The sequence below is a fragment of the Phalacrocorax aristotelis genome, chromosome 5, assembly GCF_949628215.1.
Source record: "Phalacrocorax aristotelis chromosome 5, bGulAri2.1, whole genome shotgun sequence".
NCBI lineage: Eukaryota > Metazoa > Chordata > Aves > Suliformes > Phalacrocoracidae > Phalacrocorax > Phalacrocorax aristotelis.
Window position 1 is genome coordinate 35,543,158 of NC_134280.1, and position 123,584 is coordinate 35,666,741.

The following is a 123,584-nucleotide window of genomic DNA, read 5'->3' on the forward strand; positions in this document are numbered from 1 at the left end:
ACCAGTTTGTATGTATCCCAGTGTAAATCTGGGAAGAACTTAAGTAGTTATGAGGAACAAAGCAGCTTTTCTCTACTGTTTCGAAGGCTAAAAGGAACTGTATTACCAGTAAGAGAAAAATCCCAACAGAGGAACTGAGAAATAGTCATCCAGTGAATCAGCAAAACATACACAGCTGCAAGCGATGTTACTGGTAACCCAGGACAAAATACTCACAGCCGGTAAGACAATGAGCCACCACAGCAGTGGTCTGTCTGGTTTATCAGGGAAGCAGAGGATTTTCTTCCTCAGATTTTTAATCTAACGCTTTTAGAAGTATTTCATTCATTAGCAAAGAGAAGGCAAAGCAATGCACAAGAGCAAATACCAGTTACAGAAACTGTGTTTACTATGTGTTTATACATGTACTTTTTCCTACCTTTCCCACTTCCCTACCTAAAACGGACAGGCCTTATTTTTATCCCCTCAGAATTAAACTCATGTTTGCATGGTATCTGCCTATATGGTAAGCCAACCTTTACTCACCCCAAGAACCTTTGAACCCACTGGCAGGTATCAGATTTGATGTGCAGTGATAGTCTTACAAATATTAAATTCCTATAAGGTTGTGTGAACATCAGTGGTTGGCAAAGGAAAGAAAGGCAAGACAGTGCCCTCCGCGGGAGGAAAGCCTGCGGCACAAACTCCACAGCGGGCTCCCGTTTGCCCAGTGAATCATCATTGTGCCTGAGCAGCAGTCATGTTACCCTGTGAAGAACTGGGGGTCAGGTAGGGGAGTAGAGAACAGAAGGAAAGGGAGGACAGCTGAGGCTTTTAAAGTGGTAGAGGAAAGGGAGCACATTGTAAAAGTGTAGTACACAAACCCATATGAAATCAAGCTTCCTGCTGACTCTGTAGTCCAGGCAGGAGCTACAGGCAACGTATGCAATTTAGCCACTGAACCTGCAGTGAATTTTGCATTGGTCTGTCTTCACGGAAGGAGGGAAGCTTACCTGGCTGGAGCTTTGAGATGGATCTGTTTAGACCTTATCTTACAGTAGCGTTCCCAGAAAAGAACAAACTTCTAAAACTTGAACAAACAGCCCCCACGTGCACATGCATTTTATTCTAAATAAAACCTAGAAATGTTAAAATAAAAATGCAAAATGGAACAGGGCAGACAGTATAGTTAAAAATATGACGTACACACCCACCTCCTCTGCCCACTACGTCCTGGCAGGATGGGTCCTTGCTTCCACACTTGACTCCAATAACACAATGTATACCTTCTACGCCGCATTCTGAGTGTACTAACTGTTGAGCCTAATGTGTTTTTAACAACTGCAGGTATATGACCAAGGGACAGCAAACTGACAAGTTCTCTCTGATCCCTAGGAAGTTCCTTCTATCCCTTCTGAGAGCAAGGGGTTGAGCAATACTGGCATTCAAGCAAGAGGTTCTTTTCCATCAATGTCCTTTAGAGCTGCAAAAAACCACATACAGGTTCAGATATCGCTCTTTTCCTAATTACTAGTCAATGACTGGAGGTCAATGGGAATTTGAGTTCTCAGCTTTTGACTAAATTAAGTTTCTGAGAATAGCTTTTAAAGGAAGTACAATACCACTGCACAGCAAAATATTCCCTGACCAAAACAAAGTTTAACTGACATTCAGTATTCTACATATTGAAATATTAGTAAAGAAAATTACTTCTGAGTTCACACAGCATTATATAGTATTCTCCTTTAATTGAAGGACTAGCTCTCACCATTTATATGGCTAAAAAATGGCAACAGCTGAAAGCAGTTTTTAACTGAACTGTTGGTTTTTGGCTTTTTTTTAAATTAGATACAAGCACAGTCATATCATCTTATCTCCCTGATTAAATTCAGGTCTTCTACAATGTACCTTTGTAAACCTAAACCAAGACCAAGGCAGGCATTTTTACTTAGGACATGCAAATGTGATTTTTGATGAAAACCACCTGAGTGACACAAGCAGTGAAATAATCTTTTGTACTGAGGGACATATTGCACCAAATTCAGGCTAAGGCAAACTGCTGACTTCAGAGGCCTCACATCTAACTCTCTCTAGGGCTGAATTTGCCCCATTATAAATAGGAGCTGTAAATGTCACTTTTCATATAGAAGGGAGTCACAGTGTTAACCAAGCTATCTAACCTCTTTCTCCAGAAAGCAGACTGATAATTTTTATTTTTTATTTAATCTCAGGACCTCCAGCATAACAGATCAGTTAATCTGTTTTAACTTCTTGGTTAACATGACAACATCCAAGAGATACTGGTAATTGAATTCAGTTTCAAGGTGAATTTCAAACAGTCCCCCCACCCCAAAGTGTGAAAACAACGAGCAATTTACTGATGCCCTTCTCAAATTCTCCAGATGATATTCCTCACTACGAAGAACAAAGGACTGTAGTACTTAAGTGTCAGAAGGAGGGTTGCCATAGAGTTCAGTTACACTGAGATTCAAAGGAGTATCTCTGATCAAAAATGATTGTGAAAGAAGTGGAACCTTTTTAGACAAATAGAAGCACTCATCTCTTTCAAATGTGTTTAGAACAGGTAAACTATGTTGTCAATCGTACCACGGAATAGTAATAGCACCTTTAATGTTCTCTGATAATATTACAGAATAAAGTAATGTTTCCATTTTTGTATTCAGATTTCTGGCTGGAAATAAAAATCATTAGTAACATGTAAGAAATGTTGTAGATGTTTTCTTTTAAGGGCTATCACTGCAATGTAAGATGAAGACTTCATGTAATGGAACCAATTGTTTCAGAAATGTTGTACACAGCTATTCACTTGTTTCCTACAATATCCCGATAATCACAATGTATTTAAGATAGGACTTAACCTACTGTAGTATTCTCAGTGGAAAGCTTCAGAACATCTGTTTATTTCGGAGTCTGGAGTTGAAGATAAAAATAAGACAAACACAATCTCAGAAGATATTAATAGTTCCATACTTACTGAGCTCATTAATAAATGCATTGGATTCCTCCCCAGCAATGTTTCGTTTCCAAACCTGGAAACTAAATTGTTGACAGTGGAAAAAAACAACATATGTTTAGTTTTCAACGGAATGTTAATTTAGGTTTGAAGAACCTGATTCTGCTGTGTGTATTGGCCTAAACTTCTATTAAAACCAATGACAGTTGGAGATACAGTTCAAGCAAAGACCAGGTCCTACATTAGTGGTTTGTCATTGTATTTGTCAAAGTTTGAGAATGTATAGCTTATATGAAGCTAGTTGCCATGATATAGCTACTGTGAAGCCCAGCCTGGTTTCAGGAAGCTGCTTCTCTTCAAAACAAAAACACATTGTGGACAAAATTTGTCCCTTCCATTTAACGTCTTATTTTACCCACAGTCACCAAATCATCTTTCTCACAGTCGCCCTAACAGAATTAGATAGTTGGAAGATAAGAAAATGGACCTCAGCTGTACCTGTATGGCTGGAGGAATAATACGACTCCCAGGTGTCAGGTTTCGGTGCAGGACAACTACTTGTTCTCCCAAAGTCTGTCTGAAGTGCCAGCAGGATCTAAGTGACCTTACAAAGGGAGTACTCAAACAGAAACAAAAATATATTAGACTGTTCCCTAGTTCTGATTTTTTTACTGCTTTGTTGGACAAGGATAAGGTTTCAACCATATGCTGAGACACTTCACTGAAGTTAACGCATTCTGGAGGCAAAGTAGAAAAAGGGAGCAAACTTGATGAACGCTATCAATTCAGAGTACATGAGCCCTGCCAGAAAAATTACGGTGTAAAAGTTATAAATTCTGATTTAGTGCCTCTACAATACATAAAATAGTAATCGCCTCTTGTGTTTTAGCCTCGCAGTAAGGAACAGCAAGGTGCCTCCTTCTCATGTCATCGAACTCTGAGCCCCGGAGGCGGGGATGGACGTCACTCTGCTTGGCACCGTGACCAAAAGTGCCACCTGATTCCACCTGGCAGTTCCCCACTGCTGCACAAGGAGCACGGGTTCCTCTGCTGTGGTTAATAAAACATTTCAAACTGAGTACTTCCACTCCTAAAGACATCCGAAATCTCAATCCACATCTAAATTTTTCAGCTAACCTTTTACAATATTTCCATTCTCTTTGTCTCTTGCAGCTTGTGATCTATTTATAACATCTCAGCTATTTCTAAACCCCAAGCAGACAGAAAATTGATGCGTCATTCTAAGGATATGCCTTTGAAATTGTTGGGTGGGAAAAGCAAAAAAAACCACAGGAAGGTGACAGAAGCATAAAAAATAGTCTTTGTCTATGTAACAGTATTACCGTTTCTTACATTTTTTTCTATGCCATATCTCATGACTTCTTAAATCAGCACATCAACTATGAATTCTAAGTACCTATGCTTTTTAAAGTAATTTACTAATTCCTTTTCTTCTTTCTGCTTTCTTCCCCCTGTTCAATTAATAGTTGAGAAAAGGTCTGTTGCCTGCAGCATTGGACAATTTTATCTGCTTTTAGGATGTACAACCTAGCTCCCTGAGGATTTCTTACATTGCTACAGTGTGCTGTTAACTGTTTATTACCAGAAGGTTCAAAACTGTCCAAGTACTTATGGAAGGGGTGGAGGGGGGGAAGAAAAATTGTAAGTGCAAAACCAATTGCAAAGTAAGAAAGTATTCTATTTTAGCATAATATATGGATTTTTTTTTTTCACACGGAGACAAATTCAGACATGGATCCCATATGAATTATAGGAAAAAAGCAGTATGGTCTCCTCATTTCAAAAAGAATATATTAGAGTTGGAAAAGGTTCAGAGAAGGATGCTCAAAAGTTTGGAATGACTTCTCTGCCTGGAACAGTGGAATAGCCTAGTATTTACCAGTCAGGAAAAGAGGCAATTTAGCAGGGATACAGCAGATTTACAAAGTCATGAACTGGAGAAAGCAGGTTGATTTACCCTTTCTTCTCATATATGGATTAGGGCCCATCAAATGAAGCTACTAGGAGTTATGCCCAAAGCTTGTAAAGATACTGTGGATGCTAAAAGTTTGTCACATTCCAGGAAAGGCTGGACAAATGCATGGAAGAGAAATCCCCACGTTACTAGACAGAAAAAAAAAAATGCCATCACATCCAACTCGGGAATCCCCTGAGCTGAAAACAGAGTGAGCCATCTTTGTGCTGTTCTTACTTTTGCCCATGCAGCCCCTCAGGGCTGTTCTTGAGAGACAGTGTTGTGGGCTAGACAGTCCTTCAGGCTGACTCAGCATGGTTGGGTTTTTTTGTTTCTACGAGCGGTAACTTTCTGGGGAACAATTAAAAGAGGTTAGAATAACAATAAATCAATAATTCTCAAACATTTTCTACCACAGTCTGTTTTCCCTTCAGTTTTTCAAAATGTCGTGCATTCTTATAACTAAATGTTTCAAATAAACACTAGATCTGTCTTTGCAGATCACCTTTGGGTCACTGATGGTTTCATGGAGCCCGGAGTTCCCTAGGCCACCATGTGGTAAGTGCTGCTAACCCTCATGCTTTGCCTTAAACAATAGTTTATAGATGTACTGAGTTTGGAAGGCATTCTTCTTATTCTGCAGAGCCACTCTAATGCACTAAAACCAGTAGCATTTCCTACTAGTGCAGGCCCGTCAATACATGAGTGGCAGGAGTAGCCAGAGCAAGCTATCAGCAGCTGGCTCTTTCTTGACATCAGTCATATCTAAGTCAGAAAAGCAGTAATCAAATGTTCCTTGTCCTCCATAGCCTTGGCCACTGATAGCAGCAACACCCAGGGAATGCTAAGGAAACCCTAAGGTCTCGGTTCCTTCTTTCTTTGTAGCATGCTTGCTGAATAATACCACTACAAAGAGTGCAAATGCCATCAACTCTGAACTGTAGGGTATTTTTATTATTCAGGCTGGAGTGGAATACAAAGTTAATTACCCTAAACACTATGGAGGACAATTGTGAATCAGCCCTCCTGATGCCTAAAAACCCTTCAGGCAGCACTCGCAGAAGTAAGACTTCTAATCTTGAAAATTCTCCAGTAAGATGGGTTATTTATAATTTCCTTTGGCAAGAATGAAAATGTGTGTGGACATAAATGTACATGACGCATAAGTTGCCTGTCTACCTTGTATCCCTCTCTTACTTTCTAAATTAAGAATTTAAGCATCAATACCATTCTAAATACTAATACTGGAGAAGAATTTTAAGAACCTCAGACTGCAATATATTTTAAATTTTGACCCAGCAGCACTGAATTTTAAGTAAATGCAGTATCACTAAAATAGAATGCAGTAACAGGCTTACAAAACCTGTCTTATCTTACCCACCTTTAGATTCATTAGCTACACAAAAGTGGGAAACCTTTGGACTCTGAGCTGGGTGGCGGTGATCTCCCTACAACAACAGTGGCTGAACAAATATACATGATTTATACACAACAGGCTTGAAAGGAGGAAACGGGTATTGGAAGGTTGGCTACTAATTAACTCAGGCCTATCTGGGAAACGGAGACAGAAAGTGAACTAAACGACAGTTTCAATTCTATAGAGTTGAACTTCCATTTAGCTATTTACTGCGTTGAAGCACTTTAAAAGAAAATGGCTGAGCTATAGCTTTTTATGAGATATGTAAATACTGCCCACATTCTACATGTTAGATAGGTGTGAAAGATTAACACAGATGTGCAAACAGTTCCCCTTCCTGCTCAAGAAGGGTGCAGGTTATACACTATGGGTCACCGAAATCTTTGGCAAAAAGTTTCCAGGTATTTAAGATGAACTGACATCTTCTAGGGAGGATGTTTTCCTTCACCTTCTAGAAATAACCCCACATATTCCAGAGAGATCTGCTGCTGGTTGTTATTATGCAGTGACAAGGTCATAATCCATTGTTGCAGACATTTCCTAGGGAGTAATTATGTTACCTACAAGCATAATGACTGCTTATTGTGAATAACTTACAAAAACAAACAAATTAATGTGAAACAGAGAGCTGACTGCTTGTGCAAATACCATTCATGGAGGATGTGACAGAATTTTGGGCTTTTTACTTCTGCACATACTAGGCTTTTTGTACTTGAAAAGTGAAGATGGTGGGAAATTCTCAGCTAGGTGGGAAATTTCCTCAGAAGAAAAGATAACTGAAATACTCCTGTGGAAAGGAGTGTGGCTGAGCGAGCACATTTTAATACAGCATAGATTTGTTTGTCCCATGATAAAAAAAAAATATAAATCCCCATTTCCTTCAGTAGAGCTGGGTAACAGCTGATAGATGGCAGCATTACAGGCTTGCATGTGAAGCAGTGGTCAGATTATTTGTTTAGCAAGGAAAAGCATGCATCCTTTCAAACATACATACAAAACCCTGGTTGGATATCTGTTTATAACAGTTTACAGAGCAGCTTTTCGTTTCTTTTTTAAAGAAGCAGAAAATACATCCTATGTGTTGATTTGTAAAGCAACGCGGAAATTCAAAGCACATGGTATCTGAATCCTCTTCCTCTGGAAGACTCCTGGGTCATCATGCTATGTAGCGTTTTCTGGTATATGCACTGCAAACATATAGATAAACTATACTTATGCTTTAGCTCATTAATGGGAGCTATCTTTTGTGCAATGACAAGATGCCTTTTGTTATCACCATTGTATATCATCTAACTGTTCCAACTATAAAGGTAATTTGATATTACAATGAGACAGTAAAGGTTACTTTCTTCACTTTATAGAAGTGAAAACTAAAGCAGAATAGTAAAAAAGGTACATATTTATTTCTCAGTGTCTGCTTCTTCTGACTATTTGAAGAATGTTGAAAATTCTATGTTGCTATTGTAATTAGGATGACAGACAGCTGTACCTGCAAAATCCAGCTGTCTCTTACTAGGAAGAAATTAGTCAACAGTGAATGCTCCAAAAGGCTCACAAAAGCTACAAGGATGCTAGTAGTGGCACAGGAAGAGGAATGCACAGTCCAAATGTGTTTCATGATTCTCCTGCTCATTGATAGGGGGGAGAGATTTCCATTAACATGTCAGATTGAAAATGGATTTTTCTTTTTCTTTTTTTTAACATAAAGTCTCTGCTTTCATAGAAAATTGTTTACACTGACATAAAACAAACAAAAAGGATGTTTCTTCTTAGTGCTGACCAGAACTTTCTCTTAGTTGTTTTTAGGCTACAAGAGTCAACAAAAGCACTTTCAAAGGGTCTTAAATTTACAAAATAATGCCCCAGGCTAATTCTACATGGTACTACATCTCCTAGGCAGAAGTGCAGCCTTTAATTCAAGCAACAGATTTCTGTGCTTTAATATCTTGGCAGGTCCCAGATTGAAACCCTGCTGTTAACTCCTGCAGTTAACCATACAATAAAGCATCTTCTCACTCCTAGAGCCTGAAGAAGTGCTCTTAGCAACAGTTCTGTAAGGTAGTGCCTGCGTTTTTCTTGGCAGACAGAGGTGTGTCAAAGTATGACTAAATCACACTGTGTCGCATGTTATTTCTGAAATAATTATATCTTCCCATATACTGCTCTTAGCAGCATGAACCTCTATTCCAGCCTGCTACCACAGAGACAGAGAGCAAGAGAGAAAAGGGAGACTGATGCTTGTGGGTCCCTTCCAACTCAGGACATTCTATGATTCTATAATTCATTCTGTGATTCTGTGGACAGAACCAGAGGCATCATGAAATCCACGGGGCAGACAGAAGGCTGAGACTACAGAGAGGAGCTAACAATACTAGAGACCATGCATTTGCTTGTGAACAACTTAGATCTATATTGTGCCCTGCCATGGCTGCCACTGCCTTTCTTCACCAAGCAGTATATCCCTGAATGAGTGCTCCAGGAACCAAGTACTCTGTCCCTGTCACTTCCATTGAAATTTTGTTTATGATTCAGGATGACCACATTTCTTTTTTAAAACAAACACACACTCTCCCTTCTGACTCACTACACGCCTTTTCCACCAGGTAAATAATTATACACAGAGCTGGTAAATTGAGTTCCATTGAAGCTAGCATTTGCTCACAATTACCCCATATTGGGGGCTGGTAATTTGTACTTACAAACAGAATGCATCTGTAGCAATGAATGATATACGCTTAATTTTTAGTAGCATAAAGGCCTCTGTTTATTCTGCTGACCTTTTTTTTTCCCCCTCATGTTTAAGTTCTGCAATCTGCTCTGCTGTCCTTTGTATCATTTGTGGCATTAAATGAGATATCTTTCCCTAGGCAGTGTTCTTCAAAGGCATTATTTTATAAACACTTTTAGTTGTACTACAGAATTAAATACAATAGAAAGAAATTTTGAAAAATGTTATTGACTTTTAAAATCAAATGTAGATCTTTTCAAGTGAACATTAATACCTGTGCGAGGTGTCAGATGAGTAATGTGGGAAGGTTTGAATACACACACATCCATTTAATAAGATACTGACTGTCACTGTCAGCCAAACTGCCCTGCTAAAGAGTCTCACTTTAATTTAGCGCAACAAATTCTTAAAATAAACACCAGAGGTGCTCTCTGCACTCATCAAATCCCTGGGCTGTCAGAAAGCTACTAATTAGCATCAAATGCATTTGTGCTTAATTCACTATGATTTTGACTGAAACAAAATGAGGTAACTAGATGTTCACTACGACCCCTGAGAAGGAAGGGTTTTGCACCAGATGGTTTGAGACCAAAGCATGTGACATTCCAGCTGAACAACAGATAAAACAGGGAGGCCAAAAGGAATGTTACATACAGGACTGAGATACTAAACTAGACTTTTGATGATTCTAATGTTTGGGGTTTTGTGTGTGTGGTTTTTTTTCTTTTTTAACTGCTTCTTGAATAATATCATTCCACCACAGTAGATCATATAAGGAAAATTTCAGGCTAACAGTAGTTGGCAAGATAAGCATATAATCTGCATTTAAAATCTGATGTACATTCATTGATATAAAAGGTATGAAAAGCACTACCTTTAAAGTTAACTGAACCAATGCTAAATGCGAGGTAGAATTACACGCGGGCCAATAGTGCTTCAAAATGCTACCGACAAAGGAATTACTGCAATGTTTTAAACTAAATCAGTCAAGTGACATGAATTTACTAATTGGAATATTGTTCCTCCTCAGGGTGGGTAGGTAATTCCAGTAGATTATAATTATGAGTTACATAAGATTCGGTGGAAGGTTATAAGGATATATTTAAAATACTAATCACCATTCAGAAATAAGACTTTTTAAATGTCAGGATAATTAGTTCCATTAAGGTTACATCTCCATTGATACTGCTCTAGCTCTTGCTAACATAAGTCCATCAGCTGATCTTTATGTTGTGTCACATGCAATCTGTTAATTAGGTTTATTCATAACTTCCTTTGTTTCTGAGCTGATCAGTGTAAGGAATTATGCCTGCATTTTTCATTCCTGCTCTAGGGTAAAATCTTCGGAGCTGCAGGAGGTAGGCTGGCAGAGGGGAGGCACCAAAGTTAGCGAGCCCCAGTTCCCTACTGCCTTGTATCTGCGCATTCCTGGTCTGTGAAATGGGTCTGCCAAAGTGCTATGTCTTGACTGGAAGGTAAGCTGCCTTGTGACAGGATTTCGCACTCCAGTGTGCACTCCTTTTCCATGAAGAAAGTTACTTCACAGGGCTAAAACCATTCAAATACCAAGTTTGAGGTTTCTACTCACTAGGAGAGAACTACATGCCCCATGCAATATTTGTAAAAAATCTCCTATATGTTGAGAGTCAAATTTCATTAACTGGCTGTTCTTGCATCTCTTGGAATCATTACAGACCGCATCCTGATACAAGATTCTGCATCAGTAACATAAATGGAAAGTCTGATGCTGGTGAGAAAGCTAGCCAAATAAATTTATGGGTAGAGTTTTGGGTTGAGAAGAATGCATGTAACTAGCTTAGGTTAGGACAAATTTAATTTGGATTACATATTGTAAAACCTGTATTCCAGATAGCTAAGTCAAACCAACTCAGAGCCTGAAAGCTGTTCTGTAGCCTTGGTTCTTGGAGTCTATTGGAGGTATTTCCTAAGGAACAGCAGTATCACTTTGCATTCCATATCACTAGTCTTACAAGTTCTGTTTGCCTATACTAGCTTCACTACTGTTTTCATGTAATACAAGCAAAGTACCTCAAATAACGCCCTGTTAACATAAATAAGTTTGAATTTAATTCCTTATGAAGTACATATTTAGAATAAATCTTGAATTAACTGCTATTCTAGGATAGTGCTATCTCAAGAGGTCCAACAGGGATGGTATCTTGAAATATAGACCCACACTGTGTGAAAGCCACATGCCTTTTCCTCTTCCTACCTACAGGCAGCTCTGACTCTCACAGAATCAAGCACATACATCGTGAGCAGAACAAGAGACATGGTGACACAACAGTATGCAATACAAATATTATTTGCTAAACAGACTCCTGAAGTCTTGTAGGCAAGCTTCCCCCAGTGAGGAGTGCTGGCTGCCACCGACCCATCACTTGCACTACCAGGGAAAAAGAAACTCTTTCATTTCCAGACCTGGAAAACTCGACCTTAAGAACTAATTATACACCCAAAGACCTCCTCAGCAGTAAGATATCCTTAGGCGATTTTTTTGGTCCACTAGACGTAACTGTCCTACCACAGAAAATTCACTTTCGTCTGGCCCCATTCCCACACACACTCCCTACAGCTATTTCCACCCACACTACAGCTCTTTTTAACTGTGTTTAAAGAGCTGAGAGAGAGAGAGAGAAATGTGCTGCTGCTGCTAGTGCTCCTCCTCCTCAGGTGGGCGGGTTGGTAGCTGGTCAGTTTTCTGCAGCATTTCTCATTGCTGGATGCGTGGGAAGCTGAGAGCAGGAAGAGAAGGAAGCGGTCCTCTTAGGAAGGGAGGCATATCAAAGCAAGTGGGAAGCAAATAGCCCCTTCCCACCTGAACATGTGCAATTATATGCAAATGAAAAACTAACACAATAGCAGAGCTTTCCAAGCGGTGGTCCTAAAAGGTATCAAACAGCTTGGGTCTCAAAGCCAAATTCAGGGGTGACCAGATCTCCAGGAAGACAGCATTTTTCACCCACAAAGAAGAACAGACCCGTGGGGAGGGAAGGGGTGTTCCTTACAGTTATGGTTTTCTACGTAGGCGCAGGGTGGTTCGAGGGGAAGAGTGACAGATTGCTTTGTGGCAGCAGGGAAGAAAGACGTAGGAGGGTGTTTGCCTAGGGTCCTGTCGAACCGTCCTGTCGAACCTAGGGGGTACTGGCAGGGTGGATGCGGCGTGTGTGGTATATGTCTAAGCTGGGGTGGTGGGAGGGGAGGAACCCACCGGTGGCTGGACCTTGCCAGGGGCCCTTCTCCCGCCCTCATCAACACGGCAGCGTCTGCAGCAGCACCCAGCCACCCCCACACTGTCCCTGGTGCCCTCTGAGGCCAAAAGAAAAGGGAAACTACTACACTCACGCTGTTTCATTATGCATTTGCTTTCACCCTTTTCCAAACACTTCTAGTTCCCCACTGATAAGATGCAAATTAACTGGTAAAAAAAAAGGAAAAAAGAAAATAAAGGCTTTTTTTCCCCCTCTCACACACTTTCTTGTTACATGAGAAATTCACTACTGCATGCCATTAGCTCCCAAATCTATGACTTCATATGTTATATGGATGCATTATCTGAAAGTCTCTGACTAAAATCCCTGGGGAAGGCACTCTGTTCCCATGGGATTGCTCTACAGAGAAAATAATTTTTAAAAATTCAATTAAAAAAAAATTTGCCTCTCCATATTACATATGTGTGTCCTGTGTTTCAGCTCTTCCCTGGGCTGGCCTATTGTTAGAGAATGGAGAAACAGATTAGTTTTCCACTTATTTTAAATCTGCTTCTACTCTCACTGACTCTCCACTGCAGTACTAGGTGTCCACATTGGTGCAAGGAAATTTGAACCTGTCATCTGTGGACGTGTTTTAGAATATTGTCAACTGAGACTGGACTACAAAAAAACCCAACCTGAGCACTGCTTGTCAGTAGAGTAATAGCCAGTTAGCAGGGATGAACTGGAAGTTTTCCCATTCTATTCCTCAGGCTTTCACAGACTCATTTTTCCTTACCTTCATATACTGTAAGGATGCACTTACTACCCACACTTAGAGAAATTAGGTGCTAGCTGTTAGACCAGCAAAGGAAAAGATTAAATTTACAGCAAGCCCAGATGCAGAAGCACAGGACATGACGCAGTACTTGTACCATTTATTATCTGGTCTCAGTGAACTACACTGAGAGCTCTCAGAGGCAAGTAAGTGAGAGGTACAAATTAATGATTAATTAGGGGTATATAGGTGGCACACAGAACGCAGCTGAGCTGCTCTTGGAATCCTTCTTGGGAGCATGGGCTCCCACATACTGAAGTTATATATATGTTTTTCTGGAAAAGAAACCAAAAAACCCCAGAAACAAAACCCAAAAACATCTGCTTAACTCTGAAGTCCTCCTACAGTCTACAATTTGTTTTCTCTTTCCAAACCTGCTAAACACACTGCCAAGAAATTTCTCCAAGGGGAGAATTACAACCTGCCTATCCTTCTGGCTATTGCGCTTATACTCCTCCTTGAGTTCCTGGCTTGGTTACTAGGGGTGCTGCTTACCCCCAGTCTCCTGCAGCCCTCTTTGCTAATAGTAATAACATTGATAAACTCCCAGGTTAAAGGTCATCTCATTCCGCTTATTCTCATGCAGCTCCATTATTTTTACTCTTTTTCCTATTTCTACTAATAGAAGTTTTTTTATTTATTTATCTTTTAGGAAACATTTTCACTTTCATATTCCACTCTGCAGAACATGGGGTGTGCTGGAGAACAATTAAACACCAGGATGATATCTGAGTTTGGACTAGCTTTCAGTCACTAAATAGCTGTCTGTAACAAAATCGCAGTTTTCTAACACCTACCACCCCTTGCCCCTCAAAAAACTACAGGTAGATTCAAGCCACTACCACTATGTTTTAAAGTGAAGTAGAATGCTAGGCTCAAGGAAGACGGCTCTTCTGTCACCACCCCTTCTTCTTGAAACCAATTAAAAAAAAAAAAAAAGGAAAAGAGTTTAAACATTAAGCATAAATTCAGTGTTAGCACTGTGGAAAGAAATCAGTAGCTGTTGCAAGACAATGCTTGCTCTTACTTCATTGCTTACAAATGAGCAGGCCCCACTCTAGTTCTAAATCAGACATATAACTGGAAGACAACAAAGAAAGGGTCTACACCATTACTTATACAGAAGCTGGAGGGGGAATAGATAGGGGGGAAACATGTTAAAATCCCCAGAAGTAAAAGATGAATCAGATCACTGACTTCTATTTTGGACTCCAGAAAAAGACATCCTATGTAATCATGTCCTGATCACAGCCTTGCCCACGTGCATCATGTGCAGGTGGAATTTGTTAAGAGATTTCCAGGGGTTTCAAACAGCCTCCACCTGCTCTTACCCAAGGCTAGCTTCCACACACTGATTCTTCATTTCCACAACACCACTAACAAAAAGATTACCTTACAGAAGGGTTCTGCTCATACTTGTCTGTGAAGTGTACAGACTTTCAGGCATAGGATACAAAGTACAAAAATGTTACCTGCTTATCAAACCCCCCACAATTTAGTTGTGCCTGGATGAGAGACTCTGAGTTATCTCATCCTCAAAAATAATAATAATTAAAAAAAAAATCTATGGGTTCAGATTTGTCAACTGTAATAACTTGGTGTTATTTAGATGGGTCTAGATTTAATTGCATGGTACTTGCTATAAACCAGCATATAAAGCTGTATATACTTCAGATGATCGTAATAGGCTGCATCTTAGACGCTCATATAGTCTGTACGTAAAAGTTCGAATAGTCTGTATTACCTAATGAATTCTGCAATTAGTTAGTTTGCAGTAGGCAGTCCTCTCAATGCCTGCAAAAGCACCTCATGTCCTGTTCTGTTATTTTTTGTTCAGAGTGCACAAGACTGAAAACTGGACTGCATAATACAGAAGCGTTCTGGTCTTTTTTTGTGCCCATTTAGTTTAAGATTTTTACAACCAAATTTAATATACACTGAGAGTTACTGCAATGGAAATGCCATTACAGACGATGCTGCCACAAGCAGGGACTGAATCATTTCTTGAAATGAAGAGCAAGGTTGCCCTCTGGGGACTTCTCTAGAAATGCTTCTGAGAGCTGCAATTTTTTTGGTCCAGCAAAATAATTTTGCTACAAGGTTTTAAGATTTTTCTTAAAATACAAATGTGAACTAAGGCAGCCAGTGCTAAGAACTTGCTACACCTAGAGATGATAAAGCTACATTTCTACCTAACGCACTGTATTGTCATTTATTCTGTGGTTCATCACACTTTTTTTTTCAGTATCAGTCTCATGCTAGTATGTGCCAGCCTAAAAACATCTGGTTTGGTGTAGTTACTGAAATAAAAGTGAATTCAGTATTAAGGACTCCTACTATGATGTCCATAAATTCTCAAATGCCTTAATCTCCTCTTTTTAAAAAAGTGAGAACTCTCCCGGTTGCAGTTTCTGGGTCCCTTCATGCTGAACACAGGCTGTGTTTCAGCTTGCAGTTCTGTCTCTAGGTACTGTTGGGGCAGTCACCATGTTAACTGCTTAATCCCTGTGTTTACCTTCTAGGACAACCAGTTTTTGGTGGGATATTACGTTAGAGCAGCTCTTTAATCCTAGCTCGCTTATCTCTGTCAGTAGCTAAGAGGGCAGCGCAGGTGTGGCAGCAGGTGTAGATTTGGAGAAACAGGGAGGTCAGAAATTAAGAAACCGGTTTTGCTACTGAAAACAATAGATTGTCAAAATGCAGTTTCAGTCCACAAAGCTTGGCTTTGAAGATTAATTTAGCAACGCAGCTTTCTCCACCTTGTTGGACTGCAACCACTACGGTTTAAGTTATTTCTACATACGGCGTCATTTGCTTCACAGTCGAAAGAACAGCCTCAACTCGCGTCCTCACACCTCCTGGCCTAATCCAGGATAGGGAGCAGCACCCCTTCGGCCCAGAACCTGTCAAGGTAAGGAAAACCCTTCATGCAATTCTGCCTTTGTTAGTCGCTGCGCTGACTAGAAGAGGGCTGTTGGGGAGGAGCAGACGGCCGCCCTTCAGAGCCGCCGGGTAGCCAGGGACCCCGAGGCGGCGGCGGCCCCTCAGAGCCTCCCGTTCCCCGTGGCAGGGTGACGGTGGCTGAGGGGAGTGGCGCCCCTCCCCCCGCCCGCTCCCCCGCGCATGCGCCATATCATGCCCCTCACCGCCCTGCACGCCGGCCCAGCGCTTACCCGGTGACGGCGATCCACCGCGCCGGTTGCCGCCATGGCGTCCCGGCTGCTGAGGCCGCTGCCCAGGTAACGGGGGAGCGGCGATGACCACCCTCAGGCGTGAGCAGACTTCTCCCCCCTCATGCCCGCCTTGAAGGTCTTCAAATGGCGCCGGGCCGGCAGCGCCCGCAGCTTCGCGGCAGGGAGCGATGAGTCTGGGAGGGCCTCTAATGCCGGGGATTGTGAACCCCCGAACTGGCATAAAATATAATTTAGGCATAGATTAGCCAGGCGTAGATCAGCTTTCCCGCTCTAAAACGAGCACAAACTTAAAAACTATCTTAGGGTGCCGGCATGTTAGCGTGTAACATGTTAATGGGCAGTGTTTTGTGCTCTTAAAATAGCTGAAAGATGAAGTCGCTTATTAATATTGACACAAGCCCAATGTTTGAAGTCCCGCAGATGCCGTTGTTAACTGTCCTCCTCAATGAGATACAGTAATAATAAGTAACAGCCTCATTACTTAAATTGAGTGACGTGTTCACAAAACATCGCAGCGTGGGCGTCTCCTTTGGGCCCTGTGCAAGCTGTTACACAAACCCGATGTAAATGTACATACGTGCAAGGGTGTGAGGGCAGGTTTGGTGTAATGGAAGCTTTGGAAATGCACAGGTTTTTGACAAGACTGATTTTTTTTAAAATACTAATATTTAAATGTCCAGAAAAAGGCTGACAATTTTAAAAAGACACATGCTGCTAAACATCAAACATATCCCCCAAACTCTTTGTCTTCTTATTTACAGGTTCACCTTCTAACTTGAAACTGAACACATAGAAAACATTAGTAGTTGGCATTGGTATCTGCTGTCTGTTTACTAGTAAGCAAAGAAGTTTCCAACTGTTTTGATTTCAAAACTAATTTTACTTGATTTTAAAAAGGAGAATGTAAAACAATTGTGTTCAGAAATCTTTCTGACAAAGCTTTGCTTAACTCAGCAGTCATATATTTGGGGATTATGTAGCGGGTGTATGGGTTTAGCTGTCTTTTAAATATTTATTTTTCAGGCTGAAGCCACTCAACAGACTGCAAGTAATGTTACAACATTTGGTAAGAATAGCATCTTGTTTGACTGAGTTGGAAGCTTTTAGGACTCCAGACTCCCTTGAGACAGACAATACATACAACTTCTGATGTGTCTGCTCACAGTGGTTCTGAATGCCATCACTTATTACTCAGGCATAATATTGCCCACATCTTTGAGCACTTTGTTACAAGTTTCTATTAAAATGCAAGTTAAAGTTTAATTATTTTGGCCTTACCTACTTTTACAGCTAGTCTCTACGTTAGCTTCCATATATTCCTTAAATATCATTCAAATGTAAGTTTGAAATCAGTTGTGAAAATAGTTTAGTGATTTGTTCTCTACTGTTAAAAATTACTTACAAAGTGATGTGTACATTTGGTTTTGCAGTGTGAAACTGCCAGTAGGGACACATGGAACTGTCATTGTTATAACTGTTGCAGGTATTTTCAGAATGTCAAGACCTAGATAACCATGCTTTTATGGTTTGGTGTTTTGTTTTTTTTTTTTTTTTTAAATGAACTCAGATGTCATTGTCAAAGAGTATGTGGCTCAAAAACTTCTCTGAGGGTTATTAGGACTCAAACATAAAGTGGTTTCAAAAGAACTGTTTAGGAAATGCAAATAAATCTTGAAATACAGTGGGAAAGCCTTAGCATACAATTAAAAAATACAAGTTTTATTATCTGAAATAGTACGTTTGAGAATATATTTCCGTAAACACTCTCGTATGTATGTTATTCAAGGTATCTAACTGATGGCGTTTGCTTTATTTGTTTGCCTTTTTTTGCATGTACAGAAAATGTCTAAGCATACAGATTTGACAGCTGAAGTGTTGTTGGAAAACAGAGGAGGTGCAGGAATAATAACTTTGAATAGACCCAAGGCTCTCAATGCACTAAATGTCTCTATGATCAAACAAATTTATCCACAAATAAAGGTTAGTAGCTCCACTTCCACCCATCCACTATACATGTGTTATCTGAAACAAATTCTAAAATTCAGTTTGACACTTCTTAGTGTACTGATTTAAAGAATGAAAGTCAGTGTGAATGCATTGGCCAATGAGCTCAGATTTATAGGATGGGAAAGGACAGTTTCAAGCAAGTTTGACGTGTCTTCTCTTTCTAATAAACAAGCTGTCAGACAAATTCAAACTTACCATCTGGATAGATAAGAGACGCCCATATTAAAACCAGGACTGAATTAAAAGCAAGCAGTGCTCAAGAGTTTATACGTTCATTTTGGCAACACCCAGCCGGTCAGTGAGCATGCATGAATTCCAAGCTATACAGTGGTGTTGCCTCTGATTGGTTGCATTTTTTGTGGGGTGGCTGCATGGCTGAAATAAAAGATATAGGTAATAGGAATCAAGGTGCTCTCGGTGTCATTCCTTAAGGAAGAACTTTATGGATTTCCAGGTGCTCTTTCTACAAGCTAGTGAAGTAACTTGAAATTTTAAGCGTGCAAATGGTCCTTTTTATTTTAATGATAATATTTATTATATGCACAAAGTCAAACTTGCTACATACCAGTATTTGTTGAGTAGTTGCCTGCTTTTTCGTATTTTGGTAAATGGTCACGTTGCTGCAAATTTACGCATTCTTTGAAGAAAACTTAAAGAAAAATTAATTTGTACTGCAGAGTACTGGGCTTTATTTGAAGCACAGCCTTAAAAGGTGGCATAACTTCAAGTAGAGTTGCTGGTGTATGGAAGTGTCTTGTCTCCCTTTTATCTGGGTACATTTACTTGAATAAGGGATATATAAGCATAGTTTACGTGTGTGGGGAAGCCTGTAAAAGGCATCATATTCTCAGTGTGGTTGCACCACTGCTGAAGTCTTGTACCAGTGTGTTTAATTCAGAACCCACTCTCCATAGCCTTTGTACCTAGAAAAAAAACTGTGTACAAATTGATTTGATCCAGTCCTTGATTAGCACTGATTGCAGTAATTTTGACAAAATCCATCCACAATTTAAATATTGTTTTCCTTGCCATGCATCTTAGATTTACACAACTTCCATTATTTGGCCTGAAACGCTGTTACTATATCTTCCATATTCCCAGCTTTCTGCCCTTTGAGATTTATGATGGGCCCTGTTTTAGGGAGTGCTGCCTTTCTTCAGAGATCAGGAGCTCCACATAGGTGTTTTTCTGAAATACACGAAGCAGCTCTGCTGATCTCTGGTGTCAAGATTGAACAGGACACAAGAGTGGCAGAAAGACATTTTGGTCTCAGACTTCAGTTTAAGACAAACTATTTTAAGAGTGCTTTGATTTGCTTTTTGAAAAAGGAAAATAAGAATTACATACAGTACACAGAGAAAGCATTTTTTCACATACTTTAATCTTACATGGAAACTTTTACTTCTTTTTAGACTTGGGAGCAAGATCCTGAAACTTTTCTAATAATTATAAAGGGAACAGGAGGAAAAGCTTTTTGTGCTGGAGGTGACATCAAAGGTAAGGACTGTGGTCACTTAAGCATTTGACATATTTTCACCAGTTACTACTTTGCGTTAATTTCCTTCATTGACTGTGACTCAGGTAAAGGGAGGCTTGCTACGTAATAGTAAGAGAGGTTAGTTGTGCTGATTTCTAACACCTTGATGTGCAGATGCTATTTATTTGTCAGGAGACGGCTGTCAGAACATTGTATGAAAGAGTAAAAATTGGCGTTTTTATGAATAACTGGTAATAGCAGCTGGTCATTCCTGGGAAGAGAGGGTTCTTGTCTCTACCTTCTTCTTCCCAGATTTTCATTACTGACAGCTTCTTTACAAGAAATTTGAAGCGTCCTCATAGGTAGCTCTATTACGTGGTTTAGCCCCAGTTGGCAGCCAGGCACCACACAGCTGCTCCTCCCCCTCCCCTGGTGGGAGGGTGGAAAGAATCTGAAAAGCAAAAGTAAGAAAACTTGTGGGTTGATATAAGAACAGTTTAGTAATTGAAATAAATTAATAATAATAAATTGTAATGAAAAGGAAAATGAGAGAGTGAGAGAAACAAAACTCAGGGAAAACAAGCAATACAGCCGCTCACCACCTGCCGACCAATTCCCAGCCAGTCCTCGAGCAGCAATTGATGTCCCCTGGCCAACGCCCCCCAGTTTATATACTGAGCGTGACATCGTATGGTATGGGATATCCCTTTGCCCAGTTTGGGTCAGCCCTTCTGGCTGTGCCCCCTCCCCTCCCAGCTTGTTGTGCACCTGGCAGAGCATGGGAAGCAGAATTCCTTGACTAGTGTAAGCACTACTTACAAACAACTGAAACATCAGTGTGTTACAAACATTATTCTCATACTAAATGCAAAACACAGCACCATACCAGCTATCAGGAAGGAAATTAACTCTATACCGCCTGAAACCAGGACACTTTCTCTAATTGGCTTCTCATTTTTAATATTCAGAGTCTTCAGTCTAATCAGTTTTAAGTGGCTGGTCTATATACTGATACGAAATATCCAAACAAGACTACCAGACATTAGGAGGGGTTCCATAGCATAGAAAATGGACTGCACTCTCACAAGAGTATGTGACAAAAGTCTCCAGCTTAATAGAATTAACTCAAATTTGAAACATTGCTTTCATATTTAAATTTGAGCAAATTTTCTCACTTAAAATAAAGCAGGATTAAGTTGCTGTTTGATTGTTGAAGGGAAAAAACTTATGTGATATTAATTTTTTTACTTGTTATTGTATTTTCTATTAACCTGAGTTATCTTCAGAATTTTTATTTCTCTTAAGCCATCGCAGATGCAGGAAAAGTTGGAGATAGACTGACAAAAGATTTCTTCAGAGAAGAATATATCCTGAACAATGCCATTGGTATGAGTGAATTTGAAGCAGTACAGATTTCATAATAGTGGCTTTGAATGTAAATTCACTTTCTTTCTTTGCTAATCTATAAAAGACTGCACTAACATAATAAAGTAATATTTTTCTTTAGCAAGTTCAATACCAGTATTGTAACATCTCATTTTTATACCTTGCATGCAGAATTTCTTTGTTTTGTTTAAGCTATTACAATAGCTACCTTATCCCATCCCATTGTTCTGGGTAGTTATATTTGCGCTATGGATGAATTAAGTCTTAGATGCCGGCAGTGCAGTGCTGCACTAAATATTCATTGATCTGCTTCAAAGAAGAACTGAGATGAAAATAGAAACATGGAAAATCATTAATATTTAGTTGGAAAGCAGAAGATTAAATTATGTTAAAACTTTCCACTTAAATAAACTGCATGAATGAATACTCAAGCTAGGAGTTAACTGCTGTAGTTTATTGCAAAGAGCCTAGGAGCATGTGGTCTTAAAATAACTGACAGCAAAGGCACTGGGTAAAGTTTACTAGGTTAAAAAGATATTAAGAAAGTATATTAATTCTTTAGGGTAAAAGTCAAAAGTTGAATGTTTGAGTGAGAAGAAACTTCTCCAAACATACTTTAATTGAATACAGTTTGAGTTTTCAAACATTGTATCCAGTATTAGTCACTACAGGATGGGAGTGGACAGCTTAGGTTGACAGAAGAGTGTAGTTATTAGAGTCTGAGTAATTTCTGAAAAATAATTTTTACTTTGTTGGACAGAGTTTCCGGTTTTAACATGTTTGTTATGTACCTTTCTTGCCGTCATCAAGAAAAATAGTTTAATGTACTTGGGAAAAACTAGTATTACCATGGCAGTTGGACTGGATGATTGTTGTAGGTCCCTTCCAGCTACCTATTCTAGCCTATTAAAGTATTGCAAGGGTACATACTTTAAAAGTTTTAAAGTATAACTTTAAAAGTTTGTGGGGTTGTTGTTTTTTTTTTTTTAATTATTAGGGTGTTCTGTAATGCACGTAATTACAAAACCTAGATTTTTGATAACTTTGGCATGATTGTCTTCATTTAAGACCGAGATTTCTGCCAAAAAGATTTATTTATATCTTACAAGTTAAAAATACACAGGGGAGCTGCTTTCACAGCATTTGCTGTTGGAAAGGCATGCTTCTATAGAAATTTAGTTCAAAGACCAGCATCTAGAGCCTGTGCAGTAGCTTAATGTTCATGTAAGAACAAATTTAAAAATGCAATTGTGTTATATTTTCCAACTACTAATTTGAAGGATTGAATTGCCTTTTAAAATAGTTCTTTTTTTAAACAAGGCTCTGTAGTTGCTGCAGAAAAGCTACCAACGTGGTTGCAGTGGATACTGGTATCAGCAATCTGACTGAACTTTTTAAAGTCTGACCTGAAAACACTGAATATGAGGCAGCGGTTTCATTCACAGTGAACTTCTGAATCTTTCCGTGAATGGTAATTGAAAGTATAAGGTCTTTAGTTTCATGCCTCCTAAAGGTCCCAACAGATGAAGTTGATAGATAAAACTGTGGTACTTCAGGACATTATCATCTCAGCCTGTCTGCACCACACTCAGCATTGTAACATGCAACAGAGTTGGCAAGACAGAACATGTTTGCATTGCAGTAGTTCATAGTCACATTTTGGTTCAAACCTACCAACACACCTGGCTTTGTAGTAAAGTTCTGGAGGGCTGGTACACGCTTGTGCTGTTAATCCAGGCTGTGAGATGGGGTGAAAGGGAAACTGCTGTGTTCCAACATCCTACAAAGCTATTTATAATAGCCAGATGTGGCTAAATTGTCAGGTGCTCACATAGCAAACAACCTGACATTGGGTGATTGTATAATGTTCTCTTACAACACTCAGAATGCAGTAAGTCAGTAACTGGTGTTTCTTTTCATTGCTTAAGAATTACATATAAGATATTTTACTGTTGAATTTACTCTTTATTTTCCATTGCTCTTGCTGAAGTAAGACATGGGGAAATGTGGCACATATACAGTTAGTCACAGGTCCACTCTTTTGAAAAAAATGCACAATATTTTTTTACATGTCTTACAGGCACTTGCAAGAAGCCTTATGTGGCATTGATCGATGGCATTACAATGGGAGGGGTAAGTTAAGTATCTTGGTGTGATCGCTGATATAATTTGGTTTAAAGCAATGTAAATTTGTTTTAAAGTAAACTAATATTCTGTACTTGAGTTGAATGAAGTGCACATGTGGCATTTCAAACAATTCAAGAACAAACATCATAATCTGAACCTTTGTCTCTTGCATGTCGGGGTAGATCCCTGCTCTTCTAGTGCAACAACTTTCTCTAAGGATCTGCCAGTTGTGTTGAGAAAAAGAGCAAAATCCTGTCACTGTAGGAAGCAACCCTCACAAAGGTTTTCAGAATACTGAAGTGTGAGTGAGCTAAGAAGAGTTTTCCATTCAGAGTGCATTAAAAAATGGAACTGTATAAAAATACAATTAAAGGACAACTCTTTGAAAAATTGTAAAAATATCATTCTAAGCTATACTTTAACAGACATTCATGAGTTCTGTATTTTTCCAACAAATAATCTGGAAATGCATCTACTTTCTCACCTCTGCATTACTCCTAAAATACAAGTTATAAGATCCTGATTCCCCCCGCTGCCTGACCCTGAGAAGGCAGCACCTTATTACTAAAGCAACATGGGGAAGACACTGTCACATTGCTAGTTATACTCAGTGCTAATAATTGTTTCAGCAATTGTTGGCTCTAAACACCATGAATAGGTAGTTAAAAGGGCATATCATGCTTTTCTGTATGCTAAAACTCTATTACCTTCACTTTGACATCCGTCGGATATATTTGCATCATAGCAGGGAGCAGAATACAGTAATATTAAGTTATTTTGAACAATGAGCTTGACAGTGAAGTCTGTCTGCCATATTGTCACTTAGATTTATATTTTCTTGCATGTCAGTATGGTATGGGGGTACAGGCTATTTAAATTAAGTTTGTCAAAGACAGGATGCAAGAAGTGGAACACTATGTGATCCATCACCTGTCATGACTCTTCCCTTTCCCTCTTTCCTTGCACATTTCATTTTGTTGGTTTTGATTGTGATTTTTTTCCAACTTGTGGTCAAAACATGTGATAGGTCTCTTCGCCTTTGCTTCTCTGCTGCCAAGCCCCAAAGATCTCAGCTAGATAACCATTCCCGTCCCCCGATCTAGTATACATAAATTGTTTCCAGCATAAAAATGACTAGTCTTGTAACTCTTCTTGCAGAAAAAAGTTCTTATTGAACATAGAAGGCCTGAAGATTTGTGGATAAGAGATAGGAAGTCCATTTATTTTATAGATAGCTATGAAAAAGCAAAACTGGCCAGCAGCTGATGTCTTTTTAAAGGTCCTATAGATTGCTCATTATGATTGTTGCCTAAGCAGGAATAGACTTTTGTCCTTTGAAACAAAAGTGATTTTTTTGACTGAAAAGAACCTGATGTAATCATAAAGAATCTTAGTAATGCAGGATCATCTTAGTTGCCTTTCTTTTAAAGAGCTTTTCAGAGACAGCAGTTAGTCTGAAACTTCAGTTAGTTACCCAGAGTTTAGTACAGGATTCCCAAATTTCAGTGGGAGCTCAACAGAGTTTAATTTCCATTAGCATTTGAATGACAACTTATTTGCTTATCCTCAGTTTGATGATACTAGTAGCAGTTATCTTCATTTGGGGGTAGGCGACTAGATTTTGATTGAGCAACCATGCAGCCTAACTTAAGGGAACAAGTAGATAGGTCTCAAGTGCCAGACTACTTTTAAACTTTTTTTTTTTTGTTAACCTTGAGTGCTATTTAATTTGCACTTGTTAATACAGCTGCAGTTTACTCTGAGATAATGTCCTTCCTACAGGAGTGCATATTTTCATCAACACACTTTTTTTTCCTTCCCCTTTGTCATTGGCAGTACATGGAAGTATTGACAGATAATTTAACAAAGGAGATCAGCAGTACTATTTCTCAACACCGATTAATTTTTGTGTTAGTTTTGAGCTGTCTTCTATGCTTTTCCTTTCAACCACCTCCCCTGTCTGTAAGATTTGTTTTGATTCCTCTCAGTGGACCAGTGCTTACATGGGAAGAGTGCATTAGCTCCCATCTTTCCCCCACCCCCTTCTCTCACCATTTTCAGCACTGGGAGCCCCATCACAACTGATCTTAACCAAGCTTAAGGCTTGCAGCAGCTCTTTTCTATTGCAGTACAAATAGGTTCACTGCAGTGGGATTTTACAGTTAAAACCACTAGAAGAGCCCTTGAGCTTGTCATGGTCATACTGATGCCTTGTTCTGCTTGCAGTATGGAAGGAAGTATTCTGTTCTACTGTAATTATTCACTAGACCTGCATTCATACGAAGGAGTTGTTCTATTCATGGTATAATTAGATGCTTTGTTTTAAATCACTCAGATGCTAGGATCTATGTTTTTGACACAATCAGGTCATATTTCATCTATTTCATATGCTCAAGATCTGGCTATCTTAGTCCCTAACAAGTCAGTGGGAGCTAGAAAGATTTGTCACTTACAAACTACAGGAAATGCCTTTAAGAAAAATTTACATTCCAGTCCTTGGCTTTAGAAGCAAGTGGTTTTAGCTTGGGCTTGAAAATCAAGGAACACCTCTTAAACACTGCAATTTCACTATAGACTGCTTATCTATGAATGACAATGCAAGCAAGTCAATCTCAATCTTGCCCAAAAAAGCAGTTCTATGCACAGAGTGCTCTGTTGTTCTAATTTAAAATAAATTAAAAATCACACAGTGTATTAGAGACTCAGTTATCATGTTCTTAGGTAGTAGAAGTTGCTACGGATGCACAGATAGCAGATTTGTGATGGTTAAACTTGGAATTGTATCAAAAAAATGAAATGGTTCCACTTCAGCTTTGTTGGCTAGCGGCTGGTAGATGGCTCTCTTCAGAGCTTAATTAGCCAACAGATGGGGCTGTGGAGCTTGTTTTCTGCACCTTCTTGACTATACTCCTGTAGTTCATGAAAAATTGATATTCAATATAAATGTATCTTTTAATCTTTTTGTACTTATTCAGAGCAGTAGGTTCAACTAGCAAGTATATTTGATGAAGCAAAGATGACTGCATTTTATTAAAAAATAGTGAAACAATTTATAAGTACCACATTTACTGCTAAAGGGCATATACTGTTGAAGGACACACTGGGCACATACTGTCATGTTGCTAAAAACTACTGTTCAAATTATTTTAGTTGACTTCTATCCATACATTTTTATTTCCTTGAAATTAAATACCTTAACAATAGACAAGAAATGCAGAGTATTTAAACATACCTCCCCCCTCCCCCAGTATTATTGTCTGTAATTGAGGTACTAAATTTGGGCTTCTTGGTTCTAGAAAAGTTCCAGTCTTTTCCTGAGTTCTTTGGAGATGAATAGAAGTGTGCTTTATAAGTTCACTCTAAATATATGTTTTTAGATAGGGCTTTGGTACAAAATATATTAGTGTTCAGATACTCTAACAGACGAAAAGTATTTTTAAAATGTATTTTAGATGTGTTTCAGAGCCAAATAAAGTACACTAGACAGATTTGAGTGGTGGCTTTTGGATGATTTGGCTCAGACTTCAAGGTGAATATTTAACAGGAAAAAAAACCAAAAAACAAACCCCAAACATAAAACTACAGGGCATAGACTTTGGAAATTAATGAATGTGGTCCAGGTCACTGAGCTAACTTTATGTAAAGTGTACCTAAAACTTTAGTGGCATATTGCCAAAGCAGATGTACATAATTTTCAGGAGCCGAAGGCCATTGTTTTTAGTTTAGGGAGGAATCTGCGACAGCATGTACAAAGTACCCTATTCTAGAGCATGCATGATTTAGAAACTTCCTGAGCTAGGCTTTATTTCAGAACCATAGTGCTAAATAGCCGTCAGTGATCATACTCACCTCTCTGTTCATCTGGTGTTTTTTGACATTAAGTAGGCTTCCTCTTCAGAAAGGCCTAACGCAATTGGTTTCGTGGTTGAATTTTGTGAAAAGCAATCTGCAGCTGTCAGGCCTATTGTCTAATATGATTGAATGCTTATGTGTTTGATTGTTAATAAGGCCAAAATAGGCCTTAATTTTTTTTTATTGATGAGTAAAGATTGTTGCTCAAACACAGGAGTTCTTGGCTTTGGATAAGTAAATACAGGACTTAATCCTTCAGTCTGACCTCTTACACAGTGTATTTCTAAAGTTTGTTTTAGCAAGTTACGGATTTATAAAGGTTATGCCATTATGTTACACTTCTTGCCGTAACAATTAATGCTTTGAGTTTAAGGATGAGAAAACATCTTCCTGTTGGGCAAGTAGACCTTAACTTATACGGTAATGTGCAACATTTTCAGTACAGAACTGGAGCTTGATAGGGTTGCCAGCTCTCTCAAATCCTTTGCAAAGCCCTGTGCTTTGAGTTCCTCTGAGAATCTTATTTTCTAATCTTCATGTTTAGGGAGAGTAATAGAACGATAGAACTTTAATATAGCTCACAATTTAAAGAGATAAAGGTCACCCAACCTTATATCCATCCCGGACTCCCTCGGATTCTAGGGCCCAGTTTGTGAGAGTGATAACAGTATGCAATACTGACTGCTGGTTTTTTCTCTCCCCAGTAGAGAAGGGCCTTGGGTATACAGACTGTGAATATGAGAGGACAACCTGTTAATTGGGTCTTTGTGTTCATGAGGGGTTTTTCATTAGTTTTGTCAACACATCTAGCAGTACAGTTTTTAGGCAAGGGCTTTTACTTCAGCTGAGAGTCTACATCTAGGTTACTTACACAGAGTATCTTTAAGGTGACCATTAGGAAGTAAAATTTTTTAAAGTACTGTTTGAGTCTTTGTTAGGCATTCAGGTAGTAATGTCAACTATTTTAAGCTTTAGACTATACAGAAGTATAGAGGTGGGAGGAGCCTCAGGATTATTCTTTTGCACTTGAAGTATGGTTAAATATAGCTAGATGATTGCTTAGCAGGTTTTTGCCTAATGCCTTCAGAACTCTCCCAACAGCAGGAATTTTGCTTTTTCTAGATATCCCACATGAGTGCTTAGTTATTCTTTCAAGTTAAGATTCCCTGTCATCTAATTTAAGACTTTAGTATGTGTAATCAATATATTCCTGTCTTAGTCACAGTTCTTTAAGACCATTTTGAGATACTTGCATTCCCTGCTCCCAGCTATTTCTCTTTGAAAGGGATAAGGATAGTTATTCAGCTTTTACTATAGATTAAGTCTCTTGGTCTTCTTTCAGTCCTCTGGAATCTCTCAAATTTGTGTACTTTACAGTTCCTTACCAGAGACCAGACCCTATTTAAGCTGGAGGACTCAGCAGCAAAGTAGAGCACAGTCAACCATTGGAATAATCTCCCCAGGGAAGTGGTTGACTCAGCCATGTTGGACACCTTCAAGAGTCTTCTGGACAGGGTGCTGGGCCATATTCTCTAGACTGTGCTCTTCCTAGAAAGGTTGGACTAGATGATCCCTGAGGTCCCTTCCAACATGTGATTCTGTGAATTATCCCCCATAAATTACACAGATATTTTGTCACAAATAGCTCATATAAATAGCAGCCTCTCAAAGCATCAGGTGCTACGGGTCCACCACTTCTAGTTATTCTTAAAGCTATTACTCTTACCTCTTTTCTCCTTGCATAACATAAACTTCCATCACAGTACGCTTCTTTATCACTTACCTTTTACCAATTTTAAAATATTTGTCCTTGATCAGAACTCGTTTGCCAAAGAGTCAGTCTTATGGAGCTACCCTTTTCCTCAAAGACTATCAAGAAGAAGAAAGATAGTATTCATTTCCTCCTTCAGGAAACCTGACTGCCCTCTCAGCTGGCATTGCCTTTGATAGCTCCACTACAGCAATCTGATTAGGCTTCTCAGGTGTATTGAATCTAGGCTGAGTGGGTACACTTCAACCCTTTGGTGCCTGCTGGTAGAGACTCTGCTGTAGCTTGATAGCTTGAGTATTTCTTTTTGCAACAGCATGGAATTATTCTTTGTATTAAGTTCATGGTTGCTATAAACCCCTGAAAAACATCTAGGCATTTATTCCATAGAAAACATAATCCCGGCATTTGATTTTGCTTTCTTGAGTGTAGTTCTTTTCATTTTGTTAGTTTCTGTCTGATCTCCAAAGTGAGATAGTTTTGAATTCTGATCTTGCTCTTCAAAGTGTTTGCCTTCCCCAAAAGCAATCTGTAAGTTACAGAAATCCATTTTATTTCATCATCCAAGCAGGTAATGAAAATGCCAAATAAAACTTCATTAATGGTTGGCTTCTGTATGACCTCAACTAGGATGCCCTCTCAGTTTGATTGCAAACTGCTGGTAACTCTTCACATAGTTTCAGATGATTGTGCCCTCTATTTCATAGTGATATCATCTAGGCTATGATTCCCTAGTTTGTTTATGAGAGGAAAATATAATGTGTACAGGGAAGCGTCAGAAATTTTATAGTTCAAAACAAGGCTTTTTCAGAATGCTGCTTACTGAGTGACAGTGTCATTTTAATCAGGGGGTTATGTAGGGGTTCCAGGGAACAGGTGCAGCCAAATTCCTGAACCTACTCTATGGTTTGGAAATATTCCTTCTATTGTGCATCAGTCTGTGCTTTCCTTCTGGGCTACAGATTTGGACTTACTGCATCTTTTTATGCTGAATTAGAGGAGTGAACTGAGTACCTGACATTCAGCTCTACTTTTTTATGTTAGTGCCACATGTTCACTTACTACTTAGCTGTTTGAGGTTCTTGCATGGAATAAATAGCTGAAAGCTGTGGAGGAGTTTGTCCCAAAGGTATCATATGATGTTGTCATCTTTTTCAAAAATTGGTATTTCTAATAGAAATAATTCTCAATCACAGAAATAAGAATTATGTGAAAAGAAGGCCAGTTCCTAAAATAAAGGGATTTCTTACAGTGAGAGGTGAAGTAAATTTTCAGGAGTATTTTTACACTTTGCACTGCTTGCATGTAATTTAAGCTGTAACATTTTTTCCCAATGCTTATTTAATAGAAAAAACATCTAAAAAGTTTTCCAATTCAATAATCAAAATACCTGCTGCATCTTGCATTTTTTTAAACTACTCGAAATGTTATCGAGAGGAAGATGTTCAGTCAGTATTTGGTTTACTTAATATATTGGTTATTTATTAGCATTTCTGTATATTACCTGATGTAATATATTGCCTATAGATGAGTGCACTGATGGATCTGGACCACATTCATTAAAGAAAATGAGGGCTTATATATACAGTACAAGTTTAAGAGAGTTTACTGAGATTAGAAATGTAATTCGCAGTGAACACTTTCCAACAGCTAAATTAATATGATGTTTTCTTGAACAGGGTTCTTAGAGGCTTGTTACAGGTGCCATGGGGATTCTACCAATGTAGTTACAAATGTCTAAACTTACATTTTATCAAGATTTGGTCAACGGTTCTTATTACATTAATATTTCTTATGAAGTAAATTAGTAGTGATGTCATAAGCAGCCTGTTTTAGTTTTAGTCAACAGAATTATAGTACACAAAGGAGCTGGTGTTGAGCAATAGCTGTCCTTATCCTGTCCCATTTTTATCCAGATTGTGTGGCTGTAATTCTTTCAGAGTGTTCTTTTCACTACCAACATATATGTAAAATTTCTGGCATAAGTCTGCAAGTAAGATTTTTTTTCCCTTGTTTCTTCCAAAATATATTTAAAACAGGGAACATCAATGTTGAATTTAAATTACATATTTGTAAAATGGAATTGTTTGGTTTTTCGACTGCCTGATGTTCTGTAGTCAGGACCGAAGCAGCATAAGGAAAAACACACCTTTCTCACTGTGCAGATCGAAACCACAAATAAAACTCTTTATTCCCAGGCTTCAGGAGTTAGCCCTGAGTTACAACCGGCTGGACTGCTGCAGTAGGTGGGAGGAGGAAAGAGAGGGAACTTCTCAAAGTTTCAGTGGTCCACAGCCTGAATCTGCCCACCACCAAAACCAGCTCCCGGTGATGTGAAAGTAGAAGAGAAGGGTCCACCCTTGCTCTCTGTGCTATATGTGGGTACGGATGCCTACACAGAGTCTTTCCTTCTGAGCAACTTGCCTGGCATTGCTTTTCTTGCAGAGTAGTGAAACAAAATCATGGTGAACATAACACCTGATGTTTGCCTGTTCTTTTCCATAAAAAGTATTCAGAAGTTGTGAGCCTGTATCTAAAACTAAAGTTAAAATCTTGTAAACCATTGAATATTGGCATTTCAGTATGTTTAGCTAAAGTGACTGAAGCCTGAAAGAGGAAGGTGGGAAGTGTAAAGACAACCAACTGCTTTACTTTGTCACGATCTCACTTGAACTGCGAACTGTTAATAAAGAATCTGCAGAAAATGCAGCCAGACAAATATTATAGCCTGAAACAATGGCAGCTGCTACATAAATGTTTAATTTAGATGTCTTCTGATATTGCTCAGACATGTGAAATACAATGAGGGCGGGAAGCTCCCCATTTTCCTCCACATTATAATATGTTCCTCCATCTGTTTTTTTTTAGTTTCCTTTTAGCATGTTCATATAAGTTGTGCGTATAGCTTTTATACAGAGGTGTAGATAGCAGCATTTGAGGCTAACATTCAAAAACTAGCAAACATTAGAATTAACCATATTCGTAAAATCTCACATTTTTTGCCCGCTTGTGATACAAATTTTGATTAGAGGAGTGTGCATTCATGAAGTGCACAGGTGGATGTTGCTCACAGAACAAACAGCTATTCATTTGTTGTTTAATGTGTGGTGCAAATTTTATTGCAAACTACAGGAATTCTGCTTATTAGTTATTAATATACAATATAAATATGCGCTGTGGGTAACTGCAGCATATAAAAGTTCATGAAAAATTATTGTTTTAGATAGCACAGCTCTTCTATACTGTAATGGACATTATTACCCCTTTAAGCCTTTTTTACAGCTAGGAATCTAGAACTTAGAAATGTCAGTGCTTCCCAGGATGTCTCCTGATTCATCTTTTTCTTCTTTTTTATAAATATATCATGCCTCTTGTCGGTCATCGTCCTCTGAAACTTGAACATCTTTGTTTTGTTTTAATTTATGCTCTAAAATCTGCCCTGAAGTAAAAGTAATTGTCATACTAAACCTAGATAAGCTGCTTTCCAGTTCTCTCTCTTCCTCTCCCCCTCTCTCCCTCCCTCTGGAAACTCATGCATGTGTACCACGTAGAAGCTTGTGGCCCATTTTGTTGCCAGTGCTTCAAAGCTGAAGGCAGCTTTTACTGTAATATCAAATACAGATTTTTTAAGTTGTAACTACTTGTACTTTGAAACGAGTCTTTGTGAGATTGACTTGTGTACCACTTAGCTTATGTAATACAGTATGTTGAAAACAATGCTGAGGCAATACTAAGAAAGGATTCGCTCTTTGCCGATACTACAGTATATTTACCATCTGGCCCGTTGGTCTGCCTGCTAAGCTCCTGCATATGATCCTAGGGACAAATGGTACGCTTCATTTTGTAGCTAATTGGACTCTAATATCAGCAGCTCTCACATCAACAAAAAATAACCACTGAATGTTCAGCGATTTGCACGTGATGTTATTCCCCAAAGGGCTTATCATAAAGCACTGTCTGGAAAACAGGTATTTTAAATTATGGGTCAGTACTGGTGCAGTAAGTAAAATTCCTCTCCCCTACCTCTCCCAAATCTGCAATGACTGAGTTGTTTAATGTACACTATGAAAAGGAATAGATGCCACTATTTTACACCCAGAAAAGTAAAGCAGACTTCCAGAACAGATGCTGATGATGTGGTATTATACAATTGTACTGCATTAGTATTTTAGAATGACAGAACAAGTGTTTGCCTTCCTGCCCAATGCAATGACATATAGGTCATATCATAAAGCAAACATCACTTGTCTACCCTGAGACTAAAGTTTAAATTTTAAGACATACTTTCTAATTTTTTTTTCCCCTGAAACCTATGTATGTTTAAAGGAGGTTTTATTTCTGGCTTCATGGAAAGCTTTCCTATCCCTGCACTGTTGACTGTTGTTGCAGAGATTTTTTCAGGCTTCTGCACAGATTTTTTTTCTTTCTATTTAACACCAGGCTCTTTCTTGCTAAAAGTTCCAGTATTTTTCTCTAATTCTAGGCCTTTATGTAGATGTCTAGTCTTATATTGACAGTTATCTCATTATTTCCCTCTCCTCCCCTTTATTATAGATCAAGGGAAAAAGTTCTGAAGATAATTATCTTTGCCTGCTTCTCCATCCTTTCATATTTCTGATTTTTTTCTAATTTCCAGAAGAACTTGAATGCTCATTTTCTCCTTGAGTTAGTTTTAATCTGACTTATACTTTTAAAGCATTTTTTTCCTGGGAAATAGAACATCAGTACAAAATCCCCTCAGTTCACTCCTGTCATCCCAAATAACTGTGTCCCTGTTTAAATAAAGTTCTGTTGCATGTGCTGGTCTTTAAGAACAAGAAGTGTTTCTTTGTTTTAAGAAAAAACCTAAAACCGTAGTTACGCGTTGATTCAAGTTGTCGAAATGGGTTCCGTCCCACTTGCCTGCCTTCCCTTCAGACATCAAGATGTGGTGAGTTGGACATACAGTTTTCTTGCAGTAGCTACATTTTTAGGTGATAGGGACAGAGATTGTCTTCCAGATTTTTAGAAATAATAAAAACCCCACAGTTACTGTCTTCTTCTGAACATAGAATCACAGAATCATTTAGGTTGGAAAAGACCTTTAAGATCATTGAGTCCAACCCTAGCACTGCCCTGTCCACCACTAAACCGTGTCCCTAAGCACCACATCTACACATCTTTTAAATACTTCCAGGGATGGTGACTCAGCTGCTTCCCTGGGCAGCCTGTTCCAGTGCTTGACAACCCTTTCAGTGAAGAAATTTTTCCTAGTAGTCAATCTAAACCTCCCCTGGCACAACTTGAGGCCATTTTCTCTTGTCATATCACTTGGTACTTGGGAAAAGAGACCAACACCCACCTCATTACCACCTCCTTTCAGGCAGTTGTAGAGAGCAATAAAGTCTCCCCTCAGCCTCCTCTTCTCCAGGCTGAACAACCCCAGTTCCTTCAGCTGCTCCTCATAAGACTTGTTCTCCAGACCCCTCACCAGCTTTGTTGCCCTTTGCACATGCTCTGGCACCTCAATGTCTGTCTTGTAGTGAGGGGCCCAAAACTGAACCTGTTATTCGAGGTGTGGCCTCACCAGTGCTGAGTACAGGGGGACGATTGCTTCCCTACTCCTCCTGGCCATGCTATTCCTGATACATATGTGGCCAGTTATGTATAGGGAAACACTGGGGAACAACATTGGGGAAAAAGGAAGGCTTTCAAATTTAACAATAGAAAAAGTTTCACTGGCTAGTAATTATTTGCTACAGGCTTTTCAGGTCTAAGTCCTCTTACATCTTTTTTCTTTCTGTAGCAGCAGAAGTCTTGGTGTCCTTAAAAAGCTCTGCTTCATTTGACATGAAAGGGTATTTTTTAATGCATGTAACTGACTCTTGTTGCCAGGAAGTTTGTAGGCTTACTAAATGTGAGTCTTAGAAAATAATATACAATAGTTAAAATAAACAAGGAGAACATTTGTAATTCTGGAAATAAATTATTTCAGAAAATCCTGAGTAATCAGAAGCAGTTATTTGTTTTTACATTTGCATCACGGTTGTTGAGCCAGTGTTTGTAGGCCAGACTGGACCATGAGACCAAAGTGTTCAGCTTGCTCCTTTTTGCCTTGGAGAAGCCAACGTACATGGAAAGGGAGGACGTGAAACTGCAGGCACTCAATCCTTGCTGCAGAGGCGGGGGGATGCATTTAACTGCCACCCACTGCTTCTGTAAGGTCCACCGGGTGGGATCACAACACTGATATGGGTGCTCACATCAGAAGACCAGATCATTCCCCTGCAGGGGAAAAAATGGATATTGCAGATAACTACCCTAATAAAAATGGTTTAAAATCATTGATAAATTTTGGCTGGTAGTAGAAAAATCAGAACCGGGCTTCTAAAAATTCAGTATAAATTCTGTTGATAAAGGACACTCATTGTAGCAGCACTGGTGCACAGAATGGCCTATGTATTTTTTTTTCCAAGTTCCACTGTAAAAAGAACCTGACCTAAATGATTACTGTTACTGTAGTTGGATCAAAATTGTTTAAATAATTAGGGGTCAAGAGAACAAGTAATGGTGGTAGTTCATCATCAGATATTCAGAAATTGGGGTTTTTTTTATTACTATGTTTGAATCGATGGTGAAGATACAAGTATACTTTTGAAAACACATGACTGGAATGGGCTGTGTCACTGGTTTGTGCCACAAGGCGTCAGAGTATTCACCAAATATTGGTCACTAATCATAGCACAAGCTTTCTTGCTTTTTTGGCACTAGGCTGTAAGGAAAATACTTAAGAGTGAAACATCAGATATCTCCAGTCAACCTGTTGTGCTTCTATATGTAAAAATTTGGACTGAGAATCTCTAATACATAATCAACATGTAGAAATTAATATTTTAGATTTAAATTATATTACATTAATATTTTTTTAAAATACCACACTAAATGATTGAAAAGTTCACAAAAAACACATAAAAAATGATATTTTAAAAAATACTTTTATAAAGTTGATTATATGTCATCAACCAAAGCAAATTATATTCTTAGTCCAGATTGATTTTTACGCTGCATTGCTGTGATTCACTAAGTCATCTTGTCTGTTAGTATCTAAAGATAAAGTGGATTATACTCTTTGCAGTGGTCCATAACATGAATGATGAACAAAGATTAATTTTGATTCAGTTTAAGATTTGCTGTGTCTGGATGCAGGGGGTAATGCTCTTATATCAGTGCTTTTTGATTTAACATAGCTATAAGCTCCTGCTGCTTCCTGAATCAATTCCAGTCACTTACTCTGCCAACTAATGTTTTTGAAAACATTTTTGTTGCACCTTGGCTATTTTCACACATCTGTATTAAGATATATTTGCCCTTTGTTGTGTTATGCTCAGTTTGTTTGTTGATTGCCACATTTCTTGTGTGGATCCAGCCCTACCAGAAACTGTATTCTCATGCAGTTAAAAATTAGTCCAATCACTGGATGTGCACTGTTAAAACAGGAGTTTCACTGCAGCCAATATTAATACTGGTACTATCATAAAATCGTTTGCTTGAACAGCTAAAAATTCTGTCAGCCCAGTGAAGATGACACAAGCAACATTCCTGAAGGCTTTTTCTGTTTGTATTTCTTTTATTCTGTTGCTTATGCTTTCCTAGGCAGTGAGTCATTTACAGTCTGATTAGGTTATTTAGTAAATAGACAAGTGTGATTTATGGTTTTGCTGTGACACAGATTTACTTTTCTATATGTGAACAGATGTTTATGTATGTCATTCAGGAAGGGGATATTTATTTTGCTCTGTATGGTTCTCTGTTGTGGTGCCCTCAATTTCTTAATAACTTCCCTAGATGTGATGAGTTCTCTGATTTACTAATATGGATCATTCTCAATCTAAGATAATACAGCCTCCCAGCTACAACTGAACTTCTAAGATTTATAGTAACTGTATTACATTTCTCCATCTACCAGTGATTTGCACCTTGTTTTTCATTAGAAAAATACTTTTATTAAGGTTCTGTGTTCATCAGGAGAACAAAAATGGAAATCAATGATAAATTTTCTATACACAGTCGCATAATGACTTTTGAAATATGGCATTGAGTAGAAAATCGTGTATGGGAAGTAAAACTCAGATACTCTACTGATTTTTTTCAGAAGCTTGTTCATGAATTCAGACCAAACTGTCTATAGTATTAATGTGCCTCCTTGCGGTGTGCTGAGGGTAATAGTCAAGCTGTAACACACTGTTTTTAAGGTTAATATCTTAATATCCATGTAGCAATAAATCTAATTTGTAACCAAACACCTTCATAGCCAATCTGTCTCCAGTAATACATTACCAGACCACCATTTCTGCTCTTATGTATGCTTTTGATTAATTCATACATACACCCTACAGAAAGATTGTTTGAATTGATTGCTTATTAATTTCTTAACTCCTTATTTTCTAGTCTTACTCTTTAAGTATCCTTCACAAAATTCAAAAATTCAGCTGTCAGTGGGAAAAAAGTTTTATGCCAGTATTATGATAAACTATCTGGATTAAAAAATAAGCCTGATTCACCATAGGATCTATTATCTTGGAAAAGTCTGAAGGAAGACATTAGCTTTAGTATATAGTTGAAGATCATGAGAGGTAGGACTCTGGCAGTGCAGGATCTATAGTGTATTTTAATAAAGACATTATAGCATCGAGACTTGTATGTGTAACTGCGGTGACTATTTGGTGAAATGAACACAGCCCAACTGCAGATATTTTAATAGTGTGAAGGGCCTCCTAGGTGGGACTCCAACTGTGTAATATTTCAGTTAAATTAAAAAAAATTACAAAACCCAGAAATGGAGGAGGAATGCATTTAGACTTTTGACAGGAAGAGTTTGTTCTTTGTACAGGATACTATTAAACTAATAAGCCTCTGTCCTCTGTATTAGATGGAGAAGGTTAGGCACATACAGTGAATGTGTTAAAATAACTATTTGGGAAGTTGCAAATGAACATATGAAAGCATATGATCACCAGTTTAATACATTACTGGAGTTTGTACCCTCAAAGCATTAACTCATTTTTCTCTCCTAATTTTATCATAATGTTGGATTTCTTAGAAATTATCTTCAAAGAAGTAAGGACATATTTGCACCATTTTCTTTATATATGGATAAGAAGAAAATACAGTTCTAGTGTTTTAAATGTACATCTGAAATTGAGCTCTTATCTATACTGTAAAACTTGAAGGCTATCTAGAAAACAAATCCAATTATGGCTTAAGCACTTGAGAAGGTGAAATCTGATTTAATTACTTTTTTCAAAAGAAAATTACTCCTTTCAACTTTTTATTATTAAAACTCTATAGTTATTTTTATCACTATAAAAAAGAACAAGTTTGGAAGAGGAGCTCTCTTCATGGAGTTCACACTCTAGGCTTTGTTAATACTTAAGCTAAAAATTTTACTCCTTATACAAACTTCTGACTGTCTAGAAAATAAGCCAGAAAAAAAATGCTTTATGATAGATAGGATTTGTATTCTTAGATATGGGATTAGCAAAAATTAATTTAAGCATTAGAGCAAATGATTCTTTATTATTTCATTGTCATTATTGCTGAACATGCATAAAAACAACAGCAGAAATATTGTGCTTTCTCTTGCTGTAGTAAAGCCTTTACCCAGGGCAGTGAAAATATGCTGTTATGATAAAAAAAAAAAGTTGGAAGTAATGAAGTCACATTTCCGTTTTGTTTAAGAGTTCTAGAGCTGTTTTAGGAGTGAACGTAGCTCTATACGTAGCTTTGCATTTGCAAGAGAACTAAATACAGGGGCATTGCCCTTGCTGCTGCTCAGATGAGATCTACCACCTCTGACCTGTCCTCAGGTGACAGGGCTGAAGGACAGATAAGGGATGAGACATAAGATTGTACCCTATGTAAATAAGATTCAGATATTTGCTCAAATCCCATTTGCCTTCTTGAAACAGCAGTACTTCATGTGTATAGATTTGGCTTTGTCTCTGGATATAAAATCAAGTACAATAACCAATTACCTTAAGTGTCCATTTCTCAGGAAATTAGACTGGAATCTTATAAACTTCATACATCTCTCTTAAACCTGAGAGTTAATTTTACAGAAAAAACTTTAAGATATTTTAAAATTTAGTCATGTATCAGCCAATGGAATAAGCAGTGACAATTAATTTTTTGCTGGGCAGAACTGTAAGAGAGGCCAGGGAAGAATGCATGAGCATGGTGTGAGGAAATGGATGTAATTTTTACTAGAGACAACTTTTAAAAATTTTAATGTAAAATCCAGCCAAAGATCTCTGTAGATAAATGAAATGAAAAGATTTTCTACTATGTTCTACTCTCTCCTTAAAGGCCTATCAAATATATAATGCTGGTCCAATCACCCAGTTAATCCCACTTTTTTGATGGATAGTATGAAATACCGTGAAGATGTTTGCGAAGACTAGTAGCCTTAGTTGGGTGAACTGCCATTTTTCTAGTATCTAAACAATTAGAAATGTTACGTAAAAACCTGTTACATCTTCATTAGACAATGACTTCTTTTGGCCAATGATATTTAAGATATCTTAGTTTTAACAGAAAAATAGGATGGTTAGGAGGACTAAGCAAAGGGAAATTTAACAGTGAGGAAAGGAAGTAAGCTGCAACAGCGGAAAGGCAGAGAGAAAATATTTGTATGAAGAAACTTCTTGTGAAATATTTGGTGGAGGGTTTTGTCTCCAGGTAGGATCTAACATACATTTCTATTGACATATATCATGTAGATAAGCTTTGAGAAGTGAGACTCCTTTAACCATGTGTTGTTGTGCCCAGTAATCCAAATATTCTTGGATTACTTCAAATATTATTACTAAATAATAGTAGTTTTGTCAGATAATAATTTCTTTTTAGACTTGCCAGTTTGCCTATTGAACATTTCTCTAAATTAAATTAATTTTGTGTGCACTGAAAAATAGATATTGGGGGGGGGGCTTGCTGCTGCTTGCTGCCTAATCAGGAAATATGTGATAGACAACACCAGGAGCTCTTCTGCTCTTGAGGGAAGTGTCTCATCAGGAAGGATTGCTACAGAATAAGGCTAGATACTTAGAAATGTGAATTCTGTTTCTGACTTGGAAAACAAAAGTCCCCAGGTTACATAAGAGTTTCTAACAACATACTTTGAATTTTAATCAATAACACTGAAGGCTTTTCCTGCTTAAAATACTTACGTGTTGATAAAGTAGGTCATCATATTATAAGAATAGTTAAAAGTATTAAAATTACAACTTTGTGCAACTCATGTATATTCAAAAAGTATTGGCGATTCTTTTGTTGGTCATTTGATGTATGTGCAAAAATAATACATGAGGTAACATTAGAAAAAGGATGTAAACTCCCTTAGTAGTCTAATGGAGAAAACGGGGTCACTTGTTTCTGTTGTTGCTGTCACTCATGGGTTTTTGAAGTTAATCTCTATGACTCATCATAAATGATGATTTAAGCATTAATTGATGATGCTTTTAAAGCATAGAATGCTATTTCAGCCAAATCATAAAGGTAATATGATGCTTTTTTAGTGTTTGAACCGTAAAAGTCCTTTTAATGTTTTGTTGAGATGTGCATGATAAATCTCATATTATTTAACTGTAGAGCAAAGCAAGAGGTGTTACATAGGATTATGGTTATGATTATTTTTACCAGTAGTTTTATAACTATGTCCTTTGCTTCTGGTCCATGCACAGGGAGTTGGCCTCTCAGTCCATGGACATTTCCGAGTTGCTACAGAAAAGACACTTTTTGCAATGCCAGAAACAGCAATAGGTAAGTATTTTAACAGCTTACCACATGTTAACAAGTTTAAAGTTACACTGTTTGTGTAATCAGGATGAAACGTCTTTGGCTGAAAGCAGTGGCGATAATTAAAGACTTTTAAAAAGGAATTGGAGATGACCATGTATAGAAAGTATGTTCTATTAAATTAGTAGAAACTTACCTGTATTCTGGGGGGTTTATCACTGACGTTCTTAACCTTGGATTTACTGTTTAGACTGACACAAAGACTGTCAAGGATACAGTTTTTTAAAAACGGAAGTAGATCTGAGGAGCTAAGTGTTTGCTACAGATGTAGGCAGATAAATCCTGGACATCCCAGTGCAAGCGTGTCAACTTTACATTTGGAGCTCAGTATGAGTCAAACTGGCTGTACTACAAGCTGATCTGCAACGTTAATGAGACAGATTTTGGAATTCCATCTACAAGAAGTAGGTTATTAATATAGATGCATTACAGTTGTGTACAGATTGTCTGCAGGTGAGATCACAGTGTCATCATTTTGGGGGCTGTTGAGTTTTGGGGTTTTTTTTGTTTGTGTTTTTTTTTTAAGGGGGTGTGTGTTTTGGTTTTTTAAATAGCAACACATACCTTGAGATTTTTGATCCTACAGCTGCTTTGTCAACTCTGAGATGTACAAAAGAAAATGTTGTGTCTCAGAGCTATATGAAGATGGTGGTATGGCTCCAGAAAAGTCAGTCAGAATAAAGTGAACCCTCCTGAGAAGTAATTCACATTTCCCTTCAAGACAGTCCTGGCACCAACAGGGTATCCACATTGAACCTGTTACTATCCAGCATATATGCTCCATTAATGCTTTTATCAGCGTCCAAATCCCTTCTCCCAGCTTATAAGCAATGTTTATGAAGAGTGCTCAAAACTATAACTGCATTTCTGTCCTGCAAAATTTCTAGTTTCTACATCTTTCCAAAGCAGGGCACCTGAAGGATGATTGCAATTGTTCTTATCTTTATATCCTCAAGCAGTAGAATGAGGCCAGTCTGTAATATGTGGCCCTGTTGAACACATTTTTTCAGAATATGGAACCTTACCTGGTGATTAAACAGCTTAAATGGCACCAGACACAACGCTCATTAGGTTCAGTCTTAGTTTCACCTCAAAGAATTACTGGTAAGGAGTAGTGACCATTATTTTCTTAAAAGAATTTCCAGACAGTTACGTACTGTTAAGACTAAGAAATAATATTAAAAAAAACCAAAAAAACAATAATACTGGGACTCAGTTCTGAAAAGAGAATAAAAGTTGTAATATTCTGCTTTTGTTGAGAATATTTTGAGTACAATAATGTCATTACTACTAAAATTGAAATGCACGCATAGCTAATGATTGGATTTTTGTAGTGCCCCCTGTTAGTAATGCTTAAAAGGTCTAGCATTTCTCATATTTTTAAATGGTGTCTTACACGTTATCTATTGTTTATTGCTATCCAGCCAGAATGAGACATTTCACAAGACTTATTCTGACATTATAAACCCCCCAAATATAAGCAAGTTCATTATCATTTTAACTCCTGAAAAAAATAATAGAGCAATTCCTGCTAGCTGATGTCATGTAATTTTTCTGAATAAGAATATTTGGGATGAGATAAAAATTCTTGCAGCCCTCCAAACATTTTTCTCTGCTGAAGGAAAACTTAGTAAACTAAATAGCGCAAGAATTAATACAATATACATGAATTTGCTGAACTCCTGAAGTTGATGATCAGTTGTTGTTGTACAAGAAAACCATTTGAAGGAAACAATTTTTTTTTAAGAGAGGTTTCTTTGGCATATAAAATTATTCCAATAATAACAATACCTTCTTTGCTTTCTTCTTCAAAGGTGGATATGAGTAATCTTAATGAACAAAAATTATGTACTTTACATACATTTCTTGTGTTGACAAGGACTTATTTTAACAAAAATAGACTGAGAAGACGTGTAAAGGAAAAACTTAGAACGTGCTTAGGAAAGAAAGTAATTAAAACCCTTTTAGGATCAATTAGAAGTAAAACCACTGAAATCTGTTTGGATTTAAGGGGTTAGCTGTGTTGATCTCTGTGGTTTATGTTTAAAGTGTCTAGATGTTGTATTAATTGATTTTATCATACATTCACTTATTTCAGTAAGTGTTACACCTTTTCTGTGAAATGAAAACAAAGCATTCATTCAGCTGTTACATTTTCACACAATTATTTTGCCTTTATACACCACCATAAATAAAAGGATATAGATAGAATGCCACTTTGCAAACAGAAATAAAAGACTGTAGGAATTTGTAACCAACATAGATAAGATAAAGCACTGGAAAGCAGCTCAGGTGTAGGATGGTGTGGAAAAACCTCTGGTGGGAAGAAGGAAAAATGAAAGTATATTGCAAGAAATGTGCTTCAAGGTGATTTTTATAATAATAGCGGACACTTTCTTGTATATCCCTCTAAGCTTTTAGCTTTCTGTAAGTCATTTTCTAATAAATCGCCAACCACCTCTGCAAGAAAAGGTAGGAGTGGCACTGCCTTTACCTTATGCTTGGCAACTGCCGAGTTTCACAGCTGGGATTACAGTGAAGCGTGTTGCATTGGTCTTGGAGCACAGACTGCAAGTCAGCCTTACAGGCTTAGGCTTTTAGCCTGGTCAGCCCAGCAGACATTCAGTTCTTCTCTTATTTAAGTAGGGATTTGAGAAATAATTGGTAAATGCTATCAAAAGGGGGGGAGGGGTGTGCTAAATCAAGTACATGGAATATGTTAAGAGAAACAGAGTAAAAAACAGAAACATACGAAAAGTATTATTTAGAGAATTAAGAGGAATATGTAGAACAGGGACAAGAGGAGTAAAATTAGAAGAAGAAAGGAAGACAGGCACCTTGAAAAGAATACAGTAGAAGCTATAGCAGACTACATTTATGCAACCAAGTAAATTTAAGGTGGATTAGTTACACCCTCACTAATCCTGTTTGTAAATTCCTTAGTAATTAAAGAAACCTTCATTCAGTTTAGTTTTATTTGCCTCTAAAGCAACTTAAGCTAATGAACTTCACAGTTTATTTAGAACTAATTTCCCTGTGTATGGCTATGTGGAAGGCCCCTAGAGGTCCCAATAGGAAGATGGTTTTTCCTCTGGAAACTTCCTGGAGCATGGGGAGAATAGTACTTCAGCAGTGGTATTTTAATTACAGCAAAGAGAAAAAGGTTGTTCCTGTTGCATTCCTGGTGGATGGGGAGAGTAATGTAATTGCCTTTTGCTTTGGAAGGCATTTGTAAGAGAAGTTTCATTTTGAAAGGAGGGATTTGTTTGCAGTAGTAGGGTAGCCAAGGGGAGACAGATTAATAGAAACATAAAACTAAATGGCAGTCTTGGCATCAACAGTGTAGTTACGATGGCTCAAATGGAGAAGGTAAAATGCAGAGTAGACTGTTCAGCACGTGAATTGGGGTTAATACAGCTTAGGGCTTTTAAAAGGTGCCAACAAGACATTCAGTATTTTAGGATCTCTGTATGTCTCAGTAGCCTGTGGGATGAGGAATAAATCAGTTAATGGCAACATACACATCAGTGGGAATGGAAATAGAATACTACAACTATAACTGATAGGAAGTGGTTCCTAAAAACAACTTTGTGATGTATCAGAGGCAGCAGAACTAAGGGAGGACCAAGAAGGAACCAGAGGAGAAGCTGAGAGATGGGTGAGAAGATAAGGCATTGATTAACTTTGAAGATTGTTGAGAAGAGGAAAACACCGAAGAGAAGCTGTCTGAAAGAAACCTCCCTTAGACTGCATCTAAGAGGGAGGAATATTCATGGACCGCTAATTTGCCACATCTTAAACTACTTGTAACAGGGTCTTTCTATAATACGTACATGAACTGTTTTTTGACCGAAAGCAATTACTTGTGAGTGAAAAATGACCACGTTCTATCACAACCCCATTTAAGCTCCTTACATGCATCTTAATATTCCCAGTTAATACCTCTGCCTTGGCAAGTGTTTTCTGAGTTTCTTATTGCTCATTTGTATTCTTCTAAATTCATTTTAATGTTTCATTTATTCTCTCAAAGTTAAAAAAAGAACAACAACACACCTTCAATTTCTTCAAAAGACTTTCAGTTTCGTGAATGCACCACTGATGATTATTTTGGAGTGGTAACTGGACACTGCTCCTTTCCATTTTGATTTCTGAGATTGATACAGCTAAGCTTAAGTTTTCTTAAGTTTAAATATGTTAAAAGTTACAAAAAGTGATTGAATTTAATTTATAGGTGATTAATGTATATAACAGAATAAGGTAGATATTGACAAAATGATGACTGTAAATATTTAAACTTTGATAAAAGTAGTTATATATTTTTCAATTGCAACTTTTAAAAGTCTTAAATTTTATCCACAGCTTTGAATTCTTAAAAATTACTCTACTCTGTAGGTTTAGAAAAATCTAGATGTAAGACAGTCACTAAACTGGAAAATTTTATAACTTTTTAAAATTGCAGGTTAGACATAGTCCTATCAAAGAGCCAGGCAACATCTTGTGCCTCCACTTTCAGGAAGACCCTGGCAATATTGTTGGTCTATTAATGAATTGTCAGCTCCAAAATTTGTTCAAACTTCATTGTTTGATACTTTTGTAGATTTCAGAGAAATCTCTGAAAGAGATTTCATGAAGATTTCTGAGAAAAAGCAACATCCAATTTAAGTTTGCACAAATTATTCCACAATTCTTTGTGTCACTTCTGGTTTTTGCTGAGAGCACCCTTGATTCTTCAGGCATCTAAAAATGTCTCAAGTTGTTGGCAAATAGAATGAACACTATTGTCTGATATATGGCTGTAAATTATGTGCCAGTGGAAAAGATAGAGTTTGGAAGGTGTTCAAGGGCTTCCTTTTAGGAAGGGTTTTGATGACAGAGAAATGTCAAACCAAGTCAAGGAGAAACTTGGGCAAGAGAGCCCTGTCTAAGTCAGGGAGATGAAAGTGAGGCAAGAATAAATAGCTACTAAGTTACATGCATGATTAGGACAAGTTCTTCCCCCTTCAGTTTTTGTTTTGTTTTGTTTATTACAGGCCTTTTTCCTGACGTAGGTGGAGGATATTTCTTGCCAAGACTATCAGGAAAGATTGGCTATTTCCTTGCCCTAACAGGATTTAGGCTGAAAGGAAGAGATGTACTAAAAGCTGGCATTGCTACGCATTTTGTAGACTCGGAAAAGGTAAGCTGCTAACAAGTGCTGACAAGGGCGCAGCCTACAACCATAATGACAAGTGAGCTGTAGCGCACACCAATATACTTCTACCGACTTGAGTGTATGCAGAGGTGCAGTTATATTAGCTGGCTGTGCACTGTGAACAGGGATCATAAGATACTCTCAAGCTGTCATTGTAACACTTGCCAGCTAGTGACAGTTTTGCTTGGAAGAGGAGCAAATGTTGCTGTCTTCATGATTCTACTGTTGAAGTGCATGATTTACTGAACATAATTGAAGTTGTTTGAAAAATTGTACAATTTAGACAACAGTGTCTGAAATTAGAGATTATTTATACAACTGCAAAGTTTTTCATCTAGGTAATACCCCATTAATATGTTCTTTATCAGTCTCCTTAACAGATATCCTGTTTGTTTCTTACAGCAGCTGTAAGAAAGTGTAAAAATTAGTATATGTGATAAAGTCAGAGTCATAACATTCCAATAACTTGCATGGACATAAGTGAAGGAAAAGCAATGACTTGCTTTCCTCCTCTTGTAAAGACCTATGACTGTCATTGTGGAGCTGGTTAGCTACTATTTTGAGCATAGCACGGTTGCCAGGCTTCTGCTCTTCCCTCTCAGACTGCTGTAGGCTGGCTTTACCTGCTGCAGCTGTAGCACTGCCTTGGGGGTTCTTTGCAAAGAACCCAAAGCAGAGTTCTTTGCCGATCACCACAGACATAATTAAATCCAGATGGTTCAACATTGAAAAGTGAACTCTGGCTCCTTGTGTTGTTTCCTTGGTACCTCTTTAAGATCTGTCCGAAAGTTTGGGGGGTGTGAGGGGGTGTTTATATACATATACACTACACAGCATGATTACCATAGCAGTAATAATCTAAGAAGTAAATGTTGGTTTACTTACTTTTAATGAATCTTATTTTTAATAGCTACCTGCCTTAGAGAAAGACCTGATAGCACTGAAATCTCCTTCAACAGAAAACATTGCAGACTTATTGAACTCTTACCATATGAAGGTAATCTAATCAGTTACTGAAGTTAAATATATTGTTAAATATATGTAAATACGAATTCTTTTTTTATCTATGCTACTGATTGTTTATCATTAAAAAATAATGGGTTTCCACCAACTCTTTGCACTCTATTAAACAGCAGTTTGTAGCACTAATGCCTACAGTGGTCAAAATTAAAATTGAAGTGTCTTTTTTCACTTTTTATTCATTTTGGCTACCCCTCAAACTTCTATTGTGATCAGCTCTCTCTCTGTCTATGTGTGCATATAAGTTTCCAGCCAGTAGCATGATGATGCAGAAAATATATTCCTGCTTAATTTTTCCCTTTATTCTTGGATTTCTAGCACACTTTGCAGAAGACAAAAAACATAGCCACTAGCAGACTGGGAGTTGTACGTGATGGCAAGTGCAATCTGGGGAGTTAGCCTGAAATTCAGTGATTCTGACAAACACAAATGACGGGTAGGACTACTGTCCTAGTCCAGAGGCTGCAGAAGTTATGGTGCCAGTTATTAAATACTACACTGCTCACTTGGAAATGGATGTTATATTTCCATTCCAGAATCATTATTGACCTGAAGAAATATTTTGCTATCCTGATGCATTTGATATAAATTTTAGCATTATTTTGATGCAGACCACCTGCAGTCCAGATTCGAAGCCCGAATTTAAAGGCTTAAGTTGTTCCTTTAATTCCTCAAATATTTTATATGTTTGTAACCTTGAGATAATTGAAAGATAATTGAAAGGTAATTGAAAGCACAGCAGTTATCAGTCAGGTGAGTATTAGCAGAGTGCAGATACCTTGTAGGGAAAGCATCTGAGGTCTTAAAGCAATGTTTTCAGGGGGAGAAAGGTGCAGTTTTCCTAGTGGACAAAGCCATAGTTCTCTGTTGTGATTTTGGAAGCAAATGTAACTGTACTGATAATACATAATTAGTATTTGTATTAGCCCCATGTGACAATGGGTGTGAAAATAAAAGGTTTTGGCATTACAATCAGTTTATTCAGTGGCTATTTTAGCTGTTTTGATGTGCATTGTAATTTCATTTCAAAAGAAAGGAAACTTCTGGAGTCACATCAGGATTTAATGTATTCAGTCAATCTAAGTGTAACTCCCCAGTTGTTTGGCTTTAACAACTTTAGCAGTGTCTAATCTTGCTCTTTCTGTTTTGGAATTACTAAATTCATATAAAAAGATTAATTAGAAAAATAAATGCAGTAAGCTAATTTACACAGTAGTACTGATTGTTTTGAGAAAATAGAAAGCTATGAAATAGGAGTGATCATATGTTGCAGTATACAGGCTTACAAGATGACATTGAATGGAAAAGGAAGCGCTGCATTTTTAGTTATCTGAGCTGAAATGACAGGGAACCTTTCTCAGCTTCAGCTGCTGTTAGTGAAACATCTGCTTATGTCCTAAACCCCCTAATGCCAGAAGATCTGAAACAACTTTGACAGCCTTTCCACATAAGGCCAACAGATCTTTCACACTCATTAGTTGTCTAAATTAAATTTTGTAAGGTGACAGAGAAAAGATAAATGCTTTTTTATTTTGTCTTTTTTATTTCTTAATAAAAATATACATGCCTATATATTTAAGAAAATAAAACTTCTTTTAATTCTCAGGTTTTTGAGTAGATGTATCTACACTGGCTTTGTTAGTATATCTGATAGAAATCTATTGATAGAATAATCATGATTACTTGTGTACAAGATAACTGCCCAGTCGAATATGCATACATAGTAGCTCAGAGCAAGCACTGCATTATGAGGTGACATCTTTATATTCACAAGATAAAGTGACAAATTCATTTATACACACAGCAAAATTGTAATTAATCAAAAAGTTGGTGTCCTATGAATATTAAATGTTCATTTATGAATTATTATATTTCTGTAACACAAGTGAAATTTTTCAGTACTGATAAGCGTTTCAGTCTAAAATAACCAAGTAAAATATGTATTTGCTTTTTAAATAGAGCAAAGTTGATCAAGAAAAGGAGTTTGTACTTGATGAACATATGGAGAAGATCAACAGGTATTCATCAATCTTTCTACTTTTTTCTTCTTTTGGATAGAGAACCTAAGTCCAGTATCAGTATTCCACAGATAAGGTGACAGAAATGAATTTCGAGTTAGGCTTTTTTGTCTTAAAGTTTGTTTTGTCTCAGGTTAGTCTTTTTTGTCTTTTTAACTTAAAAGTTAAACTTTTTGTCTTTAGGGAGCTTCATCTGAAGCTCATTAAATATCTCACTTGTCAGTATATTAAATACTTGACCATATTTGCCTGATTCATCACCATTATATTAAACAACTACCCTATGGCACATTCAAATCAACATTTTCTATAGAAATTGAATGGGGATTTGTGGGAGTAATTATTCAGTTGGACAGGAAATGTTATGTAGTGCATTTATACTCATTGGTATAAAGCCATTTCCATGATTGTTTGGAACTTCTGCATAGCAGAAAGGGAAGGAGAAGTAAGTGGGAGTGGTAAGAAGCAGCTAAAACTCTTGAAGAAGGATGGCAGTAACTAAGTTTAGAGGTGAAACACGTTGACTCCAAACCAGTAGAATGAAGCTGAGAGCTAAAGATTTGATGTATTATAAAAATACAGCTAAGACTGATGGTAGTAATTAAAGCTTCTGTATAAATAGAGTTTATAAGTGAGGTTTATTGAAATGCTAGAGATTTGTAAAGGAAGAGGAGATGCCTGTCAACTGAGTTACTTAAAACTGAACAGTGGGGAACACATTGCTAAGAAAAGCCAAATCAGCTGGTTACGCTTTTTCTACTTTCTGTGTACGTTTCTAATTTCTGTGTTACTGGCACTTTGTAAGGAAGAAGGCTGAAGGAGTTCATTCATTTATTAACTTATCTTTTTTCTTTTAGTCTTTTTTCAGCAAATAGTATGGAAGAAATAATTAAAAATTTAAAGCAAGATGGTTCTCCTTTTGCCATTAAGCAGCTAGAGGTAATGTCTTCTATGTTATTTTTGTTGGAGATTTTAAGTCTGGTTCTGTACTTTCTTATCATGGGGCAAATCAACTGTAGTCACCTTCTTAACATAACTAATATTATGTAACACCAGTAGGACATTGGACTGAGATCCTCAAGCTCTCACATATAGTCCTGTGGGATTGTCAGTAGCTCTACTCAGTACCACACAATGCTAATACTATCATATGTTGCTTGAAATTGTAATCTAGTAAAAAAAAACAAACTCCCTTTCACTTTTTCCCTTTGTTACAGATGGCAGGGAAAATACTTCTATTAAGGTCTGTTGAGACAGTTTGATAGGATGTTAATAGCAGTCACTTTTGGTGGCTCTTCTTTATAGTACTGAGTTACAAGGCAGTAGTTTATTTGTAGATTGTATAAAGTTTAATATAATTCTGCAGAGATATTATATTGATTAGTTTCACTGGAGGTTGAAAACAATCGAGAATTACTTGCATATTACTTTTCCTAAGTTAATTGTGTGCAATTTCATGGCACTGTAGAACATAATCAGACCTAGTGGACTTTTTGAAATAGCATATAGCCTTTAAAGGGTGATTTGTTCAAAATACAGTTTCTACTACAAAAGATGCAAGGAGTCTGGAAACACTTTGTTACTGAAGTATGTTCACTGACAGTTTGTTCTGCTACGTTTGCTCTAGTTACCAAAACCTGCTCAATTTGTTTCCTCCATATGCAGCTTTATAACTTAGAACTCCCCTATAAAAAAAATAAAATTCAAAGTTCTTGTTCTTTGTTGTTTAGGGAGGTACACTTGTTTTGTATTTTTAATTCAGAACTTTAAACTGTGTCGTCTACTTCAAAGTTATGGTTTGTATAACTTTTTTAAAAACCGGCTCTTCTACTGCTTCTTTAGCTTTCTTATTTCATGTCTTTAATGGGACTTTCTAGTAGCTTTTTCCTTTCATGATTCATAAGTGAATGTCTGTCCTTGGAATTGACAGAAGCTCCTGAACAATTGTCTGTTCTGTTCGAGATATGGGACTGTTAATATTAATTTCTTCTGTCCATACAGAAATTTGGGGGCGGGGGAGGGGGAGGAAGCCATCCCACGTTTTCTAGCAGGTGCAAGGCTTAGTGTGAACAAGTATGTAAGTTTCAGACAAGTTTCTAATAGCACATATTCTGTGCTAAGCAGTGGGATTAAGTAAACTTGTAGGATTAGAATCTTAATTTCTTCTGTGAAAAATCCACAAAACCAAAGAAGGAAAATGCTTTCAGGGGGGTGCGGGGTGTGTGTTAAAAAGGGATTAATGTATAAATCTGGCTTTCTCCAGGAAATGCTTGCCAGTTAAACTGGAGGTTTTGTTTTACTAGGGAAGCAGAATTGTAATTAAACTTAATTGTAGCTGGAGGAAGAATGGTAGCTTGCACCCTGGCAGTTGAGCATTTTACACCACCTACAGACAGAGCACTGGTCTGCTATCACATTGCTTGGAGGAGCAGAGTTCAAAGAACTGGTTAGAGCAGGGACAACATAGCAAAACCATGACAGTCTGAAATTAGATGTTACCCTTGATGGGAGTTTGCTGACCTGTGTAAAACAAGTAGTTTTCCTCAGCAGTAGGAAGTACCTAAGGATATGCCCATAGATGGTAGCTTCCTGTCACCCTGTGAAACCAAAGTTTCACTTTAGTGTCCAGGTACCAGAACAGCAGCACATTAAAATGATAAATATAGAGACTGCAAAGGATTTGATAACAGCAATGTGTACACATACTTTTCTTTGTTTCCCTGTATATTTATTATATGTTTTAGTAAGCTTATGGAATAAGCCCTAACTGAAAGTCTAACACAAATACCCCAGTTTGGAGGTACACCTTGGTACATCCACACCTTGGATGTACAGATACCTTTTAGTGTTAATGAAATGGAACTGCTAGTTCTGCTGTGATCTAAGTATGCTGTGGTATCCTGTTCTGTTCAATCTACAGTACTTCTGCTTTTTACCTTCAAAACGTGCCTGCTTGGTAGCCTTGCATGTAGCTGATACTGAAGTGGTTTGTGTGAATAAAAAGAATGTAAAGTTGTTAAAATTCTACTTGAGAATGGCTTCATGATTTAAATCACATTTTGAACCCAGTTACAAATAGGTAGAAAGCTAGAGTACTAACACTTTTTGAACTCACCCTAAAATATTTTTTAAACCTTTTACTTTATAGCATTACTTTGTTTTCAGGATTTACACAGTCAAAAAGCTTTAATCTCAGTGACAGAAGTACCACTTCTAATTGGATGAAGTAAGCATCTGGGGTCAAAACCTGAAAAGCATTGGATCATAGAATGGTTTAGGTTGGAAGGGACCTTTAAATGTCATCTAGTCCAACCCTCTTGCAGTGAGCAGGGACATCTTCAACTAGATCAGGTTGCTCAGAGCCCCGTCCAACCTGACCTTAAATGCCTCCAGGGATGGGGCATCCACAACCTTTCTGGGCAACCCATGCCAGTGTTTCACCACCCTCATCATAAAGAAATTTATTCCTTATATCTAGTCTAAATCTACCTTCTTTTAGTTTAAAACCATTATCCCTTGTCCTATTGCAACAGGCCCTACTAACTCCGTTAACAGACCAGTAAGAGTGATATATCTGTCCTTAAGCAACTTTCCTGTGATGCTTTGGCTAGATACTCGTATTTTGTCAAAGCTCATCCAGAACTATTGTTCAGTGCAGATGAACAAATGCTTTGGTCTCTCAGGAAGTGATGGGTATCTTTATCTGTTGCAAGGGAATGATACGCTGGGCCTCTGGGAGGTTTTTGGTTTGTTTTAACTTAAAGAAAGCCTCCCTCAAGGACCCTCAGCAGCTCAGGACAGAAACTTTAAGAGGCCTTGGAGATAAAAGATGCAGCCACTGTTCCAGCTGTTACTCTTGTAAAGAACTCCACTGAGTGCCACTTAATTCAGTCACCTTCTGATAATATCTTATTGGAATTGGGGTCTGTTGCAAATTCAGCTTGTAGCTTTCAGGATCATTATGTTGAGATCAAGATGGTTTCAAAGATACTGGAATGGATGTCAAATACTTCTATGAAGACTTATTTGCATTTTAGTACTCCCTGCTTCAGCCTATCCTATCTCCTTTTCAGGCTTGTTCCCTAGCACCGATCCACTCCTCCTCTTCGTAGAGGGAATCTATATATAGATGCACTGGTGACTCATTTTTCTGCAATTACACCTACCCATTTTCTTTCCTTGTTCCTCTTCAGCTTGATTTATGGCACTCCCTCCTCCACCTTCAACCTTGTTGATATGCCAAGATAAGGCAGCTACTGGATGCACTAGACTAGTTAAACAGTTTCATATCTTCCCCATCTCAGTGCTTTCTGTGACCAGAAAGAACTTGCCCTTACTGTTTCACCTAGTAGGCCATCTAGTTGCACTGTGCTTATGGTTTAACCTGGTCTGAGCAAAGGCTTTCTAATCTAGGTGACAGAATGTGAAATTCAAAGGAGAAAAGATCCAGTTCAAAGGTAAAGCCAGCAAGAGCACATTATAGGAAATACAGGATCCAGTTAAGAGTTGCTAGCCATCCGAGACCTGCATAGTGATGTGATTAGAGGTATAGCTGGTTTCTTCACCTGCTGAAAGCCAGCTCATTGTTATAGAGCTTTGCCAGAACTCAGGAGATGTTTATAGTTTAAGCCAGCATTAGTTCTTTCTAAACCAGCTTCTCTCTCAAGCAAAGTGATCAACATGCAAATAACAGAATGCCAGAACTAGTGCTTTTAAGATACAATTGCACAGCCTCCTGCTAGTATAGTAACTGCATGTTTTCCAGCTTAACTAGGCAAAATGGGTCACTGCTCTATCAGCTGGTGTCTGGAGGGAGATGAATAATTGGGAGCCAGAAAAAATGTTAGTATTGATGACCTGCCATTTCAGTCTGTGGCTAAGGAGTCTAATGTCTGCAATGAAAATAATGTAAAGAGGCAAATCTACCATCTGCTGCTTTTCAGTAGTGGTAAAAATGTCCCTATTAAACAGGAAATGTCTATTGTACTGTGAATAGTACAGAGCTTTTAGCTGGGTTTACAGGGGAAGAGTCTTGTTTAGAGTAAGAAAAAAAAAAAGATCAGCAACAATAAGATTTAGCCCCTTTCCCCCACAACCCTGAAAGCTTTAAAGCTCAGTTCTGTTTTCTTAACTAGGTTTTTTTCTTTCTCCCCACCTCCCCCTACTGTTTACTGGCATGCTGTTAATTGGAGGATGGTCATGAGAGCCATATTTACAGCATTTGTTTGTGTGCCTTAAACAGATCCTGTCTGTTGCATAATATTTATAGCCTGTAGCTCCGTCAAAAGAAGGCAGGCAAGACCTCCAGGCTTCCTATCAGCAGAGCGATGTAGGGCTGAATTACTGCAGTATCTGTTAATCCCAGACAAGAAGCATAGGCAAATATGCATTTATGTTAGATTTCTTTTAATGTTTTATTTCTTCCACAATTTTCTTCTTAGCATATTGTCTAGTCTTTGCAGATGAACATAAAACGACTACTTAAAGTTGTGGGTAATCTCACTATTATTACCTTACTACCCTGACTATTGTACCAAATAAAACTTATATGCTGTACAATATTAATAACAGCTACAATATCAGTAACATCTACTATATATTGATATATAGACTATTATGATATTAAAAATTGGAGGATAATTGCTTGTAACACTTGTCTTCACTTCTCAAAAGAATCTGTTTGGAAATGGCTTTCAAGCTGCATTAGATACTCTGGCCAGTAGTTATTTGATCATCAATGATGTGACCTTAGGAGTTTTAGATTTTCCACAAGTGATAGCATACATCCCAGAGATCTTGCTGGTAAAAGTTAACACAAGTAAGTTCATTTAGTATGGCAGCATGGTGGGAGAGAGCAGGAGGAATAGGTATCACATAAGTGAGCACAGGGAGAGGAGTGCCACTATTTATTTCAAAGTTTAAAATGCAAAAAAGACAGACTTGCATGTCTAAATTGAAGGGAATAAAGATAATTGTTAATGTCTTCCCCAGGCTATTAATAAAATGTCACCTACGTCCTTAAAGATGAGTCTCAGACAGCTCAGAGAAGGAGCTTCCATGAGCTTACAAGAAGTATTCACAATGGAATACAGACTGAGCCAAGCATGCATGGTAAGCAAGCAGCTGAGCCCTTTTGTCTCTTTCCAGCCACAGGGGGGTAGCAAGTCTATCAGAGACTAAGTTTTATATAGATTACATCAAGCCTCACAATTTATAGGTTTATTTTCAGTATTTTCTTTGCGTATTTGTTAGGCCAGCACGTTCTTTTTTCTAGTTCTGTGTCTTTATGTGCAACTCAAGACTACATGAATGATGGTCAGGTGGGAATGGTAGAGAGCTTTAAGAAAACTATGAAAATTTTTATCTTTCAGAGAGGCCATGACTTCTATGAAGGGGTTCGGGCAGGTAAGCATGCAACTAGAAACCTTTCTCAAACTTAATAATAAGCAAACTCACTGTTGTGTTCTTTCTCTGGAGTTTAAGAAAAGTGCATGCAGCAACAGCGGAGAACACTTCCCAGCTTGCTAGAGTTCTTTGTTTATTGGACTCCTGTATGGCCAAAATCTATTATTTGTTCCAAAGTGTAACAGCCATGTTGTTTCCTCTGTGTAATCTCAGTTTTCTAACCTCAATTAAGCACCTGGTAATGCAGCACCATAAGAAGTTTTCACCAGTTCAAAAATATATTTACGTATAAATAAAATGCCAGCTCCATACTAGAGTCAAGAGCAACTATTTGCATAGAAAATGTTTAGAACAGAGACTGCTTTCATCCATGTCCAAAATATCTCTATATAGAGGTGTCTTACTATTAAAAAACTATATAGGTAAACTTAATGTTAAACAGTTCAGCATTTTAAGACATTGGCCAAGATAGGTAGTGGTAAAAGTAGAGCAGTGGCTCAGCAAGTTCATCTAGGGGCCTGACTTAGATTCTGTCCTTGATTCTACTGCTGATTTGCTATGCAGTTTGTCAAACTCAATGTCACATCTGTTAGAAACCATATGGTTAGAAACCATAGTAGTTATTTATGTACCATTCAGCACAAGATGAAACAAAGCACAGGCATTTCCTTTTCCAAGAAGCTTACAGCAGAAGACATTTGGATGAATAACACTTTGGGGTTGAGGAAACCTGGCTTTTAATTTACAGTTACATACTCGAGTATGTATTATCACCTCCTCTGCATTTTTTGTATCTGCCTTTATAAATTAGTTTAAAATCCACTTGAGTAGTGAACAGTGGTTATTAGTTTCAGTGTTCATTATTAGTAATACTGTATTAAGGATAGCCTGGGGTGAGAGAGGCCAAGTTTGTACAGCATGGAAAAAGTTTCTGATTTTAATTAATCTTTAGCACTTATTAGCACAGACCCTTTTGAAGAATTTACCACACATGTTGAGAAGTACATGGTTTTCATTGTGTTGGTAATGGGCACAAAGATACCTTAAAGAACATTCCTAGGATATATTCTAAATCACCATATAAGCTGCTGAAATGTAGTTATTCAGGAAGTAACAAACTCAAAGACTGAGAGTCAGTGAATACCAAACCAAGTTCTCACTTGTAATGCACAAGGTCATTAAGCCATCTGGGGATGCAGTAGAGGACAAAAGCAAATCGCTTGTCAGTATAGCCAGAAAATTACACAAACTGCTTATAAAGAAAGAAGTTGCAAGAACAGCACTGGGAAGCTTCTCTTTTACATAAGACGATGTAGCAGAAGCTTAACTATATCAGGTGAAGGAAAAAACCCACCAGAGATTCAGCTGCATTCAGGGGATTGCTAAGAATAATAATTTGTTCTTGAAGCACTTCTGCTTACTGCATCTTACCTTGTTCTCAGATTTGTCCTCTTAAAATTGTTTCTCTTGTTAAAGAGTGGTGCAGAATCTGACCCAAGATTGTTTTTTGTAGTTGGATCTAATCTCATAAAAATCATTATCCAACAATGTGCTGAGCATCCTTTTTAATAGGAAGTAAGATTAAGTACTTCACAGGATCAACCACAATGAATAAAAGTGAAAATGATGTAATGTTTTAATAAAGTTAATACTTTAACATTTTCATTTCCAGCATTTAAGAGCCAGCTGTTGACCCCATCTACCACAAAGTAAAGTTAAGATACAATAGTCAGATTTTAGTTTTTGAAGATTGTTCTTCAGCAGCAATGGCCATAGATCACATTTTAATAACAGCTTTTATTGGCTTCAAACCATAGTTTTAATAGGAATGCTAGGGAAGTAGTTTGTGTAAAAGCTTTTTAAACCTGCTTTGACCTGAGGTCAAAGTTTCATTCTTCTTTTAGCCAGTTTTCTTTCAAACAGACTAAAAATCTGCTGGCAAACAGTCTTCCCCATTTAGGATTCTTGTGATTGGTGCTACTAAAGAAAAGCCAAAACCCTTACAGCATAAAATACACAGATCATGTTTCATCATTTTCCCATATAATAGTAAATGTGGTCTTTGAACACTTCAGGCATCAATTTTACACCTTGATTTATAGAAAAATACATAAAATAAGAAATGCATCGCTCTGGGCAATTTCCAAAAATTTTGGGTTTAATTCTTACTGCATAAGAAAAGTGGCCAGTTTTGGAGTCAGTGCTCAAAACACATCCAGGTAGACTACAATCTCAACAGCCTGAGGGGACAAAAATCTACTGAATTAGCCCCCTAACTATTTGTGGAGGAATATAGATTTCAAATGGAATGGTAAAGGCCTTCTACATATTGCTGATCCTGCAAAGATCTTATTTCTGTATGGCTTCTGCCCTCTCTCCTGCCGTGCTAGCAGCTGGCAGATGTGGGCCTTACCCTGGGCACACAAACCCCCTGCAGTCAGCGAGTAGCAGCAACTAACAGAATTTCAGGTGCTTAGAAATACCAGTGTTTTGACTGTGCTGAATGAAGCTGAGCAATAGAACATTAACTGAAGTCCAGTAAAGTTACTGCTACTGAACAGAGCAGGTTTGGATATTTTTTTTTTTAAAAAAAGATAAAACAGAAGAACAAACCTGTAACACAACGCCTGTGTTCAGTTACTTCTATCTTAATGAACTACCCTTAGCCTACCTTAGAAGTCTTCAGAATTTTTGTTCTGTTCTTGTAGTGATCAACATCCCAAGCTGGAGAAATACAAAATATACAGAAGTTAACACAGAAAAGGAATATTTTCACGATACTGTTAGAAAACAAGTATTTTAGCTTATATAAGATTAAAGATTTCATTGGGGAGACCATTATAAACTGCCAGAGTAAAACTGACCACAGATCCAAAAACAAAGATTAACTTGATGACATAGTAGTGCCACAGAATAGAGAATTATCAGCGTCATCTTTTATGGATAATAGTTAAGATTATTTTGGCCAGATAGTCAACTTTAAAGTTGAAGAAAATCATTAGATAAATACTATTCCAATAGAATAAATATAGTCAATTTGGGACAATTAGGTATTTTGACTCAAACCAATTAATGGCTTCACATCACAGTGTTTAAAAATAACTTGTAGGATCATAACTTTTGAGTAAGTTACCAGCTGAATGATCATGTAAAATCACTCTTTTACAGCACTTTCCTTTTAAAGAATTGCCCACATAGATTCTACTCTCTGCAGAATTACAGTTTCTATCTATATAATGGGTTTCTTTTTAAAAATTAGTGTTTATTTGTATCCAAGGAGTCCTTAGTCCTGTATCTGCAGCTAAATGGATGCAGGGCTCTAATTCTCCTTTCTCTTAGAGACATAAGCTGAAGGGTTGTGATGCCTGTACCTCTTCAGCTACAGAAATATTAATTAGTGCAGTTGTCATTTGAATGGTTTTTATTTTCCAGGCATTTTCCAAGCATCAGTGATAGAGGGAAAAGTTAACCAGAAGTTTTCAAGTCACATTTTTTACCACAAACTGCCATAATGCCCATCTTTTGGTAAGACACAATCTTTAGGTGGGCATTCTTTCCACTGAACTTCAACCCCTTTTGCACATTTCTCATCCTGGGTGGTCCTAGTCACCAAGAAAGAAGTCTGTTTAGAAAGACACAACAACTTACTAAAATCAGCTATTCAAAACATCTGGTCCTTCTGAGTGTCTTCTGTCCATGCACCTTTAGAACCATCCTACTCGGAAGTCTTTGGCAGAAAAAAACTCCCAAACAAAGAAACCAATTAAAAATTACATTCTTAGAAGAGGAACTTGGGAGGTGCTTTCTCCCCATCCTCCCTTATATACTGTGGGCTGTGTTGGTCAGGAGGTCTCCCAGGACACAGGTGCATCTCCAGATCAGGTGCTGATATCACACATCTGACGGGAATGTGTGTTGAGGAGGGATGTTGGGTAGTAGTGCATCCTAGAGAACCACAGTTACTATGGCTGTTCTTTTTAAATTTTAAAAATTTCATATATTGAATAGCGCCTTTACTGGTTTTCTTGGGGCTGGAAAGGTGCTCAGAAGGGTGCTGTGGAATTCTATTCATATTGGTCATCTTTGCACACAAATAAACTCTCGTCTTATTACTGTTTGCTAGTGCAGCTGTTCTTGCTGACATGCCTTCAACATTCCTGTGATACAATGAATGCTTTTTGAGAATTGATATTTTGTTACACTTTTTACATGTGATACATTCACTGATGATTTTATCTTCAGTGATTAATTTCCCAGGATACAGTGTAAAGTATACATACTAAGATTATACAAATGTTCACAGTTAAATCTACATAGGTCCACAGTATTTGTCAGTAGTTACAATTCAATATTACTGTTTTTTTTCCCACAAAGATACTGTGGTTTATTCTTTCCTCATTAGTTATTTCATTAGTTTATATGATGTTTTTAAATTAGCTTTAGGCATTTAACACCTACTTTGAGTCATGTCCTATACTCTACAGAGTGAGATTTTGCACAGCGCTGTGAAAGCCCTTGTCCAAAAGGAGCATTATGCATACTGTTCCCAGTTTCACATGAAAAAGCAGAAGACAGGCAAGAGCAGTAGGTCTAACAGAAAGCACTAGTTTCAGGTCTAGTCCTGCAAAGCTTGGGCTACTTCTGAAATGATCCACTGTTCCTTGTACCATCAGGCAGCTCCCAGATACATCTCTAGACAGGTCACAACTCAAGAATTTTTATTAGAGTAGAAATATATATGTTAAAAAACTCTTGTCTTTTCCAGAGCATATTGATTTTTCTCCCCCCACATATTCACTGTAGTTGTCTGTCTTGATGCAGTCTGAAGTCATCTAAATTAGAGAAAGTTTACAAGTTAACTTTTGTGTTTTTATACTCCACCTGACAGTGCTGGTTGACAAAGACCAATCCCCCAGATGGAAGCCAGCTTCTCTAGAAGAAGTCAGCGATGAATTTGTGGATGATTGTTTTAAGCCATTGGGAAACAACGATCTCAAGTTGTAAAGATCAAGGCTGTTGACGTCTTATACATCTGCTTAATTCTTATGATATCAAAATTAATAGTAGTGTGATAAAGTTTGGCAAGACTCTCGTAGCTAGCCAGAGATTTGTAAGTGTAATTTTTTGCATTCAGGAACATTCTCTTTTGTTAGGCTGCCATAATGACAAAATAATCATATCTCTGGTTAATAAGGGGAAAAATTACTTCAAGGCAAATTGTTATTTTCACTACTTTACACAATGATTAACATTTAATTTTTTCCATCAACTCTTAGTCTAGGAGGAACCTTTGGGGGAGACAGCATAGTCAAGGAACTACCTAATAAGCAAGCAGTCAGGAGACCTTTGTGCTCTTGGCTCTGTCACTGGTCTGTTAAATTGGGATTGTGCCTCACATTCTTCTCTATACAATGAAAACAAAATATACTTAAAGCTTTAAAACAGTCAGTGCTAAAAAGGAAAATGCAAGACATGGTAAATCCATGGTGTTAAGTAGTCTTTAAATAAAAGGTCAGACTGACACATTAGTAGTCTGAGAGGAAGAAATTGTTCTAAATATTTAACATTTGGTCGGTATCCAGTCTTGCTAGGTGACGTAGACATTGGTTCAAATGTCACAATATTGCCAGAGCCTAGAGCACACTTTGGTTTGCTTGTAAAACCTTTTTTTTAAATTCCATTGATTAAACTGCATAATTAGTTTTTCATTATTTCAGAAATTGCTAGTTTTTCCTTGTCTTACAGTGGTGAAGAAATAACTGTCCCAGACCTTCCTCTGAACACCAAGCAGCACATTGCCTGCTGCTGTCAGTGATTAATGATTTTAGTGCTAGAGGTCAGCCTGGCCCCAGTACTACAACTGGCTGGAGTTTACCTATACCAGCTAGTCTGGGTCCCTGTTTGCTTGTGCCCGTGAACTTCCTGTCTGCTGGTGGAAAAATTGTGAGAAGCAGGGGGAACACAGCAATATGTACTGAAGATAGCAATTAAGGGAAAACAGGAAATACCTGCTGCTAGATGGATCGTATAGTTTTTTAACCCAACATATCCTAACAAATATCTTTGTTGGGCTCAAAATTTAAATATACATCAAAACCCTTCATTGTATGTGCATTAAAGGATGCTGGGTTCTGATACTAGTAATACCTGAAGCTACATGATATAGCCAGCGCCCCTTGATAAAAACAATCTTTTTTGGGGGGTAAAATTAGTTTTTCTATTGTGTATGCAACACATAGCTACTAATCTTTCCTCAGCATTAAGACTGCACACTTTTTTAAGGTTAATCAAATCAGTATCTCTTCCTACTTGTTTCTACAGTTATAGGCAGGTCACAAATACACATTTTGGCTTCTCTGAAGATGAACCACTAAGGCTGAAACAAGAAAACCTTTGTTCAAATAACACAGTCAGTAATCAGCACTGGGGAAGCAAAAAGTCAGAGCTACAGTGAACTGTTAGAGAGTGTCAACATTGGGCACTTTTTATTACCAACAGTAATGGTCTCCACTGGCTTAAGGCTCCTTCCTTCCTAGAAGCTGCTGCCTGGGAACAAAGTCCAGGAAATTCAGGCATCAAGGTGAACTACTACAGTGACTTTCAAAGAATTAAAGGTGAGCAAAATGGAGAGCAAAATAAAGAAAAAATGGCACTTTGCTTTGTCACTAGAATCTTATAGAAAAAATTGTTAAAATTTCAGCTGCCCGTTAATGTTACCATGCACATATTTGTTATGAGACAGTCCCCAAGTTTCTTTTGAAAAGTAATTGACAGATTTCAGTAATAGCTCTAGGGTAGGGTAACTGCTGAAAATATGACTTGAATTTCTACCTCATGCTGGTTCTGTAAGAAATGTAAGCCCCCCCCCTTATTTTTTACAATTTTTATATGGTTTAGATTCTTAAACAATAGCTATTGTTATTTGTTAAAAATTGGTTCATGCCATTATTTTTGTACAAAAGGAGCAATCTTCAGCGACTATATTTAACGAAAACCACAGTAATCCCCAGGGAGTAGGGATCATGCCTTCTTGATCAAAAAGGACTTAAAACATTTTAGGAAGACTGTTCTTCTGAATGAATAAACTTTGACTTGCACATTCAGTTGCTTCCAAAATTTATGTGATTGGGAGTTATCCCAAACTCATGGTAACAAGACCCTGTCCCATCTATACATTTTTATCAAATAAAAGTCTTACAAGCAGATGGTAAGTTCAATTTTATTTGGTCCACAAGAAAGTATTTTCCACAAAAATATTGTAAAAATATATTGTAGTGCATTTTATTTGGGAGTACTGATGTGTCTTACTACAGAAATGTCAATTTTACAAAGTTGTGCTGCAGTTAATGTGTTTTGAACCATTATTAGAATATCAAGTCAGTCACATAGTACCCACTCAGGCTATACTTGTTTCCTGGAGAAAATATAAAGGAACTGTATTTTGAACTCCTAAATAGAAGTAAATGGTTTTGCAGAGTATGCCAGCCCCATACTGGAGTGCCTTTATTACACAAAATCAAGTTAAAGAATCACTGGCAACTTACCTGGAAAGCCACTATAAGTAGCTTTATAAGACTATAGCACACTTTAGAGTAATCTAATGATTAAGTAAACATGTAGTTTTATTTAGGTAAAGTCGTCTTTATTTTTATTATTATTATGTATTAGTGCTGTGCCTACTGAAAATACAGCAGAACTCTGGAATGAGATCTCCTTTGATCTCTCACTAGATTATAGTATTGAGCTGATTTTATTTTTTTATTATTAAGGGTAAGTGCATTATTTATTAAGGACAGCGTCTTGTAAAAGAGATTATTTTCCTGGTGTGAAGCTGCCTCCCTGTTGTTTGCAAGCTTGTTTGCTTTCCATTTGCTGCATGCTTTCCCTGAAGTGCCAATGTCACAGAAAGCATCATAAACCAGCTGGAATTACACTTCAGGCCATATTGAAGCTGCTGTAATCTTCAAGCATTAATGAGGGACAAGAAGCTTTGTGGTTGCAGGTGAGTGACTGTTCGGGCGCAAGCAGCAGGCGATTCAGTTGCTACCATGTTATTGGTGCCTCTCTGAGCAAGCACTGCTGTTGTCCCACGCAGAAGGTACTCCAAACGAAGCTCGCTGTGATGCATGTTTAATTATACCTAGGTAACTTTCTCCTTTGGGGAAATTCTCAGTGTTTATCAGTACAGATGCTATAACTTAACTTCAGGCTATTTTATATTATTCTATAATTCTGCCTGCTGTTGGACTGTGCAGTGGTAGCTTGCCAATGGAGAAACTGCTTTCAGAAGGGCACCCTGGTATTCTGACTCCAGAAGAGTGCCAGATGCTAAGGCTACATCCGAAGAAAGGATTTGAGACATTGCAACAGTGAGCACTGCAGCACCTGACTCCCCATGGCAGCCACCAAGGTATTTGTACAAGAGTCAAGACAGATATAACTGAATGCACTCTTCAAGTGAGTGCCGTTCTATTTCTGCTCTTCACCTATCTGGCAAATAATGTGTGTGGAGTTTGGGCTTGGTTTTTTTCCCCCTCTTTTTAATTATGGTCTGTGGCAGGGTTAACATTATTGAGCTAAGACTAACGTTACAGAGAGGCTGGCTTTTTTTTTAATAAAGCTTTAGCTATAATAAGAATAGGAATATTTTTTTAATACTGTGGTTAAGCAATAGCCAATGTACTGATCTGATGGCTGTTTTGGTTTTGCTTTTTAATTCACCCTAGTATATGGCATGGAGATTTTTTAGATAGAGCAAATGTAGGGTTAAGATTTAATGTTTTACATGATTTAGAGTTTCAAGGAACATCAGATAGCAGAATTTAAATGGGCCATAATACCTTAGTCCCACTTCACATACGGCTTCAAAGAAGGCTACATGACATCAAAAAAGAAGACATTACCACATAAGCAGATTTTTTTTCTCCCTTTTTCAGCAAAAGCCTGAGAACAGTCTTAGTAACAGGGTCTGGTCAGTGTGAATTAATGGCAGTTTTGTGCTGTGTTACAAGTATTTTTCACCAGTTACTCTTGATGCAACCGCTTCCTCACACAGCTGAATTTCAAATAACTAGGTTTGTGTCACAAAGTTGGCGAAACAGCTCAATTCATAGACTATCTTATGTCTGAGAATAAGCTAAAAATAATGATTTGCATAATCCTCTTTCTCCTTGCTTACCATGGCTTGAAGAGCACGCTTTGTATCAGTTACTAGCACTACATATACCTTTCAAAAATAGTAACAGTTTTTGCCAGTATGGAAAGCATTTTTCTATAAAATGAAAACATAAAATGGAAAGCACTTTGATTTAGGAAAAACACCTACATCTTTTAAACTGGCCATAACAGAAAAAGGAACAAATGGGTGCTAAAATCTCAAGCTCCTACAAGCCATTCACTTTGTATAAAATGTCAGCAAAATTGTAGCTTTAAGATGACTATGATTAATTCATCCCTTTCTTGATATCTCAAATGCTAGTTATGAGTACAGTAGGTCAGGCTGCAGGTCCTAGAGAAGCAGGGTGCAGTGTGTGGGTGCAAGCTAGATAAAATCGGTAAAGAATATAGCCCTTTAGCTTTGGACCTAAGACTTATTCACTAATTCAGTGCACGGCTCAGGCTTTAGGTTTCTGTAGCTCATATCTGCATCGCAATACACAGTTTTACCATCAGACAAGCGATGAGCCTACAGAGGCTGAAGGAAGGCATACTGTCCCAAGGGTGTTACTTTAGAGTGAAATTTTAGTGTAACGCAGCCATAGTTCCCATGAAACAAATAATCCTGAAACAGTTACACCTTTGAAGGTTCATTTCACTAGTTAGCATCAGTAGTTTTTGCACATGTATCTGGGCTACAGTAAGAAAACAAAACAAAACCAGCACCCTAATACACACACACAAAAAATACCCAACCAAAATCCTGAACGGCTTTGGTCTGAACACAGTGATCAGACGTAATCAGGCTATCTTACTGCAAGATTTTAGAGAATAGCCTTCAAGCACTTACAGAAGCCAGAGCGTCTGTTAATCATAATGCACTGTTTATCAATATTGTAACGTTTCTCACTGGTTCACTTAAGAATGGAAGTTGAATAGTATCATAAGCCATATGGTTCCCTGAATACTGCTTGGTTTTATAAAATGCTTCTCATCACCTTCATTATTTTGTGGTTTACAGGTTTAGTCAGGTCAAAGAATCAAAGTAAAATTTATGACAGCAGTTATCTTTGCTACATGTGGACCTTGGTTTCACTTTAGCAAAATGCAGACAAATTTACCAAGCATAGAGAGTTCTTCTACAAACAGGCCACTGGTTTTTTACACAGTGCATAAAAATAATCCATGCTTTGTTCTTGGGCATCTCTGGGGCCTCTCTGGCAGTGCGTGTACAGTTGCAGGGCAGCCACATTCTTCTCATCCTCTTTTTTTTTTACACTGTTTTCTGATCACATTCAACAGACACAAAGACAGAATATACTCAACACGTGGCTGATAACAAATGATACTTGATTAATAGATTCTACTGTAATCCAATTAGTTTCTTAGCAATATAGATTAAAAGGCAATTTTTTTCAGCCTCCCCTTGCAAACACATTCATATAGTGGCATTGTGCTCAAGTCACGGCTGATTTTACTTTATTTGCACTAGTATCAGATACAAACTGCTTAACAGTGAGGACACTCACTGCGAAGACAGTCCTTGCCAGTCGGGGCTCAGGGCACATCACTTTCAATATAAGGGATGTCACTGTATTTGCTTTCAGTCACTGCCCACTGTTTCACCGCCTGATCAAGAATCTCACGGGAAAGACGGTGTGCATAGTCTAGCACTATAGTGCTTGATGGACCTTTCTCATCCACCTTCACTGCTATCAGTGATGATTTCTCCCCAGTGCATCCTTCATTACCTTCCCTGATCCTTTCATCCTGGATAGCATTTGAACCTGGAAAGGCATCCTTGGATTTGATGCATCCCATGGTACATTTGAAAATGCAGCTGCAAAATTCAGTTCAACAGCGTGTTTTGGAAACCATTTCCAGTTTATCTTGTTTGATGCACAGTGTTGCCGCTTCTTGCCAGTGGTTCCGGTTATTTTCAAAGAACAGAACGTCTCCTTTTGTGCTTCTTTACTTCTGAAGAGATCTGTCAAAATAGTGTTCCATATAAATGCAATAAATAGTTTGCCATTCTCAGTGAGCTCAAAGGAAAGCTACATTCACTACAGATGCATGTAGAAGCAACTTCAATAAATCTCTGCACAGCGTGCGTAAAATGTTTTTATCAGTAACATCCATCTACTACAAGAAGGCAAAGCTTGACCTGAATTCAAGCTGCCTTTGAATGCAATTCTCAGTACGTGATGTAAGCCATTGAGGAATGTAAAGATCTTAGGGAGAAAAAAAAAAATCTGTTTCTTCCAAACAGACAATGCAGTGCTATTTTCCTGAATCTAAACAAGTACTGTTTAACTCCAGTGACTGCTGCTGCTGAAGAAAATAAAAACAAAACCCAAAACCACCCCGCAGAAGCACCACACAACCACCACCTAAGAACCTTGTGTGGCAGCTGTTGTACAGCCTTTGGGCAGGAGTGACACTAATTCTCAGTGTCATTCTGTTGTTGCTCAAGGAGGCTTGAGCATGCAGTCACTAGAAGGTATTCACAAGAAACAAAAGCTGCTTTGCGTTTTTTCCCTTGAGAGGTTAGGGAAAGCAGCAGTGGATGGCTGTGTTCAAGGCAGTGCTGACAGAGCTAGAGCACCATCCTTTCTAAAGCAGGACAACTCTAGGAACGAACTACCTGACAGGGTGCTTTTGTCAAACTCCTCAAGAATCAGAACTGGTCAGCTGCAAATTCTGGTACATGTTTTTTTTGTTTACTAACCTACAAAGCTGTTTCTCAGGCTACTTCCTCTATACAGGCAGAGCAGAATCTTATGATACGCCTAACTTTGCTGGCATGAGCTTACCCGCTTAAAAGAGTTAATAGACTGCCAGCCAAAATAAAGACTGTGCTGCACAGAAACCAACTGTTCCCTACAGCTTCACCCGATGACGTTGTACTAAGGTCAGCCAAAGTTAAAGATTTTTTTGTAAATAGCCTTTGAAAACATAATCATGGCAAAGATGTTAAGCCTTATTTATTTGCTTTATATACCGGGGGAAACGGGGACTCCGATCCAGTAACCTGATCACAGGCAAATATTTGCAGAGGAAATCAATCCTGTTTGCAGGCAAATGGTGCTTCACAGGTACGATGGGACTTCCCCAGTCTAGCAGCTGACTTAGGAGAACCAGGTTCACGGTGACAAGCTTCTCTCCTCTTTCTGCTAGTTCATAAAAACATCACTACCTGTTCAGAAAACAGTTTGCAGGACTGGAGTGCCAGCACTCAGAAGTGGTGGCTGGCGTTCCTGGCAGAAAGACTTAAAAGGGCTTCTGAAACCTGAAGTACGTACAAACGTTTTCATACCTTTAGCTCTGTATCAGAACATTTCAGCATTTTAGAGAAGTGATTGTAAATCACTTTAATAAATTTCAGTGAGTTTCTTTTGTGCATAATGACACACTGCAACATGTGCCAGTGTATTTTAAGAGTAGGCAGTGCAGGTAGCATGCCTGTAACATAAACCCTATTGCTAGCATTTGTAGTTTTACCCAACACAGAAGAGAGCTAAGCTATTGGTGAGATTTTTATTGTAATAGCTTTTTATTAAATGAATAAGAGGAAGGGTTCCCTTCACTTCCCGAGAAAGCACATTTATGCCCATGGAGGTTTATAAAAAACTCATGAGCTTTATACCTATGTCTATCAACTGCAGGCACTGATGAAACTTAAAACGCTTACAGAACATGCTTAGAGACCAGAGGCCGAGGAAATGCCTGAAAGCAATTCAGACATCTGAATAATTCAATATTTTCTAATAGTAATATATTGTGTGTATCCAATTTCAATATTTACCATTAATAAAACATTAATAAAAATAATTTCCACTTGCTCTTCTGGACAAATAGGTAGCTCGAAGTATCTAACATGGCAAAGAATCACTAATAGCATCTATAACCCACCATTGCTGATACCTGCCAGCACAGTCTTAATCCAGTGAAAGTACTGCACAGGAGGTACACAGATATTCTGTCTAATTCCTTCTCACTACACTACCGGTGACAATTAGCTATGTAAATTAGCTATTAGCCGGAACTGTAAATATTGTAGATATAAACCTCAGATTCCCCAACTACGCAGATGCTCTACGCCGAAGTTGATATAACAACGTATTTTGTCAGAGTTTCATCTCTGACACTTCATCTAACGACTATTCAGATTTGGATTTTTTAATCTACTTTGGAGCCATATTCTTTAATATGTTATCCTTTTTTGCACTTTTTAAAGGAGGTCTGTTAAATGGTAGCCAGCTTTAGTTAGTATTTTATCATTGTTTTAAGATGTTTCCATCCTACAACTGGAAATTTCCTTTCCTCTTCTGTTAGGGGACACCAGCAGAACAGTTCATGTCTAGCAGAAAGAAGGAGAGAATGTAAGTAGAAGGACAAACATCTCCTAAGGCAGGTAGGGAAAAATTCCATGGGTCAGCATCTTCGTCTGCAGGATTTACCTCTGTTCCCATGTTCTTACCTCTGCCTTTTCATTTGGGCTAAATCAAATGTTTGTCTGACTGTCCTACACAGAAGGGAGAGGCTATAAAACTTCTAGATAGCAAGGCATGCAAGACAACTAAATTGTTCCAAATTGATTACTAGTTGAGCTTAAAAGCAAAGTTATCGACCCTAGTTTAAGTTCTTGACTGTTGCATTTCATTATTTATAGAGCATGGTACTTTCCAAGTCACTGCAGTAAGTTTTATAGTTTGCCTGCTCTACTTGAGTTAATAATTGCTGGCACATAAATGATGGCAAGCGAAGTTGCCCTCAATCTTCTGACTGCTTTCCTGTTTTTCTGACAACCACTGCTTGCACATACATGGTAAAGTGCCATTTAAATCCTCTCTACCTAACTCATCTCCAGAGCGTTAAGCTCTAACAGGGATTTTAACATCTCTAGCTTTCCTCACAACGCTCATGCCCTCAAAGGGGAAAAAAAAAACTTCATTTTATTCCCAACACGATGTTTCATTCAGTAATGGCACAAGGCAAAATTGTCTAATAGGAGCCTGTTTCTTTCAGTGTCCAAGCTCTAATCTGTTGCCAGTTGTGTTTCAGAAACCACTGCGTAGATGGGTCAAGGCTCAGGCCAAAACCTCGGCAGATGCAGTTCCCCACGTGACAAGCTGCTGTGCTGAGCTGCAGGCAGAGGTTAGGGAGCTCCAATCTACTGTTACACTGTCCACCACGAGTTAAAGCAGCACCGTCACATAGCAGAACCTTTACATATCTTCTCTTTTTCAAGACTGTTTTTACAGTAAGTGAAATGTTAATTTAATTCATCTTAGAAATACAAGTTCCTAGTTGTGCTCAATTTCAGTGGACATATAGTCAATATGCTTTTAAACACTTTATTTCAATTCGATACTATCAATACTGTGCATTGTTTTAAGAGTCCTAAAACAATCAATTCCTTTCCATACCCCTGGAACTGGAAGCTCCCGAAGACAAGTTCAGGTGTTGTTTCACCTGAACATCAAGGGTGTCGTACCACAGAGCTAACTCACCTTGCATGAGAGGGCTAAACAGTCTCTTTGCCAGCCTTGCTGACTGTTTCCTGCCAAGGTAAGTTCATTTCTAACCACTGAAGGAAACAAAACAATAGTAAGAAAACGCCTGCAATTCACCATTATACAATATAAAATACAGGGAAAAAAGCATCAATAGCAATAAAATTGCACTTTTATTTAGATAAATAAGACTTAAAGTATTAAAATAATCAATAAGAAAGAATTACAAAGGGATAAATGTGAGTTTTGCCTGCCTCTATGGAATACATCTTCATACGATGAAGACAAGCATAAGAGAAAGAGCTTTGCTGTTATGCAACATCTTTAGCTATCACAGGCAAATAAGTTCCTGCTACCATTTAAATGATTTTCATCCATAAGACCTTTGAAAAAATCTCCTTGAAGTTCAGTACTATACTGCAAGGAATTGCTTTCTATAACACTTTCTGTTATTGCAGTCACCAGATTAAAAGTCAGTCATACTTTTCAAAATAGCTTAGTGCAGCTTTGCCCAACTGAACACGGTGAGTAATTTCTGCTGTCACAGAGCCAGGCTCCTCACTTTCCAAACTCTTTTAGGTTCAAATATGACTCCTTGTAACCCTCCGTCAGCCGGGAGGCTTTTAGTTTTCCCTTGGTATCCGCAAGAGAAGCTCAGTATGCTACTTACCAAGAAAGTATCTGCATTTAACAAGTTGTCCCACTTGTCCCCAGTACAGCACAGACAGCTTCACAACTGGGACTCTGTGAAGAGGATCAATAAATAAAACTTAGCATCCATAAAGATGTCAAAGTTACACATTATCACGAAGTCAGATGAATCTGTAGCACTGACCTTGCAGCAGTCTGCTTGCCCGTTCACCCACAGTATTTGACAGTATTTGACTTTGCCAAAGGTAAAAGGATGATACAGCACTTAGGACATCAGATTGAATGGCAGGCTGCAATAATTTATATGCAGCACCTAATCCCAGGCATACTGTGGGGCCACTGCTTGGGCAAGTGTGCTGTATGCGGAATGCCAACCTCCTTCCACAGTAAGTCCAGTTAAGGACGATTTCAGCAAGAACATAGGAAGGGTAATACGCCAGCATCTGGAGTGCTCCATCTTTTGCCTAAGCTTAAAAGTTCTCCCGTTTTCCCTTCTCCCTCTCGGAGTTGCTGCTGAGACCTGGACCTTTATCATCCAAGTGCATAGGGAAAATAGTCAGATAATCACAGTGTTGTCATTATCATGGAAACAATGAACATTACTCTCTGTAATACTCAAACTCAAGGCAGGTGACCCAACTGACATACCAGCAGAGGTAAACCAAACTGTACCTAATCACTTAAATATTTACGTCCTCCATGTAATAATCATAGAATCATAGAATACCAGGTTGGAAGGGACCGCAAGTATCATCTGGTCCAACCTTTCCTAGTCAAAGGACGGTCTAGACAAGATGACCCAGCACCCTGTACAGCCGAATCTTAAAAGTGTCCAATGTCGGGGAATCCACCACTTCTCTGGGGAGATTATTCCAATGGGTGACTGTCCTCACTGTGAAAAATTTTCCTCATGTACAGTCAGAATCTCCCCAGGAGTAACTTGTACCTATTACCCTCATTATTCCATGTGATTCCTTGAAAAAAGGGAGTCTCCATCTTCTTTGTAGCCACCCTTTAAAAACTGGAACATGGTGATAAGGTCTCCCATAGCCTCCTTTTCTCAAGGCTGAACAAATCCCATTCCCTTAGCCTCTCCTCACATGGCAGGCTTCCCTGTCCTTTGATTGTCTTTGTGGCCCTTCTCTGGACCCCTTCCAGCCTGTCCACATCTTTTTTGTATAGCGGGGACCAGAACTGTACACAGTACTCCAGGTGTGGCCTGACAAGCGCTGAGTAGAGTGGGATGATGACTTCTTTATCTCTGCTGGCGATGCCCTTTTTGATGCAGCCCAGCATCCTGTTGGCCTTCTTGGCTGCAGCAGCACACTGTTCGCTTGTGTTGAGCTTTCCACAGAGCTTCTTGCCAGCCAGGTAGATCCCAGCCTGTGCTGCACTCCTGGATTACATTTTCCCAGGTGCAAGACCTTACATTCATCATTGTTGAACTTTATACGGTTCTTGTTAGCCCACTCTTCCAGCCTTTCCAGGTCTTCCTGCACGGTGGCTCTCTGGAGAGAAACAGAAACCTAGAACATCCGACATCTGCCCTTCCTCTCCCTAACAAGGTGGGATGTTATTCACAAGGATACATGATATTATGCCTTTGGATATTCTGCAGTTTTGAACAGACCAGCGGCATGTAAATGGTAGAGGGATGAATCATTCACTCAGTGCTCAGCATCGCCTCCACTGCTGCAGGACTCGGAGGCTCCCTGTGCAGAGCAACCCCAGGCAGGGGCTCTCAAAGCGATCCAATCCACCAGTTTTATATTTCTGCTTCTCCTTAACATCCAGTTTTCTGCAAATCCTACAGAGCAGACACACTGGAGTAATGTCTATTATAAAGTCTCCTTCTAATCACAGAAAAAAGAAAGTTTTTAAAAGCCTGAGTTATTTTAAGACAAGCACGATTCCCAAGATCCAGCTACCTCAGACAGTCACTGAAATACCTAAATACACCATAACAATTCAGGCAATGAAGAGCAAAAATGGAGCCCTCATTCCACGCAGGGCCACCCTCTCCCTCTCCTGTCCCTTACTGCCAACAAAAGATAAGAGCTACAGATTGGAAAGGGCTGGATGCAGGAACTGCAAACAGCTGCTGTGCAGGATTAGCATGTAAATGAAAGTCCCCTGGTTATCTCTCTCAGGGTACAGGCTGGAATTTCAAAGGCTTGGTTGTTCCAAACCCCCTCCCCCTGGCAAGAATTGATAAAACTTTTTCAGGCTTCTAAACCAGTTTGTAACCAAATGGGGGAATAACACACTCGCTTCTCAGAACCGGGCATGACCTCTAGTTTACTTTAAAAGGCTTTTCAATAAGAGGACAGCTGATGCAGCAAGCAAAGGTAAAGTACAGCAAGGAACCTTTAGGTGAAAATACCAATAGTTCAGAAAACAGCAACACTAGTAGATACAGTCCTCAGCAGCCACAAGGTTACTTTCCGTCCAGGAAAAAAAATGTCTTCTTAGAAGTAAAGAACACTGTGTGCTTGGTAGCTGTCTAATTTCATGAAAGTAAAACTGTACCCAGTCAGCCTGTCCTGAAATCCTCCCTCCAATACAGCAGTTTATTTACCAGCATTGCATGCAGCTCAGAGAGGAGCCTGAAGGAAAGAGGAGGATGCTGAAGACTTCTTACAGGTTCTGCTCTCGTTTTAACTTAGCTGCTTGTCCAAGCAACTGTATGTACTACTATTTTCTCCAAATTTAGAAAGAAATATATAAAATGTGTTAATTCTGCTTGAGTTTTCAATGCCCAGTGTTTTTTTCCCCAATGTTTCAGAATACAAAAATGCAGACATTTATCAGTACAGGCTCTCTGCCAGACCACGGACAAGGGAGAACATTAACTTAACCTACCCTCACACAAACAAGAGCGGGATGCCTACTGTTGATGAAACCTGTTTTCCGGATGAATAAGAGGTGGATTTCCTTAGCAAGTGAGGCCTCAGAGTGAGGTTGTAGAATGGGCATGAAGAAGATGCAGAGCTTCACAAAAACTCCATATGCAGGAAGTTTAGTCAAGATTTAAGGAACCCAGCTACAGAAATTACAGAGGAATGCCTTGATCCAGAGAAAGGAAAAGCTAATGGTCATAGAGGAAATCTGAAACTCTCCAAGAACTCAAGTACAAAATAATGCTCAAGACTGGTGAGTGACAGATACAAAGTTTTTAATGTCGATGTACAGCTATGTCCTTGCCCTGCATGGAAAGATACAGGTTGAACACATCTTTCAGCAAAGCCTGCAGTTCTTGCAATTATCAGCCCATCCCCCCATATGTATTAGCTGCAAATCTATAGCCTGAAGAAGACCCCCACAAAGATTTTCCCCACAGCAGGGGAAAATGCAAGGCATGCCACCAAAGGGTGTCAGAGAAACTGGCCAAGTCCCGCACCGAGGTTAGACTGCTCTGAACCATGGCACTGGGTCCAACCGAAGCAGCCTCTTGGTTTATTACAATGGTGTGGCGCAGTTTTGAATGAACTAGAGCAGAAACTGGTATTTTCCCCGTATATACCACAAAACTTCCATCCCAACAAGTAAATTGTGGAGTCACAGCCTACCTATTAATAGCCCACCTTCAGGAACACGTTAAAACATCAGGCTACTTATACTTCTGCTAAAACTAAAGATCTAGCCGTGTTTATAAAGACATATTAGTGTCCTCCACAGGTGGCAGCCAAAGACAATGAACGGGGATGCACAAAACTTTACAAGCAAGCAAGCCCCTCCTGCCATTATCACTGGCTGCTGCCCAGCCTGGGGACCGTGCCAGTGAGAACTGATGAGCAGCAGCAGGTAAAAGAGTGGATCAGTATCTCAGTCTGACAGGGTCATGTTTTATTGTAGTATCTGTCACCAGATTCAACTGCGAACATATGGAGCTGCAGATCATAAGGTACGAATAAGGTACGTTGGTTTGCTTTGTGATGCCCTTACGAAGGCAAAGGCCCTGCTGGGTTAACACAAATGAAAGTTTGAAGGAGATGGCCAGGATCGGCCCAAAATCAACCAGAGAAGAGTACAAGAACAGCAGCACACAACCCCATTCTGTTCTTTAATCTCCCTGTACAGAAGCCAATTGTAAAACTGGGAATCAGAATTAGGAATGCTGCAGAAGACCCGTTTCTCCACATCTCACGTAGGAATGCGTAGGAAAACACAGACCCACGTTTTAAAATCACAACTGCATTACTAATGATTGGCAGAAATCAGCCGAGGCGTAAGAGAACAAAGTGTGGAGTTAACGACCAGATGCTCCAGCTGTATGAAAGCTGCCCAGAATTGCAATAAAAAACTGCGTCAGCCTTAAAAATCACTCTGTCTCACAGCTCTCCCCCAGTATTTTTCTTGAATTTCATCACTCCTAACGTGCCAGCTTCTAACAGAGTTGGCGCTTTCGCACCCGAGGAGCGGGGCGGCCGGCAGCCAGGCGAGGCAGTCGTGCCCCGCGCAGCCTGGCGGCACTGCCCCTGCCGGCTCTCCCCCGCGGGGCCCTGCCTATGAAACCACCTTGTTCCCAGAGACACCAGTGTCACAAGGCTCCACCCAACTCCCTGTGCGACACGGACAAACCAAAGTGATTTTAAAGAAAGAATTTTCTCAGCAGGACATCATGTTCAGAAGAAAACTAATATGTCTGTACCTGAAGGTTAAAAATGCCACTCTCTTAAGACTATAGTATTTTTCCTTTTTTAAAAATTACAATATTTAGAAACCTAATTTGGACTCCTACTTCCTGAACTATGTGAAAGCATGAGATGTTTCTAAATGTTTTACGGTTTTTGCCATGGCTGATCTTACACGACTAAATCTGTATTTTACAAGTGCCAGATCAAGGTAACCCGCCCAGTACCGGTTTGTGCTGAAGCTTGGAGAAGGTACTTGTGGCAGAGCAGGGGCAGACAAGAAACCCTGACACCACCTCAGCCAACAAATAACAGTTGCCTCATGTTGTCCCTGCAGCAGGAACGCAGCTTTCAGAGAAGCAGCCATGCCATTTACCTTCCCGCTCTGCATCACTCACGTCGCTTTACGCAGTATGACCTCTTGTCAGGTGATCCCATGGGTGCCCACCTGGAGCAGCACCCCGGTTTTGCTGAGTTCTGAGGACTTTGTTGCTAGCAACCTCACTGTGAGATGATGGGAGGAGTAAGGTGTCACCACCGCTGCCTGTCCTGAAAAACCCCACCTCAAAGCCCAGCTCTCCTTCCTTTCCTCCGCAGCCTAAGCTCACGATGCTGAAGGCCAGTCCTGCCCACAGCCACCGGTCACCCCATGGGTCCCCGCGCATTGTGACAGCTGCGTGGGGACACAGCCCAGCCCTCCCGCAACGCAGCGCCAGGCTACCCCGCGCCTCCTTGTAGGTCCTGAGCAAGATGAGATGGGAGCAAGAAACCCGTCTGACCTACCAGCACGGAGGGGGCTGTTTAAGTGCAAAGAGCATGTTGTAGACATGATGCCATCAGCTCGCCTCCGTCCATCCAGCGGGAACTCCCGGGGAGGGCTGGTCCTTGCTCCAAAGGCACGGCCAGGCCCTCGTCCCACCAGCGCCGCGTCCTCCGGAGCCCTGCTCGTAAACGACAAGGACGTGACCACGCCATCAAAGTCCGTTTTGACACCACTTTGGGTAAACTACCGGCGGCCGGACCCTGGACTGCCGCCACCGCGGGGCTCCCGGCGGGCAACGCCCAGCCTCCGCCCCGCACCCGGCACCGACGGCACCCGCATCCCCCGCCGCCGCCGGCACTCGGCCACCCAGCGCCCCCCGCCGCCGCTGGGACCCCCGGCACCCCCGCCCGGCCGGGGAGCGGGCACAGCACAGCCCGGCCCGGCCCAGCGCTCCCACAGGTACCGCCCGGGAGCGGGAGCGGCCCCCACCCGCCGCCGCCGCCGCCGCCGCTCAGGCCACGCCGCGCCGCTCCGCTCCGGCGGGCGCTCTCCGCCCTCCCCGCCGCACCGGGGAGGGGCGGGGGGGGGCGGGATGGAGGCAGGGCGGCCCCGCCGTCCCCTTCAGCAGCGCGGCGGCCCCAACCTGCCGCCCCGCCCCACCGCGGCACCTCCGGCAGCCCCCCGCCGCCCTCCCCGGCGGCAGCGGCGGGGCCGGCGGGCCTCAGCGCCGGGAGGGAGCCGGCCGCTTGGAATTGGAAAAAAAAAACAAACAAGGAAAAAGGTTAAAAAAAAAAAATCACCCACCCAGGCAACGCGCCTCGCATTGGCTTCTCCTCCTTTAAAGGACGGAGCTACCATGTAAGAGCTTATGGTTGTCGAAATTGCGTGTTCGACTAAGCCCTTGGATAAAATGCCGCTGCGCCGCGGAATGGTGAATGATTAAGTGCTGTCGAATATTCAAGTGAAGAAAAATGGGGGAAAGACCAGGGCTGAGGCCTGGGTGATGTTTCTCCTGGTTTATCCTCTCAGGCAGCATCAAATCATGTACGACCACAGAAAGATATGAACTGTACCAAAGCTTTTTAAGAAATGCCCCCACCCCAAAAGAAGCTTCCCGAACGAAGGCCCTGTGCAAGCTAAAGTAACATTTTTCATCTTTTAAAAATAACAGCGATGCGAAAAATGAAAAACATTTCTCAAGAGAGGCTACAAACAGACGTCTCGGGTGAAGTAACAGTTGGTCTTGATGATGTTAAAGGTCTTTTCCAGCCTAAATGATTCTGTGATTCTAAGTGTTCCTGCCTTTGGGGAGTCTTGACATCAAAGCTACTGCAAGACACACAAGCGCACACCTTGGCTATTATGTTTGAGGCTGCCATGGAGCTCATGCCCAGCTGGGGCTGGAAAACAGCACCCCAGGGCTTGCAGTGGTCAGCAGTGACGGGCTCCGTGCTTTGGGACACGAGGCTCACGCCAGGCCCTGTTTTCTCCTGCAGCAACAGGCTCAAAGGCAGGGGTGCAGCAGGGCTTGGCCCTGCGCTCCTGCCCCTCGGTGGAGGTAGCGCTTGCTTTAAATGCCTGGGCTGACCTGTGGCGAAAACTTTTCCCATGTATTCAGGCAACAGTTTTATTATCAAGTAAGTTTCTAACAAGTTTCCAGTTAGGCATTGGCCAGCCAAGAAATTTATTGCAATGTTATCAATGCCAAAGAAAACGCTACGTTGGTAATATTAGTCAAGAAAAATGCTATTATAGATGTAGCTGCTGGGTCACAGTTAGTCCATTGCACTGCTGTTACCAGGTCCCAGAGGGGCTGCGCAGGGCCGGGAGAGCTAGGGGCTAGGTAGGCCCAGAAAAATAGGTGCCACATTCCTCTGTGGCTAGCAAACCCCAAGCCCTCCTCCCTAGCCCAGCGGACAGGGGGCAGGGAGCGGGCAGCCGCCCCTGGACACCTCCACAAACCAAACCCAGCAGTTCATTATGTGAAAGGATCACTGCTTACAGCTGTTGTGACCGCTTGACAACAGCGTGCAATATTATGCTCGTGACTTGCGAACGTCCATCAGTGAGAAAAAAAATATGTATTTTACTAATTACTGCCTTCAGGGCCCAGGGAAAGCATTCAGCTGACAAGTGCTACGTGCAGGGTTTGTACGTGCTGCATTTGCTGCATCATTTCATCCAGCTCTAACGGCAATCACGCTGCCCTTAGAGACCGAAGGAAGGGTTTCTGGGGCCAGGGTGTAAACGCGGGCAAAGCTTGACCCGCCCCGCTGGCCTCCCCACAGCAGCAGTCCCCAGGGCAGGCAACCGCAGGTACCAACATCAGCCCCAGTTCCTCACACGTGAAATTCTTAAGTGATGCGTTCCCCAGCCAGGAGCAGGCCCCTTGGGAGCTAAGCACATGTACGCAAGTGTTTGCAGGAGCAGGTTTTAGGAGCTTGACTCAAAGCCTATTAAATCCGGCAGCACTATATCCTTTGATTTCAAGGAGCTTTGACTCGGGACCTGCTGACCTGGGTAGATTTCAGTCAGATGTTTTTATTACTGTTTCAGTTTGCCTCAGGGTGGGAGGAGGAGCAAATCAAATAAAATCATAGCCCTGAGAATTAAAACAAGACTCAGTACTGGAAAGGCATGGTTACCTTGCATTAACACAGTGGTATTACAACAGTGATTTTTAAACTATATACAAACAGTTTTAAAATAAGAATTTAACAACTAAATTATTAATATCTTTGTAGCAGTTTATGGCTACTGTACTCTTTTTTTATTCTAGCTTGGTTTATATGGCAAGGCTCCACTTTTAACTTCAGCTTTTAAGTGAACGTAGTTCCCATCGAGCAACTTTGAGATGTGGGGCAGATGTTTCACAGGCTGGCTTCCTCTGCATGGCACGTGCTGCGAGCACATCACTGGCGCCCGATTCGATCACTTCGTTACCTCCCAACAGATAATAACCGTACGGCACTTGTGCTCTGCTCGCTTCCCCGTGTCACAGCCTGGTGACAACCAACCGTTTAGTCTGAGCAGCAGCACTTCAGTGTAAAGCAGCAGGAAGAAAGGGAATTAAGGAGAGGGAGATACATGTGATGAGAATTTTGAACCGATATTTATTTCTGGGTGCCAAAATGTATTTAATATTTTATTAGCTGTGGAGTGTGCAAGACAGCTTATTATGTTTGCCTCAAGCGAAGCATTCAGTCTTTTTAGATGCGGAGCATCTATTTGAGATGACTACCACCAGGCACAGACCAGGCAGTCGATGAAATATTTAGCTCGTAAAGCATTTCAGTGGGAAAGGCTGGGGCCAGACATGAGTGCTGTGATGTTGAAAACCACAATGCCCAAATCTGAGGCACCCCAGCCCCAGCAAAGAGGCCTCAGAGGTACAGCAGTGTCCCTGCGGCCCCGCTTCCTGGGGCCCGCAAGGTACCCTACCCCTGTCAGGGCACAGGAGCCCATGCTGCGCACTGACTGGTTTGGGAGGGCACAGGCACTAAAGCCTTTCCTGGTGCTCAGTTTCCCAGATCATGCTGCCTCTTGCACCCCTCTCCCCAGTGTGAGTGGCTGAAGGCACTTTCCTGTAGGGGTAAGGAAGGTACTCTCCCTCCAGAAGAAATTATTTGGAACAGAGTCTTTGCTGTCATAAGATCTGATATTTATTAGTTATTTACTTATAAGAGTGGGCTGTATCTTCCTATGACACAGTCTGAACCCTCCAAGAGCTCAGCATGCCCTGCAGTGTGTGCACTTGTTCACCCTGGCGGAGGACGACTGCTTGCTTGAATGTCCCCAGAGCGGTACAAGCACTTCCCGATAACAAGGTCCATGCAGCATAAATACATTTCCAACAAGAGGAAAATGGTGCAGACTGAACCATGGAAATTAACAAATGGTGCTAGTATTGGCATTGCTGGAATGGTAACCAGCTGCCAGACAGCGTCAAGCTATGCTGAAGTTTCAGAGAAACTTGGGTAAGAAATTGCTAACCTACTGCTTTTGGTGTAAAATCTGTCACTTACCAACCTTTGTACCAGAGGAATGGGACATTGCAAATTTTGAATGAGTTTGTCCAAGAGCAACAGAATAAATGAAATCTGGTTTCTCCCTCCCTCTGATACAATTTCACAGTTCCTGCCTGCCCCACTACCCACCGCGGGTTCTCCATGTCTGCAAACCCTTCCCCTCCAAGCCTTCAATTCCTTCTCTATGTCCCATAAAACCACAATATCCAATGCTTATTTCTGTACTACTCATATCCCTCTCCTGCTTGGCAATATCTCCACTGCCTCCCATTTCACCTGTGCCCAATTTACAATAACCCCAGCTTGCTTCCACATCTTCTGGCCTGCACTGTGTGGTTGGCCAAGGGGGCAAAAAGCAGCACATGCCCTGGTTTTGACTAGGCGCTGCCCAGATGGCCAGTCCATCAGTCCTGCCCACCAGCAAACGCCGGGTCAGAGTCTCCCTGCCTTTCCTTCAGAAAGCAGAGCAAAAAAAAGATCACTTTCCCAAGCAGAGCTTAAATGAATTTAAGATCTCATTGACATAAAATCATAGAATCATTTAAGCTGGAAAAGACCTTTAACATCATCAAGACCAACTGTTACTTCACCCGAGACGTCTGTTTGTAGCCTCTCTTGAGAAATGTTTTTCATTTTTCGCATCGCTGTTATTTTTAAAAGATGAAAAATGTTACTTTAGCTTGCACAGGGCCTTCGTTCGGGAAGCTTCTTTTGGGGTGGGGGCATTTCTTAAAAAGCTTTGGTACAGTTCATATCTTTCTGTGGTCGTACATGATTTGATGCTGCCTGAGAGGATAAACCAGGAGAAACATCACCCAGGCCTCAGCCCTGGTCTTTCCCCCATTTTTCTTCACTTGAATATTCGACAGCACTTAATCATTCACCATTCCGCGGCGCAGCGGCATTAAAAAGGGCTGCAAAACTCCATGGAGGAATTCTGGGATCTGTCCAAATCCAACCCCCAACTCAGTCACCAGTCATTGATTGCTGGCTGAACCACTTCATGCTTGCTCGGTTTCTCAATCATTTTTTTAAACGTACATGCGGCACCTCTATTAGGGAGGCCTTTACTGAGGCATGTATTTCTGATTCAGTGGAAGAGTTACAGGGAAGGTAGGACAAGTACTCTGTGCCCAGCAGCTCCCCCCCAGCATGCCCACATTCTCACGGTAACTTTACAAAATCTAATTATACGTGCAGTAATCCACTAACTGTATGGGTTGGAAAATGTTACGCGATCTGAAAAGAATCAATATAGTGTTTGAAGAGCTAAAAAGCCCCAAAGTTTTCTCATCGACTAAAATTTCCTAATAATCCAAAAGCCTGAAAGTTTTACCCGACATTGTCTGACAGCCTTGCAGTGAGGTACTTTGGTAGAGTTTCAAAATCAAAACCATGATGCAAAGGTCTACTTCACTGCAACAACCAGCTTTATAGACTAAGGAAATGCCTTTTAAATAAATGCTCTATTTTCAAAAACTTTGTTGATGGGAAGGATGTTCCTTACCTCACCTATGGGGTTTTCTTTCTTTTTTACCTAATTTTTGTTTTATTATGCATTGCTCTCATATTCTGTGCACAACTGAGATTTACCAAAGCTTTTTCTCAGAGCTTGTATTTTCTTAAAATACTTCCTTGATGTTTGCAGCCATGTTGGTTAAAAGGAAGGACAATGATGTTTAAAGTATGCCCAAGCATAGGCCCCAGAAATCACTCAGGGCTGCCCTAGTTTTCAACTCTGTTACTACAAAAGTACATGACAGTGGCGATCGCACGCTTGCACCAAACCTTAGGGCACAACATTGATTTCTACATCATGATTATTTTTGGAACATCCCATCCTCCTGCTCTCAGAAAGGGTTTGATAGCTTTTAAGTTTAGAATATAAAGGTAAACTCTAATCCCGCTTTCCTGTATGAAGATATCCTGAATATTTAAAAGATAATGTTTAACCCATTGCTATTAATTCTATTTATTTTTTTTTGTTAACTGAATGTGCATATACTGCTATAGCTCAAAGGAGAAAAGCAGCATGAACCATCACTATATTCACTGATCTTTGTACACATCAATGAATCGTCAGCACTATGTGAGAATAATTGACTGCTGTCATCAGTCTCCATGATAATCGCAATGAGATATTTGGGGAAAGACCTGCTTTTTTTCAAAAAAATAGGTGACGTACCCCATTTAGCAGCAGAACTCGAAGCACATGCTCAGTTTAACTTCTGTACTTACGCTTCAGCGCGTGCTGCAGTATTTCAGTGGATAGGGGCTGAGTTGCAGTAATTCATTTCATTCAGTCACCAACACCTGTGCAAAGATATTTGGAACTATTTAAGCCACCATATTTACAAAATCTTCTGTGAAGACACAACATTATTTACTGAGAACTTGTCTAGATACTTACAAATGTGCTAAAAAGTTAATGATGACAGTATGTTACCCTATAAAGGCACTCTGCCCAAATCAAATGAGATGTAGTGCGTGGGTATTCATTCTTTTCTCCCATAGAGCAACTATACTTATTGGGAACAAAAAAGATGAAGACAGAAAAGGGGTTATGAAATAAACTACACATTTCTGTACAGCCCAGATTTTAGCCAACTGAACGTGTAGGTTGTGAGATGCTTTTGTTTCAATGCACAGTAGCCATTAATCCAGAAATTAATAGAAAGTTTGTAATGGAAGACTGTCTAGGGCAATCTTAGGATTCTTTAAAACAAAGTTAATTCACAAAATGGGTCTTGCTTGTTTGATAAAACCTGTAATATTTTCAAGAACTTATATCATACCACAGCTCATTGAAATACTGTTAAAAGGTCCCCATTCAGAAACCGTGTTGGGATTTTTGCTGAACAAGGACAAAGTTTACAAGAAAACATTAAGTCAGAGGAAGCCCATGGGAGCTTCTGTCCTCTGTTTTCTGTGAGGGAAGGCCTGAAAACGCTTTCCTTATTTCTGCTTTTTAGTCAGAAACCTGCTGCCTGTCTGTAATAAATCACCTCTTGTCCATTCTCCATCAGTTGTGTACATCTCCCATCCTATACCTTTGTTTAGCAGATCTATCAAGAAACATTAATACAACAGAGTAAATATTGAACACTGGAAAACACAGCTATCTCACATAGGTTCTATCTTTTGTAGCACTGTTAAAATACAAAGACACTTTCATCGTAGCCTATATATATAGCGAGGTAAATGCAGGACCGGAGCCTGGGCTAAGGATATAGAGGAAAAAGACTTTAGGACTGAAGGAGGACACCATACACAACATTAATTCTCTAAGAGAAAGCATGGGATTAACCAACATTTGGATTATTAGCCACATCAGATAGAAGTGTATCTTTTCTTCCTCTGTAATGTAAAGCTTCATTTTATATGCACCGTATGCTCTAGAAGTGTAACTCAAAGAAAAATTGTTTTCAAGCTAAAAAAACCAAATTGCTAAAAATTCAAGACTTCTGTAAGTATCTGGTGACTGATACAAAGAAGTTTCACCACACTAGATTCTCCCAGGTTGCTCTAAAGCTCAAAATTATTATATTATAAAAGCCTAATGCTTTCCTAATGCTCTTGGGGCTTTTCAGGTTCTGTGTCCTCCGACAGGGAGCAGTGCTGACTCCCTGGGACTCTCTAAATTACCCCTGCTCCCCAAAGGCAGCGTAGTCAGTGTCTTTGAGTAAAGACACCTGAGGAATTCAGAAGCAGCCAAGAAATCTTTAAAAACAGTTCTAAGTATTAATTCTCATTCGAGATGATGATTCTCCAGAATAGTGGGATTTCTTCCAGCGGGAGGAGGTTGACCATTTCAGCTAATGAAGACTCACTGCCAGCGAGCCCTGACCTGGGCTCTGCGCCTACAGCAGTAACTGTGTTCCCCAGGGAATCGCAAACACTGGCTTCCAGTCTGTGGCTTACCTTGGTGCGTAACAATGACTAGGGTGTCTGGGGTTTTTTGTTTTGGTTTTTTTTTTTGATGGCTCCTTCTGTGGTGCATATAGAAGCTGAGCACTAAATCACTAAAGCAGCACTGCGTGTTCATCATGAAGGAAAACCGAAAGAGCAGCAATAAATGCCCCCAGGAGCTTTGGGGAAAGAGGCAGCTATACCTTTTGCTTCTGCCTGTATATGAAACTGGAGATTGTGTTTGCCAGGAGGTTAGCAGTGATCCTGAACGTAAGCTGCCCATGAGAGGCAGTACGGACACATGGCAGCAGCCATCTCACTGCCTGGCGGCAGCAGCTCAACTGCAATTTGCACACAGCCTGTGCAGCCAGGCACTTACCTCCTGGAGAGTGGCGACCGGCCTTACCCCAGGCACAGTGCTAGAAAACATAAATCAGGAAAACAGTAAATACCAAATATTCTTTATATTTTTGCAAGTAAGGCAATATACCAGCCGGAGAAATATTCCCGATATATATACAAGTCCTCCATTATTTTTTAATCAATATCTACCAGCAGTAAAACATGAAGCACAGGAGGACACACCAACAGCAGCCCTGAAAACACCAGGCAGCAGCACAGAGAGGAGATTAACCAAACATGAGGCATTAGAATATTGCAAAGAGGATCAAAAGAGATTTGCAACTGAAAAGCCACCCACCAGAATTACAGTCAGCTGAGAAGCCGGACAGACAGAAAGGGGGTAAATCTTCTACATTTAGATCTCTCCTAGAATAAACTCAGATTCTGGGGTGTGCACTGCAATACGTCACATCAGGCTTCTCTGTGACATGAGGTTGCGATCAACGCCATCTTCTTTCTACACTGAAAATTATAGCTTTGTGATAGTCAAATATTATCTGGCAAAAAAACAAAATCACATTGAATATGGTCGCCAGCATGGCAAAAACTATGAGCCCTAAGGACAACAACAAAGCAGTAGCTGTACAAAAATTGTCGCACAAGGGGAAATAATACAGAGAAATAAGAGGAACTTAAGGGCCCAATCTTCCCATAACCTGCCCTTCTCCAAAATAAAAATCACTCTCAGGGTTCCCAATCCAAAAAAATACTAAAATACAATAGTAAATAGGAAATTGCTTCCAAGCAGATATAAAGACACACACCACTGCAGATGAAGCCATCGATCAGTGGAGCAGTGACACGCTAAGACCCTGCTCCTCCCAATCTTGTAGCAACTGTGGACACTAATGTACTTAAGATGGAGAAGTAACGTTGTGCTAATACCTGTACCTTCACATTTTCACACCAAGATCAACATCATTACAAGCAACAACTGAAGAAGGTGAACAAATATGAAACAAGAGTAACAGGCTTTGTATTTGTCCTGGGCCTGGCAGGGATGGAGTGACCTTTCTCCACGGTGGCCCATAGGGTGCTGCAGTTTGGACTTGTTTGGCTGTTGGACAGGGCCAATGCACCACATTATTTCATCCCAGCTTTGTTTAGAGTCAATCAGCCCCCCCCTAAAACTGAATACATTCCCTGCAATGTGCTCTTCATATGTTTTTATGGACAAGGCCAAAGGTGTTTAACAGGTATGAAATGGAGAGCTTTTCCTAGTACTTGTAGTAACTCTCCAAACCACCTTTGCCTAGGAGATCAGTTTCTCAACCTTGAGAAATTAAGCTGTACAGGCAAACTTGTGAAAAGGTGGACTCTTGCTGCCACGAGAGCAGCTGTAATGTCTCTTGCTATTTTAAGAGCCTGGCCCACTTCTCTCATTTTTCCTGGAGGGCAGGCAGGCATGCATTCCCCCTCACTTTAAGGGATATCTTCTATTTCACTTGTTGTGCAGCTGCCTGCCCAGCACAGGCAGGCTGGGAGACCACCAAAGGCCCACCCTGCGGTGCACCCTGAACCGGGCGGTGCACTAATGACATGGGCAGAAAAACTGGCTTCTTTTGAGCACAGAGCAAATGGATTTTTAAATAGGAAATGAGCCAGAAGATGCCTTAAAAAGAAGCTGGGGTAGAGACTCCCTCAGAGACTACATTAGGGCAAAGACAGAGGACTGAAGGATACACGTGCTGAGAATACGCATCCCTTGGGGAGATTTATGGGTGACTCAATCAGAACTCTTTCCTTTCCCTGCATTGCCTTGCTGGCTGAGATCAAACCCTCCATACTTTGTCTCATACACCAACATCACCTTTTGCAGCACAAATGTCAAATAAATTCCTTTATAAAGTTGCAAAATTATTTCAGCTGTCATTGAAATGAGACGATAAATTTGAAATTAATTTTCAAAAAAAAGTCTAATTCACTGACAAAGAACTGTTATCATGATTACCTCACAAAATAAATATTTTGATACCTACAGATATTATCCAATACCCAAATGATCTAATTATCTCATCTTATCTGAGCTACTCTCCAATATTAGGTATCCTTTCCACTGTACCAAGAGGTTTTCAGCTGCATAATCTTAAAATAAGATCTCTTGTACACAGTGAAATTTATGACAGCGTATAGATCAAATACCAAGATGCAATACATTTTTGGGGGTCATAAATAGCAATATTATCTATAACCGCATAATGGCAAAGAAGAAAATAACAAAGTGGGTTTCATTCATTTGTACATAGGCCCCCATACCCCTAACTTCGTAGTTTAATTTCAGGAGGAAAAATTAACCTTTGACGTGGTACAAGTAATTTATCCCTGAGGGGAAGAACCGCTCTGAGGACATCACGAGCATCACAGAATGATTCATTTGAAATAAGAATTAGTTCTGGATGGTCTGTGTAACAGTTACTCTACAACGAGAGATTCAACAGGGTGCAAGGACATGTTTCAGGAGCCCTTTTTTAGATATACAGCCTAGTGTTCTGCTTTCAAGTCTCAGTATACCAAATTTCTAGTTAATTTTATGATAGTCATACCTTAAATATAGCAGTAGAAAGAATATTTTATCTGGAAAACCAAGTTAGACAGCATAAACTTGTTCTGCACATTTACTCCATTTAAGTATGGCTTTGAAGAAAAGCTCATTTGATTCCATATAGGAAAGTTTTTAGGACAGAAAAGACTCAATATATTTGATCTGATAATATGCATGATTTTAAACAACCCATTGATGCTTATGATCAGCTACTGCTAAAAAGATGAAAAATTGAGCTGGTGTACCACTAGCGTATGATTTGAACTAGTAAAGGATTTGTGGAATAAACTTTGGGACAGGATAAAGCCAGGATTAAGACCTAGGTTTCAATGGTCAGTGATAGTTGAGGTTCACCTTGGACAGGTGGTGGGTACACTTGTAGGTTCAGGACTGGCAGGGGCTGCTGTGCTAAGTACGGCTTGCACAAGGGGAAAGGCAGACAATAGAGCAAAAATTGATATCCAGAAGTATGCTGTCAAAATGCATTAAGAGGTGATGCCTAAGCACTGTCCTACAAACAGGGTTTAGACTGGAAAAAAACCCAGGTTAAAATCAAGTTTATTGGGGCCTGCCAAAAGAACCCCAGAGCTACAGATTTTGCCACTGGAAGATGATGGTGGTAGTTCCAATCTCCATTTTCCAGTAAGCTTTGGCTTACAAAAACACACATCTCAGTTGGTATTAACTGATGCTGCCTTTGATCTCCAAGCAGAAATGTACAGAAGAAAAATGTCGTAAAGTAGTACACGAGAATTAAACGTACCTGGCTCAGCCTTTGGCTTTTGTATAGCACATTTTTCAAGCAGCATCACACATCTTGTATCATATCAGTTTAGGATGTAGCCCCAAGTTTCAACAAGGTAACAATGACATATATATGTTTTTGTACATATATTTGCATGCAAATAATCTACAATGATTCAACAGCTCATAAATCCAAGAGCTATCTTGCACTTAGTTTCAGCACAACGTTGTATGGTTAGGTTCTCTGATTCGATCAAGTAGTCAATATAGGAAAGGCAATATAATCTCAAGAGACAGATGGATAACCAAAAATCCAGCAAGACCATCCTATCCCAGGTGGTCTGCCAACAACCCTGCAGCTGAATATTGGAAATTCACTCCTCCTAACTTGGGTAACTTTTCACTCTCCTTCTGGCTCTCCTTTCTACCCCTCGCCCCCCCAGCCTGCTTTTTGGTGTCCGAATTAAACATTGTTCATCTCGCATAATTCAAAGTTCAAGATCCTACTTGTATGTGGCGCAACATCTTACTAGCTGGAAAAATTTAGTCAAATACTGACTCTGTGATGAGAAGCCAACAACTGGATGCAATTTCCACAGCAGAACTTGTGTCACTTAGCTCCGAAACAAGCCTGCATTTAGTGAACTAAAGGAGTTGTTCAGTGGCTCGGCCAAGAGCTCACAAACACACATGGTCTGACAAATTCTTTTGAGCGAGCGTCAATAGTACACACAGACAGACATGCATTTCAAGCCTCAGTTCTTCTGAATCAGAGAGGATGAATCAGGATGAATAGTTTCAGTCAAATGAGAATATTTAGTATTTTTATCTATCTCATCTATGAACAGCATCACGTACTACCAGTAATTAAACAACTGCATACTTTCTGAAACCTGTAGCACTTACCATCTCCTTACCTTGCTGCCAACACACTTACAGAGGTCTCATCACCCCAGTATCTTGCAACATCATAAATTTTGTTTTTACAACTATCCTCGAAGTAGAAAATTATATTTGTTTTTTAAGAGTGGGGAAATGAGGGACAAAGAGGGGGAACAGGTAGGGAAGTTTGGAAAATGTGTAGGCTTAGCGTGTGCAGGCAGTAAAAGGGCTGTGCAGAGAGCTAAACTGGCTCTGAACAAGCTAGGTATAGCGCTGGGCACATGTAATTACATTGTGCTGTAGGGCTTTGTGTTGCTTTGACAGTAGGGATGTGTCACCTCATTTGGAGTTGGCTCTGGTGTCTTACCACAGCATTACTTTGTGCGGTGCAGGCATGCCCAGCAACTGGGCAGGCGAATAGCTGCTTGTATCAACAGAAAGAATAAGATCTCTATTTAACAGTTAGTCCTCTTACCGATATTGGTACTGGATGGGAAATACTAAATTGATTTGTCTAAGGTTACCCAAAAAACCTGGAGAACAGACCCAGAAAATTGCCCCTTCAGTTTGCCGTAGTCACTCCTGAAAGCAACATCTCACATAATGAAGAGATGAATTCATATTTGCGTGAGTGACAGAATTATCACTGATTTCAGTAGAGCCAAGACCCAAGTTTTAGGATTATGAAACCACACAACATTTCCTCATTGCCCAAACTGTCTCTTTGAGCTTTACCAGTCATGTACTGCACTCTACACATTGTGTTGAAAAATGTGTAGACATGGCACTTCCGGGCATGGTTTAGGAGACATGGTGGTGTTGGGTTGATGGCTGGACTTCATGATCTTTGAGGTCTTGTCCAACCTTAATGATTCTATGTTTTTCTATGCTGAAAGATCGATCCCAGGCCACTACAGCTTGTTTACAGCTGTAAATACCTTGCTACTCACTTTACTATTGGCATAATTTTAATTAATAAAGGGTTTTGTAAGATTATTTTTTTCTAAAGTCTTTTGACAGAACTGATTTAAAACAAGCTAGATAGAAACCTACTATAAGTACAAATAACCTTGAAGGTGGATCTGTTGAATTTACTTCCAAGATTCCCTGCACACTTACTATTCAAGCACTCTATTTCAAACATACTGACAGCAACGACAGATTAATGTATTAACTTCTATTAATGTATATAATGTATTATTCCATGGCTATCACCACGTTTGATGTTCATACAATGACACAGTTAAAAGAGTGCTCATCACATTTTAATTAAGGTGAGGAAAAAAATGAGAAACGTCTCCTGCTTGGAAGATGTTTGTTTGGAAATCATTTTGAAACACTAGCCCTCTCAGGAGAGGCAGCAAAAAATATCTCTTCTATCATCTTACAAGAGTAGCCTGTGAGCCACGTTAATCATCTCAGACTGAAATTTATAACAACATATGGAAGACTTGCTTCACTATTATTAGAAGTTGCAAGCTTCATGTGTGTTCTTCAACTAATTTAAGGTTCAATCCTGTGTTGAACATTATACCCTGAGTAATATGTGCTATAACAGGTCATTTGCATTCAGGAAATTATTTTTGGAAGAAGCTCCTGCTTGATGCAAAAGGGCAAAGGCCATGGGAACTTGAAGTCAAGAATTGACTTCTCTTAGGGCTTGATCCATACAGTCTTTGGACGTCCGTACGATCTTTTAAATCAGTTTCAAAGGATTTCTATAACGCTGCCTTTGGAATATTTTGTCTTTAGTGATATTTTGCCAGGTTTTATTAGTATTTACTTATGGCTCCGGGTATGTGCTTGTTAGAGAATGGAATTGCACATGAGATTTGGTCTCTTCAACCAGCACTGTGACTTTTTTGCATCTTCATTATGCTTCAAATTTAGGACCGTTATTTCATCCTTTGAAAGAAGAAAGATCCTTCATGCTATAAACTCTCTGCATTTGACTCTGTCAGTATTGTAGGTGTGACTAAATAATTTTGTCAAAAAATGTTCGCATCTCTTTGGATAATGATACATCTTCTTTGTTCTCCCTAGCAGAAAACTAGCAGTAAGATTTTGCTTAATTTCTGCCCCCCCCTCCATGGTTTTCATGGTGTTTGAAATGTTTACATGAGTACATTGATGTACCTTGCAAGTCACCACAATAGTATCTATACCTCACCCTCATCCCCAAAATCAAGACCCCAAAGACTCAACGCTACAGCAGTCACGAGAAGGCATTTTGGAAGATTCTCAACCACTTCTCAAAGTTGTCACTGAGTGTTAGCCAAGTGAACAAAGTCTTTTTATTTAAGCTCTGATTTTTTTTTTCTCTTTTTCTTTAAATATCCTTCCGCTGCTCCTACACTCATGCATGCAGCATATGGAAAGTAAATTTATTCTAACTTAGTTGCTGAAGTCTTAGCTACGCAGCAGGCAATACCATAGGCGATAGTAAGTATAAACAACACTGGATAGTAGTAAAAATAATGCTAGCTTATTCTGGCTTTTACTTTGTAAGGAAAGGTGGCTTTAAGATCTCATAAAGAAAACCAAAGTCTATGTGATACAATCTCACCTTTGGGAAATGTTGGGTTCTTATTCACTGCTAAATTACATTTGAGGGATGTCACTGATAAAGTATTTGTCACCCCAGTAAACCTAAGTGCAGTATTTAAAACTATTACATGATTTTAAAAAACTTAATAAAACATTGTTCAGGCAAATTTAACCTGTGCAAATTTCCTTTTAGATACAAGAAACTTCCATGTCATGGAAGTAGCCAGAAGCACCCAAAGTGGAACAGTTTAGCATTGCTTTAAGAGCTGCAGGTCTCGTGAGGCTTGACCATTAAAGCACAGTTTGCATCCCCTGTAGCCATGTTTCCCTTTACGCCTCTGGGTATAGCCATGTGAATGTGATGAAAAAGATGCCCATAAATATTAAGGAGCTAGCTATTAGTAAGCACAGAAATATAAATTAACTGAATGTTAATGCCTAGGATGCTGAATGGCTCCTAATGAATGAATGAATCCAAGATTATAACCCTGAGAGTCAACACTAAGATAGTTTAAAGACGTTTACACTATATATTTACAAAAGCAGAAAAAGCTTACCAGGCTTGTTTGAATTGGAATGAAAATAACCTGAATTCTTGGGTCCTGACTGATTTTGTCACACGGATGCAAAACCTGGTCTGGAGGCATGCAGTGACTCTTGACACTCATGAGGATTGTACTGAGCCCCATTATCTTTCCTATTGCTACTGAGTAACCAGATCTGCGTTGTGTTGTGGTTCTCTGTTAAAACACCTGCTCTGCCTCTGATCATTTGCAGAATACCCAAAGAGGGCAAACCTGACCTCCCCCAAATTAAAGCTTAAATACACACTTCAGGCTCAGCCCATTGCTGGAAGATTGAGAAATAAACATTTGTTTAACGTCACCGCAGTCTGCGGCTGGCAGAAGAGGAGCCACCACTCCTGTGCTCAGTAGCTATTACTTTAGAAACCAGGGAGCTGCTGACTGCCTGTCAGTCCCTCCTCACCTGCAGCAAATTCCTGCTATTGGGGTGCTTGTATGGTATGTTCCTGTGTTGTCTACTTTTATATTGAAGTAAAAACTCCATGGGGATTGTGCTTAGAGAAAGCAGAAGTGAAAAAACACCCCCATACCATCAGCTGATTTTTTATCTTTTTTTCTGTATGGAAAGAGAAGTTTGGCCAGGCGACCACGACCCTAAATCACGCGTTCCTCCTTGTGCCAGGAGATCCTTCAGCACGGTCCTAGTAATTGTACTATTGTCCTTCCTTCCAGCACAAGCATCCATTCAGTCACGCTTTGGTCCCAGTGACCAATGCTTTGAAGTTACCATCCTAACAGGGAAGATTAGATTCTCTCTAGAAAATAAAAATAAAATCCTGTGCTGTGCAGTGGCAGTTGCTGATACTATAAAGAGCCCCTGAGTTTGTACTTGCGTTGCATTGTCCCGTTTCACTCTGGGCTAACACAGCTTGAGGCCATTCAAAGAGCTTCTTGAAAGACAGAGCATCTTATTTGCCTGGTAGAGCTTTCCAAGGTGTTATGCAAATAACATCCTATCAAAACATGCTTGTTTGTGTGTTCAATATCACTCACAGTACAGGCTACAAAACTGGCTATCAGTTTTCCTCCTTTTATTACACTTTAGTGGTGCTGAATGGCTGAAGAAAACTAAATTTAACCCTACGTGGTAATGCTCAGATAGTGAGCTGTTAATTTGATTTATGATCAGTCGATTAGATTATTAATTTACATCCATATCAGCTCACACCCTATCTTAACCTAAAGTGCAAGAAGATATATCTGTCATCAAATAATTAACATTTCCAAGTACAACATTCTTCCTGTATGAACAACAAATACACATTTCATACAATTCTAAATACAGGTTGAAACAAGTAGCCCCTTCTTACTTTGGTAGACCTTATTTCTGATAAGAAACATATACCATTCACTGTATAGCACAGTTCTGGAAAGTAGTGACATTATGGTCCTCCTAGCTAATGCCTGACTGATGTGAGGGAAGGGATATACAGAAAGCCAATCTCTTTTATTAAGCCAACCAGCGTAGCAAGAAAAAAATGAGCAAACTTTTGAGCAGAGAACCTGCTCTTTTGGTTGAATGTCTAATTAAAATCTATCTATATATGTACACACCCCCCCCTATAAATACATAACAACAAACAATATTTTTATTACAATTTAGGATCTACTGAAGCAATTTCTCTCTGAAGTTATTACTGGGATATTAAAATTTACCACATCGTTTTCTCAGAGCTATTGATATAAATCATTAGATTACATCAAACAAACTTTAGAATTAGCAAAGCAGCCAACTGCACAGTTCTAGTCAATAGTTATTAATTCATTTTCCTTTGTTCTAGACGCTTTGGACAACATGACAAAATGCTTCAGTTTCTTAATATTGAGCTACTTTGATAATTTGTAAAAAGTATAGCAAAGTAATTTGATATAGTCAATTTTATTTCCATTTTCCATTGCATTCTTAATTGTGCCATCCCTCTCTTTTGATCAATACGTGCTAGAAAGCCTTTAAGTTTGGTCAAACTTATATTTTTAATTAATATTTTTAATATTTTTAATTTATCATAGGCTTGGCTTTTGTATGAAGCAAGACACTTTTTTTCCGTACTTGTTAAAACTTCAGAAACAGTCATGAACTACTGCTTGAAGTTCCTCAGACTGTGTACTCAAAATATCCTGGGATGAAGTTCACTTGACACCAAAAAAAACCAAACCAAAACAAAGATTTGTGTAGTTATCACAAAGTTAGTAGCATACAAATAACTCTATATCTATTAATCTGGGTATCCTAGGAATATTTTTTCTCTTAACCTTTCCAGACCTACTCACGAAAAGCCATTCTCTAGCCTCCATTAATGGGAATACGCCTATTCCAGTTACATTATGCCAGAATACCATAAAACTAACCTCTGAAGCAACATCCACTGTACTATTTCAGATCTATAATGTGAATTATGTTTTGCAAGCATCCTTTCAATTATTAGCATAGTCAATAAGGAATATGAAATCTCTGCATCATTTCCATGGGCGTAGGGCATATATCCATTGACACAGTCAGGCTCTCTGCTACAAGACTATGAAGAGTTAACTCCTAAGTGGTTTTATTATCTGGAAAATGATAGACGGAGTTTGAAAGTCTGTCACTGAAGGTAAAAAACCCCAAACAGCCAATTCCTTTGTGGTTTATCCTTGTTTCTCGTCAGCCAGTTGGCTGATGCTACCAATTAGCAGGCTGATGGGAGAGAAAAGCTTGCGAATCCCAGGAAGAAAAATCAAAAACAAACTTGTAAATTTTTAAAGCATCAGCCTTAAGTTGGGAGGAATCAGAAGTGTCAGCAACAATTCCCCAAGAAGAAAGGGCAGTAAAGCTACTGCTTTAGCCAGTATGGGCCGCTTCCCTTCAGCTGATGCTCTTCTGTGATGGTTCATAATGGAGCTCATAAATATGAAACATCTTTACTACATCGACAGCAAGCGAACAACAAACAAGGAGAGAGATTAAAAAAAGGAGAGGGAGTAAAAGCTGTGGTTCTTCCCTTGGATGCCCCAACAGCTTGGACAGTTGCACTAGTTATGTGAAAACCCTCCAGAGGTACCTAATTTATTACAAAACTTATAATTTATGATTCTCATTTGGAGAAGAAGAACAAAATAATCAAGAAGTTTTACTCAGTCTCTGATCTGCTCTTTGTCTTCTAAAACCCTAAAGCAGCGTATATGATTTCCTGTCTCTGCATTATTTTGTACAGGGTTTGTCACAGACACCACGTGATCCTTTGGGGTCTGACCTTAATGAAGCAGTTTCATCAGAAGCTACACCCTTTTGTGACTGCTTTTTGCAATTATACACTTTTGTTATTAAATTACTTTGAAAGCTTTAATATGTTGTATTTTATCATTAGAAGTTACCTGTTACGTTTTTTTCCATGGGGTTTTTGAGAATTTACATTACCAGCATTTATAACACCAGGGTTAAATCAGGTAACCTTGTTCTAAGCTGTCAATCAAACAGCCCCTTTGCTGATGAACACGCCAGATTTAAAGGCCATCTTGGATGACTACGGATCTGAACGTCATTCTTTGATTCCTTTGAGAATGTCACCACCACTTTCCATCCCATCGTGGAGGCCCTTGCCTCAAATTAGCCCGTCTAAAAGTGAACGCAGATCACTTTTAGATCTGTATGTGACAGAAGGGAAAGAAGCTGTACCATAATTTTGTCTTATTCTTTCCGCTTGCTTGGAGCTATGACAGGAGATCAACTAATGTGCACAACTGCGGGCAAGAATTGAGATCCACGTATTCCTAAACAAGCTTTGTAAGCAGGAAAAATCGTTACCCCCCCATCAGTCCTGTGTTGCTATGAGGTATAAACTAGCACCTTGTAAAGGAAAAAGTTATCACTGCGCTTCACTGTGTTTTCATCACTGAACATTTTTGAAATAAGTTTCTTGGGCAAAATCATGTTGTTACGTTTCTCATCGCCTCCCTTTCTCCTGGTATGTATTCTAAACAATCTGCCAGTCTCAGTCTGAAAGATAATCTTCCTGTTTGTTTCAGGTTTAAAGTAGATTCCTAAAAATGTCTGAATAATTTAGCACAACTGAAGATTTTTACACTTCTGCAGAGTAGACAATATTTAGAGTTTTGACAAGAAATGTCTTACAACTTCTGGAACTGTTTTGACTTTTGAAATATTTGCGTTTATAACACTTAAACATGGATCTAAACACTAGAAATAAACCCCTGAAACTAACACCTTTGAAGCACGTGCAGAAATCAATGCACGGTGTGAGTACGGCTGGCCGATCCCGGTAGGTATGGCAGCAACCAGGAGAGAACACTGCTGTACGCTTTTAATAGCTATTCCCTTGTGAAATAATTACACTGTATTATTATCAGAAGTATTACAGTGTGACTGATTAGGTCCCACCTTAAAAGGAGCTCTGCAAACATGCTGCCACTGCAGATGCACCTTGCTGGAATGACGTGCCAGGCTTGCAATCCCAGAAAACTGGTTTTATTTTAACCCTTAGAATTCAGTTTATTTATGACTTCCCTGTCCCAAATGCTAAGAGTTTTAGAAGACTTTACTTGAAAGCCAGCTCCTCTGCTTACAAAAATCAGAAGGGGGGGGGAAAAAAAGCTATTCTTACCCCTGTATATCATTATATTGCTGTGATTTTACTTATTGCTTACAGGCAAGCTGGTATGAGGTGTTACAAGTTGTTCCCATTCAGCCTTTATCTATATTCAGAAGAGGGAAAGCCACCTAGTAGGACCAAAGCAAAGGATGCACACAGGTCACAGGGCGGGAAAAGGGTCAGTTTGAAATGAGGAGCCAATCTATCCCACATATAGCTATCTTCTGATCAAAAAGGTTAATTAATTCAGTCCATTATGGTACTGGACAAGATTAAACAGAGTCAAATTCACTGCATTTTGCAAAACTGCATTTTTCTAGTTTTGTCAAGAATAGCTGTTAGCTTTTAACCCATCATGTATTTTTTTAAAAAATTTAAAAAGGAAAACAAATAAAAAGAAGGAGGAAAAAGACTCTTCCCAGCTGTGGCCATTTCCCAGTGGATGCCGTTCCCAAACAACCCAGCAGAGGACAGGCCACTCATACCAAATCGCTGACCTCCAGGGCCGAAAATCCCCTTCAAAGAGTTGTGCCTTAGAGAAAAGAAAACCATTCTTGTAGCTAGTAATAGCAAGACAAAGTATTTTGGTATTTCAAGCACTTTGATTGTGCAAATGCAGAAGTGAAACCTCTCCAAGTAGAGTAACAGCTCCTTAGAGGAATTCAAGGTTTCCCATCAGCGATGCAGTGGCTGATGCAGCTATTTTAAATGACATTGAAGATGAATGTCAGGATGAATGTTAGGAATTCTGGGTAAAAGCATAAAAGCTACGACTCTAAAGGAAAGAGAGCATCCTGTAACAATGGTAAAGCCCTTGGAAATAAACAGGTATTTAACACGGCTCTTTTATAAGATTTATTATAAAATATGTAGACACCATAGTGAAGGCTGCAGAACAAAATCCTGAATACAAAAGAACTCAGAAAAACTGGCAGCTTTCACTATAATTGCATCCTTCCTTAAACGTTTTTAATGAGCCTAATGGGAACACATTTTGCTATCTGTTTCTAAAGTTCATTTCCATTAGTGTAGCTGGTTGGTTCTAGAGCAACATGTACTGGAATATGTAGGAGAGGAAAAAGCAACAGGACATTTTTGGCCCATTCCACACGCACAGTTAGGCGCAGCAACCGAAAAGCTGCAGACAGGAATGAGATGGCCAGAAGGGAAAGAGTAAGCCAGAAGCTGAAGGGGACCCCGTATGACTTCCCTGAAGCCTACATTCAGCAACATCTCTTGGGCAAGCTAAGAGCTGCATCGTGGGCCAAAATGGACACAGCACCCATTTACGACCAGTTTTACCTGTTTCCCCCATTTTATCCATTGCATGCTTACATATTATGGCTTGTGTGAAACTCTGTAGCAGGGGGGACTCCTACTGTCTCCCACAGCTCCTGAGCCAAGGAAACCATCCGCCAGACAGAGTGATGTTCTGTCCTGGTATTCAAACTGCAGACACAGACCCTCCTTGGGGGAGACCACTCAAAATCCCAAATCCCTGAACATTGTGGTTTTCCGGGAAAAACAGCCTGACAGCAGGGGTGGAAAAGGAGTTGCGGCATACCCCACCCCGATAACAGTGCACCAGGGCATCCGTACCCTGCACCATGCATGCTCTTCTCCTGTGCGAAATATGCTCTCTGATACCTGGAACTCAAAATTGGTCAAAATAAGAGGAACCTATTTCTTTTTTGGTCAGTTGAAGGAATTAAATGTCCATGCTGTCAAAATAAAGAAATAAAGTTGACTTCCAGTAGCTGTTACAGGACAATGTTTAGAAGGTTATGTATGACTACTTTTGTAGGGGAAAAAAAAAGTATAGCAGAGGACAAACTGTTTCAGGGCATTTGTTATAGAGCAAGAATTCGTCATACTAGTTACAGCTTTCATATTTTATTTCATAGTAATAAGTTTAATTTTGCTGTATAGTAGCTGCAGCTTTAGTTTACATAATGCGATTGGGATGATGTTTTCATAGGCTTTTTGTTGTTGCAAGATTTCTTTCTAGGTGTTTTATAGACATGACCTTATATCTGCTGTGAGGTTCAAAGCAATGCATTTATCTCATGATTCAGGTGGCTAAGAGCAAGTACCTGGTGAGTTAAGACAGCTGGGCTCATAGTTAAGCACTTAAATACCCTAGCTCCATTGCATTTAATTATATGTCTGAATTTTTTCTATTCAGTTTTAACTGTTCTGACCAAAATTACTTCACAAACATTATTCCCATCTTATTGCAGCTATGTGACAGATTAATCTGGTCCAAAAACATTTAAAAAGGAGTTTTCTATCCATTTCAATATGCTATTCTAGAAATTAGGCTTTGCGCTGACAAAAGTGAGAGAAAAGGTGACTCAAAGAGTATCTTCCTCAGCAGCTCAGGAGGAATGTTATATCTTCCTTATAAGACAAACTTAGGAGAAAAGCCAGCTGGTTCAGAGGTAGGACTTGACATCAATGTAAACACCAGTCACAGATTTACAGTGCATTTCACACCATCTGATTTTTTTCATCAAGTTCTACCATCTGAGGTGAATAAATTATGGGAGCTATTTCATTTAACTTAACAGAAGAAAGAAGAGTGAATTTCTGGTCCTGCAGGCTGTAAGGAAGTGTTTGGAAATCTAGCCTACAACAGGATGAAGTCCTCTGATTTCTGGCAGGGTTATAACCCGTGTCCCTCTCCTTCCCTGCCATGAGAGCAGCTCCTTCATACCCCTGTAACTCTCCCTTTTCTCAGAAACGTCCTGGTTCCCTTCCATGTCCACTTGGTCTGCCTCCAAAACAAGCTCAAATCCCATCCTGCTCCCTATCTATTTTTTCTGGGTTGCTGGCCCGGCAAGGGATGACACACTGTAGATGGTCCGGAGCTATCAGCGTGCTGACTAATGATGGAGAAGCACAAGCTGATTGGCTAATTAAAGGCTGCCAAAAAGGATGGGTAATGGTTGGGCTCCATTTGCCTTCTCCTCAGGGAGGGCATTAGTAATCTCCTTTTCCTCTACACAGTCACTGTTTTTCCATAAAACTCACAGTAATGCAGCGTCTTTGAGATCTCTATAGCAGTCAATTTTGTTGGGGATAGACTGGGGGGGGGTTCCTTTTTTTTTTCTTTTTTTTTAAGGGTTTCCAACAAGTGCAAAAGCTCCTGTTGGAAGGGGGAAAGGAGAGGAGAAGTCAACAGGTGTCAATGTGTTTCTTTTCCCTTTAGAAAGGAACACATCCTTACACTGCTTGGCTTTGGGTGCCTGAGCCATGATCTTTGAATAGTTAGGATTGGGAATACTATTCACTATTGGCAGGCACAGCGGGTAGAATGACACAAATCCCAAAGATAATATTAAAATGCCATAAAGTTCAGTAAGATGTGCATTTCATTTTTAACTCTTCTTTACTTTTGCTGGTGGTAACGTGCTGGCGTTGTTTTGCGGTTGGTTTTCTTGTTTGTTGGTTTGGTTTGGGTTTTGGGTTTTTTTGCCAAATATATTTTTGGAACAACTTTTACCTAGTCACTTTATCGCTTACTTTTCTCACCTCTGTCACCTACTTCTGTAGTCATCACTTTCCAAAAACACTACAATGAAAGTCAGAAAGAAAAACAATTTGCATATTGTATTATTATTAAAGAAATTAGATACTTCAATAGCTCCTGATCAAGTGCAACCATTTAAGCTCTCTTCCAAATTCTTGCACTCTCATAGAAAAGAAACAGATGGCAATAACAAAAGATGAAGAGAAAGATATTCTAATAAAAGCCTAGAGTTTTTTGGAATACATGGATATGAAGTGCATTTTATGAGGGAAATACTGGAAAAATATTGCTCTTAGGTATGCAGCTGCTGGTGAATTCTGAGGCATTTTTGTCTCCCTTGGTTGGCAGTCCCTAGGCCACCACTCTAGCTGCTACTGCTGCCTCCTACTTCTAAACAGCGAGCAGAGGCATGGTGCTCAGTAGGATCTGTTTGCCACCACGTGTCCCCTTGGTGGCTGAGAGCAAGTTAAGCTCTTGCTCAGGGCTCACTGGGGTTTCAGGCATACGAGAGAGGACTTTGGTCCTGCAGACCTGAAGAAGGGCTAACGGGGCCCTTTTCTGCACATCAGTGGAATCGTGGCAGAAGATTGGAAAAAAGAAATTGTAGTTCTGCATACTCGCATCAAGCCTCAGCTGGAGTGGGAAGACCTTGGAGGAGAAGGAGCAGGCCAGGTACCAGGTGGCCACTGAGTATGGGGCAAGCTGCTGCAGAGCATATTCAAAGAGGAGTCACGGTGCTGGAGGCATCACTTTGCTGAGCACATCTCTTGTCCCCTCTCCAACACAAGTGGCTTACAGCCATGGACTGCCAGAGCAAGTGATTACTCTATTAATGACTGCATCGTTATTCCCACCTGTTTATTGATAGATCATTGTTCTCTTTAAAACTGTTTCTAGTGTGAAACCTAGTACCTGTCATGGTTTCCATCTGGTGGTAGATTCCTTTTTATACCCAACTGGTTACATAATTCTGGTTTAAAAAAAAAAAGTTTTACTATGACATTCACTGTCATAATAGTAAACAAACAAACAAACCCCAAACACACACACACACACACCCCCTTCCCCCGCCCCAAACATCAACAGGGTCAGTGCTTTTCAAAAAGATTCTTACCGTGAATCATCCTATACATCTTCCATAAAAATACATTTCCAGCACTTGAAATGCACTAAGAGTCTGTTTAAAATATGTTACAGGCGTGACAGGCCGCCTCCACTACAAACTCAGATCTATCCCAACTTCTAGTTCCAGTGAACCACAAGCACATTTATGTTAGCACACGGTGGGAGTAGCTGCACAGGTATCTTGTGTAACAAGCAGGTACTAAGAAGTCAAACTGCTTGCTTTAAACATGGATTTTGGCTGAAATCAGAAGATCACGGTCTGACCCTAAAGCCATAGGCCTGGAACATGCAGGAGTGGTACGTCTACCGCTTGCATCAACTTTACACCAGGGTAGGACAATCAATTTCAATTGAATACTCATGATTTACGTCACTGGTCATGAGCTGAATATTAGGCTTAGTTCTGTGCTATGCAGTGAATTTTCATGCCCTGGAGAGGAGATACAAAATAATATGAATGACCAGGCAGAAAAAAGCTCTTTGAAAGTTCTGTTCAACACCTTTCTATATACCAACATTTTTCCGACGTGAACATATGCAAAAAACCCCCCGTTTGCCACATTTTAGGTGTACTCAGAACAGAAAAGGAAAAGAAACTCAGTGAGGAACTGACAACTCAGTCCTGTCTTAGGTAGGCAAACTTTCGCATATTGCATGAAATTCCAGGATTTGTATTTGCAATGCCAAATATACAATTATACACAACATATACAAATGCCAGGATTTTTGCTTGCTGTAATATACAGCCTATGTTGAACAACAAGCCCCCAGCCCCCCCACCTCCCCAGCTAAGTCTGAATTCCATAATTCTCGCTAACAGCACATCAAATGTGAACTACCGGTTATGGCTTATAAAAATCTTACAGCGACGTAAGTATAAAACCACATTTAGATTTCTCACTCATGCAGAAAGCATATTAAAACTGCAATTTATACAAAGAACTTACAAATATTTGGGTAGGAAGCAAAAGAAAGCACAGAAGGGTATGAATTAGATTGTAATAATACAGAGACATTTTGAACAGAAATAGAAGATGACATGGAAAAAGAGGATATACTCATAGTGGAGATTTAAATGTTTTAAAGTCTTTTAATACTTTCACTACTAATGGGAAAAGCAAGCTTTATTATTTCTCTGTAATATTAGAGTGAGTAGCTAAAGATGTTCCTAAAAAATACCTTTGCTACTAAAGATCTCGCAATATTTAATTTACTGCCCAGGATTCTGCTGACCTAGTGATAGCATGAAGAGGGGACAGACTCATTTTTTGTAACTGACTGTTAATTCAGTAAAGGATTTGTTCTGTTGATTTTGATATATACTAGAGGGACAAACAGATATTTACATAGAGTCATATATGCACAAAACCTTCATTACTGCTTTAGCTAGCACCTAGCAGGGAAACCCATTAAGGTTTTCTGAAATATGAACTGCTCAGTATATTTTAGTTGTTGAACGACATAAGTTTGCACTCTTTGCAATGCATTTCTAAAGTATTTTTTCCCTGCCTGCTGACAGTAATCCCCTGGGATTTTCTTTTAAACAGCACAAACTTTCCAGTCAAAAAACCTGGTAGAAGCTTAAAGCAAGTTTAGAGAGAGGTCTGTCTTGGTTCATAGTACAAGTACAGGGTTGGTATATATTTAAGAATGACAGTGCTGTCTTTCAGTACTGCTGCCCACAATACTTGGAAATATATCCTTTCAGTATGTGAAGACATATCCTCTATGAAGCACCCAGATAAATCAGTTCACCCTTGGCTGTAACTAAACGCTGTCTAGTGACTTGTGATCGACAGGGCTTTACCCTCTGACAGCCAGATTCATTGTTGGGACAGCAACCAATCGTTGGGTTTGACGACATGAGCCTAATCAAAGTTGGAGTATAAAAAGCCCCCTTGGAATATATAAGGTACACCAGTGTGGCAAGCTGTCTCTCAGATTGCATTTGCTTTCACGGATCTGTTTAGTACTAAAAGGAAAAGGGAAAGGGGAGGGGGGGTGGGGGGGGAAAGAAAAAAAAAAAAAAAGGAAAAAAGCTGCACTGAATGCAAGATCATGCAAAAGCTAGCGATCTATGTTTATATTTACCTGTTCATGCTGATTTCAGTTGATCTGGTGGCTCTTGATGATGGTAGTCAGCCCACAGAGAACGCTGAAAAAGATGGACTGTGCAATGCTTGTACGTGGAGACAGAATACAAAATCTTCCAGAATAGAAGCCATAAAAATTCAAATCCTCAGCAAACTGCGTCTGGAACAAGCTCCTAACATTAGCAGGGATGTTATCAAACAACTTTTACCCAAAGCTCCTCCACTGCAGGAACTGATTGATCAGTATGACGTCCAGAGAGACGACAGTAGTGATGGCTCTTTGGAAGATGATGACTATCATGCCACCACCGAAACGATTATCACAATGCCTACAGAGTGTAAGTAACGCTGCTGCTTTCGCCTCCCACCGCTCCTCCGAGAAAGTTGTCTCCCTGCTGTAGAGCCACGCAACTCCTCCTCGGGCTCTCCCAACAGGCTGCTGGCTGAAGTCTGCTAGAGGGAGGGAGGAGAGCGTTATTTCTAAAGAATTTGAGCCAGGTTCAGATGACCGTGGTGCGATCCTTTGTTTTACTGTTCAGTTTTCGGCTTCTTATAATGTGTATGCCCTGTAGCACTTAGGATTTGCCCATTGCCTTAGAAAGCAAAGGGAGATCTGCAGTTTAGTTGACTCTGTTATCTGCAGTACTCAGGGCATTTCCTATCACAAATATAAAGTACAAGTGCAGATAATGAGATAACTATGTTTTTCTGAGGGAGGTTTCACTGGCCAGAATTTTTAGGAGCAATAGAAATCAGCAGAAATAGAGCTTAGAGTGCTAGACCTACCTAACTGCAACATTCTACAGCAAGTGCAAGTAGAGAGTTAAATTCTTGCTTCTTTGCTGATCCTATAAACTAGCACCACCCACCTCTGAGTTAAAACTATACATTTAAAGCAAATATGTGTGTAACAGATTTAAATGTTAAAATGTCCGTGCTATAGCAATCAGCTCCAGTAGTCGTGCCAAGGAAGAATGAAGGCATTTACTGAATGAGCAGATTCTGAGTTATCTTCTGAGTGCTAAACATCTGCTATGGCTCCTATCAAGTATCTTTTGCATGGCTAATACTATAGTATCTTATGTTCTTCATCAGCTAAAGTATTTGGCTATGGCAGCTGTTTTTTTAAATAACGCTTACGAATATGATGTCAAAAAGGAAAAAGATGACAGGACATATAAGGCATGTTAGCAGTTACAGATATCATTACAATACACATGCTAGAATAATATCAGCTGCGCTAGGTAGCTAAAAATGTATGCATCGATGAAAAAGTAACTCTATCTGTAAAATTTTTCAGCCTATTAGTTCATAAAGTGTGTACTTAAGAGCAATATCACTTATCACAAAGTCAAGCTCTGCCAGCAGTTTTAGTCCAGCCTATTATGTCCAAGGCTTTATAACTATCTTTAATTAAACTGTTATATAATTGCAATGACTGAAGAAAAGTCGCCGTACTTCATTGATCCGAGTTCATCTCCTACTTTTTATAAAAAGCCCTTGAACTATTTTAAATGAACTAAAGAGACAGGTATCTTAAGTGGTGAGATTTATGAATGTCAAAGCCCTGCACCATTTAAGACTAGTATTACCCATTTTATCCTGGCATGGAAATACATTGCCATGACTAGGTATGACAGCTGCATTGTAGGCTACAGGAAGGAGAAACGCTGCCCTGCACGTGACTTTCCTATAATATTGTTCGAATGAAAAGAAAATAAAATGATCTTTAGATTACTACTCTTAATTATTTGGTTTTCCATTGAGAAAGAAATTAAACTGTTCATGTAGTTTGCCCATGGCTGTCTCTGTTTGTATGATGTATAGCACACCAAGGCTGATTAGTAAGCTAGAAATAGCTGGATCACCACATGCATGTTGTGCCAGCTTATGCAAAGTTGCTACTCTGCATGCTTTATGAAGGTCCTCAGGAGATGAGTAGCAGAAGTGAGCTGGTAGTAGTCACCATGAAGTGGAAGAGGTTGTGCCCCCCCCGCCCCAAGGTAGTTTTTGTTTGGGAAAGAGGCTTTCTTGCAGCTGTACAGGTCAGCCCACAGCACTGGTACCACTGGTCAGAGCCCCGACCATGCCAGGGACGGCAAAGGTCCTCCACAGCATGCATCTTCTTGTGGTTGCCCATCATTTCTGAGTTTCAGCCTGAGCACACCTCCGCTCTGCTTAGCCTAAGGAGCACAAGGCACCAACTAGTATTATTTAGAAAATGATTAGACAAACCTCATTTTAGCTTGTTTGCAAGACAATCATTGACTCTTTGTCACGTGATGTTACTTTTAGGTGATAGCATAATGATTTTGTCGACATCCGTTAAATTTGCTGTAGAGCATAAACCACAGAAAATGAATTAAGTTAAACCCACTTTGTTACTGATACTGTTTATAATATATTGTAAGAATTCCTACACGGTCTGGGGAAAAAAAATGGGTTTATATATGCATATTTCTTTTTGTTCCCTGTTCAGTAATCTGTTCTTTCCATTCATTTATAGCTGATTTGCTTGTACAAATGGAGGGAAAACCAAAATGTTGCTTCTTTAAGTTTAGCTCTAAAATACAATATAACAAAGTAGTAAAGGCACAATTGTGGATATACTTGAGGCAAGTCCAAAAACCTACAACAGTGTTTGTGCAGATCCTGAGACTTATTAAACCCATGAAAGACGGTACAAGATATACTGGAATTCGATCTTTGAAACTTGACATGAACCCGGGCACTGGTATTTGGCAGAGCATTGATGTGAAGACAGTGTTGCAAAATTGGCTCAAACAGCCTGAATCCAATTTAGGCATCGAAATAAAAGCTTTTGATGAGAATGGACGAGATCTTGCTGTAACTTTCCCAGGACCAGGTGAAGATGGATTGGTAAGTTTATTTAGAAAAATACCATTTAAATATCTTGCATTTTATTGGAAAGTATTTAAGTTGTGTTTTAAAGATAAAATGGAAGCATTGTTTAGGGAATGGAATGGAAGATACAAGTTCTGTATAGCCAATTCTTTCATTCTTTGCTCTCTGATCATGTCAAAAATCAATGGCATTCCTGTGCCTCTGTTTCCCTATTTGCATTGAGACAAATTGCAGTACTTCAGTAAGATGTTGAGAGGCATTAACTGGAAAATATTTGGGTAATTAGTCATGGATAGTACTATCAAAAGTTACGGTCTTTTCAAATTTGAGAGAAAATACAATTTGATAAGCAATAAAGCTAAAAAGAATTGTTGCTGGATTATTTCATTGATAGGAAAGCTACTCCAGTAGCACTGAGACAGTTTTTTTGCATTCCAACTGTGAGGCAGTTTCTCCCTATTCTGTATGCATATATTTTCTATTAGCAGCAAGAATTAACTATGTTTATGAATGTGAGAACAAATCTTCTTCAAAACATTGTGTACCTTTCATATGCGATAGAGTGCATCATTCCACCTATTAGAAATGTTTGAATAGAGAAATTCTGCTTCATACAATAAATGGGTCATGATGATGAGAAAGATCATAAAATAAGTATCTCGTTTCTTTTTGTAAGCATAGATGAACAAATTAAATCTGAAGTGTACCAGTCAAACTACAGCACTTTCCTCGTTATTTATTTCTGCAAATCACTAATCCTCTGCACCCTACAAAACGTCATGAATGTATCGCAGCTGAAACAACCACAACCAAGAAATGTCTCTTTTTGAGTAAAGAATATTGTTTTACTTTTACTTCTATGCAGCAGATAAATCTGTTTATCATAGAATCATTTAGGCTGGATGACACCTTTAAGATCATCAAGTGCAACCATATTTATGAAGCTATGTACTGTTCAACTTCATAGCAGTATAATGCAGTTAAGAGAACTTAAAGAAAATGATGTGATATCTTAATTGTAGATCCAGTGCAGATGTGGATCTCCCATATTGAAACAGGCAAACTGGATACCACGATAAGGACCGTCCTCACCACCTCCACCCATTCAAATACCCAATGCTGTGTTTTCACACATGTGGGTAACCCATGGTTAACATCATCTGTAAAAACAATCCAATTCAGCAGCAGGGCAAGGTTAGATGCATGGCTGATAACGAGAGAGGAAATTTCTCTTCCCTCCGGCTCCTCTCCAGCAGCTTTCAGTACGGGGATGCTCTTCTCACCAAGCCCCTCCCATATCATTTTACCTTTGGGAGGAGCATCTCCAGCAGCTGGACAGCTTGCAGCCGTGAAGGCGGGTATCTTGGAAGGGACAAATCCACATAACAAGTTAGCTGCCTGTTATTTACTCCTAAGGAACTGTCTTCCTTCATGGAACAGCCTGGTCAGTGCCAAAGTGACCCTTGGGACTGAAATCAGTGCGTGGAAGGGAGGAAACTTCAGGAACTTTTTCAAACACGTGATTGTGAAGGTTGCAGTTTCTTTCTATTCTCAGTTGGTGACTGCAGAAACACACCTTCAGCAGGAAGCATGTGGCTCAGAGATCTGCCAAAAAGTACATTCCTGGCCACAGGGCTCTTTCAGGAGTCAAATTATTAGCTGCTTCTCCAAATTCAGTACGGCAAATTAGCCCTCTGGCAGAGGGCAAAGCTGTGAAGTACAAGTAACCTGTACCAGCAGGTGAAATACTCATTTCTACTGCCATTGCAGTGATTCAAGAATGACAGCAGTTATGGAGTGATTTTTCTCCTCCTTGGTCTGGACAAGAAGCCTTCTTTGATATCAAGAAAGCCTGAACTGAATACAACTTTAATGGAAGGAATTTCAGAAGGACTCACAAAAGGGACACCACCACCAGTTGGTCCTGCCGTTGAAAATTTTTTGAGTTCTTTGCTTCCTTTAGGGAGTTCTTCCATAGAAAAGAAAAAGAGTAGCTCTTATGGGGTTTAAAACAAAGAAAACCAGCATCAAAAATAAAGATGAGCATCCTCTAAATTTCTGAAACCTTTTAGTAGTTAACAGAAATTATGCTAGCACTGAGCTGATGGTGATTTCAGAAAGAAATACTCAGAAGTTAAAGCCCTTTATAGAGAAACAGCAGAGAAATGCTGGTCCTCAGCATGAAAAACAGGAATAATCCTTGAGCAGAGACTAACTGTAGCAGAGATTTGCAAACATTATTTAAGGATATTAATTTGATACATCTGTCTGAGATATTATCTATTTGCATATTTTTACTGAACTTGAGGTTTTACCTTGAGGTTTACCTCAATAATGCTTATGATTCCTTCTCCTCTCCTTACAGAACCCATTTTTAGAGGTCAGAGTTACAGACACACCAAAACGGTCCCGCAGAGATTTCGGCCTTGACTGTGATGAGCACTCGACAGAATCCCGATGTTGTCGCTACCCGCTGACAGTGGATTTTGAAGCTTTTGGATGGGACTGGATTATTGCACCTAAAAGATATAAAGCCAATTACTGCTCTGGAGAATGCGAATTTGTATTTTTACAAAAATACCCACACACTCACCTCGTACACCAAGCCAACCCCAGAGGCTCGGCAGGCCCTTGCTGCACGCCCACCAAGATGTCCCCCATAAACATGCTGTACTTCAACGGGAAAGAACAAATAATATACGGCAAGATACCAGCCATGGTCGTAGATCGCTGTGGGTGCTCATGAGATCATCGTGAAATCCACCGCTTTGTAAATTCTGGAAGCTACCAAAAAAAAAAAGTTATACCCCCTCACCTGTCTTTGAAACTGTGAAGTTACGTACACTAGGCATTGCCGACATCCTATTTGCTGCATGATCGGCCATCGTACAGATTTAGTGCAGCACCAGCTACAGAATGTGAACTAAAGGACAATATACCTACCTAACGGCTGGCTTTGAGCCAGTGAAAAAGAAAAGCTACAATCAAAAGCAACGGATTTAATACATTAAGTTCTTGCATTGCGAGGGAATCAATATTCAGTCATTCAGACGCAAATTTATATGCAGGTTTCAATACATGTTGGTAATCAAAAGCAAGCTCTTTCCCATCTGAGGACAGAAGGAGCGGGCTTTTAAGTCCATTTCTTCACAGCTTCACTTAATATTGTATATACAGGAAAATATATACTGGTAACATATACACCACTACACAATACCACCAGAATCATCCTTAAACACTTGAATATGTAGTACAGAATTGTGAGACGTATCAGATGAAATTCCACATAAATGGACAAATCCTGAAATTAGGGATGGCATAGTGTATTTAGTGTGTTTCCATTCCTTTTTCTCATTAGTTTGTTAGTAATCAATGGCAATGGTGCTACGTAAGCAGGCTGAGTAAATAGATAGTTATCTAAGTGAAAGAATTTAGAATAATAACGAATTTTGCCCTATCCTCAGGTACACTATTCAACATTCGCAAGAAATAGATATTTTTTAAATGAAAGGGAATAGTTTTCTAGACATAGTAAAACAAAAGGCAGCAGAGAAGTCTAACATTCAAATCGTAATCCCGCATTATAACCTGCCTTTGCAACATTACCATTTGCACTATGGTAAACCAATGCAAATAGTTGGTTGCTACAGATATTGTTTAAAAAAAACACTTTGATATAACTGACTTGTGTAATATGTATGCATCAATATTTTGTAAATAAATGTTTATTTTTTAATCACTGTTGGTATATGTTCATCGCAAGAAAGGAATGACTTTAACCTGTAGTTTAATAAACAAAAACCAATATTCTCTTCATAATATAATTTCCTGGATTTTAACACAAATAATATGTATGAACAATGCAACAAAGTAAACCATATGTTGAGAATTATACTACATTTTATATGTTTTTTACATTGGCATGAGCCATCTGTGATAAATGATGGGTGTTGACATGTTTATAAGGTTCTTTGAGTTACTGTTTGTACGGTCATTTTGATCCACAACTGAATTTCCATACTTTGAATGTTATGTTCATAAATAATGATGATACCACAAAAAGATTGCTATTAAATGCATTTTATTATATTTAAAAGTTTGCAGCAAAGTATTATCTTATTTGAGTAAACACAGCACATGGATTTCCACACAAATTCTGTACATTTTCCTTATGATAAAAAATTGTGAATTGAAATTAAAAAAAAAAAAAATCTATTTACTATAAAGTCCATTTTGCTTCACATGTGAAATACAACTGATAAACCAGGCTTTTGTTAAGCCAATACAATACCTGTTAAAACATCTTCATGTTAGTATGATACACATTTTTGTTGTATTCCAGAATTCCATTTCCTTTGTGTAAAACCACCCTAAAATTACATAAATGCTTGATTTTCTTTCCTTTCTCCTTCTATATATTTTCTGCCCATGTGGTCAATATTTTGTTTTAAGATTTCTGCTTTTTTTCTAATTTGTGTGTAAGGACATGAAAATTTAAAGTTTGTCTGAAGAGGTTTGAAACTTAAAAGCAACAGATTTTCTACAATTTCTTTTGAACTATTAGGACGTCTGCTAAAGCTGTGTCCGAGCATCAAGCAGCTGTTCAGCTTCTCCTGATGTAGTTCATCAGAGCAGGTCTCTGGGGCCCTTAAATACACTTTCATTTTAGTTTCCCACAAAACACAATCAGAGTAAATAAAAGATAATTTAAAAACACTTAGAATACAGAGTCTTGGCAAAGCCACAAGAGTAAAAGCACAATGCAATTCCTTCTTCTCCAAAACCCAAGGTTACAGAATTAAGGGAGAAGTCCTAGGTTTGTTGAAGTTAACAGCAAAACTTCTGCTGGCTTTAAGGGAGACCAGTGTTTTGCCCTTTGACTTTTAACTCATGTCATTCAGGCACCAGATAGCCCCTGCTCATTTGAGCTATCAATAGTATCTCTCTGCACAAGGCATAACAAAAGCCTTATAAACTGGAGACTTCAAATGAACTTCCATTGTACACTGTGCAGTTGGACCTTCTCTAGCTGTAATTGCGTCAGTGCATACAGCAACAGCCACAGAGATGTGGCACCATGGATTTTGGAGCTCAGAGCAGACAGAATGTATTCCCAGTCTGCACCGAAGTCCTGATAGAACACCTGCATGATTTTTTTTTTTTCTTACGATAGCTAAACTAAAACTAATGCAAATTCAGTTACCCCCATATCTAAGTGACATCATTGGCTGCCTAGTAATAACTGTACCCTGCACAACTATAATGCAGTAGTGAAGGGAAATTGTTTTGCTGGTATCAGTGAAAACAAAAATAAATCAAAACCGAGAAAAGACATAATACGAATTCCCAAAATCATCTGCTCCAACCAGCGTTCCATCCTGACATTCAGATAAATTTTATTCCATGGCAATTTTATGCAGTATGGGTCTTTCATATTTTGCCAAACTTGAAATTGTCATAAATCCGACCTCACGTACAAGTGGCTACGCAAGGAAGACACACTGTGCTTTGAACTTGTTGATTTTAGCTGCTGAATAATTCATAATTGATGTGTTTACTGACAATCAATTTGAGATGTCAATCATTCATTCAGTTCTTATGGTTACATCCTTATATTTCCAAGGCTCAGGTCCTAGAGACTTCAGCAGCATCCATGAGTGTTTTGTGTGTCAAGAACTCAAATCTCACTGTTAAGCTAGGTACCCAAAAAGCCAGAAATACGCAACAAGTGGTGATTTCTGAGAAATAAACAGCCTCATTTCCTTGCCTGGCATCTTAAGAACCCCATAGGAATGACACAGGTGGAACCCAGCTTTCCAAGGCAATTTTCAAGTGCCCCAGGATGCATGTGCACACCTGCAATGGGGCAGTCCCTCACCTCAATTTTGCTTCAGCTCTTCCTGTGGCTCTACTGCCCAGCTCCTCCCCTCCCAGCATGAGCCAGTCTCTTTGCCAGCACGATTCCACCCCTACCTCGTACCCATTTCCAGTACGCTGTGGTTGAAGTAGCGCTTGCCCTCCCATTGTTCAACCCCAGCATCTCCCATCTCATCCCACCCCAGCTCACAGCATGCTCCACTGCCCTGCCCCACGGCCCCTTTTGCAGTGGGAACAGCCCCCCTGCTGTATTGCCCTCCTGCCCGCTAACCAGATCCAACGCATCCTGTTTCTGCTGAACGCTGTGGCTGCGGGGGGAGCGGGGAAACCTTCCAATATGTTCAAATGGAGCCTTTGGGGAGTTTAACAGCTGACACAGGAGTCATCACCACTAACCATATGTGAACCGAAATTTTTCACAGATGTACTGTTTTGCTAAATACGAGCAGATTTCAAAGGAACAACTAAAGGCCAAATCCATTCATAGTTTTAGGTAGCTTTTCCTCGATTCTGTAGAGTCTAGATTTGGGTTTTGTGGTTGTTCATTGGTGTTTTGGGGTGGGGTTTTTTTGTAGGTTTTTTAGGTGGTTTCTTTTTTAATCATAGAGATTATTGAATTGACTCATTCTTGGATGCGAATGAGCTCCTTTGGCTGAATATCTTAAAAAATAGATCAGCCTAAGACTAGGCTTGGACAGTTCAGTCCAGGCAGTTTCGTTTTGTTAAAGTTACAGCAAGACAAAGCAGGGTATTACAATGTAACGTACTGGATGGACAAACTTAATAATCAGATGATCCCACCTCCACTTATAAGTTTAGTGAATAATAATAAATCAAAAAAGTTAGAAAATAGTAGGTTACAGAAGACACTAACTAGAAGCATTACACAGCAAGTTTATTTCAAAACAACATTGTACCTAATTCAGCAAAAATGTCTTAAAGAACCTTAGTTATCTGTCTTAACTGACCCAAGTTAGCTAACTTTAGCTTCATCCCAACAATGTTATCTACAGCAAGTAGATATCTATACATTGATTTAATACCAAGACACAAGGCAAAGAACCATGAGTCCTTTCAAAACATCAAGGTAAGTAATTGACTAATGTGGCTGCATCTGCTTCTCTATGCAATCTTCACCTGCAAGCAGTAAGGCCATAACTGTCCCTTAAGATGCATGTGTAACATGTTTGAACCCATAAAAATAAGGTGTTAACAAGCTTGGAAACACTAAAATTCCAATTCTCTCTCCTGTTTAGTTTATAAAAGCCCTGAGAAGATCCAAAGGAAGAAGTTCAGACTACAGGCCAGCTGCATTTCAATAGGCAAGAAGTACAGCTCTGTTCACTCTTGGCTATCGCTAAATAATCACAAAATAAGTGATAGTGCCAGTATCTGCTGAAGCAATCATGTGGGGAAAAAAAGCAATGGAGAAGTGCAAATGTACAGTTCATTCAACAGTAAACTACTGCAATTAATTACTAGGTGTGCTGATAAATTAAGCAGAATCATTCTCTTTGATGGTTGGACAGTATGAACTTGAGGAATGAAGATCTACTGCTGTGGGAATTCTACTGTCCGTTTTGCGGTACCCCAGAAGTGTAGATGACAACAAGCCTTGAACCCTTCTGTAGATGAGGTGTCAAGGTCAGCAATGAGCTTTGCAGCATTTTGGGTGTAAATCTGGCTGACTTTCACCAGCCTTGAGTGCTAAGGCTTTCTGAGGCTACAGGACAGACTGTTCCTTTTTGTCAGAAGTGGACATAATTCACATTAAGCATACTTTCAAAACAGTAGTTTCCAGAAAAAATAAAATAGCTTAGTGTCCATGAGTCAACCTGTGGTACGTCAGTTCTTAACCTAGAGGCTATTTGGACTCTAAATCTAATTATGTGTCCAAAGTAACCAGAGACCCTAAAAGCTATTACCTTTTCTGCCTGTAGAAATGTCTTTCACTTACAAGTCAAAGCAGGGCCAATCCCTCTTCAAGAGCTGAAAGGATTCAGCTCAAATGAATCCTGCCTGTAGAAAGGCAGAGGGACAAACCCTGTCTCAGCACTGTCTTTTTTTGTAACTCCTGGTGAATGCTGTATGACCTTTGGGTGAGATCTGGTTAGGCAAGAAAGTGTAATAATGCTCATTTTTGGCAGGAAATGCACTGTATGTTCCATGTTTCACCAGTGAAATTAACAAGAGCCCTTAAAGATCATGATGGTGCAGAAAGAGTATCTTGGAAAGCATTATAGAGGCATTACTTGGTAGACAGCTTCCACAAAACTTAGAAAAGGCAGTTTGTGAAGTGTAACATGTTTATTGTACACTAGTCATGTGCGAAGGATGGTCTGCTTCTACATATTTCAAGGAACTGAGCATAATACAAAAACTAAAATGTAAGAGAATTAAATAATTTAATGGGATGTAACCAAGACAGCAAGAAAGATTTTATCTTCCCAAATCCAGGATGATAAAGCATTTGCTTAAGCTTTGACTTCCTCTACCATAAGAATGTTTAAACTGAAAAATCTGGAGGAGGTTTGTTCTTTGCCAAGATTAAATTAGATAGATTTACTTTAAACCATCTTCTAGTCGTTATCTGCTGCATCATAATCTGAATATGTAGCAATCCAAAATATAAATACTGATGATTTGGCTAATAGGTTGCAACTAAGGTTATTTGATTCATGGACTTTTCCTGCAGAAATATAGTAAAAATTTTTTTTCCTCATTAGTTTTTCTCCTAGAAGAGGAGCAGCTACCTTCCCAAGCAAGCAACAGTATTAGGGACATAGCACTGCAAAATCAGTGCCATGACAAACTCTGAAATAATGCTCGCTCTTAAGCATCATACACAACAGCACGCAGAGCAGTCTTTATGCTATAGCATCCACATCTCTGAATGAGAGGTTTATTCTGATTTTAGTCAAACAGCAATCTGCTCTCCTGCTAGTATTTTCGTCATAATTTTTCACACTGTTATGCATCAAGTTTGGTAACGCTGACATATGAAACAGCAAAACTGAACACCTGGCTGTCACGCATTATAGCATCAGGTTGCAGATTCGCCTCGCGCGCGGCGCCAGGTGGTCGCAGCAGCGGAGGAGCGGGAGGCACGTCAAATACATGCCTTCAGGCTGAGGTCAGCTGCCTACTGTATGCTGCTGTCATGTGGGATAGCCCAGCCTAGGTGCTAGTTCAGGGAAAAAAAAAAAGCCTTTTGCTTTGCTGCTATAGGTGACACCTACCACACTATGCTGAAGCTTCACCTCACCAGTTGGTCAGCGGTTTCTGTCTGGTTGCGTTGCTCACCCATTGCAGCGTGGAACAAATCCCGTAGGGTTCCACTAACAATCACTGTAGGTCCAGGGGTACCAAAAAGCACGGGTTACGCCAACTAAGAGCAGTATAACTTTATCATAAATATTTTCCTTCTAGACAGGAATTTTTCTAAGAGTACAGTGAAGAGTACAGGGCTTCTCCCCAGTGCAGAAGTGTTCCTCTAAAGTCACAGCACAATACGCAGCCACAGCATCAGAATTTTATACACTGACCTGCAGTCAGATCTCACGGGTCTGAGTCCTCACAATGCCATGGATTAACAGTTGCCAAAAACTTAATAAATCAAACTTATTTAATCTGGTTTGGTTGGTTTTGGTTTGTTCTGTTTTTTTCTCCAGAGGAAGTTCTTACCTAGCACCCATTCAGACAGAACATCACCTTTATAGCAATGCTATTTTCCTAGGGAGCCAGAAAATACAGCTGCCCAAAATATTCTCTTTTGAGACCACTGTGTTGTATCTGAAACATTGTCAGGCTACTTGCCTCATCTTTTTTTTGTTAGCTTTGAAACAGAACTTGTGGCTTACTCATCTATTAAGCTACTCTTTGTACCAATGTCTATTTCTGTTTTCAAGTATCTTATCAAAACTGGAAACATTATTGACGCATCCTCACAGACTTCTGATTTCTAAGTGTGTTCTACCCTTCTTATTCCCAAACAATTGTCTTGACTTTCCTTGTCAACCAACTCAGGTCTAGACAAAAGCTCTAGCTGCCACAAAATGATAGTCACCTTTGGGCTTACTATCACCTCAGGTTTCTTTAAAATTATCTGCTGTTAAAACTCTTTTTCCTTCTTTTTTTTTTTTTCCTTTCTTTTAAAGATCCATCTTTGTTCATGGAAACATTCATAGTAAAGTTAAAAAAGCATACAGAAATCTTCAGGTTCCAGGGAAAAGGTATTCAGAAAAAGCCCTAGCTTTTTAATGCTTTATCCATATTAAAAGCTACTGAAGGGATTAATTTACTTATTTATGTTTAAAAATCTTAGAAACATTGGGGGGGGAAGTATTTTTCTGTAAGAGACATTTTCTAGCTTAACTATTGGTGAACAAGATAATTTTTGGTGACTTTTTCTTACCTATTCTGCCATCATATGTAATCAGCAATAATAAATTACTTTTTACTGGTTCTTATTTTGGATCACAAGTTTTAGGCAGCAAGACAGTGGTCTAGTAGGATCTTACTGGGCCATTTACTACTATTTTCTTCTGGTGACAGTGATACTCCTGTTACCTTACTTTTATCTGGGTACTGTGTTAAGATCACTGGCCTTTACAAAATGTTCAGAAATCTGTAGCTGTCCATGACTGGCCAATTCTTTAAGTCTCCCACCACAATTGTACAAGATCTCATTTGACTAGATCTGCATTAATTGTTACTACCACATAATCATATATGACAGTCCTCTTCCTTCTCTTTGTTTTTTTTTTGAGTGAATCTCAAAACAAATTAAGCCTACAGAAGGCACAACACAACCCTCGGTATCTGTTGTTTGGATTAGATATGGCTAAACTTCAGATCTTTAGCTGAAAAAGAACCAGAAATTGGTTCCACAAATTTCTCTCGACTGTGATTAAGAAGGAGCTTAGTTAGAACAAAATGCAATTACTCGGTTTTGGCCATGCAGCCTTCACAAGGCGTTTCCAGATCCGCTCCCACGGACCCTAATTCTGGTTCAGAAGCCAATTGTTCCTTGGCAGCGTTGCCATGGATCTTACTCAGAGATTTAGCAACACCTCCACCAGCTTACAGCAAACACTAACGTCTCCAATACACCCACAATTCGCTTGTACCACAATTTGTCAGTTATCCGTATTAAATCCAGCCCATTACAATGACAGGAAGGGTGGGATCCTGTGTCAGCTGAGGTTGAACTCTTCTAACCGTATCTGATACTGTATTTTCACAATAAAAAGTTAAACCTTTTGTAAGTAGAATATGCAGTTACAGACTAGATAGACATATCTGAGCTAAGCATAACCTACTTGGTGTGAGAGCAATAGTCAAGGTGCAGCAGCAAAGTTGGATGTATGCCTACAAGTCAGTTGACCAGAACCAAGCACTTGAGCAATTCTCAGTAGAGCTGATGAGGTTGAATCAGCCTGGGCTGATCTAACACCTCTCCACAAGCCTCACAGTTTGCTCTTTCCATTCTTCCACAGGGACACAAAACTATCCCTGTTGTACAAGGCACATACCAAAGGCAAGACAACATGGTTAGTACTTTAGCAGCAAGGACGCCAGGTCTCAGAAGCTTCATTACTCCCAAATGTGCCATACATGCAGGCAAGGACCTGACTTCCCTATACATACTTGACATAGTTTCTGCATGGTTCTAGAAGTGACACCAACTCATACATGGTTTATTTAAAAAAAAAAGGTATTAGAGTTTCATTCCAACAGTTAAGACAACTGCATTTGTATAAGGCATATACAGTTAGAACAAGGCTCTCTTCTGACGTGGAGAAGCAACAAGGGTGTTGTAAATGCCTACTTTGCTATTACTGAGGCTCAGCAGCTGGCTGTGCAGCTAGTTGCAGGCAGGGCTTTGGTTTCTATGTTGACAGGACCCTCTTTGAGGGTGAGCACTACTGGGGAGAGGTGGGATCTACCCGACAAAGTGGCCAAGAATATTGTTGCCAGCAGGCTTACAAACCCATGAGCAGAGTTTTAACTATGTTATTTGTGGAGTGGAGTCCAAACCCCTAGTGAGGGCGGGAATAGGGGAAGTACGCATGGGTGGAGAGGTGGCACTGCCCCTGAGCAAGCTGCGAAACCACCACATCCATCGCCAGTGCCCATATACAAGATCATACATAGCGGGAAACATGCAGGAGGAATTCGGAGTCTCCAAGCATTTGCAAAGCCATTGGGATCAAAGATATGTCTCCCAACAAGGTGTGGGTGGGTGTCTGTTATAGACTATCTAGTCAACAAATGAGGAAGCCTTCTTTGAAGAACTAGATGAAACCTCATGGTCACTGGTTAAAACGGGGACTTTAACCACCCTGGCACCTGCTGGAAGGGCAACACCAGCAGGGCACCAGCAATTCTAGAGATTGCTGGAAGATGTTGGAGGCAGGTGGGCTGGATGAGAGTGAACTTCCACTGGCTCTGCTACTCACACCTGGATAGGAACGTGATGACTGAGGGTGGTTGCGTTGTCAGGACTATGAGAGAGGACAGCAGCCCTGGGCTTCTGGCTTGCTTTGGCTTTTGTCGGGTGGGATCATGGTAGAAAGCTGCCCCGACAGGTGAAGGAGCCCAGGATAACTCACTGATCCCAGAGGCTGTGCAACCTCTGCACAACCTGGGAATGGTTCCATCTGATGTGCAGAAAGAGACATTTCTATTAGATAAGAGTTACTACTATCAGTGCAGACAGTAGAAAATAACCACGCAGTAAAAAAGCTGACTCAGTATTTCAACAGCTGTTTCTTCAGCTGCAACATTTCTGTGTTCTTTCTTGAAAACTCAAGGAGGCAAAACTGATGTTTAAAGTCAGTGAAGTGATTTAAAACCATTTTTTCCAGAGTATTGTCTTCTATGTGCTTCACCTGTTCAAAAGCACTGCACGAATTGAAACAAGCATAAAACTGAAAATTTCAGACAGAAACAGATAAGCTTAAAGGGAATAATTTAAAGAATTACTTCCTTTCCCTTTCTCAGGCCAAAGCACCAAGTTTTCATGTCTAGAGCAGTTCCCATCCATCCATGCAAGTATGACATAATGATAACAGAAAGCCAAATCAGACAGTTATCATTCTGTGAAAGCATCTCTTGCACTTCACTCTATTACTTATATAACCTTTGCCACTATCAGACCTTTTATTTCACAAATCACAAGATATGTAGGCACTTATAGCCAGCTTTACAGAAAAATAAAGGCTACATTTTCTTCTATAATAGCTGAATACTTACCATAACAAAAAGAGGAAAAAAAAAACCCAACCCCACACCAAAACCCAAACCAATGCATAACTTCATCAACCCTTGCTTTCCTAAAAGCTTGTGAAACTGGAAAAAAAATCAGCATAGACCGGGCACCTTGAATTGCCAATGGTTTTGATTATTACTGAAATGATGACAGAAAAATAAGTGTTTACTGGATCTGAGAAGCCCCTGTTCCACTGGTCCTACTCTGCTGAGACACCTGGCTTTAAACTTGTATTCAGTAGAGTAATAAGTTTTACATTCTACACAATATGCAAGTTTTCAAGTATCCTACAGATAATATCCAGAAGATCATGTGAAAAAAGTGTAATAAATTAATGAGATAACCAATCTTCGTCTTGCACCTAAAATTATTGTTTCTCTAAGATCAGCTAAATCCTATCTCCAAAAGATCACTTTTGGAGAATAAGTAACTTGGGAACTTTTCTTTTGGGACTTGAGAAGGTGACATATTCATGGCTCAGCATCTTTGAAAGTCACATGGCATTAATATTCTCTCTCTACTGTAAATTACAGGAGCGAGATACAGTGGATTAATATTTTCTAAAAAGACATCCCTGAAAATACCTTTTTCACACAAAATTTGACAACCTGACAACATTTAAAAAGTAAATTCAAAATAGACATTTTGGATAGTTAAGACTAACACATAGGTGTCACTCACAAGCATCTACATTTCTGTGTCAGGATCCACAACCACCTAAGTCTTGTTATCCCTGACACCAAATCTGTCCTACAAAGGTACAACTGCATAACACAAAATTCTTGTGGTCCTCCTTCCCTTTTACCTGTATTGTGCTGTTGGCTTTTTGGTGGTGGTTTTTTGTTTGTTTAGGGTATTTTTGTTTGTTTTGGGTTTTTTGTGGTTTGGTTGAGTTTTTATGGTGGGTTTTTGTTATGTTGATTTTGTGTGTGTTTGGGTTTTTTTTAAACATATGGGAAGGCTTCTAAATTCTGCGTTTCTTTTCTCCTAGAATTATGCCATAGCTTGAGAGTTAATTCACCTAGTAAAGTACTGCTACCTAACATGGAATAAGTAATTATATATTATGTGGGACAAGAAGAGAATGGTAGAGACTCATTCACCTGGTAGGAGGAAGAATAATATTTTCATCCTCTGTTCCAGTTAGCTTTTAAGTCCTCTCTCACCATTCATCAGTGGCCCAGGTCATGAGACTTCCAACAAGCCCCCCAACTCTGTGGGCTGTGTGGGCTTCAGGCAGTAAAGAATGTTTTGTAATTAAAAAGAAAAATAAATTAAACTCTTCCAGTGAAATTTTTCAAGTCTAATTATGTTCTTTAACGATTCTAATTTAAAAAAAATATTTGATCTTTTCCAATAATGCTTGGCCAGCATGAATAACTGGAAGAGTTATTGGCATTATAATAAACAAACAACCAAAGTCACAGAAAGATTCTTTCTTTTGTCTGTCCAGATGATCGGATTTAAGCAAACAGTGAAACAATGAATAAAACCCCTTGGACTCAATGACAAAATCATGGCCTGGAATCTGAATTTCATGACCATTATTTCATAAGTGAGATGAAAGTCTTCAATTCCAGATTTCAGTTGTGCTAAAATACTCAGTAACCTTTATTCTATACACATGGAAAGAATGTAAGAGAATATTCCCATTATGGTGGCTTGCTTTAACGCACTACAGAGATTACTACGAATAAAAGTCTTTAATTCCAGGAATTTAGCTGTGAATACCAAAAAAGCTACATGAGCAACTGGACAGAAAGACACAAACGTTTATTTGACCTGCTGTTCAGAAACCAGGAGTCTACATTTCTGGTTTGATTTCTTTGCGAACCCATTCTTACTCAGCTTTTTTGGCCTTTGACTTTTGGTACACCTGTTAAAAAAAAAAGTTTCACTCTCACTATCAGTAAGATAGTAGGATTTGGCTGTTCAGAGTTGAAATTTCTAGTTCGATTTTTTTAAACACTTTTTTATATTTCACATAATTGGGATTAAAGGGAAGCCTGACTGCACATAAACCTCTGGGTGGGGAAATGGCTTTGGCATGAAACTTCTTCAGGCATTATTCCATAGCCTTGTTCTTGCTTAAGAGTTCAACCCAGAGCAGGCTGTAATTTACCTTAAATTTTTCTTAGAGCGCAAAATTCTGTCGGTAGTACTGTTGTGTATTTCAATGCACTAAGTGACCCTATGCTGAGATTGTTGACCAAGCAACCGTCAAGAACAACAGAAGATATTTCTCAGCTAATGCACAGCCTCCCTCATCAGCGCAGGGCTTGCTCTAAAAACAGAAGAAGAATGAAGTCCTGTTCCCATTTCCCTGAATTTTCCTACACAAAGAAAGAAAAATGGAAAGACTCATCTTACAGTTGAAATAGAGTATTGTAAGAAAATTACGGTAACTTATACTTGTCACTCACAAATTACTACATAATCATAAGCATAATAAATTGCATATTTCAAGGATGTATTTTTCATATCATTGTGAGCATGAACTCCCACTGCCACAGACTGGGTTACACATGCACTCCGACCAAAGGCATACTCTGTTATCTTCTGTGTCACTGTTCAAAAACTCCAGGCTATTGCGAGATACTAAAAGCATGCTTCATGATTTGTACTAGTGATAGTAGAGCCACATGAAGTACTGTACAAAGAAAGAGCAATGTAATTTCAAGTAATTCACAGATGACTTAACATTATTATTCTCTTTACCAGCAATTAAACTAATGATTTCCCTGTTGAAAACTAAACCCAGTAGATACTTAGATTTTGATTCATGTATAGAATATTTGTAAATTACTTGTTTAGAAAGTCCATCCTTTCTAAATGTGTCATGTAGATACAAACATGCATCATCATCACAACATGGCACTAATGAAAATAACCTTAATGAAAAAGTGAAGTGGAAAAGAGCTTCTCTTTCCAGCTGAAGATTTCACAATGAAATTATGACAATCCTATAGCAATGGCACAGCCACCGAAATAGTCTCATTGAAGATTTTCCATTCCTCTTATGAGGACACCCTGCAAGAAGTGCTGAGGTCTGGAAATGTACCTCTGGCTACAATACTTGTTCTTAATCCCATCAGTAGCCTGAAGAAATTAGAGCAGGATCCTTTGCATTACTCTAATTCACCCTTTGATTCCCAGCTGACTTTTATAACAAAAATATGTAACAGTCTACCTTCAAGATTAAATCATATAAACATTTACAACTATTGTGACCACAGGATGGTGAAAGGTAGGTTAAAAGCTAATACATGCTCCAGACTTGATCTTTTGCAGTGACTGTGACACTCTGGGAGGATACAAACAGCCCCTCATCTTCCTGCAGTTTCTGGTGATGCACTCAATACGTTTCCCAGGACAACTGCATCTCCTCTTGTGCTGCAACAGGCAGATCAGTAATCACCCCTAAAACTAAAGGAAGTATTTGTGTATACAGAAGATTTTATCCTAATTAACTATATGCCAAAACATTCCTATTCCTGTTGGTACATGGTAGAATGAAGAAGCAATATAAAGGAAGACTAAGAAAAGTTACTTTTAAGAGATTTGGGAATTATTAAGCAACATCAGCAAAACCCAACTGTTAGTGAGCTTTCTTATCTTCAAGACAGTGGAGGATAGGCAACAAAAAAAGAATTCTTCCAAAATACATTAAAATTTTGGTACTAAAAAAACCCCACCAAGAAGTGCATACAGCTCTTAAAGACTGTGTGACAGCAGGTACGTGCACATACGTGAAGATTTCAGAGCAAAGAAGTTGTAAAATACAGCACAGTGACTTAAACATTTCAGAAGCATATCTCCAATACCACAAGATATGCAATATAGCTTCATAATACCACAACATGATGAAAACTCTAAAGAAATAAAAATGAAATAAGTTTTGCAACTTTTAACGTACACTTCACAGCATATTTAACATTTGTTAGCTTTGACTAGCTCTACACTCCTTGACTAACTTCGGTTCCCTGCTGAATGTACACACTGCTATAGCAGAAGGATCCTATACCACTGGATGCCTTTGGCAAAAAACAAATTCCCTACCATAGAACCGAATGAGAAACTTAGTATATCATAAGAATTTCAGTGAGGATACACCAATAACGGAAATATGTTTGCTTTTAAAAGTATTATTCCAGAAGGTGAATTGGCTCCAAGAGCAGTAGGAAACTGCAATATCCTGTCCAAAGCATTTTTTTCCCCTCCTTCCCCCTCATCAATATAGTTTATCTATCCTATAGGGGCAATGTACCAGCAGGCAATGGGGACCCCATCTGGGGAAGCCCAATTTCACATCAAGTAACCTGAACTAAATCACAACTTGGGCAATCCCAATACTTCACCTGAAGCAATACATCTACTCCAAGCATACCAATGCAAAGATTCCCCCAGGATTTTCACTGTCACTCCTTTGTGATTTAGACAAAAACCTGCCAGGGTGTTTTCTCGAACCACCCCAA

The 123,584-nt window shown here is 39.3% G+C and overlaps 3 protein-coding genes across 6 annotated transcripts; 2 read left to right on the forward strand and 1 right to left on the reverse strand.

Moving 5' to 3' along the window:
* Positions 1 to 16,191: 16,191 nt before the first annotated feature.
* Positions 16,192 to 62,605, forward strand: HIBCH (3-hydroxyisobutyryl-CoA hydrolase). Of its 4 annotated transcripts, XM_075093940.1 has the most exons (16): positions 16,283 to 16,362; positions 17,079 to 17,153; positions 17,341 to 17,383; positions 18,157 to 18,297; positions 19,737 to 19,821; positions 21,107 to 21,187; positions 23,268 to 23,320; positions 40,652 to 40,730; positions 45,797 to 45,942; positions 46,868 to 46,954; positions 48,937 to 48,995; positions 49,853 to 49,934; positions 54,987 to 55,106; positions 55,367 to 55,400; positions 58,833 to 58,925; positions 60,289 to 62,605. In XM_075093940.1, exons 3-15 carry the CDS (start codon positions 17,369 to 17,371, stop codon positions 58,910 to 58,912), a joined length of 1,062 nt encoding a protein of 353 aa, XP_074950041.1. In that variant the 5' UTR covers positions 16,283 to 16,362; positions 17,079 to 17,153; positions 17,341 to 17,368; the 3' UTR covers positions 58,913 to 58,925; positions 60,289 to 62,605. The 4 variants fall into 4 exon arrangements, with proteins under 4 accessions (XP_074950039.1, XP_074950038.1, XP_074950041.1 ...); XM_075093938.1 differs by lacking the exon at positions 17,079 to 17,153 and having other exon boundaries at positions 16,192 to 16,362; XM_075093939.1 differs by lacking the exon at positions 58,833 to 58,925.
* A 944-nt stretch (positions 62,606 to 63,549) lies between these two features.
* On the reverse strand, positions 63,550 to 103,121 carry AKAP19 (A-kinase anchoring protein 19). Its single transcript, XM_075093942.1, has 7 exons — positions 103,093 to 103,121; positions 84,437 to 84,476; positions 82,387 to 82,461; positions 76,141 to 76,298; positions 70,743 to 70,816; positions 70,070 to 70,146; positions 63,550 to 66,543 (listed from the first exon to the last, which is right to left on the reverse strand). Exon 7 carries the CDS (start codon positions 66,375 to 66,377, stop codon positions 66,114 to 66,116), a length of 264 nt encoding a protein of 87 aa, XP_074950043.1. The 5' UTR covers positions 66,378 to 66,543; positions 70,070 to 70,146; positions 70,743 to 70,816; positions 76,141 to 76,298; positions 82,387 to 82,461; positions 84,437 to 84,476; positions 103,093 to 103,121; the 3' UTR covers positions 63,550 to 66,113.
* Positions 102,937 to 110,280, forward strand: MSTN (myostatin). The gene is made up of 3 exons (XM_075093941.1): positions 102,937 to 103,432; positions 105,601 to 105,974; positions 108,325 to 110,280. The coding sequence occupies exons 1-3, from the start codon at positions 103,060 to 103,062 to the stop codon at positions 108,703 to 108,705; spliced, it is 1,128 nt and encodes a 375-aa protein (XP_074950042.1). The 5' UTR covers positions 102,937 to 103,059; the 3' UTR covers positions 108,706 to 110,280.
* Positions 110,281 to 123,584: the final 13,304 nt, after the last annotated feature.

Coding starts and splice junctions, on each gene's coding strand:
- HIBCH (XM_075093937.1), top strand. CDS start 16,331: ATGGCGTCCCGGCTGCTGAGGCCGCTGCCCAG. Junction 40,731..45,796: donor AATGCCAGAAACAGCAATAG/GTAAGTATTTTA, acceptor TGTTTATTACAG/GCCTTTTTCCTGACGTAGGT. Junction 55,401..60,288: donor CTATGAAGGGGTTCGGGCAG/GTAAGCATGCAA, acceptor TCCACCTGACAG/TGCTGGTTGACAAAGACCAA.
- AKAP19 (XM_075093942.1), bottom strand. CDS start 66,377: ATGGGATGCATCAAATCCAAGGATGCCTTTCCAGGTTCAAATGCTATC.
- MSTN (XM_075093941.1), top strand. CDS start 103,060: ATGCAAAAGCTAGCGATCTATGTTTATATTTACCTGTTCATGCTGATT. Junction 103,433..105,600: donor TATCACAATGCCTACAGAGT/GTAAGTAACGCT, acceptor ATTCATTTATAG/CTGATTTGCTTGTACAAATG. Junction 105,975..108,324: donor GACCAGGTGAAGATGGATTG/GTAAGTTTATTT, acceptor CTCTCCTTACAG/AACCCATTTTTAGAGGTCAG.